The 144179-nt window shown below is 39.3% G+C and overlaps 4 protein-coding genes and 1 long non-coding RNA gene across 6 annotated transcripts; 2 read left to right on the top strand and 3 right to left on the bottom strand.

Annotated features, from left to right (window-relative positions):
• Positions 1-20149: 20149 nt before the first annotated feature.
• Positions 20150-27157, top strand: CFAP161 (cilia and flagella associated protein 161). Its single transcript, XM_036389992.2, has 7 exons — positions 20150-20218; positions 20330-20419; positions 20588-20823; positions 21434-21518; positions 22375-22533; positions 23196-23269; positions 24193-27157. Exons 1-7 carry the CDS (start codon positions 20156-20158, stop codon positions 24368-24370), a joined length of 885 nt encoding a protein of 294 aa, XP_036245885.1. The 5' UTR covers positions 20150-20155; the 3' UTR covers positions 24371-27157.
• A 23957-nt stretch (positions 27158-51114) lies between these two features.
• IL16 (interleukin 16) lies at positions 51115-77344 on the top strand. 2 transcript variants are annotated; one of them, XM_036390024.1, is made up of 20 exons: positions 51115-51564; positions 59175-59311; positions 59979-60087; positions 61581-61674; positions 62128-62270; positions 64034-64144; positions 64546-64660; positions 64865-64938; positions 65032-65245; positions 66290-66407; positions 67561-67693; positions 68421-68508; positions 69215-69690; positions 71240-71378; positions 72614-73703; positions 74200-74383; positions 74577-74678; positions 75368-75620; positions 76501-76626; positions 76872-77344. In XM_036390024.1, the coding sequence occupies exons 1-20, from the start codon at positions 51202-51204 to the stop codon at positions 77063-77065; spliced, it is 4263 nt and encodes a 1420-aa protein (XP_036245917.1). In that variant the 5' UTR covers positions 51115-51201; the 3' UTR covers positions 77066-77344. The 2 variants fall into 2 exon arrangements, with proteins under 2 accessions (XP_036245917.1, XP_036245916.1); XM_036390023.1 differs by having other exon boundaries at positions 59979-60111; positions 71237-71378.
• A 1865-nt stretch (positions 77345-79209) lies between these two features.
• STARD5 (StAR related lipid transfer domain containing 5) lies at positions 79210-84294 on the bottom strand. Its single transcript, XM_036389624.2, has 6 exons — positions 84147-84294; positions 83944-83993; positions 83710-83842; positions 82239-82356; positions 81146-81239; positions 79210-80617 (listed from the first exon to the last, which is right to left on the bottom strand). The coding sequence occupies exons 1-6, from the start codon at positions 84234-84236 to the stop codon at positions 80470-80472; spliced, it is 633 nt and encodes a 210-aa protein (XP_036245517.1). The 5' UTR covers positions 84237-84294; the 3' UTR covers positions 79210-80469.
• Positions 84295-84971: 677 nt separating this feature from the next.
• On the bottom strand, positions 84972-106847 carry TMC3 (transmembrane channel like 3). The gene is made up of 22 exons (XM_036389623.2): positions 105426-106847; positions 104018-104161; positions 102666-102741; positions 100047-100128; positions 99547-99653; positions 98538-98636; positions 98303-98445; positions 96697-96844; positions 95373-95416; positions 95088-95235; positions 94238-94347; positions 94004-94082; positions 93302-93529; positions 91618-91746; positions 90884-90951; positions 90497-90625; positions 89558-89668; positions 89051-89176; positions 87633-87711; positions 87394-87436; positions 86856-87153; positions 84972-86133 (listed from the first exon to the last, which is right to left on the bottom strand). The coding sequence occupies exons 1-22, from the start codon at positions 105533-105535 to the stop codon at positions 85293-85295; spliced, it is 3342 nt and encodes a 1113-aa protein (XP_036245516.1). The 5' UTR covers positions 105536-106847; the 3' UTR covers positions 84972-85292.
• A 13331-nt stretch (positions 106848-120178) lies between these two features.
• LOC118690776 (uncharacterized) lies at positions 120179-135644 on the bottom strand. Its single transcript, XR_004980900.1, has 5 exons — positions 135495-135644; positions 132071-132208; positions 131795-131924; positions 128568-128773; positions 120179-121021 (listed from the first exon to the last, which is right to left on the bottom strand). It is a non-coding gene; the product is annotated as an uncharacterized LOC118690776 (long non-coding RNA).
• Positions 135645-144179: the final 8535 nt, after the last annotated feature.

Genomic DNA, 144179 nt, shown 5'->3' with positions numbered 1-144179 from the left:
TTTCCGGTGCAAAATACTTAAAAAGAGGTAAGATAGAACTTTTTCACTCCTTTCCTAGCTTGGAATCACTTGCTGTAAGGTTTGTGGGTATCCATGAACTGCAGTCTAAAAATGGAAGTTTACTTTTAAGTAAGGTGATGTCAAAAAGATTTTGGAAGTGAATCATGGTATTACTTAATTCTACAGTACCTGCAGTGTCTTCCTCTGGCTCCTCCTCTCTCCAAGAATGCCCTACTAAGAAGTGTCACCTTAGGTCCTGGAAGAGACAATATTTCATGGCTACTTATAACCTGCTCATAAAAACACAGCAGAAATTTCATGTTCAGGCTGGTTCTAAATGCTGATGGTTTAGCAGCTGCACAACACATCAATATGGAAGGGCATCAGCCATTCCAATGTGAGCTGTGCTCCAAGTACCAAAATCTATGATGAATTTTATATTCCTTTATGGCTATCTAACCATGGATATACAATCCTTTGTTTTCTTCCTTTTATTTTTTTTTTAATTAAAATACTTGAGGTTTAAAACATATTAATATATTTAATAAGAAATTATTTTTGTTAGTGGTACAGAACTGCATTGCTTGCTTAACTATAGACTGATCCCATTGCACTTGAGCTGGCAGAACTCCTAACAGTAAGGTGCTTCTGGGAAGTTCTGTTGTCTTTAACTACATCCAAACCAGAGGTAAAAAAACAAATTATTTTCAGTTTGGACTCAAAAGCAAAACCATGTTTTTGAATTCACATCGATTATCAAAAATGTGGGACGGAAAATGGTTCAGAGTAGGAGGTTACATCTCAAGTTCCTTTCTATTTTTAAGTGTTTGCCCTATTTGCTACTGTCAGAATGGCAAGAACTCAAACAGAATATTCACATCAAGGTCACAGTTCACCCCTCTAACTACTGATTTGTGTGAGGGAATGCAAAGAATTTAATACAAGCTGCAAATTGTTCCATTTCCCTTAATTATTTTCCCTGTGTCAGATACAGTTCTTTGGTGGGTGTTTGTTTTTGCAACCATAGTGATGAGATATATTTTCTGGCTGCAGTCAAAATAATTCCAAACATTTATCTACTGGCAGCATTTTTATTCTGAAAATCCAGACATTTGCCTGCTTTACACCCAAAGGGTAGGAATTTGGAGGCTATACTCCCAAAATAACTCTTACATTATTTTTCAAAATCAGAGCAAGAGTTCTGAGGTTTTTTTTCATATATTCCCACAAAAAGTCATGGCCACTGCTCACACCATTCAATGCATCCGTTTAAATTTTTCTTACTCCTTTCTTGAGAAAAATCCCCAGATGATCTCATTTAAATCATAAATATAAATATTCTTCAGAGCAACTTCCCTTATAACATGTGTGCAATAAATCACTTTTCCCACAGTGCTGCTCTGCTACTACTCCTCTTGGTGGGAAAATCTCACAGTATATGATTTGACAAACTGCTGACAAAACCAGCTTCATTTCAGAACCATAGAGGACTCAAACTCTCACCAGGAGATCGTAGTTAACAGGCAGAAGTGTATTTAAAAGCACGTGTGTACATGCACACAAATACACATTGGCTAGTTGACTTCACTGACCTTGGATGCAAGCAATGATTTTGACAGATCCATACTGGTGACAGCTCTGAAGAACAGGGTTCAACCCCCTGTGATTAGTTTGGAGGCTCCTATTACAATTTTTGCTGGAGTAATGAGTGTTAGCAGGATAGTGACTTTTTCAGCTGCTCAAGTCAAAATCCATAAAGGACTGTGAATAGGAGCCTTCAGCAACTGCTGCTCACAGGACAGTAAAAACTGAATTTTATGGCTGCTTGTCTGCTACCCCAGACTGGGTGTCTCAGGGCAAGAACACTGCCCAGCTGCCACCCCTCCCAGTGGCCTGACAGCATCTAGGAGAACAGGCAGAGCTGGAGGCAGGAATCTCTTTAGCTATGCCAGCATGAATTGGCAGAGTTTGGGATTCCAAGCACGTAGTCACATGAGCAGGCCTTATTCTCAAAGCTGGAATAGCCCCATTGATTCAGTGTGTCCAAAGCAATTGGATTAGGAAACAAAAGTAAATTCTGTCCTCCTGTTTTCTCTACATCACTTCCTCCTTGCATGTGCTGCTTTCAATTCTATTTTCAAAAAGAGACCATGGCTGCAATATAACTATGCTTGGAGTGTAACCAGCCAGTTAATAGTGCTGAGAAGCTGTGGAGAGCTGAATATGCTGGTAGGAAAGGAAGGAGATACTTGATTTGGGAAAACATCAGTGGTTAATACTGTTTCAAGTAATTCTGGGCAAGTTCCCATCTATTTGGACTCAAAAATAGTTGTAGAGCAGTGGTTATTTTGCCAACACTTTCCAGGACGTGCTCTAGGACATTATTGGAAGTAGCAGATGACTAAAGATTCAAATTTTTTGTCAAATTACAAAATGACATCGACTGTTGAAAGGTAACTAAGGCATAATCTTGCTTGCATAACCTGGAATCAGCAAAATACTCCTTGTCTCTGGCACACAGTTTGAATCCAAACTGAGGGCAGAGATGATTTCAGGTTCCCTGACTGACAGCTTTCCAACATATTCACTTTCTGTCATGAAGAACATGCTGGCACAATAACTCTAAGGAAGGCTTTGTGCAGGACTGAGTGTAACAATACAGCATTGTGGGAGTAATTTGTTTCCTTTTCATTAATTAAGATATATAAGACATGAAGTACTGGTCACTGAGTTTTCATCATTTCTGTTAGAGGTGGCATCTCCTGTTACCAATTTAAGCAGGAGTTGAGATGACAGTCAGAGCAGTTGATGTCCTCTAGGATGGGTGTTGCTAGAGAGTATTATTGTTTAAAAATAGTTTCTAAACAGAATGTTGTAGGAGGATAAAAGTTCAGTTGAAGTTGGGCAGTGGCCAGCCTGGGTTCATGGAGTAATTGCTAATTGTGTAAGCTCTGCCCAATGCTCTGTTTACCAAGGATGTTTTGCCCATTTTAGCAGAGGTGGGGCTCATTTCCTTAACAGACACAGAACAGAGCTGCAGTCTGCTCTGTATCCTGCTTGACAGAGCATGCTCAGATCCTTAGGCATTCATAAAATGCAAAAGTAACTTCTCCCTCTCCCTACTAAGTAGTGAGCTCACATAAAAGGATCAGGATGTCCCTCACATTCAATATTTACCTTTTCCTGCTTGAATATTTCAGAAACATTCACAGTCAAGTTCAAATCAGTGCTTGTCCCACTTAATCCTTGCTGTCAGACTTGGTTTAAATGCAGCATTCCCAGTATTCCATTTTGGTCATTAGGGCATGACAGCAGTATAAGAAACTGAATGCACAGTCCCTGCCTTGGGTTTGTTCAGTAACTCCTCACAATTACCAGCAGTACAGGAACACATGTGGTTCCTGACATGAGCAAACCTCGGTCCTGACTGCAGTCAGAGGAAAGCTAAAATTTATTTTGTACCAAAACTTGCTGTGGGTAACAAGCTCAGTGGTGGATATTAGTGCATTCATATAAGTGATTTACCTCAAATAACAGCTACTAGCTGCAAAACCACAGAGTATACAAGCATCAGTTTTTTTGTTAATGAGCTCTTGTCTCCTTCATTATAAAATTAACCCAAGCCTGAATCAAACAAAGAAGTTTTTTAAATAACCTAAAACTTAAAGTATGTGGTATCTGATTGAAGGAATAGTTTTAGAATGCTCAAAATTCTCTGCCAAGAATTCAGAAACTACAGCCACAACACTTCTGTAAATCAATGCCAGGTCAGAGGATTATAATTGTAATTTACTATGATTATTCCTCTCATGCCACATTACACTGATAATTGCTGCTACAGTTGCAGTTAGGGCACCCACCTGTACCTTCTTATCTTGTAAACAGCCCATTCTTAGAAATTTTTCAGATGTTGAGGTCTTTGTATAGTTATACACTTGAACAAGTATCCAGAGCCTGTGACATGGAACTGGGTAGGCAGTGGATGGCCCACATGGAGCTGCATAGCTGTATTACACGTAATGGTGCTGGAGTTAATTATGTCTGCAACAGCAGCCTTAACTCTGGATTCCTCAGCCTTAGCCAAGTTACACCTAGAACATGGAAAACCTTGTATGCCTCTGTTTGTTTAACAGCAGTATGATCCACATACCTCACCCTTATAAACAATGAGAAAAGAGTTGGGTGCGTGAGTCTTTCACTTTTAACAATGACACGGCGCTGCAGAAGGCAGCAGATACCAAATAAAGCAATTCCTCGCACCCTGTCCCAAATCTGAGTCATAGCCCCTGGGACCTCAGGACCTCTGAATAGTATTTCCTTTGCATGTTGTCTTTAGCTTATTAGCACACCCATGTGACTGAAGGAGACTGCTACTGATTGTGCACCACCTCCAACAGTAAGTCAGGGTGGGTCCTGGGGGGAAGGATGTTTGAAGTGCTTTGGAACAGAAAGCCTGCAGCCAAAACTTGAAGGAATATTGTTCCCCAGGGTTTAAACTCACTGAACTCCATGTCAGTGCTTGAGAATGCAGTGTACCCGCTGAACAGAGAGGACATCCAATTGGGCAAAATTTGTAGAAAATCAGAAAAAAAATTCTTACCCTCCAGGAAAAGTTGCATTCTTGGAATTGATGTTCACAACCTTCAGTATAGCCCTGGCAAGTTCTATATACAAAAGGCAATATGTTTTGTGTTTCAGCCAGGATCACTGCACATACTGATATTATACTTTTGTTTCCATTCTTTTCTATTCCTGCATGTTACAGCCCCACAATTCCCTACAGCAGGGCTTGGCTGCCATACTTTGCAAGATTTCATGGACAGTGAAAACTACATGCTTATTATAAAATATTTCAGTGCTTCTGGTTTGTGTTGGAATTATCGAGACTACTCATATTAGATCCACAGGAGGTTTCTGTGCTACTGCCCAAAAAACATCTGACTTACTGCAAATGCACTCTGTGTCTGTTCTGAAAATGTAACATGGACAAATCTGGAATCTCCAAACTGCGCAGTGTCTCTGCCTAAGCTACTGAACATCCATAAATCCTGGACAAATGTAGAAATGGCTCAAATTCCTCCAAAAAATAAATTTCCAGATGGAAAAAGAAGATATGCACAAGAAAATCACACCAATCAGACCTTATTTAGAGATGCCTTTGCTTTCCATTGTCAAGAAGGATGTGTACACACAGTCTCCTCTTTTTCTGTTACAGTCAGAAGTCAGTGTTTCAAAGGTATCATGTGGCACACAAAAAAGCCATTTAGTTGAAGTCCTTACCTAATTAACTCAGCACATATTTAAAAATAATGTTTGCTATAAATAGGGCAAACAAGAAACACACATACCAGCACAAAAATCTCTCCATGCTCTTCCACTACCTACTGCTTTGCCTCTAACAAGGAAGTATTTTCCAGTTACCTAAATAAATGCTTCTATTTACCTTCTCAGATAAATCAGGGCTGCATCTCATGGTGTAGTTTCACAAGAACCTGGGGAAAACAAAAAGAACCCAAAAAGGGTAAGATTCTGTTTCCATTCTCTTTTATGCCATTCCTCCCTTCTTTGTTATGGTCCCACCCTTGCTACTTGCCCAAATCTCAGCAGTAATCACCTATTTTCATTAATCAATTCCATTTATTAACTCAAGAGAATCCTGTCCTTGTCCTGCAGGGTGAACAGGTTAAAGTGGACTCTCTGAAGGGCTAGATAACACACAGAAAGTGCTGGGTGTGTTGGCTGGGAGCAAAGGAACAAGATTATCCTTTCAGCAGTGGTAAACTACTAGATCAGCTCACCTTGCCTGATGAAACCACAGGCTTAGAGGTTGAGGTTTACCTCCACACCTGGAGCCCTGCACATAATCCATTTAATCTGGTGTCTTTGCTGGGCAAAGAACGTGCTCAGCCAACAGGATCGTGCTGCTGTCTGCACCTAGAGAGCTCTCCAGCAACCCAGAGCTCCCTGTTCTGCCACTGAAGGATGAGAACTCCTTCTTCTAGTCCAGAGCCCCAGACACAGCTGCATTTACACCACAAACATCAGTGGGGACTGCTCCTTTGGTAGATATATAAAGGGGAAAGAAGGAGAAAGAGAGAAGGACCTGAATGAGAAACCAAATGCATTTACTATTCTCTGCTTGCTTTCTTTGTTATTCACACACTTTCCCAGTCCAGAGGTTAATTCCTCTTGCTTGTTAACAAAATTTGACTTAATTGTTTGAGGTGTTCTTGTGGTTTTTTTTAAAACATGGAGTCACATTTGCTGAGGTAAATCCTTTCAGATGTCAGAATCTCATCTATTTTCGTTAAATGGAAAGCAAGACTGTCTCCCAAAAGTTTGTTGAAATTAAAATATATGGAAATAGAAGATTTTCTTTCAGCAGAATTTAGGGGGGAAATCTGCTTTTGATCATAGCCATGTAATATATTGGTACAAAATAAGATCTAGTTCATTATGAAATGTAGGAGCAAGTTTTAGTACCTCTAATGTCACTTAGAAGTATCACAGTATAAACTTGTGGTTCATGCATAATAACATCAGTTACAGACTAGTATACATTGCTGACTGCCTTATTTCTAAAGCTTATAATTTCTAAAATTATGTTCCATAATTAAACCAAACAATTCCATAATATAAGAGCATTAGTTTAATGAAAACCAGTTATGTATCAGTCTTCAGCTTAACTTGCTCTTCATAGTCTCCAGAAATAAAGGGATTAACTATTGCAAATCCTCCTGGTACTTTACATTTAATCACAAGCAGTTTATGATAATTTATTCCACATGTCTGATGCAACTGAAAAAAATTTGCAAATAAAGCTTGCTGATGCCTCCAGGAAGTGAGCTTTCATTCTGTTCTAATATTAGCAGCAGCCTGCACCAGTGCAGCAGGGAACACTCACTCCATACCCCCAGTGCTGTCAGCCATCACTTTACGCACGCACAAAACCAAGGAGTGTTTGACAGTGATTGGGCTGAGGAACATCTGCCACATGAGCACTGAAAGACTATCAAGAACTGAAAAAGAAACTTTACTGATGTTTCAACCCAATGGTAGAAGAGTGTCAGAATCAATTTCCTGCTTTTTTCATAATTGAAATAAGGTCTCAAAGTGAGAAAATCCTTTTAACTATGGCATATGTTTTCCTGTCTTGATATTGCACATGGTGCAATTATAGTGCATCCCCATAGTGATGGTTTGTTTTCCCATTTTATTTAAATCTGCTAGATTCTTGAAAATCATAACTTTCTTCTTATACCAGGATGCTGCAATAGAGGAGTTGCTTTCTAGGGTCCTTTCACAAGTACCCCTTGCATGGCAACCAGGGGCTCACAGCTCCTGCTGAATTTCAGGGCAGTGAGATCCTCTGGACTCACTAGCTCTATCCTGACTCTGGATGAGGCCAGGGCACCTGGCTCTCCCTCAATTTACAGCTCAGAATTAACCAGGAAATCTACTATTGGCACACACAACTTCTAATTTGGGAAAAGAAAATACTGCCTGGCAAGCTTGCAAGGCTGCTGACCCTGGGCTGCTGGAACAAGGCAAATCACCCTGCTCTGTGCTGCATCCTGAGCTAATCAGTCCTTCCTTGGCTTGCACAAATCCTTTGAAGCTGGTCTGTGAAATGGCATAAGAGATCCACCACTCCTCTCATGATCTTATATCCAGCTTTAGGTTTATAATTTTGGCATTTTATGTAATTATTTTCTGGGCTTTTGAACTCCCATGCCAAAGCACAACATAGAAGCAGACATTTTTTGGACCTTTAGGATTCTATTAGGCAAACTAGCACTCCCCAGGAAATAGTGGCATGAAAATGCCTGTCTAGAAGCTGCCTCCATGGCCTCCAGCTCTTATTTCTAGAGAAAAAAATACAGTAAAATGAGAGGTCTGATTGGCATCTAGATTGAGATATTAATTCAGTTGACATAATAATGACTATTTTTCATTTGTCCATATTTTGGAAAGAGTTTCTCTTCTCTCCCTATACCCCCCCTTTTTCCCCGTGAAACATTTGTTCTCTATCTTCCTAACCATAGCTCTTCCCTAAAGGCTGTAAACCTAATTATGAGAGGACTAAAGAAATTGATTAATTTCCCAGTAGCACCATGTCTTCAGTCACCATGTGTATGTCATTAAGCAATACTTTGGTTTCTTAACTGGCTGTTTTTTTAAAGCCCTTTCTGGCCTGCAGAGACCAGCAGGGCCAAGCAACAATAACCATCTTGGCACAAACAGTACCACTGACCTTGAAATACAGATTATTAATTCATTTCAAGCACTTGTTGCAAAGCATTGTTTCTTCATATTGTATAACATCTTGCTATATGAGGTGGTAGGATCCAAGCTAGAAAAGATCATAGAAATCCTGCATTATTAAATATCTCCAATCATTAATAAATAAATCACTTTCTTGAAACTAATTTAGAAGCTCAAAGAAGTTTGAAAAGGCTAGAAGTGCTTGTGCCACTGGGTGACCAAACATCAATTCTGAAAAATTTAAAACATCAGGTCAATTTTCTTTTTACAAATGTGGCAAAAAGAAAGCCAGGGAATTAAGATTTAACAATCAGAAATTTGCTCAGGACAGATTACACACCCAGAAGATTTGGAAATCAGGTTTAAAAAATCATTAACTTTCATTAGAAGTAAGAAAGAATAAGACCTCCTTGGTGTGGCATCTCTGTATGATTAATTTGGCTTTGAAAACGAGAAGCATTGTTACACATCTGACTGGGAATATTACAGTTTAAAAGCTCTGAATGCAGTAGGTAGAAATAGAGGCTTTGTGCCCCCTGCAATCCGATTAGGTAGCATTTTATTTAAGTTTTAAAAATAAAATCCCTGCTATTTTTGTCACCAGGGAAAGTTCTCAGACATGTAAATCACTAAAACTGCCCCAGCATGTTTCAGCAGAATTCATGCCATGTTTACAAGCAAATTTAAAACAAGGAAATCCTTCCCAGATACAAAGGCTCTTACTGCCTATTGTTTTCCCCAGATTTAAACCCTGCTTCCTGTTGTATACCAGAGTTTTTAATGTTAATCCACTACTGACGTGTCAATTTTTATGGGCACTTTCAAGAGTTCAAATGGTAACATGTTTATCATTTTAGCAATTCTTTGCTCTCAATCAGCTCCTGTTTTCTCTGAAATCCAAAATATCCAACAGAAATTACATGAGCAAACACACAATGTTGTCATATGAATGATGATCTTTGAACACATTTCAGGAAAAAGTGTGTGCTATTCTAAACAGCATTAAAAATAGCTTCTGTGCAGACATTGATTTCTGGCCAGTGGTATTTGTTCTGTGTAAATGAATCACCTTTAGAGCATAAAATGTGAAGGAAAATGATGAGTAGGGGAATGACTGATGTGTATGGGAATCTCAAGGATGACACACTTCCATTGTGCCTTTGCAGTGTAAATCTTTCCAGCTGTAAGGTTACAAAACAGTTCTGTTCAGGATTTTAGGGCAGGTTTGCTATGTCTTTCTCTGAATCTATGGCTGGTGAGGATTCAGAAATCTTTCTACTGGAGACTTTCTGCTAAAGAATAAATCCAGTTTACAAAACCAAAAGTAGCTGTTTCTTTTCTACTATAAGGTACTAAAGCACAGGTTTGGAGTAATTCTCAGAATAAAAGATAAAAATAGATTTGAATAATTGTCGGTTTGTCAACATATGTTAGGCCTGCATTAGTAATTTGGGCATAATAGGAATGTATCAGTACATCAAAACAATTTATTCTCAGGCCTTTATGCTTACACAATGTACTTTTCTAGGTTTTTCTCTTTGGACTAGATTTGGTCCTGCCCCCAGATTAAATGTCTCCCACATGCACAGTTTTACATCAGCCAAAGGATCAGTCACTGGTACAGACTGCAGGAATACTGAAGAGAAAGGTATAGCTACTACAACTTAAACACTGTCCTCAGTAAAAAATTAGTCTAATTAGGGTGAAATGGTATTTTGTTCACTAAGAAAACAGGCATCCATTCTAAATTCCTTTCAGACTAAGGCATGATGACACATTTGGCATTAATTACATTGTTGTACCATAACACTTATTTGCAGGACTGACTGCCACTGAAAAACATTTTCCTGTTCCTTCCTTCAGCAAATTTCTAGAAATAATCAGTGTAACAAGCAGAACAAATCAATTTCCAAGGGTCAGAGTACTTTGGCATATCTACCACTAAAAACAAAAAAGCACTGAGGTACTATTTGCTCTTGACCACACTGAGAAAAATCATTCAGTCTCACTGCCTCCTCTTCCTTCCTGAAGTTCCAGCCTTGTTCTCCATTGTATCCACAAGGTTGCTGGAATTATCATTTGCTTTGCCTGACACTCATCATGTTTCATTCCCTCCTTGAATCTCATTTACAGGTTTCAACTTCCCCCTCCAAACTTCCTGTCTTTACCCGTCATGTCTACACAGCATCACCTCCAGTGTCTGCTCTGACTCTGGATCCTTGTGCTGCCCAGACAGCTGAGGTAAAAACTGCACCTCAGTACTTTAAAAAAAAAAACAACAAACAAATATAGTATTCAGGATACTACTGTGGCAAAACCTGAGGATTAGGACAACACAGAAATATATGATAATAACTTGCTGCTGAAAAGAATGGCAAAGCCACTAAAAAATTACATCTGCTACCAACAAGCTGCTTCTAGTGACAAGCATTAAAACATCACAGATAAGAGTCTGGACAACAAGAACTACCATAAGGATGTTTTTAATTTCAGTGCTTTGAATTGCCTTTTCTCCTTTTTGCACTAATGATTGGTCATAAGCATATAAGCAATCTTACTCCAGTTAAACAGAAAATATCTGGACACCATATCACCTATCCATGCTGCACTGAAATGCCTGTCTTAAATAATTCACTGATTATTAATTCTACTCAAAGAAAACTGTCCTTAAAATATTTTTTCTCAGAAGTCCATTTGTCTTTCCAAGCCTGGAAGTAATCCTAGTGCTGAAAATGATAACACAAAAGAAGTGAATTTATTATACCTGGCAAAAAAGAGAAAACTTTCCTGGCCTGTCTCAACAATCATTGTAAAAATTGCCAACAAAAATCAGTAAAGTGAATCTTTTCAAATGTCTCCCAGGCATATCATGTGCTATCCAGGGTACCCATCACTCTGGTTTTCTCCAAGATGTGAGGAACTCTGAAGCATGAGCAGGAAGTTGTTACAGCTCTAAGAGCTGACATTATAATGTACAGATGACAATTCAGAATTGGTCCTCTATGCTGCCCAATCTCAGTTTGAAAACATCAAAATCACAGAATCATAGAATGGTTGGAAGGGGAGCCTGAAAGACTTCTCTTTTCCAGGCTGAACAATCCCAAATCTCTCAGCCTTTCCTCACAGGACAGGTCTCTTAGCTTTCATCTTCTCCTGGATGAAAGCTGAGAGAACACTCATTGGAGTTTGGTAGAGATGCATTCTGGACCACATCAATAACTATAAGGATGATATTTTCTAATTTCAGTTCTTTGAAGCAAACACAGCTATGCACTATAAGCAGATTATGGTTGTATTTATCTGCCATTACAGTGAGAAGGATATCACAGTCAAATATCCCCTTTAGTATTTCCTGAAAAAAAATCTAGTTCAATTTTTGTTACATTTGATAACCTCTGCTGGGATTAGCAGTTCATCAGCTGGACACAGGCTAACAAAGGAATAAATTAAATGAGTTCATGCCAGGATATGTGAAACAATGAGAACAGTGAACCTTAGCAGCAAATTAAGCATGCTAAATTGGCATGCAAATATAAACCTCTTACAGGAGCAGCAGAAGTTATTAAAGCAGCAAAGCTGTCCTCCAGCTTTCTAAATTTAACTAGGATTGTGCAGGATTCATAACAGCACAAAAGATGCCATACAATAAAAATTAAGAAGCACCAGGTATTGCCAGGCTTCCAGTATTTTTTCCTGCATTAGGGAACAGAATCATCCCTCATGATTACAGACAGAAGCTCAACACTTTGATCAGTTTAGGCTATGAGTTTGCAATAGCCAGGGCTATTTCTAACAATTTGGTTTGCAGGACTTGGTTTGACATTTCACAGAGAGAAGAATCAGCCATTCTCAGCTGCAACCATTTCTTCTGTAGATATGTGTTTATTCAGTTTGTTTGCTTTCTCATATTTTTTTTTTATTCCTTGGCAAGACTTCACACACATTTCTGAGGAACAAAAACAGATTCAAAAATCATTATTATAAGTCAATGCAAGACTGTATAATAGAAAGACTTTTACTGAAAGTAGGAAAGCATATAATCTTGTTATGAAAAAAAGCAGCCAAACTTCACACAACTATGCCAGGTACCTGCAACTTGGGAAAGGCCAGTGTCTAATTTCCACAAATCATTGCTGCTTTTAGTCTCTTTCATACTCCATAATATGGAAGGATGCAGCCAACAGAAGATGCTTGCTATAAGAATTGTGTTACAAAAGCACTCCCAAATAAGATACAGTTATAAAAAATACGTAAAAAGCCATAGGATTTTCAATGTAACTTGCAGAACAGAGCAAGGTGCTGCTCTTCAATTATACTGTGGTGTACATTTTACTCAGGATTTAACAAACAAACACAAGAGAAGAAAAGGGAAAGGTGCTTACAAAAAATAATGGATAAATTAACACACAATATCTATGATACTCAGAAAGTACCTACAGGAATTCATATCAGCAAAACTACCTATAACAGTAGAAGTGCCTATGAATTCCCAAAAGACCAAGCAGCCCTGACAGATTCTATGAACTTGAGGATCGGGAAAAGAAAACCCCAAAATGAATGAAGAAAACAACTTGAGAGGTAGCAAAATAAATGGAATTTGAGAGTGCAGAATCATGAAAGATAAGAGAGCAGGAGGAGGAACAAAATTATGTTCTTTTTAAGGCTTCCTTTAGAATGCAGCTGTCTACAGCTTCCCCACAAGGGGCAGAGGAGGGGCAGGCACTGTTCTCTTCTCTCTGGTGACAGTGACAGACCTGAGGGAGCAGCGTGAGGCTGAGTCGGGGGAGGCTCAGGTTGAATATAAGGGAAAAGGTGACTGGGCTGCCCACCAGAGAGTGGCTGGGCACTGGAACAGCCTAGCCAGGGAATTGGTCACAGCACCAAGCCTGACAGAGCTCAAGAAGCTCTTGGACAACACCCTCGGGCACATGGTGTGATTTTGGAGTGCAGGGCTAGGAGCTGGACTCAGTGATCCCAGTGGAACCCTCCCAACTCAGGATATTCTGATTTTATGATTCCTTCTCTGCCATAATGTCACCATAGCATTCCTTATCAACCAGAACCTGATGGTCAGCTTTGATTCTTTCTTCATGCTTCAGGTCTGAAAGAATCAGGAGAATGCCACTTATTTCCCCATCCAGCCACTAAGAGGCAAACTTTTCTCTCTCCTTACAGCTAGTGTTCAGATCTAGCTGGTCTCCCAAGGTTAATTCACCTTTTTCCTTTCTGAATTTATTCTCTCTTTTCCTAAGTCATATGATATACGAGTGGCCTAAATTTCCACATGAAACTTCTTTGCTATTGTAACCAGTTTCCTGATGTTTCTTATTTTACATTTTCACTAATATTTTGACATAAAATCCTGCATTGTCCCACTAATTGCACATCTGTACTCTTAAGCCTTGGAACTTGAGTCCCTGCATGAACATCTCCATTCAGAATTTTTTTATCTCAAAGTTGACTCTACTGAATCATTTACATAGCCTGTCACATCATGGGAAATCAAGCAAGTCTTCTGTAAGACACCATTGCTTCTTTAAGTTTTGCCAAAGACTGCTGCCAGGATCAACAGAGATTAAAAAGTTCTTTGTGGATTTAGTGATTGTTCTCCACAGAGAACTCTATCACCACATGAATTTTTTAAGAGAGAGAACAGTTTTTGATGCCAAAAGACTACACAAAATGGAGATATAAATGCAAATGCATTTCCTCTTTGATAATCATCTTATGCAAATATCAGTCCACTTACATCAGTGGTGTACCCTGCAACAAGAAGAAAATCAATCTAAGCTTTTCTCTTATTAAATATAATTCATTAGTTTTTATATCACGAATTTCTTCTTTAATTTCTTGTTTGGTGTAGCTACTACTACTTAAGATTGCTCAAATGTATTTGGGGTTTCTCTTTCCATGTGAAAGCCCTAGTTAAAAGCTAAATAACCTTGACATTTATTTGATATTCCTTGCTCCTCAGTAACTCCTATCAAGATGATAGGGAGTATCATAAACTTTCTTAGGGAGTAAGATATGAACAAATTGTATGGATTATGATGACTCTATGCATTCTTTTGTGTGTCTGCTTCCTCCCTCCAAGACGGATTCTCAAAAGTTTAAATAATAGCAATGCTTATGGTCTGGTGATCTTCATAATTAGTTCTGATATATTATTGAAAATGCTTTCTGCTGCCACAAGCAGGGAGAAGGGAGAGCTGCTCTTTGATTACCTTAATGAACATATATAGCACATTTTAAACACAATTTATTCTGAACTTTAACCAAGAGTTCCCTGTACTTATGAGATGCCAGTGCAATTCTGAGCTGCCTCCAGGATCTCCCCTAAGAGAAGAGCATAGGCCCCTCCATGCTCTGTGTGATCACAGAGACCCCAGGGGAGCAGCACAAAAATACTGTTCCTGCACACAGACCAGATACTCTGCTTGCTTTGTAAAGAGCTCAGCCCTTGCTTTTACACTAATCCATTTTCCTTGCTTGGTTTTAGGAGGCTTCGGTTAAAACTCGGATTAAAAATGGCCCATTCTGTATCATTCCAGTCCACTGAAAAGTACATATAGGATGACTCTTTCTAATAATTAAAAGTTATTTCAGCAAGAAAGTTATTTCTTTGCAGAACAGGTGTTCATGGAATGAATGGTCTAGATTTTCAGTTTGGACTGGCAAATAAACTTTGTCAATTATTGTACATTGCAATGACCATTTTAGCAATTTTCTTATTTATTCCATTATTTGTGCTCCATCCATTTGTTGCATCCTCAGCATTACATTGCAACAGTTTCTCTCCCACAGCTCGAATAAAAGCCACCAGCTAAGCAGCACTAATTTACAAGCCCATTGTTACATAGAAATGCCAAAATCTTCTGAGCCTCAAATTAGAACAGTTGCCAGGGTCTTCAGACATATAAAATATTTTCTGTAGGCCGTGATGTCTGACATAAATACACTGCCAGAGTAGGGTCAGCCAATTCAAAACCATAAATAGCAGAATGGTGGCAGAAAATGTTAAAAACAATTACAATACACATGTTCTTTCCCCCTTAGGACAAAAGAGTCTCATCACGTTCCTTTTTGCTCTGCCAGAAATATTTAACTGATTCATGTTTTGTGGTATAAATACATAAATCAGTTTCTGTTCCTGTTTCTAGACAGCTCATTTTATGTAACACAGATTCATGTGAACTAAAGTATTCTGATCTCTTTAATTTCCTTATCTCTAAACCTTAACTACCACAAATAAGTTTCTCATGGGGGCCAGTAGGATACAGTTTCTAGCAAACAAATTTAGGAAAGGTTTGAAGATAGACTATCCCATATCTCCAGTGTTATTTGTGTACATCACTACTTTGCTTCAAGACTGGAGGATATATTTGCACCATGGAAAATGAGGGGAACAGACTGGTCTCTTTTTTAACACTCTCCTCACAGGGAAGGAAAACCCAAAAGGAGGAAAGTGACATCACTTGTGCCAAGTGACATCACAGGGCAATGATTGATCAAATATGCAATTCACAATAAAGGAGAGGAATCATGCTGCAGGCAAGGCTAAAAAGGGAAGCAAAGACAACCCTGGGCACTATCTATAGATAGCCCTAAAGTGGGAACTAACAGAATGATCTGGGTCACAAGAGGTCGTGCAGAAATGTTGCCTTCCAGTTTCAGGAGCAGTATGTCCACATTGGCAGGACTTTCTGCCTGAACAACCCACACAGTCAAAGGCAGCTTAAGTCATGGAGGTTAGGGTTATTTATTTTTCTCTACAGATAATCATGCCGTTGCTTTTTACATGCAAAAATTGCTAAGAGAAAGCAAATTTCAAAATCTCAAGCATGAGTATTCATGGAGACTAAAGTTTAAACAGATCAGTGAGCTGATTTCCACCCATTATAATAGGACCACACCTCAGCCACAGTGATTTTGTGTCAGTGCCTGTTCTGAGGACAGAACTCTGCAGCTCAGCACATGCAAATGCACTCCATACCTTGGAAGTGTGTGAACATCACAAGTCTCTTCAGGTAGGTCCCCAGCAAGCAGTTCTTAAAAGAAGTCAGCTGAGACTTCTTCTTAGCCAATGGCATGGCCAGTCTCATTGTTCTGGTCAGACACCTTGGAGAAATACTCCACAGCTTGGCAAAGAAGCATTTTCAAATGGCCTAAGGGTAGACATACATGATGCACAGTCCTGTGAAGAGATAAATGTAAGAAGCGATGGAGCTTTGTTAATGGTGTTTCTGCTCACACTGAACTATTTATTGCTGATGAAAGTCTTTTAGCTGATTCAAAGTTAATACAGATCTCTGAAAAATACATGTTATTTCTTGGAGACATACATTTAAAATTTCTATATTCTTTTCATAAATTACTGTTTCTGGAGTGACAATATTTTTCTGAGAGATACAGAACTCTAGTGGTTTTTCAAGTCCATCTGCTGAATGCAATTCAGCCAGGAAGAGGAGAAAATCTTCAAATAGCTGGCACAGTCAGTCATGATGGAACAGATCAATTTGAAGAGAAAATATTCATTATACAATTTCTTTAAAGGGAATGCTCTGTACAAATCTAAATTAGAAATCAGTAGAAAACACCATGGAGATGTGGATAACTCAATCCAAACTATCTGGCAAGTATTATTATTATTATTATTATTATTATTATTATTATTATTATTAGTCTTAGACACATTGAAAATTATTCCCTTGCCGTTCCCTCCTTCTCCAGCAGAAACCTTTGTTATAAACCAACAAATTAACAATAATATCCATTTTGAATGTCTTTAACCAGATCCCATAAATGAGTAAATTTCCACTCATATACCTGTATCAGCAAACTTACTGCCAATATGGCACACAAGAATCCTGCTCCTTTTCCTTGTAAAAGGTAGACTGAAAGGTCAGTTTAATGGATTGCTACATTTCAGAAAATAATGTACCATGAACAGGTTCACTGCTTCCCAGCAAAAATCATTACAGAAAAACTCCACACTGAATTCACAGCCAAAATGGGAGGCATCCCCACAAGTGGCAAAACAACAATCCTTAAATCATATCACATGAACTACTTAATTCCTTTTATTTGTTCTGTGAACAGAGGAGTGTTTGGGGCACAGGTTAGAATAAGAAACTGTAGTTATATTATTAACAAGTAGATTAATCACTTTAATAGCCAGAAACCTAATAACAGCAAAGAAAACTGATTCATAGCATGTGTCAGAATAATGCTAGTGTAAAATAATAACATGAAAGGAAACAAATTGTCCCAGAGAATGTTTTACTCCTGTGTAGTATTATTTAGCCTGTATTCTTAATCAAATTTGGCATATTCACAAATTTCAAAAGGAAAATGAAAACAGGAAAAAAACCCCATAGCCACACTCCCAAGGTAGAAAAGGCAGGAATTAAAAACATTCCCATCCAACACATGTATGATTTGATGACTTAGTTTTAGTATTCTTTGCTCTTCTCAAAGTAAGATCACATTCATTTTTCATGAACTTAATATACATTCACACCCATTCAGACCCTGCCCTTTTAGCCAGACTGGACGACACACGATAATTGTAGTACTGATATTTACAATGCATTTATAATTTCAGGTATTTAAAACATGTTCTAGCTCACATATTTCTGACAAGCTTGGGCAATTAAAAGTCCAACCAGCCCAGCATTTTATGTAAACTAATGGCATAGATAGCCATGTGTTATTTGGGGTCTTCTCAACAATCTAGTTATCTTTCATTAAAAAAGCAAAAAGAGAAGATTAAAAGGGTAAAAGATCTGCGACTCCAGAGAGCAGAACAGTCTCTGAAAGTAGCAGATTAAAATTTTACTTAATAATGACTTAAAAAAACCAAAACAATACAAAAAAAAACCCTGCAATATTATTGTATTCAGTAAATCACATAGACCTTTAATTCTGGTCAATTTGTATTCTGGCATAACTTGACACACAAACATAGGTCAATTCTTTTACAAGCACAGCTTTTCTTCACACCATTTAATAAAGCAAACAACTGTTAGGAGTAAACACAGATTTTATCTGCACATAAGGAAACTGAGTTGAACAGCCTGTAACCTTTCCTGCATGGAGGATGTTCAATTTTCCAACATTTTTATAGGGAACTATTTTTGTTTGTTTACAGGAAATACTATGTAATCAGAAATCAAATCCTTCCAGGTGAGAAGGATACTCAGCATAATCCTGCTAAGAGATGCTTGGAGATATTTTTGTACACAGCTACATTTTAGTACAAATATTTCTCTCTGCATCAGAATGTGTAAGTAAATAAGTACAGACAGTGCAAAAGGCTACAAAACTATGGAAGCTTGCTGTGAATTCTGAATATTAGCTACATGCAACAGCAAGACAGTGCACCTGCTCTGAATGACACAGCTAAGCTTAACAGATGATTTTATAACATTATATTCATAATGCATTTATAACATTATTTTCATAATAATGATTTATTACTGAATTTTGATTTAAGTGGCTTAATTCTGAAATAAGAAAAAGGTGTTTGGCTTTTGGCATTCAGCTAAGATGAACAAAGTTTCTTCCTTATTTTAATTACAAGTTTCACCATTGCTAACAGCAGAGCTAGGTGCCACTTACCAGAACTGAACACTGAGTGGTGCTATTTGAACAAAAATAGATAGAATTTGGTCATTAAAAGTTTGGGATGTGCTAAATAACTTTTTGAGTGATAATTTTTTGGGTTAAAAAACAAACAGGAAAGAGCCAAGTTTGACGTGAATTATTGTCAAAACTGCCTGATGATAAGATGTAGCCCAGCTGCCCATTCAAAAAACAATTTTCTTTTAATCTTTTTAAGTTTTCCAGCATTGAAACTTTATGATAGCAAGCTTGCAAGAAAACCGTGACAGTGGTAAAGGGATTAAATGTGTTGTGCAAGGATTAAAACCTTCTCTGAAGATCATTGGCTTAGCCTATCTGGAAAATAAACACAGGGCATGGGTATAGTCACTTAGCTTAACTTGCCATGTAGATTTCAAACCGAGATAATAACAAAGCAAAACATTTACAATCGAAACATTCACCTAATACATTCACTCCCTCTAAACGCTGGGAAGTTTTTCACAATGAGGGTGGTAAAAACTTGCACAGGTTGCTCAGAGAGGTTGTCGCTGCTCAAGGTCACCTTGGATGGGGCTCGGAGCTCCGTGCTCTGGTGAAGGGCTCCCTGTCCACGGCAGGAGAGGGCTGAAACGAGGTGATTCTAAGGTGATTTCAACCCAAACTATTCTATGATTGACAGTATTCACACACAGCACAGTGATAATGAACTGATTTGTTGTGTTAGACTGGTGCACCTCTCTGTTTAACATGGAGTGTAAAAGGTGAGTGCCCGAGGAGGCTCTGGCCTGAGCTGCTCTCACTGCTCTGGAGGACAGACCGACACGGTAAGGGCAGAACAGGAGCGAACAGCCTCAAGCTGCCTTGGTCGAGCTCACACTGGGAACCGCTGCACCGAAAGGACTGGCCAGCACTGGAACGAGCTGCCAGGGCAGTGCTGGAGCCACCAGCCCCGGGGGTATTGAAAAGAGGCGTGCACTTGGGGACATGGCTGCGGGAGGACCTGGCAGTGTTGGATTTAAAGTGGGACAGGACGATCTAAACTCTCTCGCGCCCTGTCAAATACTCCACGACCCCACGGCCCCTCACGGCCCCGCTCCGCCCTCAGCGCTGCTCAGGCCCCGCCCCTAGCCCCGCCCCGGCCAATCGCGGCTCCGCCCTCCCGGGACTGGCCAATCGCGGCTCCAGGCTCTCCGGGCTGGCCAATCGCGGCCCCTCCCTCTCGGGACTGGCCAATCGCGGCCCGGCTCGGTCGCTATGGCGACGCGGGACGCGGCCCGGCCCGGCCATGGCTTCCTACCGCCTCGGGGTCCGCATCGGGAACTGGCTGGAGGACGAGATCGCGCAGCAGGTACCGCCACCCTCGGGCACCGCCGCCTCCCCCCCGGCTCGCTAAATCCACTTTAAACCCGAGATCGTGGGTGCTGGATAACATATCTGCTCCTCTCTCCTTTGCCAACAGGACCTGCTGAGGGATTTTATCCGTAAGAGAGAGAAAGGACAACTTTTTGTACAGAGATTAGCCAGACTTAAAGAGAATCTTTTCAAGAAGGTAATTTTTTGAAGAGGGTTGTGTCCACCTCCCCATGACCCCCACAGACTGGCATAACTCCTATTATTGTTCTGCATGCACTAAGAAAGCTACGGAAATTATACACTAAAATACTTCTGATGTTAGGTTCAGATAATTCTGTAAAGTACCATGTAAATTCTAATTCAGGTAGAGCTGTCTGTATCCACTGATGGATTTGTTCACTTTGGAGACACCGTGTTGCTTGTGAACCCAGACTGCACATCCCCGGAGGAGAGGGACCCCGAGCTGCATGGCGATGTCACTCTGGCTGTTGACATGGAAGAAGTGTCCCTGTACTCAGATGAGCCCCTGCAGATCTCACGTGGACTCAGTGCAGTCAAGAGGGTGGACCCCATAGGTCGAAATGCTTTCTGTATTGTAAGGTCTGCTACTTTATTCTGAGTTGTTTTCAATTATTAGTTTACCTTTAGGTATCTTGTTTTGAGAAATACACAATGAAGTTTGCTTAATATACAAAGGAATAGGAGTAAATTTAATTTAGTTAAGAAAGAGTCTTCAATCATGCAGAAAGCTGAATTCTATACTGCATATTACTGTGATTAATTCCAATGACCTCTAAATCAGCTTAGGTGTGAAGACAGAATCAAGTTCACTGTATCATTTGATAAATTCTGCAGCTGTTTTTATTCCAGTTGCAGACAAAGCATGTCCAAATATCACTAGTATTAATATTCCCTCTCCTGCAAGCAGAAATGTGTCATTGCTTTTGCTTTCCATGAAGTGGACATGGTTCTGTTCTAAAAAACCCAGCATATTCTCTCTCTCAAATACATAGAACAAAAGAACAGGGTCCTGCTCAATAGTCAAAGGCTCTGCCTTAGGTTAAGATATTTTACCTATTTTAAAAGGTAAACAATACAAAATTTTGTCACAAAGCAACATCTAACTGTAGACCAAAACAGATAAAACCCCTAAACAATAGTAAAACTGATATTTGAATGTACTTTTTCTTCCTTTTTACAATTTTAACAGTGTTGATGGAAGTGCAGTGGGTGAACCACTTAGATATGGGCAGAATTTTCTTCTTGGGACAAAAGGAGGGGTTTCTGACAAACTGGTAAGGCACCAAAGTTACAAATGGCAGTGGTAACATATAGGCTCATAATGTGCATTGAATCCCTCTCTAAGAATAGATATATAAAGCTGTACACTGGTGCAACATCTTCGTTTTACAGAACAGGCTCAGAATCATTCATAGGTCAAGATAAGAAAAGCAAGTTTATGCTACTTGCCAGAGGTCAGGTGTGCAGACCAAGGGGGCTGTTAGCCAGAATGACTGAATAAAGGAAATCTAAAAGTGAAAGAAAAAGAAATCACAATTGGATTGTGAATCATGAAAGAATTCTTCAAGGAGATTTTAGGGTTTTTTTACTTTGAACAACTCACTTAGGTGTTGGACTTGATGGTCCTCGTGGGTCTCTTCCAACTCAGAATATTCTGTGAAACTCCAAAATGAGAAGATTTCCTTTCTTATGAAGATAATCCATAGTAGGAATAGAATGTCATGCACTATTCCATCATTCTGAGGAAGCAGACTTCTATTAAATGGAATCATTCTTTCCCTCTGCAAATTAAAAGCAAATAAGGCATTACACTTATGTATGCACTCAAAATAAATCACCACAACTTTGAAAAAATTTTCCTTCTCAACAATCACTTTGGTGAAATAAAAATATTTGGAATGTAAATTCAATTTTAAATTAGTATTCACAAATCTGCATATAGAATAACTACTTAATGGGTTTATCAACAGTATTGAATCTATCCTATGGGTTTTGCCTGCATAGTTTTAGCTGTGAAGACTGATCTATCAGGAGCCTAGAGAAAAGTTCTTTTGTTCAAAAATATGTTTCAAAATTACATATCTTGTTTCTTTTACATTAATACTGTCCTTACTATACTTTTTTTTACAGTTTTATCTGGCAAGTGACCACAAAACATTTAGAGATTTTGCTAAAAAATCTCGCCTTCAGAAAGTATTTCTGACAGGTGAGATTTCCTATTTGACTTTCTGGCAAGCAAAGTCCTTGGATCCACAACTGCGTCTTGAACATGAAGGATGTCCAGTTCCTGTAAGACATTAAAACTGTAGGAAATGTTATGAAAATTTAATTGAAACAGGTGGACTACTGAGAAAAAAATGTTATGTTGGTTTTATTCACATATTTATGTGAGTTATGCCAGTTCTAACCTCTACTTTTAGGAAGGGGAGAGGGAAGGAACCATCTCTTCAACTAGGGATCTGCTAATAAAAATATTTGTTTCTACTGTTCATTTTGAAGTTGACTTGTTCAGTTTTTCTCATCAGAAATTTTCAAAGCTTGACATTATAATGTTGTGGGTGTGCATTACTTAGCTGTTTTTCAGGCCTTTTGGGACAGTAAATTCCATTTCCAATATTTGGAGATGGGATTAACTAAGAGGTCCTATACATTAAATGCCTAATAAAATTCTCAAGGCATCTGAATAAGTGGATGATTTTCCAAATGTTTTCAACCTTTTGTAAATACAGTATTTTCCTGTACCAGATAACTGCTAGGCTTCCTGAAGTGCTGGTGTACAAGAGTATCACAAATACAATTGTTCCTTCATAGCCTTGAACTAAAACACATTTACATGAATAAGCTCACTAACAAACACAGTCAAAATTAACTAATTGTTAAAGACAGTCTTTATTCACAGTACTGGTTTAAAAATGTTTGTCAAGTTCTTCCCTTGCTCTTTTTTTTTCCAGACAGAAACTAAAATTATTATTACTCATTGCTACACCAATCGCAACTTAGCTGTTCCAAGGACCTTCTGTGTGTGGTAAGAGTAACTTACAACTGGCAGGGTGTGCACAGTGATGGGCCAACAGCAATAATTGCTGTGAGGAACAAGAGAATTGCTTTAAGAACACACTGAGGAAATGGAAAATAATAGAAAATGCCATTCTCCTTTCCCTTATTTTACTACTTGGCTGTAACATGTGCTGCTGGGTTGCTGCAGACAGTTGGTTCAGTCTTTGTTGTTTGGATTTTTTTTTCATTATCATATCATTCTTTTAGAGTTCTCTAGTTTATTAGTGGTTCTCCCTTTGAATATCTGGAGCAATGTCAGTTGTTTGGGTTACTTTTGGAGGAAAAAAACTATATACTTAGAAGTGTAAAGAACAAGGGAACTTAATAAAATCACAGTGCATAAAATTCTAGATGCTTATGTCCATCTGAATAAATGTCTCAACAAATCAAAGTTAATCTCTCAATTCAGTTAATATACATGCATTAAATTAATATTGATTAGGCACTGCTAAGGAGTACACCAATGTTTCCCATTAACTTGTTAGCAAGATCTGACTGAGGATTTGTGTAAGGTTTTTGAGGATGAAAAAGGTCTGAAAGTTTGAGGCTGAAGAAGTTATTAAGTAGCCAGAATCCTCCTCAGTCAGAGAGAAGTGGGGATGAGGGCATAACCAGCTTTTACAAATGTAGTTGTTCTATCAGGGCCTTATTCTGCTGGGGCTAGAAAGATGTCATTTATTTTGGATTTCAGATTCCTAAATTATTCATAGGAAACATAGTGGGTTATTTTGTTTCTTTTAAGTGTCTGGTATCTGAAAGTGCATGGTGATATTTCTGAGTATGCCAAGAGAAAAATGAGAAAATCTCACACAATTCCCAAGTAATGAAGATTTGCTGAATTTGTATATATGTTAATTCTCCTTGCCCATTCCATCTCTTTTGACTTTGCAGGTCTTGTTTTGGAAGAGAATTTGAAGTAATTTGTCACAATTATCTTGACGCCCGCAGAGTTGAAGAAGATAAGAATTACTGGGAGATAATAACAGGAAATCCTGGTCCTGAAGATGGTACAAGGCCTGAAAGACCCAAAGCACTCCCAGAAGGGTATGAGAATAAATTAGCTTCATGAAAAGACAGAGGATATAAAAGCCCAAGACCACAGCCAGGAGAGGTTGATGAGACTGATTATTGTTTCTTTCTGTTTATATTTTAGTTTTAGAGATGTTTATTTTAAAAATGGAAATTAAAGTCTGCCATTAGTAATATTGCATAATCTCGTAAACTCATCAAGGTTATAATGGGCAAAAAACTCTTAAAATTTGATGAACAACATGAAAAAATTGTAAATCAGGAAAGGTTCCTTTTCTCATTTTCACATTCACTGATGGCAAAAGTTGTCAGAACCCTGGAAATCTAACAGATTTTCATTAAATTACTGCCTCTCAGAGTATACTTAACCAATTCTTCCAAAGCCAAACCAGTGTCACAATTTTTAAAAGGGTGAGTGGATAGTTTCCAAAACACTGAAAACCAAACACACGCAAAGTTATCATGGGATGCTTTGACATTTAAAGTTCATCTGAAAGAAAGTTGGTTGTTGAGTTTGTTCCACCCTCCTTCCAGCACAACATTGCCAATTATTAAATTACAAGTCAGCCTTTTTTTACCTAGAGTTTATCTTCTAATTCATGGATATAAATTGAGTTTTTAATGTTTTCCCATGTATTTTAAACACTTTAATATCTAAAGTAATCAAGAGCTTGAGCACAGTGATACAGACTAGAGACTTAGAACAGCCTTTTCCATGCATCACCATGTTCCATTTACCTCTCACCCACAGCATTTTTCAATCCATAGTAATTTCTAACAAGTTTGAGAGTAAGGTAAAATTGTCAAAGAAAATCAGGCTCCCACAAGTTTCATGATAGTAAATGCCAAAGCAGAAAACAAATATGATATGCTGTAAGTTTATCCAGTAAGAAAAAGACTGTAGTCTATGTTCCTACCTAATTAGACAATGGAATATCCACATAAAAAAAAATAAGGCCTTTGAGGGTAGAAATTTCAGCTGAAACTCACATTTCCTTGAAAACAAAATCAACCAAGTATAAAATGCAAATACCTGGAAAACAGAGGTCATTACTGCATAGATTTACCTGTCTTTCTTTAGAAGCTGAAAAAGCATCACAGAGAACCTTCTACTGTATGGCATTCCATTATATCTATTTAGTTAAACATATATTTATTTCATCTCCTACTGTACCACAAGAGCAGGCTCTTTCTGCACAAATAAGTGACAACCCAAGTAAAATGCTACACTGATATCCATTTATAAAAGATTCCAAAGATCTTCAGTGATCATAAAGGTCAATTAAAACTTTCTAAGTTTTCCAAAACAAATCCACTAAACTTCCACAAAAGAAGGGATTGGTCCAAACATATTTTTAAGCTCTTATTCCCAAATAATCTGTTTGAAGCCCACAAGTAAGGCCTACAAAGCTTTACCTTTATTCAATATAAATTAAGTCAGCAGGCTGCAGCATCTGGCATTTGGCATGCAGGATCTCAGAGCAGCAGGCAGATCATGCTGCTGTGACATCCTGCTTTGCTTTGAGGGACTGTACAGCAGAGGACAGCTTTAGAATCACACTCCTTGTGTGCAAACCTTTACCTATTACAGATGGGCTGTTACAGAGGAAATTATCTTTAGGAACTTTCACTTTTTCCTTTCATTTTCTATGTAAGCATAATTACCATGATTTGTGATGTTTTTCTAGAGGGTCTGTTCATAATCCAACATTCAGAGGTAAAAATATGCACATTTTCACAATGGATTGACCTAAGTCTGCTTATATTTTGTAGATATTAAAGTTTAGTAGATAAAGTTTTGTAGATATTTAATTTTAGTAAGACTTAAACTGCAGGAATGCACTGTAGTGTTTCTAATTTGCCCATTGGACTTTTACTGGTATTAGATGCAGCAATTTCAAATCTAAGTCTCTTAACTCTGGATCAAATGTAGGAAACAAGAAGAAGCCATTTCTGAAAGGAAGCTTCGTGTAAACTCATGCAGGAATGAGGACTGTGTGGGCAGGGTGCCTGGGCTGGCTGATGTTTTGGGTAGGAGTGTTTGTGTGTGTGAGTGGAAGAAAAGCAATGCACCCTGTACAAAAACAAGCTTTGCAAAGACTTAGAGGAAAAAAAAAAAAGATAAACAGATGCAGAAATGAGTAAAAAAGCAGTTAATGTTGGAATTTGGTGCTGATTAAAAGTAGCTTGGAGACTTGTGTGTTTTGATCATTGTGCTCATTTGAAAGGATTTCTTGAGCTGAAAATAAACAGGATTGAATCAATACTCCTGATTCCATTAGCAGTGTTAAACCCACAGATTTTTACATAGCTCTTATATCATACAGTACATATTTATAATTCATCTAACTCACGATAACAGACACTTACTGATTCCCAAATTTTTTTAAAGCTGGTTTTTGCACTTTTTAATATTGTCCACACGATGGCAGCACAATTTCTAAACAGCACAATTCCTGCCGTGTCTGTAAAACAGCCTGAGATGTTAAAATCCAAACGAGTCCCTGAAACAATGCCACAGAAGGAAACCGAGTTAAAACAGACTTGAATTCTAGGCTAGGGTATGTCATTAGTGTTATATAATCTTTCTGGAAAATAAAGTTAAGCACAAAGGTAGACACATTGCACACAATCAACTTCTTTATATTAATTGGAACATTAAGTAATTTGTAACAAAAGTGTAATTAGAGGAACTTAGGAGCTTTTTCTTTCACTTTCTGTGTAAAGATATGAAACTTGGTGCGTGACAAGCAATGCATATTTTTATAGGGCTACTGTTATTGCTTTTGCCAATTTACAGAAATTAAAATTATTCCCATTTTCACAACAGATTGACATAATTCTGCTTTGATTCTGTAGGTATTAAACTAGGAAAACAATCAAGCTGTGTAGAGTGCACTGTAGGGTTTGTAATTTATCCATTTGCTGACAAACACAGGATTTATTATAAAGAATGATGCGATTGAATATTAGTGGAGAGTATGAACAATCCTGCTATTTCCAGTTAGAATCACAATATTTCTGGTGGATAAGGCAATGGAGACCTGAACCACACCCCAGAACCTGACCACTGTGTTGCTTTTTCTTGTCCTAATACTGTGTATGATGAAATAAGGGCAGTGATGTTTCTCTCCTTTAAAATGCACTTTGTTTTTTGTAGGTGTATGTATTTAAAAACCTTTTAATACTTCTTCCAAATTCCACCCAATATGGATAGCTCCACAAAGTACATCGTGGGAAGATAAGACTCACTTTGCCTCCATCCCAGACAGCTCAAGAGCTGTTAGGATGAAGCTGATCCTGAGCTATTAGTCCTTGCTGAGGGCCAGGGTGCATTAGTCCAAATTTAGTGCTGTGTTACAACAGCTTTTCACAGGCCTGAGGCACAGAGAGTGCTCATATCTGCACGTTTTGCTGTGCAGTTGGGTGTTAGCAGCACAATATTGAATTAAAGAAGAGAACTCAGAGTCAGCAAAGAAAAGCTGACTGGTTAACTCACACTTAACACCGGAAAATGAAAATCCAGTTAAAATATGCCTTTTCACTTCCCTCTCTTGCACATTCTTCCCCAGCTCATATTTCACATCACATCACTTCTCTGCCATGTTGTCTAGCCCAAATGTACTGATTTACTGTGGTTATAAAGTGCTCTTCAGCACTCAGCACAAGTTCTTGGCCTCACACCTAATCACATCAGTATCTCCAGAGCTGCTTTTCTGTTCGGTGATTGTCACAAAGTATTGTTTTAGCTCAGACAGCTGATAGAGGAGGAAGCCATTTGCAGGTTTAGTAACTGAATAAAACATCTGAGGGGAAAAAAAGACACAGAGAGCATTACAGTAAAATTCTACACATCAGTGGAAGAAAATATCCAAGCACTGGAAAATTTGGTGGAGTTGGCAGGTAAGAGGGTGATTTTGATAACATCTGTGCCCACTCACCCTAAATTAATATTGCATGTCTGTTGTAATTTGAGTGGGGTGGGTGTGAAATGATCTTTTAAAACCATAGCTGCTGTTTTAGAAACACTTAAGACTTTAATGTATGAGAATTAAACTAAGGAGGCCACAAAAGAAAAAAAAATACAGATGTGATATGCAAAATACTTGTGTGAAAATTATGAAATCTCTGTGTCAGTTTGTCAGCTACACTTCTCTAACTATATTCTATTTTAGGCTTTGTCCCAGATCTTGTATCCACTCTCTGCCTGACCTGCCTTGTTTCCTTGCCTGAACACAGCACAGAGGAGCAAACCTTGCTCTGTCAGCTCTCCCCTTCATGCTGGTTTGACTTTGCCCTGCAAGCTGTAAAAGGGAATATAATCCTCAATGCTCCATTCTCCTGGCAAAGAGGAGGAGTGGGAAAATCTGTCACCTTGCTGTGACAGCAGGGATATGAGCAGCCATAAGGATATAAACTGCAGGATTTGCATGATAAATTAGCATTACTGACAAGAAGAGGGATAACTTGGCATAAAGACACAGGGAGACCCTTCCACTTTGGGGTTTTGGGGGATTTTTTTGGTCAACACTGTGTGCAGAGGGCATGTAATGAAACAATTGACACTTTTCTTCCCTTATTTTTCCACTGCTGGGCTTGTAAAAGGCAACATTCACTCAACAGAAGAAAATTGTCAGTATGGTGCTAGAAAGTATTGCTACAACTGAAGCACCTTCTCTTGAAAAGTTTCTATATTTTCTGGCAAGGAGTACTCAAAGTACAGCAGAATAGGTCCAAACATTTAAAATGCCTGATGACATTAATGCCCACGTTCAGTGATGAAATTAATTCATACACATGAATCTCTGCTCTGAGTTTATACAAGAGACTCAGAGAGCTGATTTCCCAACATCTGTTAAATGCTGCTTCATACAATACGTCAAAACAAAACTAAACAGACCATCCAGTTAGAGGCCAGCTAGAATATATGTTTCTATAATGCTGGTCTTGTTTTAATTATAGCCTCCTTGGGGCAGGGACCATATCTTCATCTTCATCATTTTTTTCCAAATACAAAGAACTACAGCAGAGAAGCTCAGTAAGTAATAGCATAAAGCTGTTATGAAAAGATTTTGTAAGATGACAAGAAACTGAAATAAACCTGGTGCAAATAACCAGAGATATGGGCACATGAAATCTGCACATAAAGCAATGCCAAGTAGCAAACTCTTAGTGTGGGGTAAAAAGATTCAGCTGCCCAAGTAATTCTGATGTTAGTAGGAGTTGCTAGGAGAACATCCCACAAACCACAGTGCTGTCCCTATGGGTCTGACAAACCCACAGAGGGGAATAAGAATTATCCATGGCAGTATTTATTTTTATGCATATATTTAGGTTTTTTAATTATATGGCATACAAGTTAAAAATACCTAACCAACTCTTAGCACAAGTCCCATTTGCAACAGAGACACCAGTCCTGAGAGACTGAAGAACTGTTTCTTCAGTTTTTTTCATGTTAAAATTTCCAGATATTATGTTGCACATACCCTTGGAGATCTTGGTCTAAGAAGATAATTTTCAAAAATCGTATTTAGATATTCCTGTAAACATTACTGGTACAATTTATAAAGATATTAAATTCCTAAGCAAAATGAAAGCAAGAAACTAGTGAATAAGCAGAGCACTGAACTGAAGTATGAATTACTTTTCCTTTATGTTCAAATCTCTTATAACTCCTGAAATGCTAATAACTGTGGATAATTGTTTTAGGGTCTCTAAAAGATCAAACACAGAGGTTTTTGAAATCCATGTCAGACAGAAACTTCTATGCTTCCTCCCTGGTTTCCTACCGCTCCTCTTGCTTAGACTTTCTGCCTCTTCCATATCCTGAAGAAACAACTGGGCAGTTGTTTGGGGAAAAGTTTAAGGTTCATCAGCTTTTCCGGTCTTTTTGCTGACAATTTTGGCAGCATCAGTTTAGCCAGAACACCCAAGATGTATTATAGTCTGAAAAATAACCAGTGAATGTAACTGTGCCATGAAAATAAACACTTAGAGAAATATAAATGAATTTCTGCTATATACACATACACACTCTGGGAACTTTTATGCTAACATGGAAATCACATCCAGTTCAGCATAGGCAGGAAAACAATCTTCCCTCATGTAAGACAATTAACTGGTTTCTTTGAAGCTACCTGAAATAATTAGTTCTTTCAGTGTAACCTACAGTGGTTGGGGACATATTCAGGTCTGGTTATGAATGGCTCCATGGCATCACATGGTGATCCAGAACAACACTCTAGCTATTGTTTCACTATGCACCCTTTTTCCTTTCTGTTTTCATTCCCCTTTCTGCTTTCTCAGGTTCTACTCACAGTCTTACAGAGAAACTAAAAATTTGCCTTAAGATGGCTCAGCATATTGAGCTGTGCTCTTTGTCCATCCTAAGCCAGTCAGGGTGATAATTCTCTCCAGAGCATATTGAGCAGAGGACCTAGATCACTTTGTGGTCAATAATTCATAATTACAACAAAAGCAACTTTTAACCTTGTTGGCATAATTTCTGTGATAAGCTCCCAATTTATTTTACTGTGTTTTGTGAATTTGCTGCCAAAAATGGCAGCTGAAATTTACTTTTAAGACTTTCTGAAACACTAGCTTTGGATCAAATCAGGAATTCTGCCAGAAATCACCATATTATAAGAAATGTTTATGACCAGTAAAACATTTTTAGTTCTTGAATCAAAGTAACTTACATTAATAATTTAGTCAGGTTGCTGTGGTATTAGCTGAATACATTTCAGGTGTCTCAAGCAGGCACAGTTGAAGCCATCAGCATTCAAACTCTTGGACAGAAGGGCAGCTTGAAAGGCAGCTAAAGAATGCCTCCTGCTTTGTTGCCTTGGAAGGGGAAGCCAACCAGGATAAAAGGGAAGGGCTGAGTATGAAACTGCAAATCTTAGAGTCTTAATGCAGCTAGCTGTGGCCTGGCAAGCCCTTGAGGAAAGCAGTCAGCCATGGTAGTCACCTAGACAGCCACCCACAGCTGCATGGCATTACAAATTCATGCTTATCCCTGCTGTGAAATAGAATGTCCAATAGATAATTACAAATATGGGAGTGGGCTCATTTCTTACATAGATGGTAAATTGCTGTAGCTCAGGTAAGGAGCAGTAGTTAACTTTGTCTTTTATTTTTATGGCAATGCTGGAACTCAGTGATCATGCTAGAGATAAAAAACAGAGACCAGCCAAGCCAAAAATCCCCTCTGCTTGAGCTTTGTATCTCCAGTCACTGTTGCAAAGGAAGACAAACCTCTTTCCATTTCCCTGTCCATCACAGGTAATGGTGTTCTGCTCTGCATTTCCTCATGTGTCTATCACGTGCCCTCTCTTCCTTCACTTACTATATCTGTGCACCACTACTCCTACTGGGCATAGGCATTTCATAAAGGTAGTAAGAAGTAGATTGTGGAAGTTTATTAGGGGCTAATAAGAAAAACAAAGAAATATTACAAAGAAAATTTTTTCATTGCTCTTAAGTATGTTGGCATTGCAAAGTTTTCCATAAAATATGTCTGCCTATACTTGCTCTCAAATGGCACCAAATTCCACAGGTTGAACGAATCAAATTAATAATTTTGATTAAGTTATCAATTTATCCAGACGCAAGTTCCCTGGATGTCGTATTTTTTTAATCCACATTTGCTTTTCAGAAACAAATTACAATTTGTTTAAAAGGAATGCATGTAGCTATCTCAATAATTACATGACCCCTGTATGGCATCACATGCATGACCTTTGATACAACATAGCTTATTGTTCTCATTGCTTGTTGAAATTTTGGTGCTTCCAGAAGCACTTGAAATTCAACATTTTTATCTGCCCCTTGCTAATTAATATCTAACCATATATCAACTGATTGTGCCGTGTTGGGCGGTTATGGAATTTTGTCTGTATGTGTTAACTGATTTTAAACAGTGCCACACTTTGGGACTACTGAATGGTTTCTTCTGAACACTGGGCTTTATACAGCATTCAGAAACACCAACACAAATTCCTGCTTCCTATGAAATTAGCTTAACAAGGATTTGGGGAGTAACTATTTGCACTCCACGGTTGATGTGTGCGACCTTTTCATCCAAGCAATTATTTCTGAGAACAGAATGTTCATTCATCATGGAAAGAATTGAGGCAAAGTCAATTTATACCATACATTTGGCCTGTTACATGACACAACCATTTGCTGTTTGATTTTAGAAGTTAAGCACTACATAAAATCCAAGAAGTGGTGAAGGTTTTTGGTCAGCCCATGAAATCTATTATAATCTTAGGTTTTTTGCAATATTATCATGTTATTGTTATAAGAAATATGTCAGAATTGGTATAAATGCTCTACAATAATTATTCAGATCTATTTGAACATATTCTACCAAAGAGAACTTTTTATCATGCCAGGGTAGTTCACCAATTTTTGCAAATGAGCTGTGTAATTAAGTGAGAACAGTCCTCCTGTGTAACTGTCATGAAGAGAATATTCATCACCTGGAATTCTATGTGCTTCAACATAACAGCATATTTGGTAAGTTTCCTGAGGGTGGGACAATGAAGTTGAAACTGAAATGAAAAGCAATAACGGAGTTCTTAAAGAGTTCAGAAACCATCCATGAAACCAAATTTACAGAGAAAGAGAACACAAACTAAAACTCTTCAAAATACATTTAAACTTTCAGGACTGCCTCTCCTGTGGAGAATCCAATATGATATTAAGCTTCTACAGGTGAACCTAGGTTATTTTCCCCACAGAAGTAAAAGAAAGATAATTACAACTTAGTAGACAAATATAGCCACAGTTATATTCTTCAAAAACAGTCTACAAAGTTCTGTGTTGATCTATTTCTGCCTTGTTCATTGAAGCTAAAAAGTTTGCTTGAAAGAGCATTTTAGAGATCAAAGAGGATTCACCTTTGCTGCAGTTAAAAACAGTTTGTCTCATACAGTTCCTGTTACTGCAGAGAAAATACTGGTATGATAAAGTCACTGGTTATGCAATAAAAGTGTATTGGGTTTAAGTCTCACATTTCATTAAGCTGTGTAACATTTGTATGTTGAATACAATCAGGACAACACATAGTAAGTAACAATTAATAACTTCACTTAGGTAAAGAGAACAAACCATTAGTCAGGTGAATTCATTTCACCTGATCTTAACAATTACTACATTGCATTCTTCCAGTCATTAAGGCAAAATATGAATGACTGAGCAGGCTTTTGAAAAAAGAGCTAAACAGAAAGGTAGCTCCCAAAATTGATTAGAAGGATATTAAATGTTGAGATGAGATCAGCCACTTTTCCAAAACCAGTATATCACCGCTGTGATAACTTGCATAGAGCAGAATAAACATTCCAGGAAGTTCTAATTACCTTAATGATGAACTCCTGTGTAACCACATTTGTGATTCAAATGCATCTGCCCTCATGTTCCCATGCTCTGAATTCTGCCTCATGCTGGTATGTACACAGAGTGCAAAGGCATCACATTGCAACAATCTGCTGGAAGAAAATAAAACAAATTCTTTAGTTCTTACTGCAAAACACAGTCCTTAGACTTCTTATGATGGTTTTCTGAACTCTTCCCACCTTGTTGCCATCTGTGTTAAAATGAGTGGATGCCAGAATTGGACATGGAGTGCTCATTTAATGCTTTATTCAGCAGTAAGGATCCTCTTCTTCTTTGATGCTTTTTGGCACATGCATCCACTTTCAAGGCTGCATCCAAGACCTCAGTGAGGGTGGGTGGCCTGGAGATAGCTGGAGAAAAGAGTTACATCCTCACACCCCACTCCACTTCCCACTTCTCTTTGCTTGAGCAGTTTGAGAGCAGAACAAGCTGTTCCACTGCGGCCAAGGAGGCAGGGAGGGGAAGATGGAGAGGGGACATTTGGTGCACAGAAGAGCAGGCTTGAGCTCTGTAGTTAGACTAAGAGCACCTGGGAGCTGCTTTTCTGAATTCAGCTGTGAGAGGATTATTCCACACAGCTCTGGAGAGGCTGACAGAGACTCTTCTTGCAAATTGAGGTTTTAACTTCCTCTGTCCTGCCATTCTGCTCTTCTAGGTAAACTCTAGCTTTGACTTTAGCTACGCTGGCTGTACTTGTCCCTGCCAAGCTTTAACAGCCAATTATGATTAAATTATTTTAAAAAGACATTAGAATAATGGATAAAAGTATAATCTTAGGGGTATAACCTAGTTGTTTATTTTAAATGTCATAAAATGTCTAAGGATAAAGAATAGCAGAGGACTAAGAAATATATTATGACAGAAAATTGTAAAGATTAAAGAAAAAAATACAAGTCAATGGTTATTTTGAGCTGGGAAGTATATTAACAAGTAGAGTCCTAAGACCCACACCAAAAATGGGTTAATTTAAACTATATGCTACTCATCTGGAAAGGAAGCATTCAGTAGCAGAGACAGCATAATTGGGAATTATGTGATCATTTAAAAAAGCCATGACTTAAAAAAAGCCCCAAGAGCAAACAAAACAAAAGAAAAGCCTAGAAGAGGGGACCAAAAAAGATGGTAGCTGAAATTCAGTGTAGGCAAGCATGAGGTAATGTGTACTAAAAGGAACAACTTGAACTACTCGTATACACTTGATGGTTTGCAAAATCACTCAAGAAAAAGATCTAGGCGTTACTGCAGACAGCTTAATGGAAACTTCTACTCAGGGCACACCAGTGGTCAAAAAAAGCAAACAAAATGTCAAACTATATTAAAGATGGATTGAAGAATAATACTGGAAAGAACAACAATGCCACCAAATACATCAACAAAGTATTCTTCATTTTAAGATTAGGTTATTTTGCTTTCATTGTATGAAAAGAAATGGGAATCACCTAGAAAAAGAAATTAAATGAGATTTAGGGGCATTGATAAAGTACAAAATAAAAGATATTTAAAAGGTATCAAAATTATGACATCCTTCAAATTAAGGTTTTTTTTTTTTCCTGAACAACTTCTCTATTTCTCAGTCCTTGAGTTTGCAAAAAATGTTAGCAGGAGCATATCTGTCCCTTCGTCATATCTACTGAGATAAGTGACATACAGACTGTGGATGAGCTTCCTTTGAGCACGAGGCCTGAATGTAATTTCCGTGCTGCTCTAGAGAAAACTGCAAAGGGTCAGAACCTCCCTGCTCTGCTAAGCCCAGTCTGCAGAGCCCAACCCAGTGCTGGGTCTTACCCAGCTTAGGCTCACCTGATGCCTATACCCAGCACCTTGTGGCACCCTAACTGAATTCTGTCCTCCTTTAATCCCTTCTTTCGCCTCAGCTCCTGCACTTATATTCCCAAATTACCCTCTCCTGCTTCCTGAGTCCCACACCAGTCACCCCCTGCTCCCCCCATGGCTTTTTAGCCCACTTTCCCCTCCTCAGGCACGTTCCCAGCTTAGTTCCCCCAGTGAGTGCTGTCAGGATTACCAGCTCTGGGAATTACCCCAGGAATTCCCTCCCCTGCAGTACCCACAGGAACTTCCCAGGCTCTGCAGACCCCCAGCAGAAGCCCAGGGTGCTGTTAATGTTAATGTTATCAGTTACTCTTCACAGTAAACATGAAAAACTACAATCAGACATCAATTCACAGCAGATGAACACCCCCTTCCACCCCTACACACACCACCCCACCTTGGGGCTTTATCATGCCTCAGTGCATAAATTGCTTAGATATTAATTAAGGCAGGAGATTTCTCTACTAATTACGTGACAAGCCAAGTTGAAAGCTGGCCTGTGGATTAAGGACAATGATATACAGCAACCTCTGTGGTTCCTAGGGAAGAGTGCCTGCTATAAATAGATGTTAGAATTGTAAATTTAACATTGTTTAGTCTGAGGATAAGTGAGGAAAATGGGAAACTCATTTGCTCAGTAGTAGCAGGGTGTGGAGTGTTGTTTTCTGCCCAGGATTATTTTTATTTTTATTACTAAACTCTTGAGAGCCTAGAGATGTCACAAGGTCCTTTTGCTGGGCTGTGAAACCAGGAGAGGAAAATATGAACTTACACAGTTTTATATAACTTACAAATGTGTTTAGCATTTTCTGTGACAGTGAAGGCAGTCAGAAAATTTAACTGTTTCCTTTGTGAACTTTATTTTGTTTGTCTGGAAGTTTGACCTGTTTCAGAGCAGGGGCAGGGCATTTTTCCTACATAAGCAAAATGATATCTAATTGCAATAAAAAAGGGGAGGAAGAAAGAAAAACTGAAGTTATGCTGTGAAATGGCACTATTACCTCTTTAACAGGAAGCATATGGAATAGTAGCATGCACATAGGTCTGAGAGCCAGGAATAAATCAGTCTAGACATGCTGATTCCAGCTGTGGTCCTGAAACAAGCTGTTAGGGCTAGAACCTGATTAATTCTAATGTCCATCTGGAGAGGATGATGAATGAAGGCAGAGTAACTGTGCCATCAGAGCTGTTGGAAGAACAAGGGCTACCCACTGTAATCCCTTCTGTCCAACAGGGGCTGCATCCACAGGCAGCATCAGAAAACAGGGTGCTACATCCTATGGAAGAGTGCCTTATCACATAGCCACATTCTCTGCATTATAGAAAAAGAAGCAGAGAAATGTCTTCATTTAATCCTTTTTTCCACTTCTTAGTATGGCACTCACTTATTGTTCTGCTTGTGCTTTCCCCATTGTGGTTATAATTAATGTGGTTAACTAATATTTATAGGCACCCAGAAGATGGAAAGCCTATGAATTATCTATTTAGGGTAATTACCTCACTAAAGGACCTAAATAAATATTGATACAATTTCAGAGAGCAAGGCACTCACTACACTCACAAAAATACCTCCTCTCTTGATCCTGCCTCCACTCAAAACAATGACTCCATCTCAATTGATCTCATATGAATAAATAACATTTGCACCTCCTTTATTATTATCCTATTTTCTCACAGCAAGAGGATCCTAGTTTGTCTGTTTGCTGTAGCCTAAATTCTACCATCCTCAGACAAAACTCTTCCCTCCACTACACAGACTTTATTCACCAAAGAAAAACCTCCAAAAGCCCTTACAGACCTTATGAAAGACGTTTTCACTCACTTGGGTTAAATGACCACTGTGTGTTTTCTTTCTTCCTTTTTTTTTTTTCCTGGGGGTGGCGTAAAAAGTAATAAATGAATCATTTCAACTTTGGGCGAGAAGTTTAGGTGTTGTATTTGTACCATGCAACTACATAAACACAGAAGGAGCCAGTTAACCAATGAATTGCAGGAATGAGAAGCAGGGAGATGATCTAAAACGTTTTAACACATTTTCCATACACTGGCGCTTGGATTAGTTGTGTTTTGCTTTCTTACAACAGACACAAGTCAGTAAAAGTCCAAAAGGAAAGTCTGAGGTTTTATATTTCTGTTTGTGGTACAGGAAAAGGGTTACGATCTCAGTGGTTGATTCAGTGAAATAACATCTCTTTTATACACATCTGCCTAGCTAGTAGGGCGGTAGTTGGAAATACCCAATCTAAAGCATTAAAGATTTGCTGGCAAATAGCAAGGCATTTTCTGCAGAGGAAAAGTTGTTATATTGAGTAGTCACTTTGAATGCTTAGGAGTTACAGTCAAATATCCAAACACTGTGGAGTTACACTGCATTTATTATTTTCTCAAGTATTTAACACACTGGGAATGGACTCTGCTGCATATTTCATATCCAAGAAGGCATGATAATAGCAGATTTAAATAAGAAGATACTTGGCAATGTCAATGGTAAGTGATATTTTTATAGCAAATTATTTAGTCATCATGCAGTCAACTCTTTTTACATGTCAGTATGTGCTATTTTCAACTACTTTAATTTCAGAATTTGAAAGAGAAGAATAAGCAGATAAAAGGTATGTCACAAATTACATTTTTGTCTGTTTATTCTCTGTTATCACTGCTTTGTCTTTAAATTGTCTGAGAAATTTGAAGCAAATTATTATTGTTCAATGATCAGCATTATGAATTAAACAAAGATCCTCTTCATGGAGTACCTTAATTTAGGACACTTCTGGTTTGCTGTAAAATATTTCTCCTCTTTCTCTTGATGTATATAAAAGCCTGCAGAGTGGACCAGAGACCTCTGTGAGTTCACAGCTTTCTTCAGTTTTGAAGGCCCTGTATACCTGCAATATTATAAGAGGCAGAAAAGAAACAAAATCACATCAAGATCAAATGATTACTCAGAAACATTTTTAAAACTACAAAATATCTCATTGGCAATTAAATTTCATAAATAAGATTAATTAATTTCAAAACTAGATGGAAAGGAGAGGATAGGAGGTTTTAATTAATTTTTTTTTTAGCTTCAGCTAAGTCCTTTTTTTCCAGAATATTCTTTAACCTTTCTACTCATTTCCATTGTGCTGTGTAACTGAAGGCTATGTTCTTTGAATATTTTCTTTTTCTTTAAAGAAGCAATACAGAAAAATGTATTCCTCCACGAGAACTAGATAGGGCCAGTATCTAATAATCCGAAAACAAATTTTCTAATAATTTTAAATTTGCACATTAATATGATTGTCTACTACAGTTCCAGAGCATAGATCCAAGCAAGACATTCAAGTGCAGTATTTACTCAAATCTCTGTATGAACTAGCCTATACAGGAAATCAGTAAATTGCTCCTGAGTCTGAGTCTCAAAGGGACTACGTATTTGTTTAGTCATGTATTATAAATAACATCTGTAGACTTGAAACCCTGCCAGCATTATTAATGCAGTGTTCACTTAATCGGATCCGTGATTTTGCACCTCATTAGTAACTGATTGAGGCAGTGTGAGCCCACAGAAAGAGGTGCAGGCTGGTGCAGCACAGGGTGTTGGTGCTGTGCTGTCCCTGCTGCCAGCGCAGCCTGCTTGGTGCAGCTGGGGAGCCCAGATTTGGGAGCCCAGACCTGGCACCCAGCTCCTGGCCAGCAGAGCCTTGGGAGAAGTCACTGCAGGGCTTTGGAGCAGGACTGCTCCCGGGGTGGAATGGGGACAAAACCTTCCCCTCTTCCCCCACTGTACCAGCCTGGCAGAAAGCTGTGGGGCTGCCAAATTGCCTCCATTTGTGCTGAAGGACTGACCTGAAAAGAGAGGCCTCTTTGCTGCTTTTACAGCTCCTGCATATCAGAGAGGACCAGGGCTGTGATCTGCTGCTTTATTTGCCTCCTGCTCTTATAATATTACAGTGTGGCACATACTGCACCCTGTGAGATAGCTTGCATGCCTTATCATATGGAATAAGCTTTGTATGCAATAGATTCTGCTTAATAGGAGGTGGGTTGAAAGGATATCATTACTTGACAACAGCAAATTCTTGTTGTTTTCTAAGAGTAGCTATTAACTATTTTGTGCATCGCCCCTTTAAAAAACAAACAACAAACACTTAATTGTCTTCCAGTACTTTTCATCAGAGAAATTCTCACCCCACACATCCAGAAAAGAAGGTGACCACAAGGCCATAACCCTCTTTCTTTGATGAGGACAAGGATTCAGAAGTGAGGAAAGCAAACCTTGAGTCAAACCAGCTCACCATCAGAGCTGGAAGGAGATATCCAGACTCAATTAGAGCATTCAGTCAAAAATGAGCTGGGGCAGATTTTTACTGCTTTATAGTGCATTAGATATGGTTGGTAAGATTCAGTTATGGGTAGTTTGCTTCTTTGCCCAAGATTAATGCTGAGCCTAAACTGATATTGTCAAAGTCTTAACATTTTTCTGATACCAATTTTATGTATTTAGGGTCCTTTCCTTAAGACAGAAATAAGAAAAAAAACCCTCAGCTTATGCAACCCTCAAAGGTCTGGGTATTCTTGAGTGTTTATTTGAGTTGAGTCTTTAAAGATTCAGTCAATGAATAAAAGGACAACATTTATAATCAGTTTAAAAGGTGTTGAAATAAAAAAGAAAGACCAGAGAAAGTAATATTGGTGGTCATATTTTTGTATTGGAACATGATTTTGGACAATTACTTGGGAGTTAAATCCCAGAAGAGACTGCTTCTTTTGGGAAATCCAAATGAGACAAAGAATATAGCATCAGTTCTTATGGAAATCATTCTCAGGATCAAAAATGAGCCTACATAAGAGAAGGACACCTGAAAAATTTGTTTCCCTGAGCACATCTGTGCTGCAGGGTCAGGGTCATTCAGTGGCCAGGTGCACCAAGGCTGCTCTAGGAGATGGATTGTGCTGAACCTCAGCACACTGTTTCACACCAGCTCTCTGAATGTCTCCAGCCTTTCCAGAGAGTCAGTTCACAAGTCAGCCCTGGGCCTGGAGGCAGAAATTCTGTCCCACAATCCAGTTTGTAGCTGCTCTTCCATGACAACTCTCACTCCATGGTCCTCCTACTGATTGTCATAAAACATTCTGGGGAAGGATCATAAGTATTCACTGTGCCATAACAGCAATAGTCAAACTCTTTTGGGCCAACACAGAATAAAGGCAAATGAGGACACAGTGATGTTTAAAAGAAATGGTAACTAAGCAGCATAACAATCTGTCTGAGTGTATAGCAAGTTTTCAAGACTGGTGTAATAATGTCTTTACATTCAGATTTGGTGCTTATTTTAAAAGATAAGCTTTAGCTGGAGTAGGAATTCTTTTTATCAGTACAAATTACAGGTTAACATTTTATCTTCAACAGGTTAATCATACTAGCTAATTAGAACAACAACTGCTGGGCTTGAGAACTGATTCTGTAGAAAAATCAAAACCCAATACCAGGAATCAGCTGAGATCTCTCAGCCACTAGCTCTAAACTGCTTAACATTAGATAAGCTCTGCTCTGGAGGTGTAGGCTGATTTCAAAATGTGGAAGCAAAGTAATCTCCCACAGACACTGAATCCCAGACCTACGTTGGGATGGTGCAGCTGACCCCAGCGCCATTTATCACACCCGTGACCATCAGATCTCATGAAGCACCAAAAACATTGTTTTGTGCCTTACCAGGGACCTATTTATGTGGCAGATTATGCTGTTTCCCTCATGGGAAACCTGTAAAATACCCTGATTTTTCTGTAATGCTGGTGAGTGATGTATGTGATGTGCACTGTGACTAAAGTCAGTGTTAAAAGTTAAAGTATTGCCAAAAAAAAAAAAAGAGAGCTGCCATTGGAACTTTATACTGTTATCTTCGACACCACAAACAAACCCTGTCTGCTCAGCTTCATTCTGATTGTCACAGCCTTAGAGATAAGGTACAGCAGCAGAAATGTGAAGGGTCTGCAAGACTTTTCTAAGGCAGAGTTAAGAAGCAGCCTGTTTAAGTAGCTTTGCCTCTGCCAAGCTCCAGGGATGACAAATACTCAGAAATAGCTACTGCTTAAGCCTTGTGCTTAAAGTGACAACTCTACAAATGTGGTAAAGTCATTTTCTTCATACACTAATATCCAAGAGAAGAGATTGTGTAATTCATCACCAATCACTGACAAAGCTAACTGAAAAAAAAAAAAGAAACAAACAAACAAAAAAGCCCAAACCAAACCATAGCACCCCAAAACACTCTGCAATACCTTCTACCCCTCAAAAAACCCTCACAGACAACCCAACCCAACCAACCCACCCAGCCACCCAGAGAGGACCATGCATGTTACCGGGGAAATGCTAAGGGATGACGAGCCCTTGGCTCTGGTGAGCCTGAGATCAGACTGCTGGAGCAAGTGGTGCCTGGACCAGAGTGTGAAATACGGAGCAAATTCTGCACTGGTTCTCAGGTGGACTAAGTATATTCACCTTTTCAGTACTTCCATTCATTCACATCTGTTCAAGGAGTAAAGAAGGGCCAGCAACAAATATGACAAAATCCAACGTGAATTCACAATAACAGGTCAAAAAAGAAAAGGGCAGGTCTAAATCCCCTTTTAACTGAACTCATGAAAAATAAAGAGAAATTTTTAAATCATTTTTGTAGGTAGAGTAAATTCAGTTTTCTTTTGCCATTTATGTTTTTTTCCTTATAAATCATAGTTTGGTTATTGATAATTCTCCTTTCATTCAGCCTAAAGGGGCCTTTATGTATGCCTACAGTTTAGGGAACTATAAATTAAAGGAAATACTAAGTCAGATGAAAAAGGAGCATTATGTGGAAAGAAGGTAAAATCATAACTTTTAAAAATACTTGTTTAAATTTAAATGACACCATACAGGAGAGCTCACATAATGCTTTTACTACTCTGGTGCTGCATTAAGTTATAAATTGTGTATTGGTCAATGGTTTAAAAAAAAGAGATGGACCTTTCCTTCAGTACTAGATATTTAGCAGCTTCATAGCTGACATAAATATTTAGTGTTTCTCAAAGCCCAGCATAATGTCACACATAGTCTATGCACACACTATAAAAATATTAAAATAAAAATACAGTGCACAACACTTAGCTGAAAGGGTACAATTTTTGCCTCATGCAGCCCTCCATGGCTACAGCCAACAAACTTTACACTCATAGTGCTGGACTTTTTCAATCACACACTCTTAACACAATCACTTACGTAAATCACATGGGCTACTTTGTAAACAAAGCATTGTATGCATAAAGTAACATATTCTTCATGGAGTTCAAGGATAGGTTCTCAAGATGAGGTAAAAATACTTTTTATGGGTGTACACTTAGTATTAGACCCTTTTGCATGGAACTACATAAGCAGTATTTTACTGCTCACCTCTGGGGCACTGCAGCAAGAGAGGTTAGTAATCACAGAGTGGGAGTGCAAGTCATGAAACACAAATGTTTCTGGCAAGACAAGGTCTAGGAACTTTTATTAATTCACAGGAAAGCAATTCACTTGAAAATAGTCTAGGAGGTTGCAGAGCTGGATACCACCATAAAATAGTCAGGTAATAAAGATCACAAAAGGAAGTGAGTTTTCTCAAAAAGGATCTGAAGCAAAAGGAAGAGTCCCAAACATATAAAAGCAGTTTGAAGCTGAAAGGAGGGGCAGAAGACAAAGATAAAAGTATGCAGAAGATAGAGGATGACATCAGTACAGAGGTCAATGAGAAAAGTATTCCATGGAGATGTAAAGATCAGAATATTTCTCCTAGTACAAGAGCTGAACAAATCTTAGAGGCAACAAATTTCACACAATTACAAGGAAGTACATCTATATGTAACACATGAAACTCATTGCCTGTGCATACTCTTGAAATCAAAAGCTTAATGGGAACCAGAAATGGATAAATTACAGTTCTATTACAGAGGATTAATTTCATGTGTAGAAGGGAAAAAATATCTTTGTGCTTCCTGGCATAAGTTAGGTACTAAGTAATGAAAGGAATTAAAAAGAGATTTACCTAATTTGACATTATGCAATACTTATCCAGGATGGGACAGCTGTAACTTCTGCTAAAACAAGACTAACATACCATATCATATCATCATATCATTTCATGATATATCCAAGCATTTTGGAATAATACACAAAACCTCACCCTACTCTACCAAGGTACTTAGAAACTGTTCCTGAAAGCAAGCTCTATCTTAATTTTTTTTTTTTTTAATTAACCCCTTTAAAAGAATTGCTATCAGTTATTGCTGGAGAAGGACACTGGATTAGCTGGGCTAATATGGTGACTCAACATGTCATGTAGCTATGTTTTCATGGGTGGAAGGGCAGTGGGAAAGTCATGAAACCCAAGACAGAGATGACTAATCCAGCCTGGCTTAGCAGCAGTGAGGGGATGGATTGTCCTTTGCAACATAGCTGTAGTCTGGAACATGGCAAATGTGAAAATTGTGGCTTTGATTAAGGCAAAAGTAAATTATCAGTTTGCTGAACAATGTAAGGACAGGATAAAAACTTGAACACTGCAAACCATTGGCTTGCTTTCATATGAACACAAGCAGTATTTGGGGTTGGGTGGAGATCAGGACTGAGGATGTTCCATCATTTCTTAAATCTGCTTTGCCCAGTACTAATGTCCTGTTTAAATTTATACATTCCTTTTTGGAAAAGGTTATCACCAGTAGCAACAGGCAAAATATTTAGTACTGAATAGTCTGCATATTTGTCCTCTAGAACCCAAACCTGTGTATGTGGAAAATAATTTGGAGAAAAGAGGGATCAGCTTCTGTATCTGCTATAGTTCCAGACACATCCAGATTTTGGTCATGCAAAAGAGAAGAATTGCCATAATTATTAAGTGCAGTGGCTCTTCTCATGCCTTTTCCCACTGCCAATAGATCCTAACTCCAGACATCAGAAGAGTTACTCCATTTTATGGTAACTATCCCATGGCAGGAGTATCATTCTACATGTAAACTGCATTGTTTGACTTTCATTCTGGAGCAAGAGTTAGTTGCTGCCCCTTCTGTATGCTATTCCCTTTAACTACAGATATATATTTTCATCAATTCACCTATGGAGGTAAAATCTCTGTTGACTGAAATCAAAGACAAAACAGCTAACTTCAAAGTGCTCATGATTTCTGCTGCCTTCTTGTTCCACACATTCATTATGGTTTAGATTTTAAGTATTTCCTTTTATTTGTTTGAACACTCTTTATTTTACCACATTCTTTTCCTGTACCTCACGTGAGAAGGAAATAAAGAAACCACACTGATTTGCCTTATATTTCCTATTATTTCATAAACTTTTATCAATGTAGTTCCTTTCTGCATAGGGGAGTCCACATAATTTCAATCTTTTAATACAAAATTCCAGCCTCTGATCAGTGTTCATTGCCCTTTTCCTGTTACAATACCTTTGAGCTAAGTAATGAAGATTGACCACAGTATCCAATATCAAAGCATACCATTAATGCAAGAGGCAGGCACAGTAGAGCTTCTCCCTCTCCTTTTCCTCATAGCTTCTAAAAAACTGCTTTTCTGTTCACCACTGGGCACTGAACAATTACTGTACAGAGAAGATGGAAAAAACTGAAAAGGTTAGAGTAAAGCAACATGAAAAAACAGCCCCTCCTTGTGATATTTATGTTTCTGCTGCTGGCCCTGGCAGAAGCCCAGATTTGGAATGAACAAAACTCCCAGTGGCTTAGGGACTACGTTATTCAGCCCATAGTCAGGAAATGCAAAAGCATGTGACAATGGGAAGAAATAAAGCAAGCTTTCCAATGCTTTTGAGCTTCCAACTCAATCAGCTTGGATCAGAACTCAGGGACTGTTCAGATTTTGTGTGAATGAGTTCTCTATTGCTAAACAAAAACATGTGTGTGTTGTAGTTAAAGACAGTAAAGTGGTAAACAGTCTGTGGCTTTGCTTCCTTGTTGATATTTCTTTTTTACAGTACTAGCACTACATATAAAACCCCATTTTATGTACAAGGCCACAGTGCTCTCTCTTCAAATACAGTGACAAACTCTTTCCCAAAATAAAAAATCAGCTCCCTATTTCTCCTCCTTTCCAGGAAAGCTACTTCATAATGTTGATCACTACCCAGTGCCAAAGCTTTGTTCTTCTGAAAGAGTTGGGTAATGTTCCATGTCATTTGTTAACCAGTGAGTCAGGTAAAACCTCTGTCCTTTAGAGAAGATTTCTTTGGGGAATGTATATCCCAATGACATAGATGTTAGGAAAATTATGTCAAATTCTCTTGACACATGTTTAAAACAAAGAATGCTCAAAATTGTATTATCATGGACAGAGTATTCCAGGATTCTTGTAGACACTGTACAGAGCAGAGATTTCATGTTCCCTTTTTCTCCCAGTATGGAACCTTTCTCATGGGACAGGTGTTTGTCTTTACAGTCTATGTTTTACCTAGAAGGCACAGGATCACTAAACATGAGCCCCTATCTGTGCAATATTTTAAACCTCTTCTTTAATTCCTCTCTCTCCCTTTCAAGGTTAGTGACAGAGCAATAAAACCAGAACATTCAAGACACAGAACACAGAGGGCAGCAGGGATCTAAGCACTTTCATATTGACCATTTCCATGACCAGACAGGGCCATGTTTATGATTACATTTTCCTGAAAAGCATGAGATTTATGGTCTAGAGAGACCTGACCATTTCAATAAACTAACATTAACTGTTTCAGATACAATGTTTTCTTCTATACATTTTTGTTCAAATTAACAAACACCCTATGAATCTTATCATACTAATTCATTGAGAGCAAGCAAGTTTTTGCAGCAATTTTGTTACCTGTCTGTCTGAGCACAACTGAGGATCAACAGGTGGGGACTGACATGATCTGTGTGATAAACAATTTTATGAGTCCTTGATCAGGTGGGATCACAAAGTTGCAGTCTAGCCCATAAAGAGAAAATTATTTAAGAACTTGTAGGTTAAAGAGATTGTGTTCATGGTGAACAATACAGGGGTCTGGCATTCAAAAGCGGCATCTCTTATGTTTTGCTCCTAGAACAGAATTTGTCTATGAAACTCTTACTAGCTTAACATTAAAATATCAGCTGAAAAATGCTAGAAGTATGTTTGCCATCTCAGCGTCCAACAGAAAACCTCCACTGGATTAGCACAGATTCTTCTGTCGCCCCAGCTCCCCTCAGGTGGGTTTGACATGCCTGAACCCCATCAAACCTTGGACCAGAGAGCGATGGGTGAAAACAAATGACACAAACTCCTTAAATGCTGCCATGTCCGGGTAGCTGGGAGCCTCCTGGAAACAACTTCCCCAATAGTGCATCCCATTGCTTTTGTTTATCTAGCCTTGCTGACATTTTCTTCAATTAGGAAACAATAGCTCCGTTCCAATGTACTGAGCACAATTACTGAAACTGAGTCACGTGGCACCAGGAGAGTGTGTTTTCAATTATTCACTCTGTCTTTTTTTGCCAGGCCTATGAAGAGGAACAGCCTTCTGCAGGAGTCAGGTTTGTCTGCCTCGCTGTTGTAAGTTCCTCCTTTTAAATTTTTATTTTACCATTAGGGTGTTTTTAATTGTCATTTTTTAATTCTACTCTCTTAGAGTTTCTTACTCTTTATTAGAAAACTTCCAAATCTTTAGCTCTACCTGCTGTGGGGAAACCCTAGACATCTGCAACATTTCAGTGCTAATAGTACTGCGCAGCAATGAATCTGAGTAAGATCACAAGATCTAGATTAAATTAGGATGCAAGATCTAGATTAAAAGAGGATGCTGCTAGCACTTGGTAATGTAAAACTCATCTTGTTCTTAATAGTAAAGTTCTGTATTTCCTACTGTCTGGTTAACAGCAGAGCATTCGCATTCAATCTGGGAGCTACACCAAATTATTTGTATCTTGTAAATGCTTGGTTTAATATCCAACCAAAAATTTGAACCAAATGGCTACAGCTCAGATCATGTATTTTGTTTGCAGAAGACAGTCTGAGTTTGGGCTTTTAAGATTTAAGGCTGGAAAAATAAAGCTTGGGAAAAAAAAAAAAGAAACATAGAAGGAACATTTGGTTTGCATTACAAACCACAGACAGCTTCCATCAGGCAAGCTGGAGGTATAAGAATGGCAAAAGAAAATGACAAGCAGTGAGTACACTGGAGAAAAAGATGAATGGTTTGGAGAATTGACTTTGAAGTAATTGTCCATGGCCATCAATATCTCAAATTAAATTTAGTGGAAGATGGCAATGAATCATAAATCTTCTCTGGGACTTGTGATATTGTATGCTGTGTAAAATAGATTTCTGGTTATTTTTATTAGAAAACTTATAGACTATGTTTTTGGTACCTCCTATATTTCTGTCACTTATGCAACCCTGAATCAGCAGCTCTGGAAAGAATGTTGCCTTAGTTAGGACTTGTGATCTAATACTTATAGCAAGAGCAACTAGTTAAATGGAAGTCTTCAGGTCTAGTGGGTTTATTTTCACGTCAGCCCCTGCATCACTGTGGGATTGGGTAAGTCATTTAGGGTTAAACTTGGCCTTTGAGGGGATGGAGCTCTCATGGGGGCAGGGGAGGAGGAAACAGCTGATGGAGCAGGGCGAAGAGTTCTCTCTGCATAAGATAAAATTCCTCAGGAGGATTACAGGGGGATGGGAAAGCAGGATGCACTTAGACCCGTGTTTCCTTCACTATTTCAACAGGTGCTTCCATCGTCCCTGCATCCCAGATGTGTAGCAGAGCCAGAGAGGCACCTCTTGGATGTTTAGCACTGATGGCAGTTCTCCCTTAAGCCCACTAGCTTCAGGCAGAGCAAGAAAAGACTTCATTCTAGCCTGCCAGTCTCCAGAGGGCTGCATTCTGACCATTAAGCTATCAAGTCCTCTGCTTATCCAAATGCTTAACAGCTCTTTTAAAATTCTTCCTCTTTGAGAAAAGTAGGAGTGTGTTTAATGTTTGTACAAAATTGAAATACTTGAATGAAAAGTGTTCTTTCTTTTAGTTTCCCCACATAGGCAGGATTGTGTAAGTGTGAATGTGCAGCTTGGGTACATTTGTGATGGTGCTAGCAGTGTCTAATAGCAATTGCCAGTATCACTGATCTCTATAGTAGATTTTCAAGTGATGCACATTCCACTCACCTCCAGCTCTGTTGCTTCCTAGCAGGTGCTGAGAGTAGAGACTTGCAGAAATTCCCTTCACCCCAGCCATTCTTTCTTTTTCAACTCCACGTGCTGGTCTAATGGGCCAGATTGCATTTTTAAATTTAGACATACAGGAAACACAACATCATAGGCTTTAACAAGATTAATTTCCTTATACAGTGCAGATGCTAACAGGGATTTCCGAGTTCAAAAATTTAGCTCGTGTATATGATGGTAGACTAAGACTTTAGGCTTATCAAAACACTAAAAAGTGCATTTTTAAAAAGTCACAAACAAGATCTCCAAACCTTACATTTGTGTGCTCTGTGTCTCAGGAAGAGAGCATGGTTGTGCTGCTGGGCAGCTCTCAATCACACCAAACTCATCATTCATAAGAGAGGCTACTCTGAAAAAAAGAAAAAAGTGGAGTGTTCTGTGAATTGAAGGGGATGGAGAATATGCAATTCCAGTTTGACCCTGAAAGCTTCCATCATGCCAATGTCAGGAAGGCTGGGAGCCCAGTGACCTCCATTCCCCTGTTCTAATCCAGTGGGGTCAGACTCCCACAGGAGCAGAGAGGATCCCCAAGACACACAGAGAGGGGCAGAAACACACCCTCACACACCTTTGGGGAACTTGACATATTCTGGCTACTTTCAAACTTTGCCCTGAAATAGTGTCTTGCTAGGAAATCCCTGGAGTTCCAATAACCAGGGAACAAGTTTCTGAAGCATTAGGGATTTTGTTTTGGGAAAAAAGACATAAGGGCTGAGTAATAATAGGACTGGTGCGATAGAAAATATGATGGAAAGCTGTAGAAGCATTAACTATCCAAAAACACCAGAAAAGACTGCACAAATAAACATCCTTCTCCCTGGGACATCACTGCTGCACCTGAAAATTGTTTTATTTTTACAAATTCAAGCAAATTCAGATTCATGCTGAACTGTGGATTTCTCCAGCAATGCCATATAGCTCCTTTAGACAGATGCTCAGTGGCATAGTGTTTATCATCTGCTTTTGTTTCTCCTGTTTAATTGTATAAGAAAAAAAACCCAAGAAAAAGAATCCTGCAGCTTTATTACCATGCTGACTTGGATTTATTATCCTGGCTTGGTCTGTGTTTGTTGTGGTGGCTGTAAGGAGCCTTTAGAAAATCTGCCTTCTTTATTTCTGTATCACCAATGGAACTTCAGATAAATTGTATATATCTACTAAATTCTGCATAAAAACAGGGGGAAAAAAAACCCAAACCAAATGCAACAACCCAGTTTAGAACACGATGGACAAACCTTTTCTCTCAATAGGATACCTGAAAGTGCTTTTCAAACTACATTGATTTTCAGTTTTGTGTATAACACCTACAGCATGTTTGATTTATGCAAGTACTTAGTTTCAATTGGTATGTTCTCTAGAATGGCAACATTGGCATCAGTGAGGTTCTGTGAGGAGAACAGAAAAGTTTGTGTAGATAAAACTTAAGTGAGAGAGTCAAAGTAATTAATTTAGACGTCCTCTCATTGAATTTTTAGTGCTGACACATACCTACCATGGCATTTCCAGAAAGCTTCTTCTGAGAGAGTTTTAACCACTTTGTTATCTTAAAATGCTCATTACGTTACTCATTTTACAAAAGCTCCAAATTTTGCTATATTTTGATTGTATATATTTTTTCCAATTTATCTTAATTTTATATGTTGAATCATATAAAATTAAGATAAAATGCTGAAATAAACCATTTCTGTAATAGGACACTTTTTGATTGATGTACTGGAGCTGTATTCCTTTATAGAACTCAATCCCTAATCAGATATTCACATCTTAAGTGCTTCACTGGATCCCTCCATTACTCTTAAATGCACAGTTTGAAGTGAGTTCTGGTTTGCAAAGGTGGAAGTTTTATGGCAGCCTGACATTCCTGACTCTCTCAAGGCTAAGATCGACTTTTGCTAAACCACTTACAACTCGGATGTGCCAGGCAGAGAATTTAAAGTTGACAATTTGATTAATCTTCTTTGAATTATAGTGGTTTCATGAATCAAACTTCAGAAGGAGCTTCTTCTTTCCAAATAATATTAGGAGGATAGAGTAATGCTTTTAAAGTATCTTCCTTTTCAATTTGGGATTTCAACATGCAAATTCAGCAGATGCCCAAAGCAAGCAGACAATGGCAGCATCACAAACATTTATTAAAAGCACTCCACTCTGCTTGGGTAACATGGCAAGAGAATGAAAAGGTGAAGGAGGATCTAGGAGAGCTCTGCACAGAAGCAGAATTAGCAAGTCATGAGATATCACGTGGCTGTTCTCAGACTGAAAGGCTCTGTTGATTCGATTTATTCATTAGGGCTTTCCAGTAGCGTAGGTTATTAAGTGGGAGAAAGTAGGGTATATTACAACTTACTTTTATATTTCCTTTCCTGGAGGATATTTAGCACCACAGAAGCAGAGAAAACTACTGAAGGTACCATGCCACATAAATGGGAGAATGATAGGAAAAAGAGCAGCAGCTCTCTGAAGATGGATCAAAAGAGCAATGCTGGGAACAGGAAGTCAAGAAAGTTTCGCTCCATTTCAAGATCCCTCATACTCTGCAATGCCAAAACCAGCGACGATGGGTCAAGTCCCGACGAGAAATGCCCTGATCCCTTTGAGAACTCTACCAGCTGGGGTCAAGAGGATTTTGACTGCTGTCCCAGAACTCAGCTGCCATACACAGCAGAGGCAGAGGACAGCCCACCTGATCCTCCATGTGTGGTCACCAGCATCCTCCAGTCCAAAGCTGCAGCAAATGAGAACTGCAACAACACAAGAAGAAAGTTCCTCACCAAGGTAGGCAATTCGTGCTGGGCATTGTAATGTTTCCCACTGCAGTAATTCCCAAATGGATTAATTAATATTTCCCAGGAACTTAGGGTTCTACTTGGCTGTTTCAGAGCCTACGAACCTGCAATGTTCCTGCTCTGCATAAAAGGCATGAAAACATCCTGGCTTCCCTGCTGTGCTGTTGCACTCTGCTGATGCACAGTCTGCTGAAATCAGTGCCTCTAGGCCACTATCAGTGTTCAGACAAGTACAGCTGGTGTGTTCTATCTGCAAGAGACTCCAGCTCAAAATATAAACCTGTCTGTAGCAAAGACTGTAGCAAAGTGTTCTTGTAGTGTGATACCTTGGTATCTCACAAGCCAGGCAAGCCTGGATTATATTAATATTGTGTCAGACACAGGAGATTCAGTAGGCAGATGCTCTTTCCCTCTGATTCAGGAAGAAGGTAGTGGTGGCTCTAAAACCACCAGAGATGTCACATTTCCTAGAGATGTGAAAAGTCTAAGAGTCTCATATTACAATGTTATTCTTTAATCAGCTATGTGAACCCAAACAATCTGAACAATTTTTCAGTCTGAGCAAGATATTTTAGATGGCTTTAGAAAGTTCTTTCAGTAGGATAGCCTAATTTTTCCACTTTCTCTCTACCTGTTGCTGTGATGTGTAAAAGGGACCTCACTGCAAGTGTCATCCTGGCACCTCCTTTGTTACCTTATGCCTTTTATCTATGCAGATACATGCTTATCTGAAAGAACCGATTCTTTCACCTAAATAGTTTTCCTTGTATATTCTAATTTATTTTATATAAAATAAAATATATATTGGCTAAAATTAGACATCTATGTCTAAACACACAGTGGCACAAGTGGTACTGAAAATCAGAATCTCCCCTTACCCTTGATGATGACCACAGCATACCCAGCATCACAAAGACTGCAGCAGGATGAATGCAAGTGTTTCCACCCTTGGCAAAGCCCCAGCAGGAAGACAAAACCAAACCAACTTGCTATTGCATTCTGACAGAAAACAAGACCGAAGTCCCAAAATTCACTCAGTCCCCTGCAAAACCATGCCAACTCCTCCTTTTTGGAAACAGTCCTTATGCACCCTGCTGATGTCTCTGTGAGTGAAGAAGGAGCTGGCCTCTGTGCACTCCCCCATCTTTTCTTTTCAAAAGCTGAAGCACTTAGGTGGGTGTGTGTCAGCTGCCACAGTCTATTTCCTTGCACATCTCTCAAGTGTGCAGGGCTCCAATAACTGCTGTGATCCATCCCCACATGCAACTCCTCAGTATCTCATCTCAGACTGGAAGTTTAGATTGTTTGCTTTTATAGCTGGCAAGCAGCTAAAACAGGGATCTGAGGAACAGAGCAAGTCCCACAATGCCTTCGCACATATAAAAATAGAACTGCTAAGGATATAAATCCACTCTTAGGCTGAAGCATCAGTGTCACTGAAGAACATGTGTCGGATGCTGACATAAATTAGTCAGCAGCTCAGTCCCTCACAGCAGCATTTGGGTTGCTTAGTGCTGCTGTAGACTATGAGTACCATTAAATTCCCACTCCAGAGCTCTCAGAGCAATCTAAACCTCTTCAAATGCTACTTGCTAATCTTCCATACCTTTCAGAGTCATGGATCAATGAGTGATTCTAAAGTCTTATCTTGGCTTGCTAAGTAAGATGAACATTGGTAACAGCCACACAACCCTTTCCTGTGCTGCTGAGGCTTTCCCCCTGGAGTATGAAAGCAGTGATCTCTACCTTCCATATGGCAGAAGCCTGTCAGAACAATCTTCTGTACCACATGTCTTACAAAGCTTAAGCCTTCTCTTCAAGAAGTCAAACAGGCATTTTTTCATGTCCCAGTGTAATTCTCTCTCCTCCATCTAAATGTGACACTTCAGAAATTCATGCTGTGTGACTCAGAGCTGAAGAATCCTTGTCTTTGTTCAAGAAAATTGATTCCATTCTTTCTGTGGTGTTCTTGAGAATATTCCACTATTCTTCTCCTTTCCAGCACCTCCAGCCCTAAGCGTGACTCTGAAGGTGTTAATAACTCCCACAGAACTGAACAACTTAATATTGCTGTCACAGGGAAGGAGAGAAGAATGCCTAAAAGTGCTGCATGATTTAATGCTCCCTGTACATTTCTTCTCCAGAGTAAGGGGGAACCTGTAACATCAGTATTCAAAGTTCAAATTCCTTTTTTTCTGTTGAAAACCTTAAGTGCCTCTCTGAGCCATACTCTACTGACAACATGGGATATACCATAAGCAATAAGTTATTAGCAAATCAGTGTTGCAGGACTAAATAACAGATTTTTTTTTTCCTTCTCTAGTATTCTGTCAGCAGTGAGAGCAGATGAACTGTCTTTTAATTCATTTGGCTTCAGTGACCCACTATTCACTTAAACTGGCTATTCCTTGTCACTTGTCACTTGTCCAGACACTTTATGAGATGAGGTGTGCTTGGTCTGATATGGTGGACTGCCAGCTGGTCTATGTATAAACAAGCAGATCTCCTTTACAGTGTGCCTCTCACAAAATCAGCAATTTTCACATGGCCTGAAAGAAAAGAAACCAAAGAAATGGTAAGCAGTATCTGATACCCTGAGCACGGACACAGCAGACACTGTGGAAGATGTCTTTGCCTGCTCAGACTGAAATCACTCCAGTTGTTGGAGAGCTGGACAGGAATAGATGATATCAGCTCCTTCAGAGAACAGCAGGCTCTGCTGAGTGTGAGAGCTGCTGCAAGAAGCACTTCTGCTACTCCAAGAAGCATTTCATTACATCTTCCCAACACTCCCAAAATCCTGGGAAGTGCTGAGAGCTACAGTGGGGCCGGTAGCAGGGTTGAAATAGCATCTAGAATAAACTAGAATAGAAAAGGGTTGGATTCTGATGAAATAAATACAGGAACTAAGTTGACCTGACTGCATGGCTCTACTTGGTTCTAGAAACTTCTGCACCCTTTCTTCCTTTAGTCCCTAACTCTCTGCTTGAAGAAGAGAAAAGGCAAAAGGTAATTTTTCTCCTTTGGTCATCAGCAGAATATAATTTATTAACTTGCCTTGATGCAAACACCAGTTAGCTGGCCCTTTGGTACCAGGACAAGTGCTATGGCAACACACTGTAATGTCTCAAACACAAACCCACGGGCGGGATGGAAAACCAAAGCCAGGAGAAGAGACTGCATTTATTTAGATATTTATGTGTTCTCCTCAGTTTTCACACTTCTCTCTTTCTGTCTGCCCAGCCTTCTTGCTTTTGGTGTACATCACCAGGTCATCCTCAGAGCCAGCTGGGAGAGGAGCTGTTCCATTAATACAGCATGTGGTGCAAAATGCAGGCCAGCAAAGGCTCCCAGGAAAACACACCAAAGGGCAGATGGCAGGGGAAAGGTCCTTCTGTAACATCTGATGTGCTGAATTGTCAATCTAGGGCAAAGCTTGATCTCATGCCCTGCTCCTTGCATCATCCTGGCTTTCCAGCTTCTGCCATTTTACTGGTTTCAAAGGGAATATGCTGCTGGGAAAATGAATTACACCTACTATAAATACTTGTAAAAGACCAAGGCATTGGGCTAGGGTACATCAGAGCCGGTTGAGTGAGTTTATGCCAGAGAGACTCTGGCCCTTTCTGTCAGAACTGATGCAGAAAAAAATTAATCCTTGAAGAAAATCCCCAAAGACCGTATTCTCTCAGAAATCCCAGCCATTTCACAGTCATAAGAACTGTGAAAGACCAGAAAAACAAAATATTTTAATAAATTATTGTACTGCTGTTAGATATATTTTTCCTTTTATTTTTTCCTTTTTTTTTAAACCAGCAGTCAATTAGCTCATTGTCATGCACTTGGTTAACTGAGTCCAAGACCTTACTTGAACTAGCCTTGTATAACATTTCAATTCAGACAATCTAACTACTGTGTCTTACTTTAAGAGCGCACAAAAGTTTTTCAGTTTTCCACAGATGCCATGGTTACCCTTATTTCTAAACAACATCTGGAATTAGATGTTTTGAGATGGGACTCTGGGTTAGAAATGTCTAATGAAAGCATGAAGGAAAAAAGAATCTTTTAAACGACAGATAAAAAACATCCTCAGAAGCTTTGCATTTTGGATGACAAAAAATGGGAACAAGAAGAGAGAGTAGGCCTGGATGTACCAATTATTTTTCCAGAAAAAACACAAGAAAAGTTAATCTATTCTCACCTGTGTAACATTCAAGAGGCTCTTAAAATCCTTTACTTTTTATCTTTCAGCCAAGCAGACTCAGTTTAAATACAAATTTGATTTGAGTGGAACGTACAATGCAGATAAAAGTTTCCTCAGAGTCCTGAAGTGCTGGAAGACAAAGAAGAGAGTTTATTCACTGGCAGAAAATATACGTTTAAATATATATTCTAATAATGAAGAGACAAGGCTGACCTAGGATCCACCTGCCCCCACCTCAAAGCTGACAACCTTCTTTTAGCAAATTTTCAGTACTCACTGTATTCAGATCTACAAATCCCCTTTCAAAACAAACAGAACACTTTAAAAAGGAAAAGAATGTAAAAATAAATACTGTCTTTACTCTTGGAACCATCAGCAGTATCTCTATGCATAAAATAATCAGAGACAGGAAAAAAAAATTAAAGAACTAAACCCAAAGCAAATTGACTGTGGGCACAAGAATTGGTCAAACATTTATTTTTCTGAAGAACAGCTTTTATTAATTTTCTGTCATGTTGCAATAACTTGGATATGAATATAATGATCTATATCCAGGACCCAAAAAATACAGATGTTGACAACATACAGATATTTGCCACATGTCCATAGACCAATAAAAACTTCTTTTTTTAAGTAATTCACCTAAATGAATTGCAGCAATGACTGAGACATGGAGCTATTTTGAAATGTAGCCCAACTGGGTAATATGACTACAAATCTAAACAAAAATTTTTCCCAAGATTTTTCTGCTGTGTACAAGGGATTTAACCTCTACTTTTCTAGTGACTAAATGCATGCAACTTACAGTTTTTGGAAAAATCTTCCTATCAGATTTGGTTTGGTGATGTTTCTCATGGATGTCCCAAAAAAACCCAGAATTTCCAGCCTGGCACGTGTCCCATTGTACAGAATACAATCTCTTCCCCAAAAGACTTTCATGGTGCTGCACTGAAAAACCTCAGAGCCAAACCCACTGCTCTCTGTGATGTCCTGTGAAACTGGGCAGAGACACAACACTTTTGGACAATTAATTAGGAGGGTATTTAGAAATATGATGAACACGGTAGCTATATACTGTGAACAAGTTATAGGAAAGGCAGGACTCAGCTTTTAACAGGGATGAGTTGGGGACAGTCTGAAAAGGCCCATGAAAATCAATAAAATGAAGTGTGGAGAACAGCTGTGCAAAGTTGTGTGTGTGTCTGACAGGTGTCTGTGAGAAGATATGTGTATCTTTCAAGAGAGCATTTCACAAGAGTAGGGATTCCTAAGAAGATAAGCTGGCAAGTCCAAACTTGAATTCTGACTACAGGAAAAAGAAAGAAAATTACTCTTTTAAACACTGAGTTTTAAATACCATTATTCTTTCACAACAGCCCCAATCGACAAGCAGCTGACATCTCAGAAATACTCAGCCAAATGGCAGCATAATTTCCTGCCTTTAATATCTATCTCACATCTCTCATGTTTTACAACAAGCACATCACCTTATTGAAAACCCTGTGAGTTTCAATGGATGCTCCATGTATGCAGAATCTGACCTCTAATGTCATAATCATGCCTGAAATAAAGGACAGTGCAAACAAACAGAAAAGGGAACTCACATTTTTTGCTACTCAAGATCTCAAATTTTAAGGCATCAGAATGTTAATCTTTATTTTGTTACCATGCCGAAGACTTCAAAGAACTGCCATAAGATCATTAAAAAAAAGGAACATAATGTAATCCTGATTTCAAGTAAGCATTTCCCAAGATATTTATCTTGGGTGAAAAGTAAATATAAAAGCTCCAAAACTAATATTAGAGCTCAAGCCAACTGCTTTAAGATAGAACTCTGTCCATGCTTAAATCCTTACCAACATATTACTCACCAGAAAAATTCTTAACGAACAAAAAAAGGCTTCGTAAAATTCAGACACTCCTCATCAAAGGCAGACAATCTGGAATGTAAGCAAACCCACAGAGTTAACGAGTCAGTCAATACAAGTATAGCCCTTATCCATTACCTACTGAATTCAGCCCAGGGCCCCAAGTTAAGTATTTCATTCATTCACAGATTTACTCTGGCAGGTTTCAGAATGGGAGCCAGGCTTCGGCAGTCAGCCTGAAAGATAACGACCTTTATTGACATTGCTGTAATTTGCATTTTGTGTTTGCTGTCAGTTAGGAATGATGCAATATCTATTGATTTTTGGTGAAGCAGCACAATGATTCTCATCCTCAGGGCTGGATGAACTCTGCCTAGGGAGGAAATGAAGCCCTGCTGGTGGTGAAAGTGGCTACACAGCTTTCCTTGTGCTCTCAGAGGACTACAGATTACTGGAAATAGTTTATGCACTTTGACCAGGGGCCCTGGGAGCAACACAGACAGTTGACCACTGTTATGCTTTGTGGCCTGTCCTAACATATGAAATTTGCCTCCCCTTCAGAAATCTATACCTCAGTCATACAAATCTCTTGGGAACAAGCCTGGATCCAGGACACACTGAGTGCCCTCTTCACTTTGTGGAGTATGGAGAGGCTGGCGAGGGCAGAGGAGGTGGGTTCAGCTGGGAGCAGAATAACTGAGAAATGAATGATTCTCTTGAATCAGGAGAAATACTAAACAAGTGGAAAAGAAATTGTGTGCTAACTTTCCAGCTTTCCTCATCTCTTTAAAATTTTTAGGTGTTCACATTTGTGCCACAGGAGAGTATTTCCTAGTCAAATGTGTTGTGCTTCATGTGCTTAGTTGCTCCATTCTTTGCTTTCCATACATGTCTCAAAGCACTACTTCTCCTTCTGAATGGCCCTGTGTTAATGATTCATAACTGCATTAAAGATATGCTTAAAATTAGTCCTCCAGATGCAATGCAGACTACAGCAATTTCAACCAGTCTGGAGTGGACAAAAAATTTTCCACTGCTGCAGACCTCTCTGGTCCCCTGCCCCCACTTAACAAGTCAGCAGCAGGGGTGGAGCATCTAGTGTTTTGTATACACTTATTTTACTTATTTTCCATTCAGACCTCTTCTGTTTTCCAGAGCATTTAATTTTCTGGCGTGTGTTTATTTTCCTCCCTGTCTATTCTTACAATAGCTAGCATAGGCAAAGTTTACCCAGTTACTATGAAAAGTCTGCTATTTGCTCTCTTCCCTTCATGCAAAGGGACACTATATTGTAATTCTTCCTTCTTGTAGCCAGAAGCCACTGAAGTCCTAAGGAAAATAACTTCTGTAAAACACTGACTCTGTAACACCATTGTTTTTTCTCAAAAGGACAGTGTTAAAGGCTCCTGTTCTCCTGGGAGGCAACTGGGTTCTAAAGCCTTTCTTAAAAAGGTTCAGAATAAGTGTAAGTAACTTTTAACAGTTTAAGTACATTTTTGCTCATGCAAACTTTTATCTTCGGATCAGGACAGCTGCATCTGCAGGCTGTGCTCAACATCAGGGACAGGCAGCTCAGGAATCAAGCTCTCCCGGAGTCCGAGATGTGCATCTTTCTGGAAAGGGTTAACAGGCAGCCATGTGCCTGCTGAGGGCCCAGCAAACAGGTACAGTACATGTGGAGTTAGCTAGTTATTACAGAGACATTTGTTTGCACAGAGTTTGCACAACCAGCTTTTTGTGACAAACTATGCCTTGAAGCTCAGTTCCAGAGAAAAGAAATGATGTCTGGGAATCATTCCTTACATTGCTTCCAGTTGGAGACATTGGAAGATTGTAGAAAAATAAAACTGTGGCCACTCAGGGATCTCTGTTGCTCAATTACACCAAGAAATAAAACCTTGAAAAAGAGAGAGTGTACATAACATCAGGTTTTCAAATGGTGATTCCTTGTCAAAGGGTAGTGTAGGCTGGCATCTGTCCCACAAGGCCACTGGAAAGCAATGTGAGCTAGTGTGACAGGAAGTTAATGTAGTCTTTGAACAATTTTTCAGTACAAGACAGTGAGAAGAGAGGAATGTCTTGCCTGAATGTCAGCTGTGAGATCACCAGGCAGCCAGTGATCACCAGGACTAGGCAGAAGAGAGCAGCAATGGGGAAAAATCCTAGCAGGGGATGGGGGTATCACACACCCAGGCACCTCATGGCAGCCCAGGTCAAGGCAAAGGGAGAACTGAAGCTGACTCCTCAGATAGTGAGACAGGTAGCACATGGAACAGGGATATATTATTCTGTGTGAAATAATATAGAAATGTTTCTTTTTTTTCCTTTAAGGGATGGTTGCCTGACCCCAAGGGATGAACTGTTAGCACTAAATGTACAATCACTCAAAGACTTGTCCAGAAAGGAGGCTGAGTCTCTCATTCCCCCACCAACACAGCTGGTGAACATCATGATGGCTCACAAAGTAAGCATGAGCAACTGTGGGGTGATGGGACATTTACTTTAGAGAGGAGGGGAATTTGTTCATCAGACATTTGAAGATGGTTTTGCCTTTCATGACAAAACCCAAAACCTCCTGTGGTCAGACTCTGGTGACTTTCAGCATAGCTTTTTCCCAGATAAACAGAGGCTGTGGGGAGGCTGAGGCTCTGGGAAACTCTAGCAAGGGCTGTTCAAACCCTTCTTTTAGAAACACACAGCTTGCCAATATTAATTTTCCATTTAGAAGTTGAAGAAAGGCAGAAACGTATTTAAGGGAAGATCCACGCATCCCAGAGAAGCCAGAGAGCAGGCCCTGTAACAAAGTAGTTCTGTGAATCTAGGATCCATAGTTAATAGCAAATGCTTTTCAAGCTAGCTAGCTTGGCAAGAGAAACACTGCAAAATCACTTTCAAAATTCATCTTCAAGGATCTTCTCCGTGTTTCTAATTCTGAGGAGTTCCCCAAGGGAAAAGCCCTAGTAGGATTTTGCTACTTGGCAATACCCCCACCTGCTGTCCAAGAGGAAAATTAGCATTCCGTAAGTGCTCTGACACTGCTCCTGTCTCAGCTCCTGTAGAATAACACTGAGCAAAAATTTGGCATTTTGTTTTATTTATATCAGTTTCCATATGGTGTCTGTATTTAGTAATGTTCTTCCTTTAACTGGGATTCCCTCAGGATCAAAATAATTGTGCCACAGAAACAGGATCAGAATCAGGACTAGCAGGAACCACCCAGAAATTATTCCTAAGATCTACTGTTATTCAGATGTGATCACGTACTTATTTCCAACAGTTCTAAAAACCTGCATTTAGAAAGCTGAATGGAGCAAAATTCATTATTTAAAACAAATAGGAGAATAAAGGAGAATGCAGCCCAGATTTTGCTATAAAAATGATTGTAACAAAGTAATAAGATAGCAATAGATTCAGGTCCTTAGACAAAATGAACAGAAAATTAATTGGACACCCTCAGTTTGTCCAGACAGATTGATGGATGGGTAAGATATAGCCATGCTTATCTAATTTCTGGAGGTAGCTGATATTTTTCAGGTACTCAAGCACCTTAGGGAGGTGTTACAATCAAGAGGAAAATTCTTAATCCCATTTTATGCAATGGTGGATATGTATCTAACTTCTGATTCAGAGGGATGTTTTTTAGTCAAAATACAATCTGAGCATTTAAAAACCTCTGAGGACTAAGTTTAAGAAGTTTCAAAAAAATCAGTACCTTCCAGTTGGAATCTCCTGTTGCTTTTGAGAATACGGTCCCTAATTCTAGCATTTAAAAAATTGTAGATTGAATAATGAATTTTGCTCCATGTCTTTTTTTGATTCAGGCTGAAATCCATGCAAGACAAATTAGAAGAAATTTATTTTTTAAGAATAGATCACTTTGGAAGTTTTCTGCATAGCAATGGGCTTTGTTTGTTGGGTTTTTGTCTGTTTTAGGAAACACCAACACGTAAGGAAAGGCCTTTGGAAATACAGAATGGTTTTCTGCACGGTAAGGCTGCATGCCAGCGGACTCGCAGTAACTCCACCAGTAAGTTGCAGAGCAATAATCTGTTTTCTTGCAATACTCAAGGGCTACAGATCACCCCGTTGTGTGATGGTACTATGGTGCTAAAAGAAATGTTGAACGTTGTCCAAACTTATTCTGGGATCCTTAGCTAAGAATTGCTGATGCATAGAATCATCAGCTGCTGTATTCACAACATCCTGCAGCTAGGTTTGGTGCATAAAGTTTGCATTTTATGGTTTGGGCCTTTTTTTTTTATGGTGTATTCTAAATAGGCCAACACTTTTTTGGTAGGGAATTCATGCTTTTTACTATATTTAACATTAATTACTGTCATCAAAATGACAACTGAAAACATCAATCCCTTCACATCGAGATTTACAAAGGGAAAACCATTTCTGGGTAACGTTTGCCTAAAACGCCTGTGCTGTTTGTCCAAGCCTTGTGCAGTAACTGGGCTCTCTGCCCACCCGGCAGGTGCGAGCCCGCTCTGGGTCGGGGCTGTGGAGGGCCCGGCGCCGCGCAGAGCTGGGCCCCTCAGGGAGCGCCCACCCCACGGCCTCCACGCCGGCCGAAAATCGCTGTCACAGCAGCTGGACTGCCCTGCAGGGAGAGCCCCGGTGAGTGCCACAGAGACACCTGAGGAACACACAGTGCTGTCCCCAACAGGGCTCTCTGCATGACCGAGGCGCGTCCTGGCAGATCCCCTCTGCCCCACAGGCCCTGCCTGGGTGATGGTCACTCTGCCTCCTTTCTGCCCCCGACATTTCCTCTGTGAGGGGTGGGAGAGCAGAAAAGGCACCGTGCCATTTCTCCATGTTCTCCTTCCCATTGCCCAGCAGGTTCTTTGGTGTGGCTAAATTCCCAAGGATGGTTTACACCACCCCGCTCTGAGCCCCAGTGCTGCGCTGGCCCGGCCATGGCTACAAGTGGATATGGACTGACCATGGCCCCCACTGAAAGAGACAGATTTAAACACCTGTTAAAGGAGGCTGGAGACTGGCTCAGGTGCTCTCCAGATAGATGCCAACTGATCCATGAGATGCTGGGAAATGTTTCGGGCATTTATGGTCCCCAGACTCAGACCTGGAGGAGGAGATGGCGGCAAAGCTCCTCACACTCAGCTCCCACCTCCCTCCCTGCTGTTCCCTGCCTTCTCCTGGCCCACCACCAACCCTGAGGGACCCAAGGCTTTAACAGGAATAAGGAGGCTGCAAACCAGAGCACAAACCCAACCAAACCACACCCGAGTGCACAGAGAGGTCCTCAAGGATTCACTGGGATTTCCTTCTCCTCAAAGCTCCTGCATGGCTGCTCATTTGAAGAGGTTCCTTGGCAGCATACTGGCTTTGGGTATTGCTACCCACCACAAACAGAAATTAAAAAATACACCTCACACAGAAACAAAGGAAATTTGAAAATTTCCTGTTTCAGATTCAGAAGACCCAGACCAGAATAAACAGTCACCCTGGTCAGACAGAGGAATGCATTTTGGAGACTGTGTTTTTGGTGTTGCATACCTGTTCACCTCTTAGTCCCATTCCAAATCCCATGTTGAATAGATAAGCTGGTTTTCATGTCAAAATTGAGATTCTCGCATATGCAGAAACCATAATTTTGGCCGATTCTTCACTCTTCAACACCTGTTAGTTTCACTTTGCTGCATTAAAAAAAAGCAAAAAAAAAAAGCGTTGAACTCTCTCAGATGTGTAATGAGTGCAATTAACTCTGACCCTGCTGAACTTCATGCATAGCTAGCTTTGGGTAATGACTTCTGTCAGTGCTTAAATTATCTTGTAATACCTAATTCCTTGTTGAAATAGGAGGTTTTCATTAAACATTTCACTAAATATTTCATTAAAAGTTTATTAAAATGGGGCAAATCTCAGAGGCTGAATTTAGGAAATCCAGCACAAATTCATATTTTGGGGAAAATGCTGAAAACAGGTTTGGTATGAGCCAAGATAAAGTTTTTAGTCACAAGATAAAGGAATGATTTTGAATGTCTTGATTCTAGTTCAGTTCTTGAAGGCAAAAATGATAATACTTGTTCATGTCCCCTAATGACCATAAATGGGGTTTTGGCATAGGGACTCAAGCCAGAGCACAAATATATCTTTCTACACCATTTCACCCCTTCAAGACCCAACATCCTAATTTTTCTCCAATTTAGTCCCTACAGGACAAATTCAGTGAGCAGAGATTTTCTGAATAACAAATGGCTTATGAAAATTACAAGGATTTTTTTTTTAAAGAATTCTTTGTACAATCAGTTATAAGGAAGAAAATTTCAAATAAACAAGTTGCTGCAATGTATGTTCAAGAATGTCTGTTTATGCATAAAAGAAAATTGTTGGTTTTGTTGGTTTTTTAATGTTCACAGGCAATTTCGAGGCCATCCAGATCCCTAAGTACAGCACAACTAGTGCACACATCCTGTGGCTCACAGGCTTCAGTGATTTCAAACATTGTATTGATGAAAGGACAAGGGAAGGTAAGACTGGCTCTGTTGATTTACCATGAGTTTTACTTCTTGTCACAAATGTGATCTGCAATGTGCAGAGAGGTGACTGCACGTTGCTACTTTTGGGCTGCCAGTTCATATCCAAGAAAAAATTTAAAAAATAATTTAGACACCTTCCTATGTGCATACAATGTGAATTAATTGATTGGAACAAACAAAAAGCAAAATGTGAGAGGATTCTGCTGAATCTGCTGAAATTTCTGCTGAAATTTCCCTTTACTCCTTCTACAGGAATGTGATTGACTATTTTTCCATGTGTTATATTGCTCCACTAACAATACTGCCCATGTAGGTAATGCAGAAGAAACTGCAAATGAACTATTATGAGAACTGAACGTGGATTCTCACACACTTGTTCTTCCATAAATTAGGGTTTGGGCTTCAGTATCGTTGGTGGTAAAGACAGCATCTATGGACCAATAGGCATCTATGTCAAAACCATCTTTCCTGGTGGAGCTGCTGCTGCTGATGGAAGGCTACAAGAAGGTGGGAAATACCTCTTCTCTCCTTTTTCCCACTTCCCAAAAAATGACACTGAAAGTCAGATTGAAGCTGAAATGAGTCATAAGTGACTTTTACACCTGCATCCATTTTTGTATTTGCAAGAGTCCTTTGGAGTTTATGCATGTTATCACGTAACTTATTGCACAATACAGTAATAGTGATATAATTTTTTCTCTTTCGAAACAGGTGATGAAATCCTGGAACTGAATGGAGAATCCATGCATGGATTAACACATTATGATGCTTTGCAGAAATTTAAGGTTATGTATTCTCCCTCCAGAACAACCTCTGGTTTTAGACACAATGTGCATGTGAGCTCAACCCATTCACTCACTCTCTGTTCTTTCCAGCAGGCCAAAAAGGGTCTTCTGACACTTACAGTCAGAACAAGCTTCAGCACACCTCATTCTGCTTCCAGCTGTCAGTCACCCCTCCTGTGTCAGTCACTGAGCTCCAGTACATGCATAACCAAGGAAAACAGCTCTTTCAGCTCAGAAAATGGAGCATTCTCCTTAAATCCTACAAAGCCCAATGACAGGGTCATAATGGAAGTTACCCTAAACAAAGGTGAGTGTTGACATTAACTGAGCACTGCCAACAAAGCACTGACTGACAAACCACTGTTCATTTGCTCCTTGAATGTCTTTCCTCACAAACCTGATTCTTTTCCTGAACTGTTTTTTTTTAATACACTAAATTAGATCTTGGTGCCTGTCAGTACTAACAAGTATCTATCAACAATTGGATTTTGAACGCCATCTGTCCTCAAGAGCCAATCACAGAGGATTTTTTGCTCTCAAGCATTAGAGTCACATGCATATCCTTCATTTGAAAGAGTAAAGCTCTTGCCAACAAATGCCTCTTATTAAGCAGACTGTGCAGCTCTTACCCATAATTAGGCAAGCAGTTAATTTCACTCTTGAAAAGGCTTTAAACCAAATAAAATAACTATCTACATCTTCTTGTAGTTCTTTCACCTCCTCTCCAACTGTCATCATCTTCTATTTAGAAACAACCACTGGCACAATGAAATAAACTTTTAAATATGGGAACATCAGAGCAACAAACAAAGCAAAGCCTCTATGAGGTACCACGACTTACCAAACACACAGGATGGGATCTGACATCAGTGACTGTCCACAGCAGAGAGGATAAACTCACAGAAGTCTTCAGCTCTATTATATAAAACAGAAAGAAAACTGAAATGATGTAACAGTAGCCATATATCCTTAATTTTAGCTTTTTTCCCCCCTCTTAATTTTAGCTCCTTAATTTTCTTTCTATTTTGTCTCCTTGTAAAGTCATTTGAATTCTTCTGTAATGACAGATATTTTGCAAAATAAACCTGCAGTCCATTGTGTCTGTAACATTTTAATCATGAGGAGGACAAAAGCCCCCATAACAACCCCACAATAAAACAATAGAAAGGTACAGAAAAATGCAGTGGAAGCAGCAACAAATACTGAATGTGCAACACTCATGAGCACAAGACTTTGGTTCTGGCTTGTGCAGAAAAAAAGAATTAAATTTAATTAATTTTTAAGAAGGTTCTTCAATAGTTTGCTTTGACTGTTTCTTATGGACTTTTTAAATTATTATTTATTCTTTCAGAGCCAGGTGTTGGCCTTGGAATTGGGCTGTGTAGCATCCCTTACTTCCAGTGTATTTCAGGGATCTTTATTCACACCCTCTCGCCAGGATCAGTGGCACATATGGATGGGAGACTCAGGTAGGATGAGAAAGGCTGGATATCTTAGGTTACAAATTTCTTATTGATCTGTTTTATGGGTTTATTTTTGACCTATTTGGGCAGGAAGAAATTTGGGAATTTGGTGTTTAAAGCACATGTGCTATTCTCAGGGTTGGAGCATGTCTTCGGGATATGTGGGATTTTCAGAAATACAGTAACCCAGGGAAATCTCTGCCGCTTGTCCAAGCTTGGCTAACTTTGAAGGTATTAGACAAGCTTGTAGCATGGCTACTGGAGGAGACCTCCAAATGAGAAAGTATTTGGAAAAACCTAAACATATGGCATAATTTGGCTTGTTTGAGCACTAGATTTTTTTCCTAATACAAGCTCCTCAAATTCTATCTCTTCTTGCCCAATAGAAAAACAGATTTGCTGAAATGAGCTTAAGTGAGAGTGTAGAAATTCACTTTCAGAGATTTTTGACCAACTAGTAGTGTTGAACATATTGAGAATTGAACAGACCACAGCAGTTTCAGTGTTTTTGATCAAAGTTAAGGTGTTCTGTAATTCTCCTCTCTAATACTTTAGCTGAAAGAACTGTAGTCTTAAATTATTTGAATATTTGCATGATACAAGTCACTACCTTCAGTCAGGCTCTTAATGTGTGTGAGAACTAGAGCAGAGCAAGGCAATCTCAGTTTCCATATGAGCCAAATTTGGATTTCATCTGTAAAGATCGAGTTTAGCAGATTTTGATAGTTTGTCATTGGAATTTTTCTCTTAATGGGTTATTCACGTATGTAGCAGAAACATAACATCCTTTCTGAACTTAAAAACCACTAACATAATATAAAGACATGAAAAGTGAAGTGCTAACTGGAAAGGAAGGAAGTAAGGTGTAGGTGGAAGCAGCAGCTGAGCTGCAGACAGCAGAAAGAACACCAAGTGTGCACAGCTGAACATGCAGAAAGCTCAGAGGTTGCATGCAACATGGCAGATCAAAACCCCTTGGCATCCAACTCATTCCCATTACATTCTCTGTAACAGGACAGAAAGACAGATTTAATCTGTAAGAAAATTAATTAGGTCGACCTTATGAATTTGCTTTTTTTATATTTTCACATGAGTGAGATGAGGTCAGGAGAAAAATCTTTGTTTACATTCTCTCTTTTTTTTTTTAATATCTCTCTAGGTGTGGAGATGAAATTCTTGAAATTAATGAAACTTCAGTACAAAATACAACCCTTAATGAAGTTTATGCTGTGCTGAGCCATTGTGATCCTGGTGCAGTACAAATCATTGTTAGCAGACACCCTGAACCACAGGTAGCACAGTCTGTATTCTTTCTGAATTTCAAGATAGAACTAAGAGGGAGGAAGTGCTGATCTAATACAGGTGGAAAAATGTTGACTACAAAGATGCTGATCTCTTTATGATGATCACTGTGCACACACAAAAAAATCTGAGATATGCATTCTCTTAAGTAGAATTATTTAAGATTTGAAGATCACTGGTGACAGTCTTACATGAGGTTCTATGCAGTGAATAAGGAAGCTACAGAAATAACATTTAAGGAATAACCCAAAACATAATTCTTATGTAAGAAAGAATTGACAATGATAAGTAAATAATTTGAAAGAGGGAACATACCTCCCCAAGAAGAAATGTTTATACACTATCTTTCAGTAATTAAAATTTAGGTCTTGCTCTGCCAATATTTATAATTAAATTAATATTGAAGTATAAAGTTTTATTCCTGCAAGGTTTTTCAACAAAATCCTTCCTAGCACCAAATACTGTATAAATTATTATTAAGTTTAAATTGTTACATAAACTATGGTGTATTGAGTTACCTTATACTGGTAGATCCAGGACTCCACTTCTAGTGAAATCTGCAAAAGAATGTTTACCTTTAAAAGGTCCCATTTTACCTAAATAGCCACTAAAAAGAGCATATCCATATATATACTTCATATACACTAGGATTTATACAAATATAATGGTGTGCAATTAACTCACCTCATGAGAATAAAATGGCATGATATTTCCTAGGTGTCTGAGCAACAGCTAAAAGAAGCTGTTGCACAAGCTGTGGAAAGCAACAGATTTGGAAAGGAGAGACACCAATGGAGTACTGAAGGTAAGGGAATAAATGCATTCACTGAGACATGGTAATTTTGACTTAAAAGATGCCAAGGATGAGTACATGCTGTATTAGAATCCTTGAAAACAGTCAGGTAACCCAAAGCAGAAAGAAAGAGGAGGAAAGCTTACAGGACAGCCCCCCTAACATGTCTCCAATGATACATTACCAGAGTGATGAGAACAGACCAAGTCTGTCTGATTACCAACAAAAATTTCTTGTGCAAACTTCCTCTCACAGTGGCTCATCCTCTCCAATTCACAAGCTCTGCTTAGAGTTTTTCAAACCACTGTCTGTAGGTGACAGGACTATGACAACAAGGAACTATGAAGGTGATGCCCTAGGGCTAAACCTTGTTAATTCCTTTTTTTGTGAGGAAATGCAGTCATGGCTTGAGCTATTTGCCCAGCTCAGGTATGATAACCTCTTCCAGTAATGATACTGCTTTGAGTGTCTTCTAAAGAACCAACAGGTAACAGTTATCAGTAAAATGATAGTGCTGACATACCTATATATAAGGAGAATATTATTTGGTCATTCAGGAACTTAGCTGTTGACTCTTGACCCTACAAGCCTTCAATGCATAAATCACGCCTTTGCATCCACCAAGGATGGTAGTTAGGGGCAGATTTCATCAGCTGAATCTTAGAAGCGAGCACTCTGCATGTACTGAGCAGACATTTTGTCCATGTTCCTGGTACAGGTGCGAAGAGGCTGGAGATGAGCTGGCACGGGAGGCAGCCCTGTGAGAAGCACTCGGACAGGAGCGTGGGCTGCTGCAGCCGCAGGGCTCAGCGGCTCATGACCCGCTCCAGCAGCGACAGCAGCTACAACCCCCGGGCCTCCTGTGCCCCTGCTGCTGTGCCCCAGCTCACAGACTTGAAAGCAAGAGTACACAGCATAGATGTACCAATTACCCAGCAGCCTGGGCTGCTCTACTCATTCTCTACCAATAATTCAGGGAGAAATTCCCCTCCCACCTGTAGTGAAGGTGGTCGAGCCTTGCAAAACACTAAGAAGTCATCAGAGATCCTCGTTAGAAAACCTAAATCATCAAAGCCCAAACCTCCACCAAGGAAATACTTCAAGCAGGACTGCACATGTGATGACCAGGGTAATGCAGACAGAAAAGAAAAGCTTGTATCAGAAGTGGCTGCATTACCTTCTGTAAGTGTGCAGGTAAAGTAAAATTTACAACATTTTTCTTGTGTGTGCATATTTTTGAGGCAGGGGAAAAAGGAAGGTAAAGTGGCTTTGCATGGCAGCAGGAAGAAGAGTAGGAAAGAAGGAGGAAAATATATATACATGTGAGAATGGGGGGAAGAAGATGAGTCTCTTCTGTTTTGAAAATAAGGTGTGTATCTTAGTGAAGCCAGTATAGCACAAAATGTTATGTTCAAAGTAAGGTCGGAAGGCAGAGAATTGTCTGAAGAAAATCTTCCATACTAAGGTATCTGAGTTAAAATCCCAGTGAGAGCAGCTGCAAGAATGAATCGGAGTCCCTGCCTCTCCTCATGAGCATGTGCCTTTGGTGGTAATCAAGCATGCTCTGCTCCCAGGGTTATGCCCTAGGCTGGGCCTGGAGGTGTTTACACAGCTTCTGATGCCAGCTTGGTGTGGCTCACCCCAACTCCCTGTGTCACAGAGTCATATCATTTATAGTAGTAGTCATAAAACAATAATTTCTTTGTTTCAGCAGTGGATTTTTATTGGAAGAAAGCACTAACATTATGTGCAGCAGGGAATCTTGGGCTCAGATACCTTTCTTGAAACCGGGAGGTATTAAATAAAACCATTTAAATTGTGGTGCACATACATCTTTGTTGATGAGCTACAGTATTTGAAAACAGTGTACATTTGTATATTTCTAAATTTCAGTTCCCTCGCTCATCTAGGACAACAGAGAGTGTTTCACTTTTGCATGAGTGTGAAGGATTGTGAGATCTGCATGTTGAAACAAAATTGTGGTTTGTTTAAAACCGAAACTTCTTTTCCTCAGGTTTAGCAATATGGCAGTAGAAATGAACTGCTCTCAATGCAATGCAAAGGAAAAATACAAAAAACAAAACACAGAAAAAACCAAAACAAAACAACAAATAACCAAACCAAACACAAAAAACACAAACTGCCCCCCCTAACCAGTTCCCAAGCTGCAAAGATCAATACAAAATTATACAGAGCAAACTGAAGTCCACATATAATGTTAATATCCAAAGAAATTTCAGTTAAGCTTCTTAGGTAAGGTCATTTTTACCATCCCCTAAGTAGAAACCACTGCTAGAAAATCAACTTTCAGAAGTTAAATTAAGGACAATAAGTACTTGTTAAACTTACCACTCCCTGCAACTTCTTATTCTTCGTACTTAGTCATTCTAAGTGAGAAAACCCTAAATCTTAAGATCAATAAAATCCATGAAAAATCAAGATCTGTTCAGGAAGACAACTTCCTCTATTAAGATTGTCTTTATATCTGCATATACCCAAGAGAGAAAGTTTCTGGTCAGAATGTATTTTAGATCATTAAGAAAAGGTTTTATTAGTGCTTTAAATTTTTTTTCAACCCTTATTTCCCACAAATTTTGTATTAGTATGTCTGAGGCCTGCATACCACAATTTTAAATGGGGTTTCTAGTTTTTTTTGCAGATTCATATATTTTTTCAGATTCATATATAGTGTGGTTTGCATAATTGCATTCTGACACACTTCTCTTTCCTGTTTGTTCAGCAGGAAGTTGGAGAAGCAATGCTAGAGGGACATCAAACCGATGTAACCCACAGTGTCTTCACCACTTCTCCTACTGCATGTGATAAGGAGCACACAGCTGCTGCTCCAGTGGGCAGAGATCAAGAAAGAAAAGAAAAATTAGGTATGTTTAATTTAATTAACTTGTTTCCCCCAGCTAAATCTATAGTATTTAGTTTGGATTCCAAAATGGGTATTGAGCTGACTTCACTTTCTCTTTAAATATAGTCTTCAAACCATATCTCTAAATTTTGGGATGAACAGATGAAATTTCAAATTATTGATTAATCTCTGTAAAGAAAGGGAAAGTAGATCAAAATCAGCATAAGAGATGATTTATTGTAATTTTAAAAAATTATTAATCTTTGTCAAAAGAGAAAATAGATCAAAAGCAGCATAAGAGATGATTTATTGTAAAAATTGTTAATGGACAGGTACAGTATTTCTGTATTTCTTCAGATGAAACTGCTTAGTTATTCTGAACATCTCATATTAAAGCTTAGTTTTAGCATTTCTAAAGGATATTTTTATGCACAATTTCAAGACCCTAGTGTTGCAATGGTACAAACCACTGAAAAGTTACTTTTTTGCTGTGCTAGTTAGAATTAAGGAAACTTAGTGTTAAGGGAACAAGACAATCTCAAGAGGTCTCTTACAACATACAGGCTTATGTAAAGTTATGGCTCAGATCATTAAAAAAAGTAAAAATGTTGCCTTAAAAAAAGTTCACACTGAAGCAGAAAACAGTACCTGTGCAGCTGCACAAACAGAACTTTGCTGCCATTCAGCTCCACCATGTCTAACATTAAAATGCTCAATTGCTCCATGAAGTAAAAAATATTCACATATTAGAATCAAGTTTTTACTTATCAGAAAAAATCAACTGGAAATGCCTGAGGAAATTTGAGGAAGCATAAATATAGAAGATCTTCCTATGATCCTACTCTTTTTAGAGTATGATATACTTACAAATGTAGAAAATAAATGGTTTTCAAAAGAATTTACTGTAACACCAGATTTTTCTCTAGGCTGCAAAAAACATTGCAATTTTAACTTTCTATTTTAGCTGTTACATCCTGTATCAAGATTTCAGCACCCCAGAATTTCAGTATTTGTAAACCCTCTAAAAAAACAATCACGTATTTAAGTGTGCAAGAGCCTTGTTTTTCAGTTAATTTCACTGTCTGAAGTCAGAACTTATGGATCAAGAATTACGAATTTTTAAAAGCTGAAACATTTTAGAAACTTCAAAAAAAAATTATCAGAGGCTTGAATGAAATTCAAGGTTAATGAATTAATAATGATGCAGCAAGAAGTAGATGGATGGTTGTTTATAATCTATGTCTTTTTTTTTTACAGGGAATCCACTTTCATCAATTCAAAGACCTGTACTTAAAAGACAAGCACGAGTAGATTATAGTCTTGATACAACAGAAGACCCCTGGGTTAAAATTTCTGACTGCATAAAAAGCTTATTTAATCCTACCATGAGTGAAAACAACGTCCACTTAGATTTGCAGCCTGGCATAGACAAAAAAAAGGAGAATCAAAATCGAAGCAGCTCAGAGACAGTTCTGAAGAAATCAGAATCAGAGGGTTCCAAAGTGCTAAAATCAGATGAAAATGACAGTGTGAAGAAGGGTCCTCCTGTTGCACCAAAGCCCACCTGGTTCCGCCAAAGTCTGAAAGGATTGAGGAAAGCAAATTCAGATCTAAAACCACAGGCAGATCAAAGTCCTCCCAACCATGACAGTGTTTCCAACAAAAAACAGCAATCCAGCTTCTCACGTGTGTCTCCTGGAGGATCATCAATAAAACAAAGAATAAGCTCATTTGAATCCTTGAGTGCTCCACAGTCACCTGAAAAAACCCCCCGAAGGTTGAGCCTAAAACCATCGGTGCAGAAAGAACCTTCCCGCCCTGCAGCAGGGGCAGAGGCAGCTCCAGCCTGTGCACACCAACCCCTCCTCCCGCATTGTGAAAACAGCAACCAACAGCCACCTGTGGCCATGGCTACAAAGAGCCTGGATAGATCTTCCTCTCGCAGGGAGAGCATTGCCAGACCAGAGAAAACCAGCTCAGAGGAAAGCAGCAATGCAAGCACTGAAAGTTCATCAAGTCTCCTCACTCCAGAGGCTGTTAACTCCCATCTTGTGTCAGTAGCGAAAGCACACAGCCTGAGGTCACGAAGCTTCCCTCTCACCGCTGCCCAGGCTTGTGAGATAATGAAGCCATTTGATGAGAAGTGTAGCAAAATCTATTCCATCAGCAGCCAGGTGTCATCTGCTTTAATGAAATCATTGCTTTGCCTTCCTCAGTCCCCAGCCTCTTCTGGAAACAGTGCATGGGAAACTCTGGACACAGTGTCTCAGTCCTCCATGGAGGAGGATGGGCCTTCCACCTCACCTGCAAGTGAGAACCACCACCTGGACACTGGCTTTTCCCTAAAGTAAGATACCATATTTAAAACTCAGATTTACAGATCAGCACTGGTGAGCAGCTGCACTGATTCACTGACAGATTAAAGTCTAAAGTAGCAGCACACAGAAGTAAAGCACAGACTAAGAACTTTTTAGAGCATGAAGGTTAAATGACTCCTGACTGCTAATCTTGTTTTTGATTTGTATTATATCCATACATAGATATTTCAAACATCCTCCTATTTAAGGAGCATTATTTCTAGTATCTCCACGATAAAGCAGATTTAAGTGCATTTGCCTGAGGCCATGAAATTTTTCTCATTCTTTTATGCCAAGGATTGTACTTCCTTTAAGTGAACACGATTAATTTCCATTTGTCTGTATTTATAATAGTTGTAGGAGTTACCTCCCAAATTACATGCTAATAAGATGAAAAGATGACTGCTCCAAAATTGCCTTTTGCCTTAGTGGGTATGTTCTCTCATAGCTCAATGTTTCTTTTTTGTTCTTGTTACAATGGGACAGCCTCTCAGAGCTGAGAGAATACACAGTGAGCCTGGCAGACAAAGGGAAGGAGGAAGACAAACAGGAACAGGGCTCACCTCAAGCATCCGGTGTGTTGGGGCAGTCAGTCATCTCTCTGCTTTCCCCTGAGGAGCTGGCAAAGCTTATAGAGGAAGTCAAAGCCCTAGATGAAGAAACCTTAAAGGTAAACCTGCTTTTTATTTTTCTTTTTTCATGCATGATGTTCAGAAAGCTGTAGAATGAATGTGTCTGGTAAACTTTGCAACTTAATATTATGCTTATGCCACTAAGTCTCATTAAAAAATGTATAACAAACTTTCCAATCATTAAGACATATCTTCTGGGAAGTTCTTGACTATATTCCTTTCTCTGCCTAGGAACTTGATGATATTCATGTTACAGTTTTGCATAAAGAAGAAGATACTGGGCTTGGATTCAGCCTGGCAGGGGGCATTGATCTAGAAAACAAAGTGGTAACAGTAAGTAGCATCTTAAAAAATACTCTCAAATCAACCCTCTATCTAAAAATATATACCTTACTGGTTTTCTACTACAGTTTTTGGCTTTTAGATAATCAAAGCAGGCAGCTGTATTGATAAGGTTGGAAGGACCACAGTGGGTGAAAACAGGTTCCTTCTGCACAGAGCTGCCTCTCCAGGTGTCTGGTAGCAGTGTCCTGTTGCCTTGGACACCTCCTCCCCAGCAGCTCTGAAAGATGAGGCAGAACAGAACACACAGCCCTCAGCAGGAAATAACCAACACCTTACTCACCTGCTTATAGAAGACCATGCAGGATGGTCTGGAGGAATGGGGTGGGTAAAATACATCAGGGGTCTGGAAGCTAGAGGTAAGTGTCACACCTCCTTCCTCTCACAAGCAGCAAGAGGGTCAGGAAGTAGAATATACAAGGTACATAGCACAGGTAGCACAGTTTTAGCCATCTGGTACCAGGGCCAAACTGCTCCACTGGCTGCTTGAGGAGGGATGTGCACAGGAAAGCTTCTCAGTGCAAATTTATTCATCCTCCATCCTGAAATGTGATAGAAGCAACTTATTCCTGACAAAGAATGAAAAATGCAAATGGTGTAAAGCGTTAACCAAGGGATTTAGTGATGTCCTCTTTTCCTCTTCCCTTCTGTGTGTGTGTGGTGACTGGGCTCTTCAATAGGTTCACAAAGTATTTCCCAATGGCCTGGCCTGTCAGGAAGGAACTATTCAGAAAGGAGATGAAGTGCTCTCCATCAATGGGAAGTGTCTGAAAGGTGCAACTCATAGTGATGCCTCAGCAATCATGCGACAGGCCCGGCAAGCCAGACAAGCTGTTGTTGTCACCAGAAAACCCAAAGATGGAGAAAAAAATCTCAACGCTTCCATCAGCTCTAGTACATCATCAGTAGCAAGTGATGCCTCACAAGAATCTGGTAAGTTTAGTGGCATTATCTTGCAGCCCCCACTTGATAAGAGTTTACTCATCACCTGAAATCCAGGTGTTCATAAAACCAGCAGTGGCTGTATAAATCTGTGAACCCTGATTAAAGACAGAACAGTTAATAAAACATTCCTGAAACAGATATTGAAATATTTGAAATAACTTTACTGAAAAGGGAAAGAATTAATGGATTTCTAAAATAAAAGAACTCCTAAAAAACCCAAGCATGATTCTCTATGTGAATTTCTGTAGATGTACAAAGATGGCTATTGTAGCACACCATCTAATTGAAGGTATAATGACAACTCAGTGAACAGTGATTCTTTATTCTAATATTGTTACATGACTTGTTCTCCATGAAAGAGAATTTCAGTTTGAACCAACAATATGCTATTGTTTGATATAGCAGGTGGCTACATCTGAAACACAGCAAGGTCAGAGTTTTGCAAAATATTTCACTTTCAGAATAGTTTTGTGTTTTGATTTGGTTTTGGTTTTATTTCTAAAGCATGAACTGGAGATCTGTAGCTTTATTTCCATACTGCAAATTAGCAGCCTAGTAGTCAATAACAACTTCATAGCTAATATGAAGTCAAATATTTTCCTTAGATTTCGTTCATTTAATAGATTTTTATAATTCTAGTAAATATTCTGCATTTCCATTCTCCCATTAATTCAAACATAACTTTCTTTCCCCAGCTTCCCAGAGGGCCTTAAAATGACATAATGAGAAATTAAAAGCTTTAGTTTTCTCTTTCATTTGGCAGTTTATAGGACCTTTACAAACAATCCAAAAGTTAATTTTTTGTAACAGATGTTTGAGCTTTTTAGACTGTGCGCAGTCCATGTGGTAACTTTCCATTTGTTTTCAGCCACTGGGGATACAATCTGCACTGTAACTCTAGAAAAAACATCTGCTGGTTTAGGATTCAGTCTGGAAGGAGGGAAAGGCTCTATTCAGGGAGATAAACCCATCATCATCAACAGGATATTTAAAGGTAAACACACTTAACATGTTCCCAACTCAGGCAGCCTTGTGGGGTTCATAACTGACTGCTGATTTATAACTGTGGAAATGTTATTTTTTCAAATGCAGCATTATATTGCTTGGTGCCAGTAATTTGCCTGCTGGGACCAGGTGGTTTTTAGCAAACATCCTAGTGATCCATTCACTAGTAAGTGAAAGATCCATTAAAGTTTCCTCCACAGAAAGAATTAAAGGAAATTCATTTTCTGTCCCCAGGGACTGCACTGGAACAGAGCAGCCCTGTTCAGCCTGGTGATGAGCTCCTACAAGTGCACACAACTGCCATGCAAGGACTCACTCGTTTTGAGGCGTGGAATGTAATCAAGGCATTACCTGATGGGCCCATCACAGCCATCATCAAGAGGAAGAATCACAGCTCTGTTACCAGCAAGTCATCCAAAACTTTGTAAGAGGAGGGATTAGACTACTGCCAATATTCAAAGAAAGGATTTTATTACTTGCAGGCACTTGGCTGCCTCAGCAAGATACTCAGAAAGCACCCACGAGGAGTACACTGGAGCTTACTGCCAGTTACAGAGAAAGCTGTCTGGGATTAACTAAAACGTGCAGGAAACGGGCATGATTCTTATTTCAAACTTCAGAAACAGATGTTACAAAGTGTATAATTATAAAATAATGACTTTGTTAATAATATAGTGGTTGTAATAAAATCCATCACAGCTATAGTACTCTCCTATTCTGAGCTATTAACTTAATGAGTAGCAGAAGCAGATCCTGTGCTGAATTTTGAGTGCTACTCTCCAAGTCCTGCTCCTTACCTTACCATCCCAGCAACAAGAAATGAATCTATGAGCCTAAAATTAAACACTGCCTTAGAGAATGGGTAGGGCAGAGAAAGGGGTTGCAGTTTTGTGTGTCAAAACATCCCCTAGAAAATTCCAGCTTTCCTATAAAAACATAGAACATTCAGGACAGCCAAAACCTGTAAAAGTGACTTTCTACTAGCAGCTGACAGAGCCCTCTCTACTGCAGCAGGCAAACACAGGGTGGAAAGGAGTTCTCATGGTATTCCAAGGGGGAGGCAGGAAGATGAGGGTAATGTAGTGGAAGTTTTCCTAACCTTCCTCTGGCCAGAAGAGTCAAGAGGACCACTGCAGGAGAATAACAACGCCATTCAGAACAAATCTTACCTTGTAACAATACTTTTTTCTTTTAAATGTCCATGTTAATTTTGCAAGGGAAAGTACCAGCAGGAATAATTGTGAATCCAAGTACTTCTGAACTGAAATGTTTACTCTGGAAAGGCTAAATAACTTGGGAGACAAATCTATGCTTCCAACACTGCTTCCTATATGCACTGTATGGAATTCCACCAGCAGCACAGGTACCTATGGCAAGATGGTCTCATGCACCCACTTGGTCTTCCCTGACCTGCTTCATTAAAGGGAGAGAGAGATTCAAGGGCAGGATGGAAGAAGGTACTCCCCAGCTGAGAGCCAGATGCCTGATCTGGTTATTGTCCTTGGCTGCTCACCTTCAGGGAGATGGGAATTTTCTGTACTCTTCTTTGGTTACCTAATTTCACCAGGAAGAAGTTGAGGAGCTCAGGAGCTGTCTTCCATACACTTAACACAATGCCTCAAAAACAGCAGTTAAGAGAAAAGGAAGGAGAATAGGCAGAAGTTATTAATTAAATCCAGGTATTGGACTTGCTGTGGCCTTTTCTCACATGACAACTGTAAATTTATCCTTGAAAGAACATTCTTGACAAGCCATCTGTCCCCACACTTCCAAACACTTACTCAGCTGAGCTCTCTTTCCCAAAAGATAACCTCTATCTCAAAACAAAAATTTTATTAGTTGGTTAGAAACCAAAATAAGAGAACAATGTGAGAGCAAATCTTCTTACACTTTTTTGAATTGGTACCTACATAAAAGTCTTTGCCAAAACATTTCCAATTCCACTTTGGCAGGGCAGAAGGTTGAATATGAAGGGCTGATAATTTCTGGACAGAAGGTGATGGGCACTCAGAAAAGGGGTTCTTAGATTATTCCATGAAGTGTCTCACCACCTTTATTGCTCAAAGCAATAAAAAATAAATTATAAATAGCTAATAAAATCAAATTATTGCAAAAATAATACACATTACTTGCAGAATAATGAGTGGCAACCTCAGCTGTGCTTCTTGAACTTTCTGCTAATTAAATTTATGATAATCCTGGCAAGACTTGCCAAGATATTATAATTCATGCCTAAAAGCTTTGGTACATTTACAAAAATATTTATAAGCCTCTGTAGTATCAAGACCCACATCTCTTCTCTTGTGAACTTGTTACTCTTCCTAAGTATAGAAAGCAGCAATTGGAAATAAAGACCAACCAAGGGCAGAGAACTTTGAGGGTAAACACTTTATGGTGTTCTTACCAAAATACCTCTTCCCTAGGTAGTGGACATCATCAGGGAAGGCTTTTCCCCTCTCTTTGCCCTAAATTCAGAGAGATGCTGGAGGTCTAAGCAGCTGTTCAGCTTCCCTGATGGCAGAACAGTGTATGAGGAACCATTTCAAAGGATGATTCAGGAAAAACAGTAAGATATAGCACAAAAAATATTTATTTCACCACACTCACACAGGTTTTTACATCTTTGTATACAAAGGAGACTGGACTAAAAACTATTTCCTTGAAAAACTAGTCCATAGGGTGAGGTTTACAGTGGGAAACATATTGTGCAAGTCCATGCCTTATACCAAAGATAAAAAAATACAGGGGCAGAAAGCAGAGCATATAAACCTTGTAAAATAATCGAGTCACCACAGTAAAATCACAACCTGCATTTAACTTCCTCACTCAGCAATTATTTCTACTTTTGTAATTATATGTAATCCACAGTAATGTCTGACGTTCCTGCAGCAACCAGCACCATAGATATCTCTTAAAATGGACACACCTTGGCACAAAACTCAGGTGCTGATTTCCCAATGTAATGTTGGGAGGCAAACCAGTCTTACAAAAATGCAATGTCCTTATGGCCTTGTCAAGGCAAAGCTAATGAAAAGATTATTTACCCGTTAAAACCTCTCCCCACAGGAAAGCAAAAACCATTCAAATGCAGTTCAAAAAGGTCATTTCATAAGCCTTTAAAAAAATGGCAATTAAAGTGCTTAATCCTCTTATTTTATTGCCTCTATTTAGTTCAGTTTGTGTCATGACACTGTGAAACCACTGGTTTTGGTACCAGAGAGGGGAAAGGGAGAGTGTCCATCTGCCAGCCCACACACCTGTGCACTGATTAGCACTGCTGGACCTTTACTTACAAAAAAGCACTTAAGGCATATTTACCATCAATATTGCTGTCTGCTGGAACAAACAAGTGAAATCCTCTACATAAGCCATTCTGGCTTTCACAATGTGCTGGCTGGACCCACTGAGGCTTCTTAGCAGCTCTAGGAGTGCTGGCAGCAGGAGGGATACATCTTCTTTTGGGGGAGAAACATTTTTCCACAGGAATCTACAGGGAGTTTCAGAGACCAAACAGAGCTGACCTGCACCTGGCTCTGGTGCTAAGTGTATTTTAGCAATGCTTCACCTCACAGACACTGACAAAGGGTGGGCAAGAACAGATCCAGTATGTCTGTCTTCCTGCACGGTCACCACTGCTGCCTCCAGGAGTCTTCCAGCCTCAGATGTGGTATTTTTCTAATCATTAAAGTGAAGATTTTCATATTACATAAGAACGCATTGTTCTGCAATGAGTCAGAAATAGAAAAGCCCTGAGACCAACTTTGTATTTTTACCCACGAGCTGACAGGTTCTTTCCTACCCTCAGCTGGTGATGAAACAACAACTCATCTTGTCATGCTTTTAATGCCTTAACAGCTTTGGTCAGGTTGCTGTAAAATCCAGATATGCTAGATGGAAAAAAGGAATCCACCACTGTCTGGGGAAGATAGCCACCAAGATCCGTCTGAAAGAAGGTGAGGAGCTCAGTCCTGTCTGGCTCCCTGCAAAGACAATGAAAGTGATTTTATAGACAGTGGTTTAAGAGCATCAAGAACTTTTCAGTGACTCTTACTTGGATTAGAATAGATACTTGCAAAAGCTTTTCTTTTTTTAAACAAAGCAGACAATTTTCAGTGAATGTAGCTACAAAATTTAAATTTACCCAGGCCCTAATTAGTTACATGATTGTCTATAAATAAATTATGGCAAATCAGCCAGATACTCATTTACCAAAAATTAAGACCATACTTGTATGTTTTGCTGACTTTCTGAATTTCAAGAGGTCAGAGAGAATTGCACCATGATAACAGTTTCTGTAACATTAAAGACTTCCCTCTAGGAAATGAAGATAAACTAATTCATTGCACAAAACTGAGAACAAGAAGGGCACTCAGTCATAATGATTACTGGGAAGGCAGAAATATATCATTGCCAAGAGGTTGCAGGTCACATGTGGCCACATAAACACACCACACAATGGATAAAGGAGGGCTTTAGAGTTTATAACATTCAAGCAGGATGTTTCTTACCCTGGAACAGGTATGCAGAAACAGCCACAAGGATAATTAAAACCTCTCACAAGATTTGGTTGAGGAGGACACAGCGGATGTTCCACATTGGTGGCTGAAAGAAAAAGCATTGAAGCAAAGTATCATTCTTCCAGCAGACAGGAAAGAGTCCTTGGCAGGCAAAACTCCAGATGGGAAGCAAACCCACTATTCAAAATGTATTTAAAAAGAACTTCAGTACAACCACTTCAGTGTGGGGCTGACAAGTGGCCAGAGAGGACCATTAAAAGGAACCACTGTGGCCTTAGAATGGGGAAATCAAAGAAGTGCTGAATTTAGAAGCAATTGTTACTGAGCTCTGAAGGAGGAAGCATTGACATTTGACACAGTTTCATCAAGGCCATGTTGTGTGAGGGCACTGCTTTTCTTGAGAGGTCATTTGGGCTGCTTCCAACAAATCCACATCACACAGATACATCACTTGGCTGCTGAAAAGCTGCACTCTAGCAAACATAAATTCCTGACAAGGCTTTTCTGAACAGGATAGGAAAATGGGACATGTGAACAGCGGGCCAAGAAAAGCTCAGACCTGTAACAGTTAAACAACAGAATGAAAGTGAAAAACCAAATAAACATCCTTCTATACAGTAGCAGCCCCTTAAAAATTAGCACTATTTTTTTCATAAAACCAATTATTTTCACATATAGGACTGGTACCTTTATTCAATGGCTTCACTAAAACCTGTGCAGAAAACGTTAAAACAGGATTTAGCCTAAATGAGATTGCTTTTAGGAAGTTCTGTAAACTCTTAAAACAAAAAAAACCCACACTCAAAATACTCCAGAATTTAACACTAAATTAAATACTTATTCCATCTCAAAGGACAGCCAGTCTTACCATTATCTGAGTGTGAAGATGATTTACATACTCTGGGAACAACAATGTAGAGAGATTACTATTTTCTCTTCTGATCAAGATCAGGTCAACAACTACTGAACAGCTTGTTACTTAGTTTTATGTTTATTTCTGTAGCTTTTATTTTATAGTTGTTTCTGGTAGCTGTTGGTTATCTCCAAATGTAACATGAACCTGTTCAGAACACAAGTGCCTCACCAGCAGACAGCATTGTCCCATCTTCGTATTGTTTCATCACTACTACATCCACAAATTCCCTTGGTGAAATAATCCTCATGCAAGCTGAAGGGGTTGTGGTTCTGCATATAGAGACAGTCTGGAAATCACAGAATAGAGTTATGGTAGTTATGTTTTCAAAAGTACAGAAAAATCTCTGTACAATCTCTGGCAATCCTTCAGTTATACTTTCTAAACTCCATCAAGGTGTTCTACATCCTTTGTTGATGTAAAACATGTTAAAAGGCACCACCATGGTCAATCAAGGACAGGAAAAAAACAGAGTGACAAGGCGTTGCTTCCCTGTTTAGAGGGGACAGATACCACAAGGGATGCTGAAATGCAAATCTGGCACATCTGTGCTCCCAGGACAGCTAAAACCCTTGTCCTCCCCAGGACACTAGCAAAGACAACTTCTTTGTGTAATATACACAGGATACAGCTTGATAACCCAGTCTGTTACCCTGCACAAATATTAATGCTACCATCTGCTTCCCTGATTGGCTCCCAAAACAGAAGTTTCTACCACACTGGTAGGTGCTGGCAAGTCTGTGAATTTCAAGTGGCAGGCTGCAGTATTCCTGAGCTTGTCTATAATGAATACTAAATGCCTACAGGATTTTTCAAAGAAAAATAAACTTCCTGGAACTTCCACAAACATTTCTGGGACTGGTTGTGTTTGCATCTGGCTGCCTCTAAGCACATACAACCACTTCAGATGGGGGATCTAAATCAACACCCTTTTTATTTTCCTATTTAAAAAAAAGGAATTAGACTGTACAAGCGTGCCAGCAGAAGCTGCTGCTCATACACAGCCCTGCTCATCTGTCTGCTCAAATTGCAGCATCTCCATTTTAATGACAGATGCAAAGCACTGGGTGCTGAGGCCAGCTAAAGGCAGGGTGTGATGTGCAGGGCAGAGCGTCACTGCTGCCATGGTGAAAGATGGGGCCTGAATTGATGGCTGATGACGTGAATGCCTCACTGTTTAGCTAAGTCTGTGTACTCTCTAAACCTCCTCTTACATCACACTGAGCTTGCTAAAAACAGTCGTGATTAGCTTGATTTGCAGCATTAATGACAATGCAGTGCAGGAATCTTTAATGTTCTATATTTAACGTTATACATACACACATACATATGTGTGTATATATATATATGTTATGCATGTGCATATTTTTAGCCAATAATGATTTTCCTTTTCTTCCAGAAGGCTAAGCTATTGTGTGTATATATATATGTTAATAAAATGTATAAAATTTATGGAAAAGGATAAAGAAAAAAAGAAACAAAACTAAAGGAAAAAAGGTTTCTTAACCCAGCATCGTTCAGCTGATCCAGCCAGAAACACGGTACAACTTAAGACTCGCTACCTCCCTGCACATAACATCGGCTGTCTCATAAGGCCCAAACGCAGCACAAATCTACCCAGAACAGTTTTTAAGGAACTTACATCACTTATGGCTTCGATGACCTCGAAGTCCTTCACGTTTTGGTCCCACTTGGTCCTGAGCCCGCCGGCCACCGGCTTTATGCACTCCCAGACGTTCTGTGGGCTGGCGGGCACGATGCCCTCTCCCTTGTACCTGCGGGGCATAAAACGAAACCGAACCGCGCTGCTCTACCCTGCCTGGCCCCGGCAGCACCGCGGGCAGGACCCCGCGCCCCGGGAACGAGCAATACTCACAGATTGCCAGCGAACTCCGCCGAGGGTCTCCAGGACACCGCCACCTCACCCTGCGGGACGGGAAGCGTTCAGTCCCCGGGCCGGCTCCCGCCCGTCCCCGCCGCAGCCCCCCGACCCACCGTGCTGCGGCAGCCCCTGACCCACCGTGCTGCGGCAGCCCCGCCGGACCCCGACCCACCGTGCTGCGGCAGCCCCTGACCCACCGTGCTGCGGCAGCCCCGCCAGCCGTCGGGGTCCCGCCGGTAGAGCCGCAGCTGCTCAGCCGCCACCTCAGCGCGCTCCGCGCAGTCCATGGCGGGCGGGCGGGGCCGCTGCGGCGCCGCTTTGAGCGCCCGCGCCGCGCCGCCCCTGGGCCGATGGCGGCGCCGCCCCTCACCTGAGGGTGACGCCGGCCCGGGCCGGCCGCGCCTCACGGGGCAGCGAGCGCGGGGCTGGGGAGCGGCAGAGCCCGGACAGCGGGGAAGGAAGGCACAGCGGGGATGTGGGACCGTCTGTGGGATGGGAGGCGGAGCGGTGCTGCCTCAGAGATGGGGCCGCCCCGCGCTCGTCACTGGTGTAATCCCAATCCCCGTGACGCGGACAGAAATGAGCGAAAAACCAACCAAGGAATCTTCAGTATCTAAAGGAAGTGCGAAATTGGAGTGGTGAAAAATGGGATAGAATTTGGAAACTACGAGTAATGAAGGGAGTCTTTTAAAGGCCACGGATCGAAAGTTTACCACTGAGAAGCTTACCAGGCTGGTCTGAGGTTCACCAGAAAATTAATAGAGGATCTAGGATTTAATCCAGAAGTCTGACTCACGTTTTCAAATAACTCCCCTGCCCATGTGATACACTCTAAAGAAACTCGCTACTTTCTCTAGTTAACATTTTTTCCTGATTTGTTTGGGCCACAGCATATTCAAACAAGGCACAGCAAGATCTACTCTAAGTAGCAACTCGGTTTGCAGGAAGCTGATTCCCTGCTGAATTTATTCAGGAAGCATCTTCAGCTCTGGCTGCATCAAGATAAAAAGAGGCTCATCTGATGTATTTCTGTACTGTTTTAATTGAAGTGCCCCAAGTACATGGCTTTTGATTTTCCAGTAGGCAGAGATTAGGGGTTTTGACAGCATAACATTAGGGAATAAGTTGGAATAACCTTCTTTTCTAAAATTTGCGATGTATCAGTTGTGATATTAAAGCAAGGTACAATAAAGAGTAAAACACAAGACTTTTCCCAGTTTGAGTGGCTGCATACACAGTTTTTACAAAACCTGCATTGCAGTTACTCTGACAGACCTCCAACAGCAAATAAAATAGAACTGCACATACACCAGCTCAAAACACAATGAGGCTGGGGCACTTTCTCAGACATTTGAGCACACCAGTTCACTAGGCTCAGACATACTTAGATCAACACTGTTTTTAGATTTCTTTTTGGTGAGTTTTGCTCCAGTTTTTGGATACTTGTCCTTGGTATGAATGACCTGGATGTACTGGTCATTGCTGCTGTTCTGCGGATCACTGCTGGATTCAATGGAAATGGAATCAGACTCTGTTAGAGATTGCTCCAGCTTTTGCTTTGATTTTGGTTTCACGCGTGGCTCAGGATAGTTCAGGTGTACTTTCTTGTAAGCATATGGAGGCCTGTCCAGGTCCAGCTCAAAACTGTCATCCCAGGATTTGTAATGCACTCTGCCTAGATCTTTGCTCATTAGAATGTGGCCATCAGCACGATCCCCAATGTAAAACCGTGATGCTGGCCGAAGGTCAGACAGCGAGCGAGGGCGATGGGATCTGTTCATGAATTCTTTCTCAAGTTCTTCTTCATCCTCCTCATCTTCACTGGGATGAGGGGAATACATCTGGTGTGGTGTCCGAACCACGTATCTTCTGACATGGCGTGGATACAACTCAATAATGTCTCCTGCTTCCTCCTTTCTGAAATGTCTTTGGAGTCGGGAGGTAGAACGGAGCGATTTTTTGCGGGACTCATTTTCATTAACCAGAAAATACCTGGTAGCATACGGTCTGCATCCCAAAAATACAGGAGCCCCTGCCCCAAGGGCGTCTGAATTTACCTGCCGAATGGCTTTTCTGAAGAGGGGGTCAGAATGAACATCTTCAGTGTGCTTTTTGAAAGTCACTGGTGTGTAGGGCTTTGTTTTGCACAGCTCACTCGCACTCCTATGAACAACACTTGGGTATCTTTAGGAAGGAAGAAAAAGAGAGGAATACTGATATATACGCTTATCAATCAGCGGAATTGAAACATATAAAAGAATTCACTGCTCTGGAAGTCAAAGACTAGGTTGAAAAAGTGGAGATTATCATATCTCCACTGTTGCAAATTTTTAAATCCATTTTGAGAAACATATCCTAGAAATTAGGAGATATATTTGTTCTTCTCTAGGAAAGGATAACACAATTGTCCTCTCAAGTTATATTCCCTTTCTGTTTTCTTATTGTTCTGAGAATTGTTCTTTATCCACTTGGAAAAAAACTCAACAAATATTTTAAAGCATCCATCTATTGATATGCCAGACTGGTTGTTTTGCAACTAAAGTTGCACAGATATTCTGCAGAGAGTTCCTTCACTCTGTATTTGTTTTGTTCATGGAGATGGTATCCTGCACAAAGTATTTTAGTTATGCGCCTGAGGGCAAGTCTAGTATTTACCTTTGCTTGAGCTGTGTGTAAACTCCATCAGCTACATCATTTCAAAAGGTTTATAATCCCCTCTCTGTTAAGGGAGAGTTAAGGATGTGGTGTCACCAACTCTATCAATAGTACCCGTGAATGAATCTGCTTTTGAAAAATTCCTCTGCTGTCCTACAGCTCCAGACAGTCTGAACGTACAGCTGTTTTGTAAACAGGTATGGCATGGAGCTGCTGGAATAAATACCATTTCAAAACCAAAGCAGTCTTACCTGTTTGTGATATGATCATTTCTTGGTTTCTGTACACTTGACACAGAGGGAGCTGGTGTTAAAGAGGTTGAAGTTGTGGGAGTTGCATTGGCAGGTCTCACAACATCAGTTGTTGGCACACCTTGGGGCACAGACTGGGAAATGGTTTGTATTCTGGTGCCTTTGCTCACAGGAGATTCAAAGTTCAAGACACTGCCATTCTTTCGGGGTGTTGAGGAGCGAGCAGAAGACTCCTGGCTGATAATATCAGTTTCTTGCTCTGGTCTTTTGTCATTAGCATCCAGATTTTGGATTCTGGCTGGAAAACAGAAATTATTATAGGAACTTTCCAGGTCTCTACATTTAGAAACTGTTGTGCAAATTCAGTGGCTTGAATTCCCCCTTCAGTCAGGGACCCAAGGCCAATAAACCCCCCTGTGTTCATAAAAGAGAAAGTGGTGTCATGCTGGGAGACTTGGTGATAAAGGGGTAGATCTTCATACTTCATCTACATCCAAATGCTTTATTAATAGTGGCAATTCTAAAGGTTACAACTTACCTACTGCCATCTGAACCACCTTTTTCTTATCTTCAGTTCTTTCCTAAAATACATTCAGAAGAATGAGAATTTTTAAATTATTATGGATTAGAGAATAAATCCCTGCTCTGTAAGGATGAAAAATACAGGATTTGTTTTATGTTGTGAAAGACTAGAAGTGACTTTAGAGATTTAATTAGGCTCATGCTTTACTGAAGACCCCTCAAACTACATGTAAAAGTGCTTTTCACCATACTTACTGTTTGTATCTTCATTCTCAGTTGATTGTTGGTGAATTTTAATGATCTTGCAATACTTTGTAGGTAGTAGATTAGCATGCTAGAAGTGAAAGGGGTGGTATGAGTCACTTCAGACATTGTTCACAGTTTTTCTTTTGAGGGTTTGTAGGTCAAAATGATGTACAAGTTCAGCTGCTGCTCTGTAGCATTTCCTTGTATTGTAATAATGGATTAAAGCCTTCTTTCAAGCAAACATAGATGAAGGAAATGACACTGAAAACACATTTAACAGCAGTTCTAATTTTCACCTGTGTTTTTTGCAGGTATTTTCATTGCATGTGTAACCTGGGATGCATTTCCAATTGGTTTTATTTGTTTTGGTTTTTTTACTTCTAGACAAATAATTTTGACAGACATTGTTTTGTGGTTTTTTTTTTCCCAGTCCAAGGTTACAGAACAGGGACACCATAGTTACAGCTGAGTTTGCACAACCATACCGATGCAATTTTGTTGGCTGGCTGAAATAACACCTTGTTTACCCTGGCACAGATGAGATCAGATCCTGGCAGATTAGGGCCTGACAAAATGGATTGCAGTGGCTTTCAGACAAAGTCTTGTAGCTAGATCTCATACCAGAAACAATTACATATGCGCTTAGCTGTCAGTTTGAAGCAGTCAAAAGGAATACTTAAATTTGTAAATATTACATGGCTGGGACCTTAGAGGAAAAAGTTACAAGTAAGAAGTGTTGCTTTGGTCTTTCTAATTTGAAAAGCCAGCAGTGGGACAAACTCTGCCTTTGTCTGCAGTTTACACAAGAAGAAAATGGTACAAAGATACAAGCAAAGCAAAATAGAACTTTTCAGAGAAGCAAAGTGAATTTCAAACAGCTCAAAATCAATATTATTTCCCAGCTGTGAACAATTATTTATAACCCAAATAAGAAAAGACTTCCACTGGAGAGTCTGCAGCAAGTTATATTAAATTAACACTTAAGAGCAGACCATCATAATTGATTCATCTTGTTATAAATCTGGATGACAGAGTAGCTTCTTTAAACAACAGGCTGAGCCCTGTTCACTGTCAGAAGCTGAACTAATGACCATGAAGAAATGGAAAATTTATTTCTGAGGAGCTCTTAAGAGGGAAGAGGTTCTTAAACTTCCTGGCACCATCAGCACTGCAAGCCTTGACACAATGCAGTGCTCTAACAAAGTATCCCAGAAGGAGAAATTCCTTTTGGAAGTTTTTTTAACATACTTCCATTCCTGTCTGGTCCATATACCACACATTCAGTGTTGGAACTGTTGTTTCAGTTGTGCTTAATGGAACTACAACAGTGCAATGTTTGTTCCTCAGTATCTACATTTGACTCTCCAGAGATAAGGCCAGTATTAATACAATCAATTTAACCTGCCTACAAAAACCAAAGTACTTACAATAACAGTAGTAGTGCAGGGAGGACAACCACAGGACTGCTGATGTAAGTAATCACTGTGTTGAACCATGTGGGAAAATCATTTTGAATTGTTTCAGAAACAATATCATATATTTTTTCTTGGCCACTATAGGAGATGTGGGAGGAAAAAAAAATTAAGTTGTAAGGAATCCTGAGTATATTTTTAAAGCAGTGTTGCACTAAATAATAAACAAACGTGGAGGGTGCTTGAATGCAGACACAAGACAGTGATGTTTGGGAGATTTCTCAGTGGCACATTATGTAAATAGAAACTAATTAAATTATGTATATAAAGCAAATAAACTCGGAACTTTGACCTATTCACCTTATTAAACTATAAACAATAAAATATTGGTAGCATAAAAGCATTGTCCTCTCAACTTGTTTTGAATTTACATCTGTAATTTGTGTATTATGAATGATACTAAGTTTATTGTAAGAAGGTGAAATAAAATCTTTGCAATTTTCATTGTCCATTATACCTTACCTGAAGGGGCCGCAGCTTAAGGATGGCTTATATCGGGCAATAGCAAAAATTGTTGGTAACATGCACAAGAACAGCATAAACAGCAACATGGCCAAGTAGAAATTATTGGATCTGCAAGAAGGTGTAACATGTTTCAGATTATACTTGTCAGAGAAAACAAGGGACAACATAAAAGGTGCAAGTCAGAATCTACCTATCCAGTCCAAGATAAACATGTCTGAAAGATTAAAATCATTCTGCTATAATTAGAAAGTCTGAACAGAGATGGCTTCAACAGACTCCTAATGATCAAAATTCTATTTGCACTGCTTTCCAGATACCACTGCTGCAGCCAGAGAACTGGTTACTGCACTCTTTGACAAAAGCTGCCCTTACTGCCCAGTCATGTTGGGGGAGAAAAAAAACAACATCACAAGTCAATTAATCTTAAATAAATGTTAGAAATAACTGATTATTAAGAATTAAAGATGACCAAATTTATTTTCATTTTGAAAAAAAACAATTAAAATACTCATCATGATAAAAAGAAAAGAGGAAATGTGTTGTGCAATGCAATGGACAGAAGCAGTTATTGCATAGCTTTTAAAGAGAGAAACATCAAGAAATAGAACTCGCAACAGTTGACACATGTAGGGTATTGTGCTCTGTCAGATTTGTATGGAAATAAAGCATTTCTGTTAGGCCATAATAGCTATCTAGGAACATTCCCTGACATATTTTTTAATTCTTGCACATCTTCAACTACCTTGCTTCACAAACCCTCAGTTTCTCAGTAACTATGTCTTTTTTCCTCAGACCTTTGCTATCAGTGGTAGTGTGAAATTTGATTGTCAGCTTTTAGAGCTAAAATCTCCTGGAACTTTCTTCATATTGATGGAAGATATTTCCATTGCCTGCATTTGATTTTTTTCCTTATCTTTTGTTCTCATTTTGACTCACCGAGATGCTCTGAAAACCTGCTGATGGGGTACATTGCATGTGAGCACAGCCCAGCTCCTCAGGTACATGAGTCCAATCAGCTTGAGTACATTGAATGCTGGTAAGCAAGGTGAAAAGAAAGCTCCCATCCTGGAAAAATCATATCATATCATATCATGGCAGAGCTCAGTGTTGCCAGAAGCCATTTTCATAACAATAGAATAGACTAAAAAAAACCCCAAACCTCACACCAGCTAAACAGATTAATAGCTCACTATTAACAGATGATCTATTTAATTAGGACATTGACATGGTAGTCTTTTATATTAAGAGGTTTCATTTAAATAATCAGATTCACTTAGCAATCAGCCAACAAAGGACAAGAAAAAACACATAAGGACTACATACCAGATCATTCCTTGGTTGTAGACCAAATGCAATACATTCTCTGCAATTTTGAATTCTCCATATTCTGGCTACAAGAAACACAGTGTAAGATGAATACCTTTGTCTTAATCTCATTTTCAGGCCACTTATAAGGCACATTTGACTGAAGCATTTTGCAGATAGTACATGGCCTGAAACATCCAGATCAAATACCAACTGCTGGCAGGCAGTGGGAACACAGCAATCTCTGCAGCAAGGGATTAAACAAATTTATTCCTCTCTAGTTTACTTCACATCTTTAAGGAGAAACAGCCACAGCCTTTCATGCCAACAGCTTCTTGCTAACCAAATATTACCTACTGTAATTTTCTTAGAGGGCTCTGTGGTGTTGGTTACTGTTTCTTGGACCACTATCTACTTTAGGTAAAGATATTACAGCTGCAGAAAAGAGGATGTGGGCGACAACTAAGTGCCCTACGTGTCACCTTAGACTGTGGGAACTGCTCTATGATGTTATTTTGTGAAAACCAAAAATTTTTACATCAGAGCCATGTGAGTAGGCTTGAGAAAAACATTCATCTCAACGTTTATCCTGTACCCTCCAATTTAAACTCAGTATGAGCTGTGCCTTTCCAGATGTGTGCTACTGAGAGAAATTATTCATCTGTGGGAAGACTTTAAGAACATTTAGTACTGAGGGAAGGAGCCTACCAATCTTCAACATCTTAGCTTGATAAAATAAGGATTGTACTTACAAACTTGCTTTCTAGATCCCAGCACCAGCAATCACTCAGATACCGGACACACAGTCCACGGAAAAAATCAATTAGCAGGATGCTTGCGACTGTGAAAATCATGTCGATGATTGAAAGCTTGAGCATCTCCTGAAATACACATTGTTCACACATACTGAGACATTCTGAAAGCAAATGGACTGCATATGGCTCTTTTGCATTTGTAATTGTATTTTTGGCTCAAGCTCAGTATTCTGATAAAATATGAATTGATTATATGAATAATATCCTTTTAAAATTTTCCTCTTTGACTTTTCCCTTACTTGTCTTTGTTCTGTTAAAGAGAATAAATATAATCAAGCTTCCAGGGTGCTTTTTATTGCTTGCAGCAGTAAAATTCTGGTCATGATGGTATCAAACTTTCTTTTTAATGACTTTCTTTTTAGTGTCCAAAAAAATGTATCTAGCTAAACTGAAATGGTTTGTTTTATGTATTGCACCCATTCTTTTATTAAGCTGACTCTTTTAAGACATATTTGCAAAGTGTTTCACCATGAGAAAAATCTTATTATTCAGACAAACCCACAACCCAATGGCATAGGATCATCAAACCATAAAAAATAGTTGTTTCATGCTTATGAAAGAATGTGGTTATCTGATATTTAATTGAGCTTTAAAAATATACAATTAAAATAAGAAAAATTCAGTTCTATACATCTCTAGGCCATTCTGGGAAAAAAAAAAAAAACCCCAAACATTCAAATCCTCTATGTTCTATTAGATTGTGCAGAAAGGATATACAAGACCAGAAATTAATAAACCTCAGAGGGGGTCTTTTCCTCCTGATGTTTAAACAAGACCTTTAATATTCCTCATTCTGGAACAAGAAGCTCAGAAAATCAGAAGCACACTAACATGGTTCTTAATCCAGTGGCCTAGACATGACTGTGACACTGTCAGAGACCACAGTGACATCTGCATTTTTGTGATTAAAATTTCTCTCTGAATGTATTAGAGCCCCTGGAAGTCACAAGCAATGTACCCTTCACATGTAGGGAAGCAAGAGGTGTCATATTAAATCTGCAGATTTTCTGCACCCCAAATGTGGGAACATGGTACTGCCATCCAACTGTCCCCATTCCCATAAACTGATGGGATTTTTAAACCTTTTGTTGTTCTCCCTCCCTCTGAAAAAGTGAAGAGCACTTGATTGTCTAGAGATTTACTGGGGCAGAGACATCTTATACTGTTCAAATGACCAAGAGCGCAGTCTCAACTTGTTTCAGGTCTGCATCTCCATCTCTTGAGGCAGCAATCTGAATCTGAGCACAGTGCATGTTGCTGCTTATATGTCTGTATAGTCTTGTTTCTCTGTAGGGGTCAGAAGGATGCACCCTGTTAAAATAGGTTCCATATCACAGATCTGTACAGATCTGCCTGTGCAGAGCTGAAGACAGAGACCAAACCTGGCAAAAGAACACTTGGACAGCACGAAACATACTGTGGATACTGAACAAAACCCAAAACTTGTATCTGTGGCCATAGCACTTTGCACAGTCTTTACTCTTCCTACATAATCCTTAGCTAATTTCTGGAATTTATACAAAGAAAAGTTCTAAAATTAAACACAGGACAACACAATTTTAATTTTTTGTCAAATGTGAATTAAGTGGAATAAGTTGATGACAATAAAACAATTACATACTTGACCAACATATGTCTCCCAGCACTGATCCTGTGGGTTCTGGGTGTTAAAGGAAATTGTTTGGTTAACCAGTGAGTCTGTCAGGCCTTGGGTGCGATGCTCTTCTGACATGACAAAGCCATTTCTCTTAATTTGTACATTAGGAATGGTTACATTGTCATCCTTAGAAAGAGTGTTTGTTGCCAAGGAGGTGGTAGAATTACTTGCATTGTTGTTCACATCAGAGTCCTGAAATAATAAATGTCCCAAAAGCTAGTTTTTAACTGTTCATAAGTGCAGATGTCTGCATCTTCTACAGCATACACACACACACACATTTTTTCATATATTTCCAAGCAGCAGTTAGGCAACTGTTAAACAGCTGTCAATGGACAGAGTCAGACGGAACACCAGAGGGGGCAGGAATAAAAGCTAATTTAGGTAGGTGGAAATATTTGACCTTTAGTGATGAGGGGGTTTTTTTAATAGTTCAGCAATGCACAGAAATCTATTTATCTCATAATATCAACAATCAAAAAGACCCTATAAGTAGTTGTAAATAAACATTACTATCTAAACTTAACTTTGCAATCCTATCAACCCATAATATTTTAATAAATTTCAAACAAATTTTCATCTAACTTCATATACTTCACAATAAACAGAATTCTGTCTATGAAGTCTACTAGCATTACATGTCAGAAAACATCAAGTTAAACTTACAGTGACACTCATACTGTCCACTTTATCCAGGAGGGCAATGATTAAACTGTAGAGGTTTCCCAGGTATAGGACAAGAACCCTGAAAAGAGAATGAAATACAGATTACCAGCACTGGTAACCATTGACTTCTCATATGTTCTCTGGTTTGGCTGTACTAAAACATGAACCAGAACACACCTCTCCTTTCCTCCTTTTCTCTCTACATATTTTTTTTACACTGAATAATGCCCATACCTGGCAAGCTGGAAGCGAAGGGTGGTCCTTGGATGATACATCTCCAGAGCTGCCACAAGTTCAAAAGCAGAGGGTGCAATCATTGTGATCAGTGACACAACTACACTGACCTGTGGAACAGAAACATGCAGTCTTTGATGATGGTCTTCTGTGGAATCTTGGGCTGACTGAAATACTGCTGAGGCACATGCTTTGGTGATTGCTTTTCTTGGAGGAGATGCTTTAAAGAGTTATTCTTGACATTAGTAATAACAGTAGTTATGATCAAAAATTATAGATTAGAATACCATTCAGGAATCCTTACTCCAGATGTTGTAGCTTCCAAGTTCTACTTTATTAATTGAAATTAAAAGTTATCATGTAGGAAATATGGTGCTAGCATCTTCCTCTGGAATCGGTGAGTGGCTTTTTCATGCCTATTCACTTCCTACTCTTGCTCATTCCTCTGAATGGAAATAGTCACAGAACATGCAGTATCCCCTGATACTGAATCAGTTACTGTTATCAAAATCAATTCCTTTCTAGTCCATCAGCCCAGTGTTTGCTCAGCTCTGTCCCTGGATGTAAAAGTAGATTTCTAAGTGACAGGAGAGATTAAGTTTTTTGCTCATAAAATAGGGACCTGCTAGAACTGCAGTGTCTGTGGAAGGAGCACCTACACCCCACTCTGCCCAGCTCAGCTGCACTAACACCTGGCTGCAGAGCTGAGGGAGTAAGTCCACCAAGGCAGATCCACTTTGCCCACTCATTCCTCATTTCTCTGGGCTCATCTCTGTGCACACTATTGCTACAGAAAGCCCCCAGACAGCAATCCTGCTTCTGACACAGAGGTGGCATAAAGACAGTGTACCTCATTTTTTTCCCAAAGGGTCAATTCCTTCTTGGTGCGCTCCAGCCTTTGGGATCGATCCACGACAAAGTAGATGATGTAAATACTTCCAGCAAGGGACAGAAGCACGAGGATGTTGGCAATAATTCTTAAGCTTATGGTCACTGCCCTAGGAAAAAAATTTATACAGTCTTATGACACCTTGGTAATTTCTAACAGGGTTTGGAAGCACAAGACAAGCAGATTAGCACTGATATCGGCATTGAAACAGTGCTTTGAAAAGTATCTCTTATCTCATATACATACAAGTTTTTGCTTTTCTTCTTTTCCTGCTCTTCCAATATAGCTTCCTTGAAAGAAACACAGCATTACCATTTTAATAATGTTCAGTGAAAATAATGCACATATCTTTCACAGAAATTAAAGTATACTAATAAAAAAACCATCACATCCTGGAGGTGTAGGCAGATAAATACCACGGTCCTCATTGATTGGTAGCACTGATATGTGATATTAAAAACTGAGGGAGATTTCTGAGAAACAATTACACAGTAATCAGATACTTGGGCACTTTCAGCCATCCATGCTTAAGGAAATACAGCAAGAATGTTACTCTTCCAGATTTTTTGGCAGGATGTACCTTTAAAATCTGGGCATCACTAATATAATACAGTACTGTCAAAGGTTATCCTCAGTCATTGAAATAACTAAATATCATAGTAAATTAATATTATTAATTTACCCTTGGCACAATTTGAAGTAATTTTTGTTCAATGATAATGAGAGTACACCAAATTTGGGAAATAAGTTACTTTTGATAAAACCACATATGCTCTTAAATTCTAGATGCAAAATATCTATATTTTTAACACTTTTCTAATATTGAGAGACTTCTAATAAGTGCCTCCATTTGTTATGGAGAGATGAAATAAAGCATAGAATCATCGAATATCTCAGGTTGGAAAGGAGCCATAAAGACCATCGAGTCCAGCTTCCTGATACTCAGAGGAATACTTAAAACTAAACCATTTCACTAAAAAGCATCATCCAGATGCTCCTTGGACTCCAGCAGGCTTGATGCCATGACCACTTCCCTGGGGAGCCTGATTAATAGCTGATAAAATAAAGAAAGAAAGAACAATAAATTGTGTGCAGAAAGTTATAAACCAAAGAGAGAGATATAAAAATTATTATCATGTAAAAAAGCATCTTCTAAAATATGAGCTGTTGTAGATGGATTCCCTGAGGCATAAAACACTTCCTTTGCATAAAAACAATTATACATTCTATAAATTTCTTTATTTTCCTGCCAAATCAATTTGATTCCAACACTCAATGGAATTTCATCACTAGCAGATTTGTTTCTAGTTATCTAACTTCTTGTCACACATACAGGCACATTAAATAAAACTCTCCCAAGGAAGGACACAATGGCCTTGCTGGGATGTCAGCAAATATGATGTGCCTCTAATACCACACAGATGTGATACTAGCCCTCCCCTAGGCAAATAGGTATGCAAATAAATACAAAAAACCAATAGGAAGTGCAAAGGGATGACTGGAAAAACTTACATGGCTTACAGTTTAACAAGTTAATCAACTTGAAATAATTCAAAGGTCAGTTGCTCACCCTGATGCTGTTGACTATGGCTGCAGCTTTGCTCTCTGCAGCCTCAGGGTTTCCTATCAAATAGTCCCAAGCACAGAACAGTCTCCAGCAGAAAGTGTAATTTTCATCAGAGGCACTTGCTAAACTCATTCTTGAGTTCTTTGCCATTCTGTAAAAAAACAACAGGTATTTGACTGCTTCTGGTGTGTGAAGATGGTAATAAAGGAAGACACTGGTTAGGTTAATGGTTTTCAGATGTTTACACATTTAGAACTACCAAAGGTTGCAGAAATTAGTATCACTGTTGGGAGCTTTCTGAAGAACATAAAACAGGGTGAGGTGCAGCTCATGAACTTGACTTTACATTTAGAGAGCAATGACTCACTGTGGAAAAGCATTTAAATATTTACAGTCTTTACAACTGACAAATAAAGCAAATAAATCTTACTAAATGTGGGCTTGCACCTATTTCAGTTTTACAACTTCTAGGTAGGATCCAGCTGAAATATATAATCACTAAGATCACTGTTACAGGAATTAAATCTAGTTTGGCATAACTAGTGATTGTGCACAAGGTCTGTTTGTTTGCTGTACTATTTTGGACCTCAAAATATATATTGCTGTCAAATAGAAACCCAGGGCCATTTTACAGACCTTGGGAAAAAGAAAGAACACCCCTTCTACTCATGTCAGGTGAGCAAGGTGGCAGAATACTGCAAAACATAGGAAATGAAATTAAGATTAATAGCTTATGAAAGAAAGGGCATCTGAAGGGACAATGTTAAAGGGGAGATGTACACAGCTAAGCAAAGGATCACTGAGCTAAGTCAGAAGAAAAGCTGATCCTATCTAGAAATTGCAGATGTGTAGATCAGTGTCAAATATACCAGTGACCCTTGGCACAAACAAGTAGGTAGATTAAAAATAAATGAAAAGGGAAGGTTTGACCTCAAAACTGAGAGCTAGTACAGACAGCACTGAAAACATCCCTGGACTGCACTGTGCCAGATAAATAGGTGTCCAGAAGGGAAGAGAAAGCAAATCAGGAGAGGATAGAGTGACCTTGCCCCTTCTCCAAGCATTGCACATCCCTGGATTTATGGCCAGCTCAGGCAGTCTTGCTCTCTCTGCTAAGTAACTCCTACTCCTTCCCTTCCACAGCAAAGAAATTGAGCTTACATTCCAATGGGATGCCACGTACCCACTAAAGCAATGCAAATGATATTACACCTAGGATGACACTTTTATATTTGTATTTCAATAGAGGGGAATATTAATAATGCTGAAAGCATTATATTTCAAATATAAATTTCTGTCATAAGAATATTTATAACAGAAAAGAGGGGAAAGGACTTCCACGGGTATTGGGCCTTAAACTGCACAAAGACAAAGCTTAGAGATGATCTGTGCTGCCCTTCTTTTAAAGGCTGGGAAATGGAACAGAGAGTGAGGATTACAGCAAGATAAAAGGCAGTCTAGGGTTGAACTCATTCTGCCTCCATGATAATAGCAGAGGTGAATGTGTTAATAGAACTACACAGAATAAATACAGAGGAAGTGGAGTAAATACCATAGCTGATTGCCTGAGCACACAAGTTTATGAATAGTAGTAAATGGGCAGTCTTACTTTTTTAGAAGAATGATGAAGCTGTAAGCAAACACAGCCATTCCAACAAGGAAGTAGGCAAGAGGCAGCCTGTATCCAGCTTTCCCAATCTTCCTGTCCCGGCCATAATAGCCATAAAACAGAACAGAGTACTGGAGGTAGCCCTGCAAAGACCAGAGCCTGTCAGTAAGAGCAGTGACCAACAATTACAACAGAACAGTGACAGCAAAATAACAAGGAGTAGTTTGAGCCTTGCCCCTAGGGACCAGATGGTGTCCAGGTCTTGAGCAGATGCAATGTGCTCCTTGGGAATGGTCTTGCTGAGCGTGCTGCCGAACGGGGCTCCGGCCAGGAGCTGCGGGAGAGAGAGGAGGTCTCAGGACGTGGGGGAAAGAGAGGGAAGGTCTCAGGAGCTCCACGAGCCCATCTGAGCCAGGGCTGCACAGTGGAACCCATCAAGAGCTGCCCACATGGGTGGTGCTCTCAGGGTAGCAAGTGCTGTGTCAGCACTGGGCCAGCTTTAAAAGCCATGCTTTCAAGGTGAGCATTTTTAAATTAAATGCGGCAGTGTTTGATCTCAAAATGATAGTTCAGGATTAAATTTACTTTTCCTTAAAAATTAAAAAGTGAATGTGAATACCTTTTTTTTTTTCTGGTTTACTTTTTATTTGTTCAAGGGATGTTTACTTTTTTATTTTGTGCAGTGAGAATAAAATCAGATATTCCCATGTTTTCAGATAACACTATTAAGCACAGGGTAGGTGAGGCAAAATAATATGTATGAATAATTTAACAAAGTTAACAAATTGCCTTACTCATATGCAAGAACTAAACAAAGTTGTGGCTGTTCAGAACTTGTAGGAAATGCTTTCTAATGGACAATAATCCAGAGTCTGGAGAGGGATGCTTTGTTTTTCTTAGTGTCATTTAAACTTCTCATTAGTGGAAATGACACTAATAGGACTTAAGTGTACTCAACACCCACTACATCTTTTAAGAATGGGTTCTTTTAGTAATCAGATAAAAATATACTCTCTAAAAACTTTAGTACCATGTTGACAAAATACTATCTCTAACACTAATAGAAAAAGTCTGTTGTCCTTTGGCAGAGAAAAACCTCTTCATAGGGGAATTTATTTTAAATAATTCATTTTACAGTGTACATTTCAAACTGATGCATGACTTGAAGTGTGGTGTTTGTTCCATTGAGAAAGGGAAGTTCAACAGTAAGTGCTTCTCTGTAAATATGAACAGTGTGTTCTTACCTCTGGTAGGACTACAAAGGCTCCTGTCATTATGGTAAGGACAATATTGATTCCAAACAGCCATCTCAGGAAGATGAAGTAAGAGGCAACTCCAGATCCAAAATGACCTTAAACCACAAAAAACCATTATGCGACCTGCACAGTCTATAAAAGCTTGTATCATTTATCCATGAAGTACTTGAATAACAGGGCAAAAAGAAAAACCTCTCTTATGGAGGGCATTCAGCAAACTAGAGAATTTTTTTCAGTTTTAGAATCCCAAAGGGACAAAATTGACTTTTTCAAAAGTTACCCCCCAACTAAGACCATCAATGAGAACTGTGCAGTTTCTGAGGCACCAGGAAAAGATGAAGAAGCAAAATTTTAAATAAAGAATTCACTGCTGAAAATATGAATTTAACTCCCTCCCAAATATTTAATTCAGTATATTAAAAAAATACATCAAAAGACTCAGCATTTTAGCAAGTGTTTTACAAATACCATTAAATCTTTATACTTACTCTCAATTTTCTTTATTCTCATTTCCCAAGGAATAAAGATTACCACAAAATTGTATGCAAGTCGAATAAACTTCTTCCAAAGCTGAGAAAAGAGCAGAGAAATATGACACTTCTTCACATAAAAAAAAAACAAAACTAAAAATGAAGTGCTGAGTATTTTTCTCGTGTCTTATCTTTTATCACAAGAATTGCTGCAAACATTGATGACTAAGGTCTTATTAGGAGCATAATGCCTCAAAGGAAATTCTCTTAGAGGAAAAATATGCTTTTTTATTCAACAGCAGCAAATTTAACTACTTTATTCTCAGCTCTATGTTGTGCAGCCAACACAGAAATCCTGTGGTTATATTTTGTAGAGTCTTTATTCAACCTCTATTTTTGCATGGTCAGATGGTCTTCCTGCACTGTACACATGGGGGAGAAAAAGTAAAATCCATCTGTACAAAAGTGAGAGAAGTTTTTGAGTTATTGAGTTAGAGCTATAACTTCACAGTGTCAACGGGAAAAAAAATTGTATTCCAGGCATTATAAAGTACAGCTAGATATTAAAATCTCCCTTATATTTTAGGCATTTTTAATAGCAGTGTCAATATTCTATCATATAATTTGATCTCCTAAAATTAAAGAGGAGTAAATAAAATTTTAAGTACTGAAAATGTAATCAGTCTCTTTGGCCAAAATTAATTAATATTTATGATGATATGGACATGTAATTGCACGAATGGGAACTATTTTAATTGAAGACATTTAGATGTTGGGAACTGCAAGGGAATTGCTGGGATTGCAACTTTCAGTACAGGGTTCACAGAGCTGAGAAAGGACTCAAGCACCTTGTGCCAGCTGCACTACAAATTTATTACAAATAATAATAACAAGATGTCCACAGTGAAGCAAAATTTACTAAAATATCATTTGATAGCTATCATCTCTTTTCCTCCTACTGTGTAGTTGAATGGATAATTTACACTCTTAGAACGCAGAGTATGGGCATCTGGCTTTAACAGGGGGGAAAAAAAAATCCAAAAAACAGCTACAAAGAAAATGTAAAATAATTGAGTTGAAAAAAGAAAATGGCTTTCAGTGCCAAGATAGTAAAAATGTATTTTAACTTCAATTTTCATAAATAATGTCATGAGTGGACTGTCCAATCATGAACACCATATATTTTGCAAATTTAAAAATCTTATGTAAATACACCTAGTAGCTGCATTTTGTACTTAGCACATGTTCAACCACTGAGTTCCTAATTTTGATGATGTAGTGCTTGTTTTGCTGTGCTACAGTTTTTGTCTCCTTGGTCACCATGTTATTCTGTAAGAAAATATGTGGGGAAAAAAAATCTCTTCCAGTTTAAAAAAAAACAACAACAACAAAAAAAACCCCACACCAAAAAAGGCAGCTTATTCTGTTGCTGTTGCTGAATTTAGCCCTAATGTAAAGACTATTCCTCTAATTTGTGCTAGGATAAAAGAATACAGATCCCTACACATAATGAGTGCTACTAATTAACTGCTGAATTACATCCCTGTGCTGAATGTCTTCAAGCAAATACAACAGAGGCAATTAGATTGGACATAAACTTTTATTCACTGTGAACTCTAAGATAAAGGCTTTTGTGTTTGTATAGGAAGAATTATATGAGCAAGCACCGAGCCCAATCTCTGATTTACTGATATTCTGATTTAGCACTTTCTTTCTAGCTAAAGTCCAAATTCCACTCATATCAAAGGCAAAAAATAGTGTTTATTTTACCTGCATTTTTACTTCACTGCATTTGCCACACATGCAAAGGCAGAACAAGGAAAACTTGCTCTTTCAACATTGGAAAGGGCCTCTGGGGGCCAGCATCTCAGAGCACCAGATAGCTGTGCAGCTCTTCACTTGTTCACATGAATAAAACGCACGGCGTTCTATTGGCCTAACCCTGCCTTTTTGAATTAAGATAAATTAGTAATTAAAAGTCTACTTGTTATGATGACAAAAGTATTCTTGACTGCTTAGATGACTAAAGAATTCTTCTCTTGGTTGCTTATTAAATACAATTTCCTGCATATTATAAATTTGCAGAAACTCAGGCCAGTGTCTATTTTCAGTGGTGTAAATAGATTTGCTAAGATTTGATTCAAATTGTCTGAGTATAATGCAAGAAAAACCCCTTCGTTAATAATGTATTTAACATAAGCTATTGTAGGATTGTTTTCCAAACTAAAAGCTAGACACATTTTTCATACTAAGCTATTGAACTGTGGCCCCAGTTTGTTGAAATTGCTCTTCAGAGGATACTGCATGATGTTTGTTGTTATCCCTTTCACATCACCCCCTCTAACAGGCATCAATATTTGTAGGCTGTCTGAAAAGAAAGCTTATACTGCATTACCAGAAGGATATTCATCCCTCAACACATGAAATTAGTCTGCAAAAATGTAATTACTAAAATTACAATGGAAAAGAGAAGAAGAAAAAAAAATAAAGAAGCTTCTAACTGCTTTTTTCTCCCTCTACAGTCCCGAGCTGAAGTATCAGGAGTGCAGAGCAAACACACACTTCTCTGAAGCAGAACTGCAAGTGGCTATTGGTGGGAAGCAGAAATTTCAGAGGTTTGAGACCAAGCAGCCTTACCTCTGCCCCAGCAGCCTGGTACCCTCTCGTTCTGGTGAGCCTCCCCTCGTACTTGAGCACGATCTCCTTGGCCTGCCTGTGTGAGAGGGGGAGGTCAGTCTCTCCATGATCCATTGCTCACATCTCTCCTTCTGCACAAGCAGCATCTACCAGAGGACTCCAGTGCTCTGAAATACAGCCATGGGCTGTCCCACCATCAGCCCCCAACCCAGGCAATGCTCTTTTTCTCTGACTATTGAGCTTTTTACTGATCGTTTAAAAGCACTTAGACTTTTGTCTGAGAGAACTCGGCATTCAAGAGTTTGACTGCAGGGAGAGCTTTCTGTTCCTCTACTTTATTTCTCTGTCCTTTTGTTTCAAAGTCTTGCTTTAAAATGGTAGAACCCAAATGAGTAAAATAGCAAGATCCCCTTTACAGTTTGGCAATTTCCTGTGGATACTGGCACCTCTTGTGCAGGTATGGTCCTGTGAGAGGTACATACATGTTCATCTGGTCATACACAGTCTTTGACCCCAGCAGAAGGTGGATTGGGACCACCAAGATCTGATTAAAAGGAACAGGAAAACGGGAAGTTACAGGCTCTGCCTAAGAGAGAAAAACCTCTCTTTGCTTCCCAGATAACACACAGGCTCTTGGTAGGGTAGGGATTCCTCATGGCTGCATTGCCATCTGAGCACCATACGGGGTTTGGAGAGAAAATGCCAGATGAAAAGGGCAAAAAAACCCCCAAGCATCACACTGATCATGAGGTGAAAGACCTGTCACAGTTTAGACAGGTGGCCCGAAGAGTTAGTCACATGCTCTTTCATTGGAAATCTGGAATTATATTAATTGAAATCCTAAACTGTGAAACATGTTTTTACTACACTGACCATGTTTTTTAAACTTACAAGTGTCCAGTATTTGCTGCATTTACAATATGCTCTCTGAAGCTATGACGAGCTTCTGTTCTAATACCATGTAATGACCTTAAAAAGGCAGGCTGGTTCTCCTTTTTGGGACACAGTGAAACAATTTACCTTAAAAACATATTATGGAGCATTACCAACAGCCTTCCTTGAGACCACTGAACAGCTGACAGTCTCTTTTAGTAGTTAATAGTCAAAGCATGATTTCTTGCTATCTTTTGTGCTGTGACTTTCTAAAGGGAGCCACAGGCATGCACCAGAGACACCTTCACTTACAGACTGTCCACCCAGAGGCTGCTGTGTTCAGCCAGCCCTCAGATCTTCCCAGAGCATCCTCATGGAACATTTTCCTAGCAGCTCTAAATCATTCCTGTGCTCCCTCCCGAGGCTGGAAGCACTGTGACAGTCAGTGAGCCTGAAAAGCTCTGCACAGGCACCTTTACCTGAGCGCCCTCAGCTTCTGCCTCATGGGCCACGGCCGGCAGCGGATGTTGGACATAATCTCCTTCTGGTACTGGATGTTCTGAAAGATCTGCTCTGGGTCATGGCTCTCAGCCTTCTCTTCACCAGCATCGTCTTCTGAGTTGCTGGCAGCCCAGCACACACCCCACAAAAGCAAAAAGGAGACAAGTTATTGCTGTGGGATTCCCAGCAAAGCGCAGATTCGCGCAGGATCCAACCTCTTAGAGCATTGTAGGAACGAGGGAACTCACACGACCTTGTTGTTTGAAAGTTGATTAATAATTTGGGTGGTTTCTCCATCTCCAGGACATACCTCTTTCCCTCCCCACTACTTGCTGGTCAGTCATAAATTTTCCCCACTCCTGACCATGAATCCCAGCCTTCCTTATTCAAGCATTTCCAGCCATTCAGCTTGTACATCATGCTAACAAGACTCTCTGTATATTTTTCTGGAACACAGTGCTGTCTAAACATTTCCAGAAAGAGCAGATAACATTAATTTATTAATCATACCCATTATTTTTATTTCAATAATGATAAATAATGATTATTGTTAGAATGAGGGGAGCAGGTGATTGAGTCATGGTCAACATTTAATCCTGTTCCTTGCTGAGGGGTACAGGGGTGTGGACCCCACATACCAAGAATTACTTGTCCCTGTGAAAAGATTCCTGTGCTTTGATGCAGATTTCTGTCGATGATTATTCAATCATCTTTTCTGATGCTGTCACCACATTTGCTAAGTTACAGCTCTTGCAGTTCCCTGTTGGTCTATGAAACAGCAGTAATATTCATTCTTACAGAGGCTTAGGTCTAAAAGTCTGTAGTGACTGTTTCTCCCTGAATGACACAAAGGGATCTGAAGTACTGCAGCAACCACCAGCCAGGAACCTTCCCAATTGTATGGCTATGTACTTGCTGGGAAATTTTAATCACTTAGAAATAAATCATAACCTAAAACATGCCATGGAATAGTATTTGGGGGACATAATTCATCAGACCACTAATCTGTTAGTCTGCAGTCCTGTCCCTTCAGTCACAGGGGACATTCAAGGGAAATTTATAGTTACACAGGAAAAGAATAAGAGACTCCTTACCACGCTATACCCTGAACTCTTTGGAGTTACTTTGCTTTACTTACTGTGTTTATGTTTCAGTATGAAATGTGTCTTTGACAAAATAAAGAAAAACAAAGAGGTTTGAAATACATCTTAAAATACAGAGAAGGATTTTTTTCATGCTCATTTCCATGCTACCACACTGTTACTCAAACCAGACTACCTTCCCCAGCCTGACACACACTCTGTCTGCATGGAAGTGAAAAGACAAGCTCCCACTGCTGTGCTGGACAAAGCAGACTGTCCCTTGAGGAGAGGATGGGTCCCTTACCTGTGGGGAGGCTCCTGGTAGGTGTAGATGCCAGTTTGCCGCTTCACCGTGCGCTGCTTCTTGCAGGACTTGGCAGCTCTGGGTGCAGGGGAGCCTGGAGCTGCTGCCATGGAGCCAGCTGGGACTCTGCAGGGCTGGAGGCAGCCTGCAGCTCGCTGGGCAGGCGTCTCAGCAGCAGCCAAATGTTATTAAGCAGAGAGCAGCGAGCCCTGTGGAGCAGAGGATCATTGCCCGGTGCTCCAGCCTGGAGAAGCTGCTGCTGCCTGGCAGTGCCTTAAAGCCACAGCACACTGCAGCCCCACCACTGCCCCTCCAAGGCCAGATCAAGGTGGGAAGCAGAGTTCAAAGAAAGCCCAGCTTAATTCACAGCCAAATTTGCCTTGTTGTGGATGAGGGACGTGCCTCTGAGTGCCCCCAGAGCACCGCGCTGGCTCTGGGTGGTGTTTCCAACACTGGAGGTGCTGTTGATGTTTCTGCTTCCTGTGCTTGACACAAGGTTCTTGCTCGGGAAAAGCAAGATGGTTTGTGTTTGGGCCTTTAGCAACAGAGAACCATGCAATGTCATTGCCCCACAGGGCTTCCAGTTTTAGTGGTGGAGAGTCCCCTCACACCCTTTCTATGGTCAGCATTGACACAACTTCTGTCAGCATCTTTGTGATGCTGGCCTTGGTTGCCAGGATAGAATAAACTGCTCCACATTCTGCTGGGGCCAGGAAAGTGAATTTTTAGTGCTTTTCTCCATCATAGAAGTTACAGATATTCTGGTGCCATTATTAAAACACAGCAAAACAGACCAAAAATACAATATATTAATAGTTCCTGCAGCCATAATTTGATGCTCAGAAAGTGGGTGTGAAAGGAAGAGTTTGAAGAGAGTTTTTACTTGTTCCTAACTTGGTATTTTCTCTCCTTAATAGTTCTGCACACAGTGCAGCAACAATTTTGATTGCATAAATCAATGGTCTGTTGTAGTTAACTTTCGCTTGCAGCGTCCGACAAAAAGAACATTTAGTTCTTGCTTCTAAATTTCCTGTAGAGAATAGCACAGGCTGCTTTTTCTCTCCATCCTGAATTAATCTAAAATACTGCCACTTGCTGAAAAGTTTTACTTTTTTACTGTCTATTGTCCTAGACTTATTCAGTTAAATAACTGAAGGGCTAAGTGGTCACAAGCCTTATCTTTTGTTACAGTATTGAAAGAGCAAATTCATTTGGTGTAATTCACTGAATTTCTGAGATGACAAGTAAGGACCAGATAAATATGAGTCTGCATTTCCAAAATGTATCTCACAATAAAGCCTAGAGTTTTCTTGCTGGGTGAAGCTTCCCTCAAAATCTGGGAATCCATTAGCACAAATCAGAATGGTAAAAAAATGCCTCAATTCAGAGTTCAGCTGTATTCTGCACCACAGAATGTGTCATATGCATGACTATTGAAGCCTGCTGAAACCCACTTACTGTGTGGGGCTTTTTCTGTCAACTGAACTCTCTAGTCCCAGCTTCACTCTGAGCATCTCTTGCACCCACCTCTTTTAGCCCAAACAGAGACTAAAGTCTCTGGACTCCAGTTTGCAGCTTACCATGGATGCATCACAGAGAAATCTACTTTTTTCTGTACTGTGATTTTTTTTTTCCATTTGAAGTCTGCAGAACAAAGGCTGTTAGAGCTTTGACATCTCAGTCTTTCTGTACCATTCCTAAATCCACAAACCTCTGAATGGCTTTCCTATTTGGCTTCCAGTTTATATGACAAAAAACCCCATAGCACTACCCTCTCTCTGTCAGACCATTCATCAAGTGAAAGCAAACAGCCAAAAGGAATAGATATCAGCCCAGAAGCACATCTCTATTAGAAGTCTTATCACCTCTTCCTAGCTGGAAAAACAAAAGAACTATTCTGGATTCCAGGAACGCCCTTTAGTGCTTTGATGCTCACAGAACTGCAAACACACCCACATCACCACTTTTTCTGACATGCCACAAGATATATATTTTCAATTATATAATTAAAAGCAGGAATATGTTAGTTCAAATGTCCTTCCTTGGCTGTAGTTGTTTTCCTTTGCATCTCAGCCAGTGGCACTGGGGGCAGGTTCTGCTGCCTTAGCTCATGAGGATGAGTGCCAGGCCACTCTACCACAGTCCATCAGCTCCCTGCTTATTCCAGCTATGTGCATAAATGTTAATCTCATGTTGCAGATAAACACTCAGCCAAATGCCCCAAAAGGCAGGTTTTGACACAGTAACAGCCTCAATTCCCCTGAAGACATAAGCTAGACCTCCAGACTCTGCAGGAGAGAAACACAGATATCTCTCATTCTGTACTACCATTCCTGCCTCATAGTTTTCCCCTGAGATTTTAGATGTTCTACTTTTCATCTGAAGGAACCACAGTGGAGAGATCAAAATCTAACATCATCTATAGTTCCTAGAGATATTTCACAAATAAAGCTGTATCCTTCCATGTCATGGTGTTACAGCACTACCAAACCCATTAAAACACTAACATTGCTGATTTACATGGATTTAATTGGCTAGTGTATGTTAATGTGTCAACGAGGCAGACAAATTTTGTTCCCCTTTGTTAGAAGAAAGCTGAGAGTCTAAAAAAAACAAAGGGACAATTTAATGCTGACATTTATACAGCTCTAATAGTGCCAGTGCTTGAGGCACATACATCATGAGAAGTTACTACCAAACACTAAAAGCACAATGAGCAGCAAGAGACTTATGAATTCCAAGCCCATCTGAGAGAAGGATGCAGGGAAAATGGAAAACAGGCTCCAAGGGCTTAGCCTTGAAGTTGGCAATATCCTCTGTTGTCCATGGTCCCTGGAACAGCCTCTCAAGAATTCAAGTTTTAACTCAGACCACAAAGAGGGTTTTGGTTTTGCTTTTCAACTCAGCCAGCAGTTCAGCAACCAGAACACCCAGCTGCCCATTTCAATCTGCTCTATTGAATCCAGAAACCTGCTTGGGTTTGTTTTAGTCTGAGTGAATACTACAGGGGTTACAGATTTGATTTCAATTGCTACTAACAGGATGTAAAACAGGACATTAGCCTTTTACTGCAAAACTTTCAGCTCTCTGTGTGTAATAGGAAGACTCACATTTGATCCATAGGATCATTTTGCATTTTCAAGTGCTTACCCAGGAAAGAGCTGGGCTGGTGAACTCTGCTTACTGACAATTCAAGGAAACAGTGGGCTTTATTCTTTCCCATATGCTCTATTCCCATCGAGGTAGAGTTTAAATTTTACCCATCATTCCAGCACTGCAGTTCAACTCAGGACCTTTTCAAAATCTCTCTGCTTGGGAGATTCAGAACATTCCTGACATCAATTTCAAGGTAAAAAATTAAGAAAGGGACAAGTTTTCCAATCATCTTTGTAAGAAAAAGAGAATATTATCCCTCCACATCCTCAAGTACAGAAAACCAAGGGGGGGAAAAGCATTTGGAAACATTGACCAAGACAGCTTTTTAAGTGAAGTAATTATCAGTAGTGCTGAAAACATTCACAGACCCCAGTGATAGGTAACGATACTGTAGAGCATCCAGGTTTGTGTGAAAACATTGAAGCTCCTCATAGCTAGAGGACCTTGACTTGTAGAGCTGAAAAAACTAAGACCAAAAGTCAGACTTCACTTAGACTTCAAAGACAAACATGTAATTCTCAAATTGCAATCTCAGTTCACCTGTTTAGTCCCGAGATATGCAGCTGGACATAAGAGCAGTTATGGGATTTCCAGGGTAACAGTGCCAAAGCCATTGCTTTCACTTACTGAGAATAAAATTGATCTACTGAGCTCTGGTAAATCATTCTCTCCTCCTAAGATTGTTTGGACAGCCTAATTTCATACAGTAGGTTCTGCTCTTCAATTTCAGCATGTTCATAACTCTTGCTGACATTTATCACACTTGGATCAAGGGGAATGCTGCCATTGTAGTTCAATTTTCTTTGTGAATTCACATCCCACATAAAAAAATATTCCATTTAAAAAGCTCCTCCTGTGCAGTTAACTGATCTTACAGCACCATGAGATGACTATTTTTATTCTTGGATGAGTTTCATGACTATTAAAATATACATTTCTGTGACAGTACAACTCAAAAGAAAATATATTGAAATCAGGAAATTTTCAGGAGTGTTTTAGAGAACAGTGCTAAGACAGAGGGTAAGGAAGAAAACCAGGGGAAGAAAAGGGGCTGAAGACAAACAGAAACAGCCCCATGCCAAGCCAAACACCCAAGGAAGGGCAGAACAGGCATTAAAGCTTTTACAGCCAGTTCAGCTGATGCCTTGGCTTCATGCCTGGCTCACTGCCCCTGGGACTTGTGACTCGTACTTTCAGGTGGCAAAAAAGCAATTGGATGCCATCAGAAAACTGATTTTTCAACAATAATACATGATCTGCAGCTTCTTCTGCTATGAGGAAATCAGTATTTTCTTAGCCTAATGATGAAATCAGTATTTTCTTTGCCAGCGGTCTGACGTGCATCCCACGGACGTGTGCATTTCACCAGAGACCTTTTTGAAAGCCCTGTAACCAAATTATTTTCCAGACTTGCGTGAGTCCTTACAAGCCAGACATAGGAGTCAGTGAAAAAGAAGATAATTTTAGACTATTTAATAAATCAATTAAAAAAAAAAAAAAAAGAAGAAATTTCTCATTTTAGAAGAGGAGAGGAAAAATTCCAGGAACTGGCAATGGCAGAAAGTAAGTGAATAGCCAGGACTTTCCAGAGTGGTGATATTTGGGACAACCTTGTTAGTCAAAAGCCTGGAAGAGGTGGGATGTATCTGGAGCAGACAGCCATAAAAACCTATTTTTGGTTTCCTTGGGTTTTGTAACATCCATTCAATTTCCCAGGCTAGAATCCCACCCTAATTTTAAAGGGTTTGGCATTGGAATACTAATACTAATACTACATTTATTGGCTAACATCTTTACAAAGGAGATGTTCATAAAAAATAGGCAAGGAAATTCAAATAAGCCTAATTCACTGCATAAAGAATGTTAGTAATTCTATTAAAACCTAGGAGGTTGTTTAGGTACACAATACTTAACTCATTAGCAAACAGTAATCATCATTTGTCCAAGGAAAAAAACACAAATGCAGCTCCTCAAATTACTGTCTGCAAAGAGATGAGCTTATTCCTCTTGCTCTCCAGGATATTGCATCAACACCGTGCTTGGGAAAGCTGGGAGTACCAGGTTGTGGATACATGATCACCTGAATTCAGCACCTAACACATCAGTTAAAAAAAAAGATCTAGAAATAGATCAAGAAACTATGAGGGAAAAACTCTGAAAGGGTAAAAAAACATAAAGAAAAGACTCGGAGACCTCAAAATATTACACCTTTGCAGAAAATTACTTTAAATATTCTTCACAAAAAAAGTGTGCTCTAAATACTGCAATAACTCAATGCAATAAAATTGGTCATTTCTTCTTACCCTACCCCAAAGACACACCTCAGAAGCTTAAAAAATGATGTTCAGACTGATGTTTATTAAAAGTAGGCAAAATGTTATTAATTTTATGCAGTCTCAGAAGCACTGTGCTGCCTGAGCTTACTGAATATCAGATGACCTTGAAAGTGCCTGAGTCATGGGCAGTTCAAGCTGCAGCCTAAACAACCATCCTAAATCTTATACATCATCACCTACTCATTATCTGGGCTTTGTACTTTCCTACCACTGAGGGATTTTCACATAAATTATACAGGAAATGAAGCAAAATGCAATTACATTCTCCAACAGCTCCAAGGCAGATAGATAGCAAAGGCATGCAGCACAGTTCAAGAGTCAGCTTTCAACAAATGTCACCTATTAGGAGGAATCTAAATGAAACATATATCACTAAGCCTCCCACTTCTAAATTATATCATTATCTCATCACTAGGACAAGCAGTTAGAAGGTTACAGCAATTTCAAATAATCAGCTTTCAAACAGATTTCTCAAAGGGACTTTTCATCTTTGCTTTTGCACATCACCATTTGGACTTTCACATATACTAGAAAATTCTATTATATTATATTAAATTGAGTTATCCCAATGAAAACATCTCTAGTAAGGTTAACCCAGACACTTAATAATCCATTAGCACCCTTGGTTTTTCAATATAACAAGTGTTCTCATAATGGCTTTTCAGTCTCAAAAGGAAAAGATATAGCTATGGAACTTCTGAGAGTTCTGGACTGATGGGATTCAGCTGAACAGTGGGAGCACTGCAATGATGAATAAAATCACATTTTTCCCCCTGCCTTCAGTGGATGGTAAGTCAGCCCCACAGCCTTTGCATTAACTGCTCATAGCCCAGGTCCCAGGGGACCACATGGACCGCTCAAATCTTCAAGGGAGGATCCCTTCCTAACCCACTTTTTAAAGTGAGGATCTTGGATGTTTTTGTTGCTTGCATTTGGGGGGCTTTTATGGGTGCTACCCTCAGTGCAAAAGCATTAAAAAACAATACAAAATGCAGTTTACAAACATTAGGTAAACACTAACAAAATCTTGATATATATATATATTTCAAACAGTCCTTTCTTCCCAGAATCTCACCATGCAAATACCTTTATCTGCTGCTGAATTAATAATCACTGAGCTTATGGACATCAAGTGTTTGAGGCCAAAAGCTACAAGAAAAGCCTCAAATCATAAAGCAGTGAAGAGACTTTCTTAGTCACTGTGGTAATGATCTCCTTCCTGCCAGCACACATTAAACACATGCTGGTTTTTGGAAGTTCATCTATTGTGTTCACCGGTCTCATGGTACATTTTATTTCCTCCGTAGGTGGAATGTTTTGAGAAAGCTCTTTAATAGCCAGCATGGGCTTTGCTAAATTAACCCATCTAAGATTTGAGATGTGTTATGAAGATGCATATGAGCAGCCTCTAAGGCTCAGCTCAAGCAAAACAGTTTAAATCTTAATAAGAAAATTATGACTCACAACCTATCATTAATATTTAGCTTTTTATTATTATTACACAACAAACTAAGTCTGATTTCTTTTTTTTCTCTCCACTTTCTTGTATTTCCTGCTCATGGTATAATCATTAAGTTCTCTTTACAGTGTTTAATTTTCATACTTCTAAACAACACCATATATTCTTCTCAAGGTTTTAAGATGTGCAGTTCTTCACTATTTAAAAATATTTCTAAGGTGACACCTAAATGCAGAAAACATATCACAAGAATTGAATAAATTTGTTTAGGTTTAATTAAATGAGTGCAATCTCTTTGCAACTTGTAAATCATCTTAGCTGTAACTAATCCTGATTTGTTTAATTGGGTAACTGGTTTAAATGCTCAAAGGACTAAACTAAACTAGCTCCAAAATAGGAAGCTATTTAATTCAGCCTGTGCAGACCTTTAGATTTGTATTCTATTTCAAAGCACATAAAGGTGAACAAGAAAAAACTACTGAAAATATTGGTTTATGGTTTAATTAGTCCTTTCAGGATGTGCACTTGTTTTTAAATAGATAACATGTCTATCAATAGGAAAGAAAAGTTATGAAAGTGGTGACAACTGGGAAAAAACCCCAAAAAGAACATGAGTGAAAGGCCTTATAAAAAGTCTTACTTTTTATGAATAAAAGGATTTTCCTTCGAGGCTCCGTTTCTATTATCACACAATGAATCTTCTGCCACCACAAACACAGATGTTCCCTTAACTCTGCACAAATGCCAAAATCTTTGTCTTAATATCCACTCTGGGAGGGCTTCTATGTTAATGAGGGTGCATTAACAATTTATTAAGCAAAGTTCCTGCATCTGCCTGTCCTTAGCCTGTCCCCTCTGTGTGGTCCAAGTCAAGCACGGCCCAAGATGAGCCTGCAGGAAGGCAAAGCACATCGTGAGCTTTGTAGGGGAGCAGGGTGAGGACAGCACCCTGCCCCTGTCTGTACCATAAATGTGGTTGTGGGAACAATTTGGTGCATCCAGGGGTGATCAGTTGGATGAGAACCCCTTCACCTGCAGGAGGACATCAAATGAACCCCTGCGTGTGACAGGAGGATAAGATGCTGCAGTCCTGATGCTGAAGGCAAACTGGATTTGCTGCCTGAATTAAACACCCTGGGAATTAATTTCACCATTAGGTGCTGCTTCCAGACCTGGGCGGGGGCAAAAGCCATTCCCACCATCCTTATTGCACGTGTTACCATAAATCACCATAAAGATCGGTGCTCCCAGGAGAACCCACAGGACCTGCAACCTCCCTCTGTGCTGGAGGATCCGGGCAGGCAGGCAGCGTTTGGATTTTTCCCTGCAGAGAGATCCGAACGCTCCACCGTGTGGCCAAGCTGCTCCCTCTACACGGCTGCGTTGGGAATGGTGCTTTACCTCCAAGAAAATTTAGATTAACTCTTGGGAAAGAAGCAAGACATCAGAAAGAAGGTGTTTTCAGCTAAAAAAATACCCCTCAAATAAATTCTCCAGATACAGTCACATGTACCTGGTTCAATTGCAGAGCACTGGACGGCTCTACAATCCAGGGAGCACTAAAGTCACAGGAAAATGATGTAAAAGTTAAATCTCCACTCAAAGTCCATATCAGAGTTTAAAAATCAAAGACCATTCTTTCCATTTGTTAATAGGGTGTGAGCAACTAATCAGGAAAAAGATCTTCCTATATATTATGCAAAATGCTATCATCCTTCTTCCTCTACCAGATATACAAACTGCACCACTTTTTCACTTAGAGTTGGTTGTTTTTTTTTCTTTACTTTTTAATATAAGAAGCAGTAAGAATAGAACGTTTTTTACTTTAACCTTTTTAATTAATTCTTTAGTGAACTTTTTAAGCACTGCTTCTTCCATATAGCATAAATATTCAGTGCCACATTAAGTGCTGAATATCCACAGGTGACTAGAAAAATAAATATTATTGGTATTAACATTTATCAACAAAACAATCAAAAAGAAGGGATATTTAGGCTCCCATTTAGAGAAATAACATCTGCTGAAAGGTGAAGTTCTCCTAAATAATTAGATGTTTTTGATAGTGAAGGGAGGCATTTGATGCTAATGAGTAATGTTTCCCAGAAATGTGGCTCCATTTTCTAATTTTCATAAAACTAATCTCTTCTTCTCATAATGAGGAATAATAAAATCAATATATTGGAAGTGTCAGAACATAAAACAAGCTTGGAGTGCAGAATATGTGATTTGTCACATTCATGGTGCTTTTTGTAGAAGGTAAATGAAACAGTTGAAACAGCACTGATATTTCAACTGCCAGAGCATACTTCTGAAAATTACTTTCTCAGACTATTAGTATAATCCACTGTTTACTTATTGTGAAAAGGCTCTTTGAAATAAAATCAAAGGGTGGTGCATTCAATACTGAGTGCTCTGCTCCTCCTGCACACCCACAACAGACAAATTCTGTAAAACATAAGTTTTTAAGTACCAAGTCCAGACATTTAAGTGCTCTGTTTAAGCACAAGAAACTAATCTGATTTTCTTGTAACCTGATTTGAAATTTGTAACATAACCTAAAATGAAGAAACCAAATCAATGAGATTAGGAACCTGTACTTCTTTGAGGAAAAAAGCCCCAACAGAATAAATCCACAGACATGCACAGAAACAAAACAACTGGAATCTGAGATGAATGTAGCTAAACAAGATTCTATCATTTGAGATGACATACACTGATTTCCTGGAACATTTAACATCAATGTGATTTGCTGCAGATCAATTAGAAACCAAGAATACCTGAAGGGGAAAGGTTCAAGTCACTGGATCATAAATCTCAATTTTAGAAGGTGAAAATTCTCAAGCACTCATTCCTGAAGGCCACATCCTCCCTGTGGCCAGTGCAGCACCTTCCAAGAAATTCCATAGTGGAAAGAAAAACCAAGGCATGGAAGCAAAGCCTAAAACATTTGTCCCCTGATTAGGGGAAGTGTCTGCAAAATACAACTTGACAGAAGTGGGAAATGTAGCAGGGCAACAACCAGACAGCAACAGGAGGGACTGAGGGGAACAGGTTTCATCAGACCCAGTGCTGGAACCCAGGATGCTCTGAGTCACACCACATCCAAACCAGGCTGACAGGGATTCTTCTGACACACTGCTGGGATAAACAGATGCTGTCCAAATGTCCAGATCTCAGAATATGTGAAAGATCATTTAGCAATGAGTTTCACTGGTTGTTCATGGACCATGTGTGGTTCAGCAAACAACATGAGTGACACATAAAGAGAAATTATCAGGTTAGGAAAATTCTTGAGAGATTTCTAGGAACAGAAGTTATAGGGGGAACATTGAAATGTCTGAAGATTTTCTTTTAGTAATGAACATTTTTGAGAACCCAGGTAGCCACATCATTAGTTACTACACCTCTGGAAATTACACTTCTATTTTGCTCTCATAACTCATCCCACATATCAGATCTGGTAGACAACTGCTTAATCAATTTTTGGTGATTTTTACACAAACATAGGTGGTTTGGCTGTTTCATCCTTTTCATGCATCTGTTGGGGATAATAGTCTCTGAGCATTTAAATGAGTGCTACAATTAACTGCAATCCCTGATCAAACTGCAAGAAAACTAGTTTTGGTTTTGGGTTTTTTTTTTCAACTGAAGCACAGTTGAGAAAAAAACTTCAGTGGGGGACCAAGGCCAGAGACTTTAGAAAGGCAGTAAAGGCTACAGCTTCTACAGCTACTCAGCTCTTCACAAAGCCTTTTGCCATGGCCTCCCATACATTTAGAACACAGCCACTTGTCACCAAGAAATCATTTCCACTCTGCCCACCAGGCCAAGGAAACAAGGTCATTAAGAACCAAATGTGAGGACTGGAATCCTCCCATTGTCAAGTGGATGGTTAAACATGGTCAGCTCACCTGGGAATGGTGGTGGTGGGCCAGCTTGCTAGAATCTGCAGAAACCTCCCCTGAGGATTCAAAGACATTGTATTCAGTGTGGTGAACATATTTCTACCTGGCTGGGTGGACAATCTTTGATAGCCTTTGTGTCCCAAGCTGCTGGTGAATCACTGGAAGCAGAAAGGGAAGCTTCTCCTGGAATATTTAAGAGCACCTTCTGGAGCTACAGGCTGACTGCTGGCAGTGGGATGAGCATAGTCAAAAGGCATTAATAGTCCTTGGAGAAAAATCCATGAAGTGAATGGTCTCTACCTCCATCACTTCATCCTGTCAGGACAAATCAGCTTGCTTGGTCTCTGCCTTTCTGTAAGCTGAATAAACAAAACCCTCAGGAAAACAATTGCTATTTCCAGTGAAATGAGCAGTCTTTCTTTCACTGATTTGCCAAGCAAAAAACTGCCAAGAAGATAGAGAGAGGAAGACAGCCAAACAGTTATGAAAAAGGAAATACCATCCCCAAGTTGAATTTGGCTGGTTGACTTGGCAGGATGGGATCAGAAAGGGTATAATCAGAGAGAACAGAAGAACAGAATGCATCTGAGTCGACTGGAAGAGGAAACAGAAATAGATTGTTCAGCCTTGCAGCCTATTGGTGCTGCTGTCAGACACAGCCAGCCCTTCCACAGCTCCTTTGGGAAGTTGTGTGCTCTGCCAGGACACAAGAGATGGAACTTCAGCCTGAAGGGACCTTTCCTGCTTTGCAGCCAGGGCCCCAGGCTCTGCATGCTGTAGTAAGTCTGTGATGATGAGGGAGGGGGAAAGTGCCCAGATTTGAATGCAGGTGAGAAATCACCCACCAGTACGTGCAGTCACTACTCACCGGTGTGTGCTGTAGGACTCTGCCTACTGTGCCCCAGAAAAAATTGATTGTGACAAGGAAGCAAAGCCTGGAGATGAGCCTGTGCCAGGCAGGCTGTGCTGCTGCCCAGCTCAGTGTGCCAGGCTGGCTCTGCTGGGTGGCCAGGCACAGTGTCCCCACGAGATGGCTGCAGAGCCTGTGGCATCGCAGCGAGCACGCACAGCCCGCAGCTGCAGGGCTCAAAGTACCTCAAATGCATGTGGCACTGCAAGAAGTTCCTCTTTCAAAAATGCAAATCCTTGAGACATTTGTCAAAACATCATTAAAAATGATTTAAAAAAACCCAACAACCTGCATTTAATAAATTTTCTGGTTTTTAGATTTTTTTTTCCCCTTCCTGTTTGGCATTTTGTTCCGCTCATTTTTTGGTTATATCCTCCACACAATTCAAATAATTAGCATCAGATTATTTTTTCTTTCTGCTTTTTTGAAATCAATCCTTTTTTGGGAACTTCTTTTGAAGCTTCTGCATCTCTGTTTTCAGCAATTAGGCTTTTTGTGTTAATTACAATGATTGCCAAACCTTCCATCTCCCCCATGCTTGGCTGCCATTCCCTGCTCATGGTGCCTGTTCACACCACCCCCCATTCCTTTTCATTTTGGATTTTTTGCTAACTGGCCATGCCATTTCCTGGCTTGACACCAGATGTGGGTCTTAAGCTCCAATTCAGCCGAGGAACATATGCATAATTCTAAATACAAGCTTGAGCAGGAAAAGCTTGGCTGGTCACCTAGCCCTGGAAACGTTGCCCTGACAAGGAAGATCAACAGCACCTAAACAGCAGCCTCAGCCAAGGACTCCCACTCCCTGTGAGTGTGAGCAGCTGAAATCCAAGTTCTACCTCATCGGTCTGAAACAGACAGATGGGTTACACAAACATTTTAGTCCAGGGACAGATACATGCCCTTATGAGAATTGTAATTTTCTGGGGTCTGAAGGACACAGTGCTGATTTTAGCCTGGAAACCTCTTCTGTAATGGGTATTAAATGTCAACCCAGAATCCCTTTCTTAGCCTATATCTAATAACAGCCTTAGTTTGGAAAGTCCCACAGTAAAAACCTACATATGATTTCTCCAAATCCATCTCTATCCCACCCTTGGTTGAACCCTGGCTCATTGTCAGGTTTCTCTGCTGTTCAGAATAGCTATACTTGTTCAAATCCATTAATTATGCCAATGTTGGAGAAAATTTTGGCTAAACAGTAAACCAAAGCCTACCTACTTCTACCCAGCCCATCTTTAGGCATGATTACTTACAGATTTACATCCCCATTTTTACCATGAAACCATTTTTTTGACTGTTCTTCTTAAGTTTAAACAAACAATTGATGCCAGCCTCAGCCACAACCACAGCATAGAAGCCAACAACCAATTTTATCCTTTGAATGTGCCCAACCATTAACCAATTAAAAAAAAAATCTGCCATCACACATATATTTAGTACATTGGGGTTTTTTACATTCTTTTTTTTCTGCCCCTAGAGGGAACAAAATTATTCAGTGTCAGACTTTTATGGACCTTGTTCATCAGGGAAAAAAAAAAGCAACTCTGGTCTAAATTTTGACCATGAATAAACCTTCATGGCCTCATCTAAACCCAGTCCCTTAATTTTCATTATTACAGTGTATGCAAAGTATGTGAGTCACACAGATATCCCCTCTGGATAAGGCCACAAAGACTTTGTTCTAAGCCCAAATGTGCACATTTAACCTTCTGAAATCAATTCACGTGGCCATTACTAGCTGTTGTTTCATGCTTGTGGATTTGAGGCTTGGCTCTTATTGGAGAGTTGATTGATTAATATCAACATTGCAAAAGCCTCATTTAGCCAGGGGGACATTTCTGGAGTTCAATTTTCTAACTGAAAACCAACCATAAGAGTACATTAAAATTATCTAATTTTGAGCCTCTGAGTCTTTTCATGAGAACTTGCACATAGACATCTTTCACATTTATTGTTTAAAAATACTTTCAGTCATTGGGTCATTGAAATTAGACATGTATTAGACATGTACACGATTTTTTCCCCTATTTCTAATTATAGAATCTAAAAAGGATTCTCTTGCAGCTTGCTATTTACAACCTCTAAAAAGTGTGACAATTAAGACAGAAACCCTCAAACAAGGTCCAGAACCTATACAATGCCATGTATAGGTTGAGGTTCTAGAACTGGGCATAAATGTATAAGACAAATGCTAAACCAGGCAAAACTGTTTATTTTAGAAAGATCTCATTACTGAAGCAGAAAGGACAGTTAATCACTTTGCTTCTGTTTCCCTGGGAAACTGTTCCATTAATGGCATTTCCCACCAAGTTAGCACTTTATTAATATTTTATTTGAAATTAAATCAAATTATGATCATTTGAAGAAAGTAATATAATTGCAATTTAATCTCTTTTCCATTTTCCCTTCTAATTTAATTCAATATGTGATAAAGAGTGTGAAAACAGAAGGGGTGGTTTTTTTATATCTATACTTCTTAGTTGTGAGAAAAGAGTAGGTAGTTGTAAATATTTGTGGAAACTTTAAATCTTAAAAAACTAATATGAAAACATGGAGCACTTTCATGTGCAATTCAAAAATCAGCTTTTGAGGTGAAACAAAGTGTGCTGCAACATTCTAAGATTTTTCAAAGCAGTTATAATTTTTTATCCAGTCTTGGAAACAAAGGAAGCTGTAAAAGAAAAATTTATCACTAAGCACACAGATATGAAGAAATTGTAACAGCAGATGATGGATAAAAAAATATTTACTTCCCCTGCTCAAAAAAGTACTGTTTTCTCCCTTTCACTGAGGTTCTGTAGTGGTTGACTGGAGAGTTTAAAAAAACCTGCTGAGAAACAATTTTATTTTATATATATGTATATACACAAATACATATATAAGTATACGTACATACATATATTATATATATATGTATATATATATATATAAAATACATAACAAGCATTTTCAATCAGTGATGAACCTAAAATTTTTAGAATATTTTACATTCTGGAGTAGGATTTCTTTTCCAAATGATGACACATGGATTTTAAATATTAGTAGGAAATGATTATTAAAATATATTATGAATATAAACATTACCTTTAAAATAATTTGTTTTAAACCATAAAATATCCTGCAAGTATTTCATTTTTCTAAGTGTGACATTAATATTAATGTATCTGTATATTGTATAAAATTATGGAAATAACTGGAATATTAAGATTACTATGAAATAGTATGCATTCATACCACTTACATCTGTTGTCTGAAGGGGCTGTATCAGATATTCTGAGCAGAATAATCAAGTGCTGTAGGCTTTTCTAGTTATCTCTTTTTCCAGACATTACTGAAGTCATTTCAAGTGACACAACAAAATAAGCACTGAACAAAAGACAACTCTCGGACCGAAAATAAATCTTGACTAGTTGGGAAAAAAATCATGTATTGAGAGTAATTCCTTCTCAGGACAGAAATGTAAACTGACTTCCAGGCAACGGCATTCCCAGGAATCTCAGTCTTGGGGGAATCCTGGCAGGGCGGCAGTGCTGTGGGTGGGGAGGATGGGATGTCCTCTGCAGCACTCATCTCTTCAGGTTGTAGCCACATTGGTCACCTCCTCTGACAGGGACAGCCGTGCCCTAGAGGTGGTTAACTCATAGGATGCAAGAAATATCTGTACATGAAAAAGAAATGCACTCCATCCCTTATTTGGCTAATTAAGGAGAAAACCAGTCTTAGCAGTTTTGAGAAAATCCAAGACAAATTTAAGCATCTGGTATTTTCCACTCATCTCTTCATTTGGGCTTTCTTGGCATATGAGCTGGAGTTTTGGCTGATTTCCACTACAAGCAGAGAAGAGAAGAAGTCAAGAAGTGTCCTCACTTTCCCACCATTCATCTTCACTCTTTTCCAAAAAAACAATGATAAGGCCAGAGTGATCTCTATGGGTATCCCAGGCATAGTGGAGCATCTGACTTACTTCTAAAAAACTTGTACTATATGCAGTTGCAATAATTTTGACATATTTTCTCCACACATCCAATTACTTGGAGACTTTTGATGGCTCTTTTGGCAACTGCTTTTCCTGCTGCCTCCTCAGCTACAAAAGGCTGTTTTTCTTGTCAACCTTAGTTGCATTAAAAAAAAAAAAGCCAGGAAGAGATTGCCAACAAATCAGCAAAAGAATAAAAATCTTCCCCCTTCCTCTACAAATATTTTCATGTGTCTACATTCTGTACAAATAACTGTATGTTCCAGGTTTAACCAGGAGTTGCACTGTTTATTGTGAAAAAGAAAAACTTCATGCTATTCATCTTCAAATGATGGTGTGTGAGAAACATTCAGCCTCTTAATGGAGCTTATTTGACTTCACTTTATCAGGAACATAAGTTTACCACAGCTGATGACCAAGATAAATTAAACCTGTGTCTTGCACATGAGGAATACAGGTCTTGCACACATTCCCATTAAACAGTTCAGCTTCACTCAAGCAAGACTACAGTGAAATGTAGTTTGGGGTCTCATGTTTAACACCAGAAGAAGAAATCGCAGCAATATAAATTACAGTTTGATCTCCAACACAGACAGTTTAATAGGCCATGATTTAGCAAAGCATTTAAGCAAATGTTTAAATCCCATTGATTTAAGTGGGATTTAAGTACATATTAAGTACTTAGTTGAATTGAGGCCATACTGTGAAGGGACTCTTAGAACAAGGAAAGCACAGTAGGCTTTAGGGATCTTTATTTACAGCTCAGATGTTTAACTTTGCAAATTTGGCTTAGGAACCTGTATAATGCAAAAAAGGAGCCAAGGACAGACTGCAAGAACATTTGGCTGCCCAGGGTCACTTCAGGATAATGCAACATACCAATATGGGATTTAGTTTCTAAAATGCTTTTATGCTGAAATCTATCACATATAATTTATAATTAAGCTGACTTGCCTCAATGTGTCATTCAGCAATTGTATGTACAGATCTCTGATGCTGCCAAATTTCTTGTGCTCTCATTTATTCTTTTCCCATTTTCCCCTCTCACTTTTAACCCCAACCTTCTGGTTGCAGGGTGAGGAGGAGACATATGGCATTCGCTGTTTGTCAATCAACTCTCACTGCAGAACTAGAAATATAAAAAGCTAAAAGCAACAAGTGTTTCATCCTGGAACATGAAAACGTGTTCAAGATTCAAATGAACAAGAGGGGATCAAAACAGATATTTCACTTAAAGGAGCTCGGTTAAAATGATATCATTTCTCCCATGGATGTATCAAAACTGTGTTGTGTCTATATGGACTTTGTTAAATATTGTAGCTGTAACAAAATATTATATTGACTATAGGAAGACTTTTAGTTATTAATCTTTTCTTCTTGACCCCAAATCTTATCTGACTCTTATATAACTTATCTAACTCTAGTGACACTATTGCAGAAGACTGAACTATTTCTATTAATCTTGCAGAGTAGGAGTTTGCTTTTGGGGACATTAATAACTCTTGTTGTCAGTTTTCTTTTTTTGGGGAATCAGCCTATTTCCAGAGACCTCTGGAAACAGGAAACAGAACATTGTATCATGTCCAAACACTGCATTTTGTAGGGAAATAAAGACTCATGGAATCACTAATCATGAATTAAAAAAAGATTACTTTTGAGAGACGTTCTTATGTAGCAGTATGCCCTGAGACTTATTAGAAATCTTCTTGGTACTGTTTTTATGGCAGGTCCAAATAACATGATCAAATTTTAGACATCTAAAAAAAAATCTCTTTAATTTCACTGCTCAGGCTTGGCTTATTTCTAATAAAAATCTAGTTATATAGATAACACTGTCAAAATCCATACTCTTCATAATTCTATAAATAAATAATAAAGAGTATTTTCTGTTAGTTAAGAGGGATGAGCAATGTTTTCAATGCATTTAGTTTGCTGTGGGGAAAGTATCCTAGGAAAACTAATCCCTGATTTATAAATTCAATTTTCAGATTTGTGCTGACCAAGTTTGTGATAATGCTGTGAGTAAATCTCACCCTTTCCTGACTCCTACCAGGTGGTAAATTTTCAGAAAAACATTTTTTATTCCAAGAAGACACAGAGAGTCTGCATTAGAGCCACTTCCAGTACAGCCACTACAATCAAAGTACTTACAAGTACTCACCCACCTCAAAAACATACAAGTGCAAGGCCAGTTTAACTACATGATAAACTGATTATTTTTTATCATTGTGTGAACTTTTCCTGGTAATTAAACCCTGCTTAGGAAGTTGTATCAGCCAGGGAATGTCCTGACCTCTGTGTGTGCCTGTGGAGATGAGCACACACAAACCATCAGCCCCGCTTGCTCTCACCTGAGTGTGTGCAAAATACTCAGATCCCATTGCTCCATTGAAATCCAGACATGCTCTGGACTTCTTAGAACTGTGCTAATCCCAGCTTGAACCCCAGGACACAGCAGTCTCTGAGCTGAGGCCAAATGCATTTCTAATGATTAGCAGATAAATTAAGGAAATACTGAGCCTATTAAAATGAACATACTCAGGAATGTAATTGGATAGTGAATTAAATCATTCCTTTCACACTGATTAAACCAATAAAACAGGATGATGATTCGTGCTCTGAAAGTGTATTACCTGATATTTCATCATACAATCTGTCAGAAAACAGAGAAGAAAGACTCACCAAGCTTTAGCAACAACATTCAGAACATTATGGCTATTTAAAAAACAGTCTGTGTTCCCACTGTAAATACCTCAAAGTAAATTTTTACATTACCCAATGTGTAAATATTTACAATGGAAAGAAACTGATTTTTCTTCATTCTCAATCATGACAAAACACATTTGTCTCATTTGCCTCCTCAGTTGAATCAAATCTTTTTGATAGTAGTATAATGTGGCTACAAAAATCTACTTTGGGAAAAGATTTAGGTAAACAACTAAAGAAGATTACTTTTTCAGCAAATACACTAGAGGTTTCCAATGCTTTTTGTTTTCACTTGCAGTCTCTCCAAACAGGCTAAACTCCCAAGCAGTAGGAAGCAAATAGCTTGTGTAGCACAGAAAACAGTGGTTCTGTGCTGGAGAGGGGGAAAATAAACACTTTTTTGGTAAACTTTCTGTTCAGTATATTACTGCATTGAGCCATTGTCAGTTTTATTCCAAGTTTCCAAGTTATGTCGAAAGTTGTGTATCTTAACAAAATAAATGCCAGAGAGGCTGTTCTCATTCAGAAAATACAAATTAATGTCCAATTTCAATTAACTGGGAAGTAGGAATCTCAGGAATTACAGTAGGTGTGAGAATCCATGTGGAGTTAAAATGTTCTCAGCAGTCACACCCCAAACGTCTTTGGGTTTTGTTTGTTTAAATTACCATGTAAGAGCTTAATGCTTTAGGACAACTGTCTCTGTTCTAGAGGGTGAATGTGGGACTGATGAGCTCTAACCAGGGCAGCTGCACTTGGTTTGAGTCCCGTGAGGAGTAGAGCAAATCTCAAATATCTGCCTTGCATCCTCTGCTCTCTGCAGAGCTGCCAGCCCTGACTGGAGAACTGAAGCAGCATTTATAGGATGTGTCTTTTTTCAGACCCCAGGAGCCCTGAAGTGCTTGAGCTGATGCTCCACAGGCCTGCCCAAGCCTTGGAAACCATCCAGCAGTCCCAGTGGAGAGATCAGGAGAGATTAATTTCATCTGCTGCTGGAGTCAAGTGTGCTGCTGCAGGGTAAAGCAGCACTTTTCGACCTCACCCTGGTAAGATCTGCTCCTGGTACCAGAATTATTTCAGCACAGAGAAAGGCTCCATTGCAGCTTTCAGAGCAGGCTGGCTGCTCTTTGCCTTCCCTTGGGTTTGTGGCTATCAGTTTATCAGCACTGAGGGCTCCTGGCAGGCACTGCCACCACCCCACAGTGCCACACATGGATGGGGACTCACCCAGGGATGAGACTTTCAGAGGAATGTGCTGGAAACTGGAAACCCAGCTTGGCCTGATCAAGGAATCATCCTGGATGAGAAGGGAATTTACTGAAGGAATTATCCAAATGAGACTGGAAGGCTGTAAGCAATGTAATATGTTGGTTATTTCCAACATCTAGGGGATATATTATCCCTCAGATAAAAACTAAACCCATAAGAGGGGAAAGTTATTTATATTTCCCATAAGAGGGGAAATCACCACAAACCAGAAAGAGTCACTGTATCTTCAAAAGCAAAGCTATTTTCAGGCCAACAAAGAGAAGGATTTTGAATTCTCAGGTATAAATATTCAAAATATTCCACGAAGCACTTTGAGAAACCCTTAGACGTGGCCAAAAGCCCAGGCCTTACAGCTATTCTTGTTTCTGTGACATTGGCATCAGGTGTTTTTCTACAATTTTCCATAGAAACCTTTGCCTTGTCCTCCACAGCTGTGCAAGGTTCCTGAGAAACAACGCCACAGACACCAGGTTTCCCTGCATCTTTGCTCCATTTTATGGGCTATGCTTTATGGTTTGAATGTACTGAAGTAGACTTAAAAGGAAATTATTTCTTCTAATGTCCTACAAGTTTTATACCAGAACTGTGATTCCATTACAGACATTTCTGCTCATCACAGTGCCAGTTGTCCCTCACTTGCAGAGGATAGAGAGTGTCCATCTGAATTCCTGCTGAGAGTACTTAAGAATGTAAAGCAACTAAATTAAACAAGTATCCTTATAATCAAACCCACAATAATCTCTATAATTAGCTCTTTTTATCCTTTTTGTTCTTTCATAGTAGAACAGCAAAAGACCAGGTCTTCTCAGACAGTAAGAAGAATCAAGGACAGAAAATAAGATCACATATCTTTTTTTAACAATTTTTAGGCTCAGAGACCAGCAAGTCTGTGGAAAAGTCAATACACAGACTTGTGGGCACCATTATATAATTTCCTGTTGCTTTTCCAAGAATCCCATGATCATTTAATGTGGCACTTGCAGGAGATATATAAAAAGGAGTATTGAAGACAGAGCTGCAGCAGTGTGATGACATCAATACAAATGCAAATATACAACATCCAGAGATTATTCCAGGAATGTTATTAAAAATAATCAGCTCTGTGAATTCTGGGAGCCCAGGATGGCTGTGCCAGAGCACCTCTTTGGAAGGCCATTGCCAGCAGAGTACAGAAGGCACAATCCAATAAATGAGGCCATTCTTTTGAAGAAATGCTAAGTTTGATCCATTACCAATACCTGGGGAACCACCCAGATCCTAGGAGGGCAAAGCAATTCTGAAATGAGCACCAAACCAACTGAGGTTCCCAGAGGCCTGGGGAGACACCCATTTGTTCAGATGCAGCCAGCACAAATTATTCACAAAACATTCAATTTTCCTTTGTGCCAATGATTCTATGGAGTCCCAGGCCTGACACCTTCAGAGTTTTACCTGCATTTGGGCATTGAGGAATGGCACCTGCACCTCACCCCAGCCCCAGGCAGGGGGGTCTAGGAACCCTTTGTTCCAGCCTGGCACTGCAGAAACAAGCACAGAAAGAGGGAGGACCAATATTTGCTGCAGTGGAGAGCAGCAGAAAGCAGGGTGGAAAATCCAGGCTGTTTTCATCAGGGTTTAATCTGCCCCTGTGCTAGTCCAGTTCAAACTGTGTTAGTGTCAGCTGCTACTCTGAGATTTATTAAAAACGAGTTTTAATGGCTCCTTCAAACAGTATCCTTTGTTTGGAAGAGGGAATTACTGATTGCTGATATTATGCCCAAATACACTTAAGACTCTAAAACAGGCTATGGGCAGTAGATTTATTAGAATCAAGTATTAGCAACTTATTTTCAGTCAATGTCAAGCACTCAGTGGAGGGGAAGACATCCCCCACCAAATATTCAATTAGTAACAATGATCTCACAATGTATTCCTTCTGCTGGGACACTCATCAAATATTGAGCTCTGAAAACTGGCTGAAAACACTGCTACCAAGTGTGAAACAGGGCAGTGGGAGAGAATAGGGAATAATAACAATAAAAAGAAGGACTTCTGAAAGTTATAAACCAATAAAAAAAGAGTCTGAACATTCTGAGGTAGAAAGCAGGAGGTGTTAGAGAAATGCCCACATAGGAAAGGCCTCGGGCTTCTTTTCATGGCACCTAGCCCAAAGAACTTGGAAATCCATAGGTTTTCTTTAGTGTGTAGTAACTACACACTAAAATATCATAGGATGGATGAGGTACTGCAGTTCCCACCTTAGTGATTCTCAGAGGAAGGTGAGAAATTTGTCAAGGACAATTATAGGACAAAGAGAATGGTATCAAAACCTCTGCATAGGAGGAAGAATTTCAGAATTTCCCAGTCCACCTGTAAATATACTCGAAACTCTTACTAGCTCCCCTGACAGCCTGCAGGATGCACATGTCCAAGAATTCCCCTGGGCCCTGAGCTCAGCTGCTTTCCAAGAACCTCATTCTGCAAGAACAAATTTGCACTGGCATCACACTGCCCTGGCATCTCCCCTCAGCTCTCAATTGTTGTATAATCTCAACTGGAGTAAATAATGTTGTTTCTGTGATACCTGATGACTTTCACCTGATAAGGAGAGAGGGCTCTGGCCATCAGGACAGGAAATGGATTTTCCCTTTGTCTCTGTCCGTGTTACACCCAATTTGGTTTTTCTGTCAAAGGCAGTCAGGGACTCAAGATGGCAATAGAGAGCTGGAAAACTCATATTCCAGCAAAGAGCTATAAATATCCCTTTTGTTGCTTAATGTGTTGTTAAACCACTTGCTAGAGAGGCCTTTAGTGTTAATCTGCCCATCGGTCTCTCAAAAATTCCCATCTAAAATTATCAACAAGTAGTTTGGTCAGTAGAGAATGTTTATTTGCAGTTGCACAACTCTCAGTTTGCAGAATATTATCTGCTTAAAACATAAGCAAACAGCCACAGTCTAGGAAAGCCAGGACTGTGAAAATTAATTCATAACCTTATTTTGCAGTAAATTTAGTGCTAGAAGATTTAGCAACATTTAGCATACTTTGGATATATCATATGCCTTATGGGCAAATATTGTAATTCTTTTTTTTTTCAATGGCTATCAGTAAAACATATGATTTTAGAAAGGAAGTGTGTGTTTTTGCAAAGAAGAGGTTTCTAGTTCCCCGTGTGTGGAACCACCCTCCAGTGGAACCTGGATGCAGAATTTCTGGCTTGGCTTTGAGGCTGCTGTGCAGAACTGCTGTGTGCTCCCTGCCAGCTGCTGCCTTCCATCCCAGGGGTGGCAGCCTGGAAATGATGAATGAACTAATTCATACAGTCTGCAGCTGAGTGTCAGAGATATACCTAATATACATTACACATGCCTGCATATAAGGACACAAACTAAATTTGGGCTGCTAGCACTGAAAAGCCAAGGAATTGTACAATTATCACTTACCAGTATTTCCCATGTTAAATACATCCAGAAAAAGGCAACATTTTCTACAAGATTATCCTTAATCAGTCTTTGTTCCTTGAAGATCTTGCAGCAGTTTACCTCTTTCAGCCTAAGTGACTCTGAGTGCTGTGTCAGGGGCTGGGCCAGAGCTGATAAGGGTTTATCCCTTCACTTCTGTGGACTTCACATCAAGCCTACTGCCCCTGCTGGGATACAAAAAAAAAAGGGTTTTTTTAGATAGAAAAGGCTAATTTATGCCTAAGCTGCTGTTTCTGATCAGAGTAAATGTTGAAAGCTTTAAAGCTGATTACAAATTAAAATATCTGTGTCCCCAAATGCTCGCCCTACTCCAAACAATTGGCTGCTGAGGGGGAGCTGCAGGGACAGGTGTGCTGAGGACTGACACCTATTGCAAGATCAGAAGAGGGCACCAGGGCTTAAGTTATATTCAGCATAATCCCAGACAAAGAGAGAGGGGGGAAAAACCAGTGAAAAGTGTCAGAAATTTTCTTTTGTTATTCTACTGCTTCTCTCTCATGAAGGGAGAAAACAGGCGGGGCTGGAGGCCCATGGGACCAGGATCTGTGGCAGCTCCAGCACAGCTCAAGGGGCAATTTCTGTCACAAACATTTACAGCAGAGCTGCCAAACTGTGGGACATCACTCCCCAGCCCCACCCCACCCTGCTCGGGTCAATCTTTGCCTGTTGTTCCTCTGCTGGGCTCAGTGCAGGCAGCAAAGGCAAAGCCACCAGGGTGGAGCTGCTCACAGGGACAGAGAGCTGCCCATCCACCCTGCTGGGCACCAGGAGATGCCCCTCATAGAGCAGATTTTACACTGCAGCCTAACAGTGAGAAAAAAGCCCCACACCCCCCGACAAAAAGCTCCTTTGTGTCTTGTTCTCCTTAAAGCCTTGAAACAGAATAATTGCATTATGATTGTTACTAGCTGTTAAAGCTGATGTGGTGTTTGGAGCAGCACAAAATGGATTTTCATTACACAGGACCTTCCATGTCCTGTGCTAAGGAGGGCCATTCAGTGGTGGTGTGGAAGCACACAACACCATGCAGTTCATATCAGCCAGCTCAGCTGTTTTATCCCCCTCTGCTGCCATTGCAGGAAGGATTGGCTGGACAAAGAGAACCCAGGGCTTCTCTGAAACACCTTCTGCAGGAATATTTTCCTCCCCTTTGACTCTAAAGAGGATTTAGGAAGAGCTGCACCACACACACTGCATCACACCACTGGACATGTGAATATCCACTATTTATCAATAAATCCATGTAAACCTGAGTTACATGACATACAGACAGCTGTACTAGTTGAAGCCAAGTTATCTTATAAAGATAAACACGGAAGACTGCAATAGGACAGTGATCAACACTTTCCAGGTGTCCTCTCCCAAGTCCCAGCCATTTCTGGCTCAGATACTTCAAGTCAGATGTTGTCTTGTTTAAAATATCCCTTGGTAGATTTTTTATGTATGTATTTCCTCCAGCTTCCTTTAGAGAATGTAAGAAAGACCCAGGAGGAAATACAGTGAATTAATTTTCCTGACATTGGTTTCTGTTGTCACCAAGAGAGCAGCCCCAGATTCGTCCTTACCCCACACAGAAGTCAGCCCATGCAAGGCTGCTCAGGAAGAGCTGTTGGCCACCATTGGCTTATTAGAGACAAGAGTTTTGTGTCCCTCCTTACTGCTGAACATGAAACTCATGTGAACATCCCCCCTGAAAGTCCATATCCACCTAAACCACCCCAATGGGAACATTTGGCTTTAAGCTTCCAGGACTTGGAGAAATCAGAGGCCAGAAAGCCCTTTCAGAGAAGAAAAAAAAAATAAAACCTTTAAAAGGAAGAACCTTGAACACAATCACTGTTTAAAAATACATTTACCTCTTATTAAAATGGAAAATTCAGGTACAGCATCAGTGTTGGGATTGTAGAATTTGTAAAAGCAGGAGGACAGAGATGGATGTGTAGCAGCCTTCAGAGCACAGACAGCTGTCCTAAAGCCAGTGTAGGGCCACTGCATTTTATCCTTCCTACTGGCCTTAACTGTAGCAAGTAATGAAATACTGACGGATTAATTTACTAGGAAATTTGCATCCTTAAAACTTTTTCTGTCAATTCTGTAAAAGAATTATTAGATTCTATGCACTAAAATCCCTGATTATTGTACATGAGTTTTCAATATAGCTTGTATTATTGTTAGCTTGCAATATATGCACATGTAAACGATGTAAACAAAATATTTAAGAGGCATCTCACAGTGAGCAACAAATTATGCATCAAGTATTTATTATCTAGTGTATATTCCTCTGTAGGCTGGAGGGGAAAACCTTGGCTCATGCCTAGAAAAAAAGATATTCTGAACCCACTGAGAATAATTCAAATTGCACTTTATAAGAAGAAATTATGGGTACAAGAGACCATCTGTCTTTGGTTTTTTAAATGGTGCCTTTCAAAATGCAAGATCCCTAGCCTGAGTCTATTTTATATTTAAAAATAATTATTGTGTTTTACTAAAAATTGAGTGAGGAAAAGCTAAACTCCTCATGCTTCTTCTAAGATAGACAGGAACAGAAGGGGACTGGCACATTTGTGTGTGTAAATCAGGAGAAACTTCATCAAAAAAATTATTCATTTGGGTAGAATGCAGGAAAAAAAACCATTAAAAATCAGAGAACAAAACATTTGGATTTCTGAAGCAGCCTATGTTACAGCACCTCCCCACAGACTGACCCTGACAAAGTTTATCAGTGTGGTTTCTCAATGTGTTTGAGGGTAGCAGGTCTCTGTAACCAAAGGCAAATCTTGTAAGATGACTTGATATTGCTCTGGCCTCTCCCTTTGACCAAGACTTTTAAATCTATTCTGCAGCTTTGAGATCACCTTGCCAACTCGGACAAGTATCCTTTCTGTTCCAGAGAGAAGGTGCTAACACTTCTCTTCCCAAACCTTAGGAAAAGATAAATGTCTGTAGCACAAATCTCAGCATGTGAGGAATCCACACGGACCTGAGAGGAAAGGGATGGAAAGTCTGAATTACAGGGAGGCAAAGCTGCTGTACAAGGGGCTTTCCCAGAGACCTAGGCAGCCTCTGCTCTTCACCTGGTATAGACGTGTGTGGATGCTGAATATCAATTACAAATCAACAACAGAGCATACAGAATTTCTAAAATATAAATTTGGTCACATGGAAGACCTTGTTAGAACTTTTCTTACCTCCTTGTATCTGAATTGTGACACCACGGAGGTTTCCTTGACTGCTGTCCCAGGCTGGTTTCACTTCTCTCCAAAACAATCTCCTTTTGGCTGTCTTTGCTTTTCAAACTCAAACATTTGAGAGAAGAACCTAAAAATTCAGATTATCAGAGAAACAAAACAGTGTTGCCTTTCATCTAGTCCATCCCGTGCTTACAGCACACTTGCCATAATCATCTAAAGACCAAAACAAGGGCCCATATCTGGCCAGATTCTCCTTGATGTCAGTGCTCTCACCTCAGAATTAGTCAGGTCACATGAGCACATCACTGAAATAAATTGTCTTCCTGGAGAATTAGCTCTTCACATGCAGAGTCACAGTCACCACAGCAGAGTCTGATGGCAGGGATTAAAGGTAGGAGCTCCCACAGAGATCTAAAAAGGCAGCAACACCCACCAGAAATTTACTACAGTTATGATTCAGGATCTTGCCACCAACGTCTTGGAATGTCTGGATATTTTAGCAGAGACATTCCAGGGGGCATACACTGTCAGAAATATCCAAAGGATTTACACTAGCCAAGAAAAGGAAGAAAACACTTAAGGAGGGTGTATTCCTGACTGCAGTCAAAACTACACTTATATTATTGAAATTCATCTCTCTACTCCACCAGTGTAAGGCTGGCCAGGGGATAAGGATTCTTGATGGTACTTTAGGAGAAATGGAAGTTGAACTTGAAATGAAGCAGCTAATTTATGGCTAATGGCTGCTAATGTTGGCAGCAAAATTGTGTGTTTATTGCAAACATTTAAAACTTCAAGGGTAGACATTTACAAAGGTGAGAGTCAATAGTACCTTCATAAAGCTGGAAAGTAAAAAGACATAAATGAGTATTAATGTTATGTTTAAAAGGGAAAAAAACAAAGTTATACTAATGCAGATGTAGAATAAGAAACACAGCAATTGAAAAAAATAATTAGGATAAAAAGCATGGCAGTTTAGTGGAATTGATTTGCTCTTTGAAAGTCAATAATAAAAAATCACTGTTTTGAAAGGGAAGGACAGGTTCATTGAAAGGCAAATGCTTGTTACTTTTATTTTAAAAAGTATAAAAATAATGAGGAATAGTTGAAAGCTAGGGATGTACTTTGGGGGAATATGTCTTACCCTAGACATTAAATGGGAACAAAGACCACATGCTTTCAAATTAGGACTTTTAAAGACATGAGATACATATAATATATCTCTTGGAAAAGGGACAGTGATTTTATAGATCTTGTTTAAATTTAGATCTTTGGTATTTTCAAGTATTGAATATGCCATCAGGAAAGGTTAGGAGCAATGTGCCAGCTTCACTAATATCATCCATTTCTATCTGATCAAGCCAGTAACAGATTGGACACAGATTGATCAGGATAAATTTGTGTGGAGTTCAGCTCTCCCTGGAAGAAAGCCCTATGTGAAGTTAAACATGGTTTCATGGTATTGGGAAAAAATTATGAAAACAAAACAGAAAAGCAGAGAAATGCCTTGAGAGAGTCAGAATTTGTAAATGAATTGATAGAATTGCCCTAACACCTAGCACTGAGCCTTTTGGGCACACTCTGCTCCCAGGGATTGAATCACTTGTGGATTGATTGCTGCAGGACAGCTGGACATGGACCCATCATTATTGCCCAGGAAATCATCCCAGCCCTTAATAATGTCAGCAAAGGAGACAGGAGGACATGACATGCTCCTTTTGGTATGAGTCTCCTCTCAGAGCACAGTGGGGACTTGGACTGAGGGTTTAATTCAGTGCCAGCTTGCGCACAGCTCTCCCTAATAACCATCCAAGTGACCAGAGCATGCCAGGACGGTGCCTCTTTAATTATAAAAGATGCTTTTCCAAAGACAAAAGAACTACCACCACCCACCCATTCCAAAATCAAAACCAGACCAGAATCTTGGAGAATTTACAAAAAAATAAAACCATAACTCATGTTTAACAGATCAGTGCTCTATCTCTTCAAGCTTTGTGTAGCAGCACATCATTCACTTCACCTTAATTTCACTATTATATTATAGTTTGCCCCACTGTAATTGTCTCTCTGAAAACAGATCCCAAAAAGATTCAGAAAGGCATCTCTCTACCCAGTGTACTGACTGTGCTTATTGATGTGAGTGGTAGAATAATTTACATGAGAGCTATCAAGATATTCTACAGCCAATTTGTAATCTTCTTTTTTCATGGTAGAGAGAGCAAACATCTTCATGAAAGAAGGCCAACTTATTTCACTGTATGGATTTTTAACTTGGGGGATGACAACTTTCCTTTTTGAGATGAAGAAAAATGCAGACCTCAAAAAAAAAAAAAGAAAAAAAAAAAAAAGGACAGAAAAATCCTCACAGCTTCTGCTTCTCTGTGGAAGATATTGAGAAATACACATTACACTGCAGACCTGTTCCTCAAGCACAGCATACACAAAACAGCATTTGAGGTGATTGAATGGAAGAGTGCACAGGCTCACTCAATATGCTCCTTCCTTTAACCTCAGAATTTACTGCTTGTAGCAACAGCTAGGAGAAAAATTTGAATTGTGGTTTTTACTGAAGTGCACCACTAACCAGCAACTCTGCCATAAGAAAAACTGATTACATAAAGCCATAAAGCATTGCAGCATAACAATATACATAATTAAGAAATTAAAAAGTAGTTAGGAAATCTCACCAAGACCTTGGTGGAATTAAGATAAACTTTTGCAAATTGAGGAGCACTGAGACTGGAACAGTTTTCAGAGGGAGGGCAGTGTGTAGGGCTGGGTTTTGTAAGGCAATGCTCATCCATAACTCAGGAAATGTTTTTGGTGAGCCTCATGGGGCAGAGACAGCTCCTTCCACCCTCAGGCCACAGCTCTCAAGTTTCACACACTAGTCACAATAACCATAAAGGACACTGTTTAAAAAATAAACTAAAAAAAAAAAAAAAAAAGGCAGCTCTATTTTCCCACCTCATATATTCCTGCAGTAACTCCCACAGTTCTGAAGGCAATGGAAGAAATGGTAATTTCCTACAGGAGAAACCTTATGTGCTAAAATAATGTAACACAGATAATAACAGCTTACTCCTTAGCTAAACATTAACATTTCCCTGCAGCCCCATGGGAGGTTGGCAACACCAGTGCAAGTTGCACATCAGAACTTGGATAAAATCACCATGTGTTTGGTCCCTGGAAGGAAAAGTCACCTTTTGAGAGAGGTAACTGCTCTTGCTTTCCTGTGGTAGGGCCTTTGTGATGCTGGTGAACAGAACATGACAAATACTCCAGCAAGGCAAATCTGCTGAAGGTGCAAACCACTGCCAGACTAAACTGGAATTATCTGCGTGGCTCTTGGGCCGATGTTTGTAACCAGATACTGTGGAAACACAAGTGAACTTGACCTTGCCCTTATCTTTGGACTTGCAAAATGATCTCTGCTGGAAACTTCCTCACATTTCCTTTCATGTGCCAGATCAAGCCTGAGACCAATCAGATAAAGCAGCATGCCTTGAAGGCTCCACTGCAGCTGTCCAGGCAGTTAACCTTAGCCATGGAAGAAAAAAAATAATCAAACAATCTGTTTTCTTTGCAGCCCTACAACTGCTGCATCACATGATGTGACACTAATTTCCCTACAGTGTATACTTTGAAGCTGACAAGTGTTAAGCTGTGATTAAAAATTCCAAATGGATGTAAGTACCTGTCACTCAGATGGGTCCCTCAGTTGCACTGGTGGCCACAGGAACAACCAGGAATCCACCAGCCCATTTATGTGGGAGGAAGGTGCTGCAGAGACTTAATTAGAGGGTGCATCACTTAACTTCCTCAGCAGATACAGACTTGACTCACAATCAGCCTAAATGAAAAGCAGACAGTTATTATATTACCTTTAGGATCAAGGTTTATATGGTAGAAGAATAAAACCAAATAAAACCAAACCAAACCAACCCCCCTAAAATCACCATAGGAAATTTTGCACACCTGCTCCCAGAACTCACAGGTCTATTGTGATCAGTTTTATTACCTGGTTGAGGAAAATAGCTGTTTTATCAGCTAGTTTTCATTTCCCCATGAAAAACCTCTACCAAAACACACTAATTATAATAAACAAACAAGGAGTGTAATTGGATAACTTCAGTACCTGCAGGGGAATTGTGCCTTTTGAAGTAACCTCAAGTCAGACAAAAATGACAGCTCCTTCTAGACACTATTTCTTTCATAACTATGCTACAGCTAATTGTAAATGCTTTGAATGTGCACTTACAATTAAACAAATATCTTGTGTCTTGTTAGCAGGACACAAGATTGAGCTATTTTAGGTTCTTTGATGAATCACTCATTCCAAAACCTTTTTAGAGTAATGAATGTTTTTTAAGTAAAATGCAGCTGAACTGTAGAGGTTATTAAAGTGTATTAAACAGACATTCTAAACATTAAATACCAAGTGAACACAGTAAGTAGGAGCACTACAGATGATTTAAATCAAGAACCAAAATCTAGAAAGTGAATAGAAAAATTAAAAACATTTTCAATAATAGTTACAGCAAATACTCAAACCAGTTGTTTAGTCTAAGATGAAATCCTTATTTGGGACATATTTGACCAAAAATGCCTTTTGATGTTCATGTGCTGGCTTTCTTTCATGGAGGAACAGGAGGAATGTGGGAGAGGAGCAATGACATTTTCCTCTCAAACACTCACTTGTGTGAGTAATTTTACCACATGAAGACTCCTGTTGGGTTTACCAGGACTGTTTGTGTAAGGAGTTCCTCATGGGCATGATTGTTCACAGGTTCTGGGCCATTAGAGGCTATTAACTCTGCTCCATGGTAATAACATTATTTACATGTTCATTCTCAATGAACAGTCCCAGTCATTAAGAGGAAGTAAGGAAAATATTTCACTGGACAATATATTTCTCAAAAGTACTGTTATTTAAATTATAGGTTGTCAAAGCTGCTATCAAGCAAGGAGTTGACAAAAAGCAAATCAGAAGTTTGAAAGTCACTTCCTTTTTTTCAAACTTTTTTTTTCCCCTGAAAATTGACCCAAAAGAAAGAGGAGAAAAAGTCCCTGGCACAGGAATCTACTATAAATTGTGAACACTGCTATAATTATGCTGCAGAAGCTTCAAATGCAAAACAATTCCTTTTCCCTTTCCCACACTGAAAATATTATAAAACATTTCCCTTGTTTTGACTTATAAAATTCCACATGGATTTTGATGAAAACAGGAACTAAATAGTATAGCATATTACTCTTAAATTAGTATAAAAAACCCCAGTGCTTTCCACTGTCATAGCTATTTTCTTTTGTCATTATAAATACCCACAGTAACGTGGGCTCAGGTTTCTCTACAGAGGATCCCTGGGTAGAGTGTGCTGGTGAATTCCAGGAAAAAAACCTCCTTGAATTCACTCATGGCCCTCCAGGATGAGAGATTTTCCCTTCCCCACACCTTTTTCATTAAATTGAGAGAAGTCAATGCTGGCATTGGATGCCTCCTTGGATTCCAGCATCCCTGTGCAATCACTGCAGCTGTTTCCAAAACAGGAGGAGGGATGACCTGGCTCTCCAGCAGAGGACAGGATGGACTCAGAGTTATCCTATCTGCACATCCACCTCCTGTAACTTCTCTTGCCTTTGCCCATCTTGTTTTTTGCCACTGAAAGTGATAGATGTCCCACCCAAAAGCAATGGGCTCCAACATACAGGGTTATGCCCATTAAAGACCACGCATGACAAGAAATTAATATCTTGTTAGAAACATGACACTGATACAAGGGCATTATAATCACTGAAAGATTTAAGGGGACATGATTATAGTAATTTATCTCTTGATGTGATTACAGTAATTTGTATCTATTAAAATTAACACACATTTTAAATCTCTTGCCATGTTAACTTCTTTAAAGGAAATGATATGCTTCAACTTCATTATATGAAATTCACCCCAAGCACGCTACTTATTGCTTTTCAATTCTGTTGCACAGCTATAACACAACCACAAAATAAAGAGTACCAGATACAGAAGGATTAAGTTACCTTAATGATCAGAATGAAATTGTGGGTATTTCTGGCAGTTTTAGTGAAGATTTTTTTTCTTTTGAAGGCTCTTCTGCACAAGTGACATAACTGTTCTCTTCCCTTGACATCACCTGTCATAAACACTGCACTAAAGGGACAAAGCAATGTACCTTCAGTCCACACCAGCATTTCCCCAGTCAGATTTTGCTCGTATGCCATTCAGATACATCCACATTTCCAAACAGCAAGGGAGAGAGGATTTCTGATGAATAAATATATGGAGCAATTAAAATTAATGCCCATGGTGGAATCTTTCTAGGATAATTATAGATAAGCAATAACAGATAAGCAATGCTCACACTTTGTGCGTTCAGAGGAATTTCAAACCAAGAATAACCTCAGCATCAGGTAGCAGATGTGCTCTTGCTGTTTTACAGCAGAGAAAGGCAAGTGGCAGCAACAGAGGCATTTGGAAGGAGGATGAAATAGTTAAAGGGACAAAATAAGAGTAAGCACAGCTTTTCAGACATTAAAATGAAGCTCTCAAGAGGCTTCTTTTCATTCTTGTCTCTCTTGTCTCCCAGTGACATAAGGGGTCTCCAAGCTGCCATATAACTATGCTAAAAACCTGGGAAGAGTGTTGACCAACTCTTCAGTCCACTAAGTTTTACCCACTAGCTGGGGTTCAGCTGTTAATGCTGTCCAAGCACTTTCTCCTGGGTTTGAATTCTGATTCCTACCTTTGGAGAAGGACCCGTGAGCGGTGGCAAGCACTTGGGTTAGATGATGAGGGTAATGAAGGAAAATAACTAACAAACCCCAGAAGCAAGTTAGATGGAAAGGTCACAGACCAATCAGTGCCAAAGTAAATTGAATTTGGCAAAGGAGAAAAGAAAGGGGAATAAAAATAGCACCAAATTCAAATTATCCCATGTTAGCACAACCTGGAGCACTCCCTTCCTGCCCAAGTCCCACAGTCAAATACTATTGATCTTCCCTAACTTCTAACAGATTTCAGGCAGAGGAAAATCAGGTTCCAAGAAAACAAAATCAAGTGCCAGAACTGTGATACCTATTTCTGTCTCCTTTCCCTCTTAGGTCTTCCTGGGCAGGCCTGAATTCCACCAATTTCCCACTAATCATCATTTTAATGTTCTACATTTACAGTAGCAAGCCAGAGCTAGCAGCATTTTTCCTTCTATCCTAAACTGGCGTAGTTTCAAAATGTTGTGCCATAATTTCACAAATCAGGCTGGGGACACACTAAATTTGTATCTACTGTTGGCAGCAGTTTATACCAAAGAGGCACTGTGTCAGGATGCTAAAATAGTTTTTAAAAATCCAGGAGAATGTTGGGTACAGCACACCTTCCAGTAGCTGGTTTCAAGCAACCCATGTGTAGCACTGTTACACTGCTGTCTCATAAGAGCCAAACAACTGAGCTTTGTTATAGGCTGGCTTAACATCAACAATGTCTGTATTTTTAATTTATATCTAAATCAAAAGGAGTATTTGATTCCAGATAAAGCATTTAAATAAATGTACGTAACTGCTAGAACCAATTACACAAATTATGTGAGGACGTGCGAGAAGGAAAGGTCGAGGGTTAGTTTATATTAAAATTCATGACAAATTGGCTGTTCTTTTAATTTAAAAACACATACTTTTTCATTTGTTAATTTGATAAAAATACATGTTTAAGAAACTTCTCTCCTACCAGATATTGATTTTTATGGCTCACTTTGTACAGTTCACACAAAAGACAAATGTGGTTTATATAATTACTTTTGGACACTTTCAAGGATTTCCTAAAATGCTTTAATAAGTTGTTTAAAAATCAAGTTAGCCCCTTTAGAAAAAAAGAGCAGATAACCCAGTATTGATGAATTCCCAGGCGTTGGTTCAACACCCAACACCTCCAGCTTTCTTTGAAAAGAAGATCCATGTGATTTTCTGTGTTCCTAGCTGCCCAGCTTCCCCTAATTCATCTTAGAATTTTGTGCTACTCTGTTTACATTATGTATGAAGGTAATACTTCCTCCAAAGAAGAAAATTTGATTTGTTATGATGTATAAAGTAGCAAGAAGAAAGTGGACCTAAACTAATAGCAGAGGACTTAATTACAGTAACTCAAGCAAATATTATGGAACACATTTTAAAAAACAGGTAAATTGAACTGAATTGAGCAAGGTGATGGAATGAAGTAACAGCATCAAAGCAAGAAATGCTATCTCATTATTTCTTTGGATTCAGGCCACTGGATATAAGCAGCACACAGAGACACTCCCCACTTCATGCAGATATTTCTGGCAGAGACAGAGGCTTGTTGCTGTCCCGACTTCTTGTGTTGGCAGCTGACGTTAAGCAAAGTCACCCCCCTTGCTGGAAATAACACACAACAGAAAAAGGACCATACCAACTATAGATTAGCCCTGCTCCAACCTTTTGAAAGAAAAAATGTTGTGCTAACTTTGCGATTTAGATGAAACAACATGCCTGTATGGTGAGAACTAACCCAGCAAAGAAGCTGCTTTGACTGGTTTCTGTTTTGCCAGCTGTTCAGCCATTGATGGGCTGTACTGCAGCGTGTCACAGAATTTTAGTTGACAAAATAAACAAGAACAAGAAGCCTGCAATACTGGGATAAATATTTGCTTCCCTTTTAGTCTTTTAAACAACTGATCACTGCTATTTCTTGAAATAGCAACATGCAGCATAAGACAGGAAATTACCTCAAACTTCGGATTTTTCAAGATGTCTTCCCTTCCCAGCTCTCAACCCTTCTGTGCAGAATCACAAATTCATTATTCTATCACCCTTTTCCACTCCCACTTACACCATGAGACCAGTCCATGCCAACAGCCTCACCATGACAATGACTGTGAAAGGTTCAGAGTCTGTCTCTGAAGAATGACTGACTAAACAATGACAAAGACAGAAAAAAATTCTATGAAGTTGCACTCACTTTCCCCCAAAAAGCCACATCAGAAGGAAGGAAGGAAGGAGCGCAGCTTGACTGGATACACTAAGGAATGCATTTAAATTTAAATTAAAACCTGATTATTGTCATAATGCCTTTGTATTTAGGAAACCCAATGATTAACTGAAGAGAAAGTCAAAAGAAATGAAGTGTGGCCTACAATGGAATTGTGGAGGCAGCATGCTTATTTGACTTGAAATGCTGCTATCTCTGTGTAAAATTGTTGTAGGTTTTGATTGGGCTTTTCTTGGTTGAGTTTGTTTTGTGTTTTAGTTTTCAAAAGACTCAACCTCATGAATGGTATGTGAAAAGAAATTTCAGCGCCAATTATTCTCTGTAGCTTAATAAAAAATACATTCCTAATAATGCAGGTACCATGTGTTTAATTTATTTTGAATATATAATGATGCAAATGCAGACAAAAAAATATTTGTGTTTCTGCAGGTAGAAGGGAAATCAGCTAATATCACTGTAACAGAATTTCTTGTACAGATTTCATCAACATTTCTAATCTATCTGCAGCTGCCTGAACAGGTGGAATGTGTTTGGAATAAGAGCAATATTAGCTTTGCAGTGCTATGTCTATAGATGGGAAATTCAAACATTTTCTCTGGTAATTTGCATGTGTCTGTATCATCACCAGTGATGCTACTAACATTTTGACTAAACCAATGATACATTCGTCAGTGTTGTGTTAAAATTATCTTTTATTAAAATAGTATCAGCCATTCATTCATTCTGGAGTTTTTTTAAATGTTCTGGGTTTTGGTGGGGTTTTTTTTTGGGTTTTTTGTTTGTTTCTTAAGGAACCTATGGACATTTATATAATATATAAAAAATTAAATAATAAAGAAACAGCTTGGACATTTATATAATGAACTTCACTTCCAAGTGAGGCTGACCAATATTTTTCCCTGTCACTGCAAATGAGAAATAGGAACTCAAATCAGAACTCAGTCTCCAGAAAGATGAAACAACCAAGTACTAAAAGCCTGGAGGTGAAAAGTAATTGGCATGACAACTTCTGGGATGCATATAAAATATACTGAAAGGGTCAAATAGAATAGGAATTTCTGGTTGCTATGATAACAAACAACCATGATGATATAATTTTCACCTCCAGAAGTGTTTGGATAATGCTCCCAGGCACATGGTGGGGTCCTGTGCAGGGCCAGGGCTGGATGAGCCTTGTGGGTCCCTCCCAGCTTAGCCAGTCCTCTGATTCTGTGATAAATGAGAAGACCTTGATTTATCAGTATTTGACCAGTAAATTAAAAGGGGCTCCAGGAGTTTTTTTTTAAATAAAAATTGTCAAAGGGGAAAAGAAAAATTCATCATCAAGGTACTTCTGAATTAGGCAAGTCCAACAAAGTTGGCAACCATCCCTTTTCCTGTACTTGCTGCTAAGAGTTGCTCCAGACATTTGCCATTGTGTAAAGGCCCCTTTCAATGGGTCAGTGCTCATCAACTTTCACGTGCCCTTTCAGATCCTTTTCCTCTTTCTACATGACCATATTTTCATTTTCATGTTATGTAATTACAATGCAATCCTTTGATTTCCACTGCTCCCAAAAAAAGACAGTAAAAAGCATGCAGCAAGGTAATGAAACAAACTTATCTAAAAAAAAAAAAGTAAAGATTCATATGTTTAACACTATTATTTCCTCCATGGCAATGATTCTCCTCCACCTTTTTAATAAAAGCAGAAGTGTTATAGAATATATATGGAAAAAATCATCAGTGCCAGATGAAAAGGGTTCCAGGTAAGTAGCACTCCCAGTTTAGCAAATTGTAAAGGCTCAGAGTTGTTTGAAGCTGAGACCCCACAGACAACAAGCTGCCTTCAATGCCAGCATTAGCCCATCTCCTCCTGCCCTGGCTGCCCTTTCTGGGGCTATTTCTGTAAATATAACAAGGTATTAGATTGCCAAGATCACCAGTCAGAACACTTCAGGTCCTGACATCTACTAAGAGAACCATTTGGGCACAAACTTTCATCATTTTAGATGTTTTGACCATGAAGTCATGGGCAGCATCACCCTGGGAGTCCTATTTATAGTTCTTGTGCTTCTCTGTAAGGTCTTGAATTAGAGGTAAAAGATTACTTCACTCCTTTTATACACAGTAGCAAACTTGTTGAAATAAAGTCACTTCAGTTGAGTTTTTAGAGCAAAAGGAAATCAGGCATTCAGAGTGCTGCCTTTTAACAGCGAAAGGAGCTTTTATTCTTTTTATAAATATCATATTTTATATGGGGTTTATAAATATACTTGGCAAAGAAGTTCCATCCAAATGTTAGCAATTTCAAATCTTTCATTTAAAGGATATTGACCCAGTTGATTTGTAATTAATTGCAGGCTTTTTTCCCATTAGCTTATCGATTGAGGAGCCTGCAGTGCATTCCTGACTGCATTATAAATGACAGCTTTGCTTCCAGGGTACATTTGGTTGCAGTTAATTCCCATTGTCTACATTTTTCACCTTGTAAGAGTTACCTGCTCTACATCTTGCCAAACCATATTCCTTACAGTAGAGAACTACAGGTCCTTTGTTTTTGTAGATCTCCTTCTATTAGCAATAAATCCAATTTTCTGCTTATTCAGATTTAAGAATGCAACAGTGAAAACCAAAAATGCCTTCATTCTTGTGCTCTCAAAAAAGGCCTCAGCCAAAGCTCATGAAACCTTCTGGAGGTTTTCCATTGTTTTCACAGAGCTTTGAATCAGTCTGATTCAAGCCCAACTGAGTAGGTTGTTGCAACAGTAGGCTTGAAGACCATACTTTAAAAAAAGCCCCACACCTTCAAATCATTATTTTAAAAAAATATCTTTTACTGGAAGCTCAGTAAACCTAGCAACAGTATAAAAATTAAAACCTTACATAAAATAAAAGCAAAACATCTAGGAAAAGGGTAAATTCCAATTGTGTTCAGAAAGATGGAGGCATTAGAAAACAATAAGTGCATTCATATAAGCTTGTTTCTCAGTAAAGGTAATTTCTCTTACTAAAAACCCCAACCAAACAAAACTTGTGTTTAAATAGCACTTCCCTGAATTCACAGTAGTGGAGATCAGTAATATGCATTGGAGTTCTCATGTAATCCACAACCTGGACCATCTTTGGTGTCTATACAAAGAGAAGCCAAACCAAAAAACCAAAACCAGTAAGAAATTAAATAAAAAAAAAAGTAATTTAGTCTAGATTACATCTAGATTGTGGTAGGAGAGAACAGGATCACACCCTAAATTTTGTTTAAGGACCAAGCCAAGAGCAGCTCTCATTGCAAAAAGTAGAGCCATTTCTTTTTCTGTTCAGGGAGGTGCAGTTCTGCATGTTGGTTGTAGGCCCAGATGTGTGTCCTGAGCAGCACCTCTGTCA

The sequence above is a fragment of the Molothrus ater genome, chromosome 13, assembly GCF_012460135.2.
Source record: "Molothrus ater isolate BHLD 08-10-18 breed brown headed cowbird chromosome 13, BPBGC_Mater_1.1, whole genome shotgun sequence".
In the NCBI taxonomy this organism is placed as follows: Eukaryota; Metazoa; Chordata; class Aves; order Passeriformes; family Icteridae; genus Molothrus; species Molothrus ater.
Note: the sequence above shows the minus strand (reverse complement) of the source record. Positions and strands in the feature narration are given on the sequence as shown.

What these genes read in the sequence shown, in the direction of transcription:
- CFAP161 (XM_036389992.2), top strand. Translation starts at nt 20,156, where the DNA reads ATGGCTTCCTACCGCCTCGGGGTCCGCATCGGGAACTGGCTGGAGGAC. An exon ending in AGGACGAGATCGCGCAGCAG is followed by an intron (nt 20,219 to 20,329) that starts GTACCGCCACCC and finishes CTTTGCCAACAG; the next exon opens with GACCTGCTGAGGGATTTTAT. An exon ending in GAGGGGTTTCTGACAAACTG is followed by an intron (nt 21,519 to 22,374) that starts GTAAGGCACCAA and finishes TTTTTTTTACAG; the next exon opens with TTTTATCTGGCAAGTGACCA.
- IL16 (XM_036390023.1), top strand. Translation starts at nt 51,202, where the DNA reads ATGCCACATAAATGGGAGAATGATAGGAAAAAGAGCAGCAGCTCTCTG. An exon ending in ACATCATGATGGCTCACAAA is followed by an intron (nt 60,112 to 61,580) that starts GTAAGCATGAGC and finishes TGTCTGTTTTAG; the next exon opens with GAAACACCAACACGTAAGGA. An exon ending in TGATGGAAGGCTACAAGAAG is followed by an intron (nt 64,661 to 64,864) that starts GTGGGAAATACC and finishes CTTTCGAAACAG; the next exon opens with GTGATGAAATCCTGGAACTG.
- STARD5 (XM_036389624.2), bottom strand. Translation starts at nt 84,236, where the DNA reads ATGGACTGCGCGGAGCGCGCTGAGGTGGCGGCTGAGCAGCTGCGGCTC. An exon ending in GGCGGGGCTGCCGCAGCACG is followed by an intron (nt 83,994 to 84,146) that starts GTGGGTCAGGGG and finishes CCCGTCCCGCAG; the next exon opens with GGTGAGGTGGCGGTGTCCTG. An exon ending in TGGGACAATGCTGTCTGCTG is followed by an intron (nt 81,240 to 82,238) that starts GTGAGGCACTTG and finishes TTTTTCTTTCAG; the next exon opens with CCACCAATGTGGAACATCCG.
- TMC3 (XM_036389623.2), bottom strand. Translation starts at nt 105,535, where the DNA reads ATGGCAGCAGCTCCAGGCTCCCCTGCACCCAGAGCTGCCAAGTCCTGC. An exon ending in TTAAGCTGCGGCCCCTTCAG is followed by an intron (nt 89,177 to 89,557) that starts GTAAGGTATAAT and finishes CATCTCCTATAG; the next exon opens with TGGCCAAGAAAAAATATATG. An exon ending in TGAGAATGAAGATACAAACA is followed by an intron (nt 87,437 to 87,632) that starts GTAAGTATGGTG and finishes AATGTATTTTAG; the next exon opens with GAAAGAACTGAAGATAAGAA.